We start from the raw sequence: 143,265 nt of genomic DNA, 5'->3' as shown, positions 1-143,265 counted from the left end.
CCCTCGGACTGCTACCCCTTCCTACGTCTCCACGTGGGCACCAATGATACTGCCAAGAATGATCTTGAGTGGGTCACTGCAGACTATGTAGCTCTGGGAAGAAGGATAAAGGAGTGTGAGGTGCAAGTCATGTTCTCGTCCATCCTCCCGATTGAAGGAAAAGGCCCAGATAGGGACCATCGAATTGTGGAAGTAAATGTGTGGTTACACAGGTGGTGTTGGAGAGAGGGCTTTGCATTCTTCGACCATGGAATGTTGTTCCAGGAAGAAGGATCGCTAGGAAGAGATGGGATCCACCTAATGAAGAGAGGGAAGAGCATCTTCACAGGCAGGTTTGCTAACCTAGTGAGGAGGGCTTTAAACTAGGTTCGCCGGGGATGGAGACCTAAGCCATGAGGTAAGTGGGGTAGTGGGATACCGGGAGGAAACACAAGGAGGAGGGTGCAACAGGGGAGTCCTCCTGATTCATACTGAGAAAGTAGGGCAATCAGCTAGTTATCTTAGGTGCCTGAACATGAATGCAAGAAGCCTGGGAAACAAGCAGGAAGAATTGGAAGTCCTGGCACAGTCAAGGAACTATGATGTGGTTGGAATAACAGAGACTTGGTGCGGTAACTCACATGACTGGAGCACTGCCATGGATGGATATAAACTGTTCAGGAAGGACAGGCAGGGGAGAAAAGGTGGAGGAGTTGCACTGTATGTAAGGGAGCAGTATGATTGCTCAGAGCTCCAGTATGAAACTGGAGAAAAGCCTGTTGGGAGTCTTTGGGTTAAATTTAGAGGCGAGAGCAACAAGAGTCATGTTGTGGCAGGTGTCTGCTATAGACCACCAGACCAGGAGGATGAGGTAGACAAAGCTTTCTTTGGACAACTAATAGAAGTTTCCAGATCACAGGCCCTGGTTCTCATGGGGGACTTCAATCACCCTGACATCTGCCGGGAGAGCAATACAGCAGTGCACAGACAATCCAGGAAGTTTTTGGAGGGTATTGGGGACAACTTCCTGGTGCAAGTGCTGAAGGAACCAAGTAGAGGCTGTGCTCCTCTTGACCTGGTGCTCACAAACAGGGAAGAATTGGTAGGGGACGTAGCAGTGACCATGAGATGGTCAAGTTCAGGATCCTGCCAAAAGGAAGAAAGGAGAGCAACAGAATATGGACCCTGGACTTCAGAAAAGCAGACTTTGACTCCCTCAGGGAACTGATGGGCAGGATCCCATGAGAGGCTAATCTGAGAGGGAAAGAAGTCCAGGAGAGCTGGCTGTATTTTAAAGAAGCCTTATTGAGGACGCAGGAACAAACTATCCCGATGTGCAGAAAGAATAGCAAATATGGCAGACAACCAGCTAGGCTTAACCGAGAAATCTTTGGTGAGCTTAAACTCAAAAAGGAAGCTTACAAGAAGTGGAAACTTGAACAGATGACTAGGAAGGAGTATAAAAATGTTGCTTGAGCATGCAGGGGTGTAATCAGGAAGGCCAAAGCACAATTGGAGTTGCAGCTAGCCAGGGATTTGAAGGGTAACAAAAAGGGTTTCTACAGGTACGTTAGCAACAAGAAGAACGTCAGGGAAAGTATGGGCCCCTTACTGAATGGGGGAGGCAACCTAGTGACAGTTCGGCAGAAAAGGATCTGGGGATTATAGTGGATGAGAAGCTGGATATGAGTCAGCAGTGTGACCTTGTTGCCAAGAAGGCTAATGGCATATTGGGCTGCAATAATAGGAGCATTGCCAGCAGATCGAGGGAAGTGATTATTCCCCTCTATTTGGCACTGGTGAGGCTACACCTGGAATATTGCATCCAGTTTTGGGCCCCACACTGCAGAAAGGATGTGGACAAATTGAAGAGAGTCCAGTGGAGGGCAACCAAAATGATTAGGGGCTGGGGCACATGACTTAGGAGGAGAAGCTGAGGGAACTGGGGTTATTTAGTCTGCAGAAGAGAAGAGTGAGGGGGGATTTGATAGTTGCTTTCAACTACCTGAAAGGGGGTTCCAAAGAGGATGGATCTGGACTGTTCTCAGTGGTAGCAGATGACAGAACAAGGAGTAATGGTCTCAAGTTGCAGTGGGAGAGGTTTAGGTTGGATATTAGGAAAAACCTTTTCACTAGGAGGGTGGTGAAGCACTGGAATGGGTTACCTATGGGGGTGGGGGTGGAATCTCCATCCTGAGAGGTTTTTAAGGCCCAGCTTGACAAAGCCCTGGCTGGGATGATTTAGTTGGGGATTGGTCCTGCTTTAAGCAGGGGGTTGGACTAGATGACCTCCTGAGGTCCCTTCCAACCCTGATATTCTATGAGTTTATTATTCTAAGTGGCCTAGGGAGAACAGCCTTAAGATGCTCCTGAGAGCCAGTCCTTCAGTAACGCTCACAGGGCCCTGGCTGGAGCCTGGAGGAGTGGCAGGGCCTGGGCTCCCCTTCCAACCCCCTCCACACTAAGAGGGGACTGACCACCTGACCACTCCCAATAAGGGCCAACCATCACAAGGAACAAGACATTCTTATTCTCTTAAGTTGTTCAAACTTTGAGGTGTCTCTTGTTTTAACCCTGCCGATTTTAAAAATCATTGCCTATAGGAGTGAATCAAAATTTTTCACACTAGATGGTTGTGGCTTTTTTTTTAATTGAAAAGTGGCCTCTTTTGCAAAAAATTATGTATGTTATTGAATTTTTTTACTTTTTTCTATTTTTTTTTTGTATATTAACGGATACTTTTAATCAAAATGTGTATCAGAATTGTTTTCCAAATCAATATTGACATTTTTAGTTCACTGAAAAACTAGCTTTTGGAAAAAGCAAAAAATGTTGATGTTGTTTAGGGATAGCTAATAAGACAGAAAATATTATATTGCCTCTATATAAATCCATGGTATGTCCAAATCTTGAGTTCTGTGTGCAGATGTGGTCGCCCCATCTCAAAAAAGATATGTTGGAATTGGAAAAGGTTCAGAAAAGAGCAACAAAAATTATTAGGGATATGAAACAGCTTCTGTATGAGGAAGACTGGGACTTTTGAGCCTTGAAAAGAGACGACTAACGGGGGTATATGATTGATGTCTATAAAATCATGACTGGTGTGGAGAAAGGAAATAAGGAAGTGTTATTTACTGCTTCACATAACACAAGAACTAGGGGTCACCAAATGAAATTAATAGGCAGCAGGTTTAAAACAACCAAAAGGAAGTCAACCTTTGGAACTCCTTGCCAGAGGATGTTCTGAAGTCCAAGACTATAACAGGGTTCAAAAAAGAACTAGATAAGTTCATGGAGGATAGGTCAATCAATGGCTATTAGCCAGAATGGGCAGGGATTGTGTCCCTAGCCTCTATTTGCCAGAAGCTGGCAATGGGCAACAGAGGATGGATCACTTGATGAATACCTATTTTGTTCATTCCCTCTGGGGAACCTGGCATTGGCCACTGTCAGCTAGATGGACCTTTGGTCTGACCCAGTATGACTGTTCTTATGTTCTTATGTTTTTGAAAATAATTTCTGTGCAAATTTCTATTAAAAATGTCACAGAAAAGTTAATAGAAAATGGGCCCATTTAAAACACCCCTCTGCCCCAGCCAGATGAAAATGAGTGAGTGATTGAGGCAGGGGAGAGCAAGCGATAGAGAGAGGTGTGATGGAGTGAGCTGGGGGTGGGGCTTCAGAAAAGGGGCAGGACAGGGTTTTGGAGGAGGGGCAGGGTAAGGGTGTTCGGCTTTGTGCAAGTAGATAGTTGGCAGCCTACATGGGACTTGATCCCAGTCTGTAGGGCTCGTGGCAGGCAACACGTCCACCGCACCACCAGGCAACCGTGGCAGAGCTATAGTCAACACATCATGCATCTGGGAAGACCAGTCACTGCAGAAATGGTATAGTAGGGATGACTGTCAGCTCCTACCATGACCTCTGGTTGGCCCAGGCCTATTATTTAAACCTGGAGGGAGTATCAAGAAATTGTGCAACAAGGCAGATCCTGCCTTGTTCCTGCTTCCTCGTTCCGGGTTCCTGCTGTGACAGTACCTCCCATAAGGCTTTATGGAAATATGCTTAGAACGTGTTTTATGCTACATATGCCATGTAACCTATGTCCGTAAAGGTTATGAGCTACTGAATGTATTAATCCTATTTGTATGCATGTATCATTTTTGTATTCGAAGTTATGAATGTTATAAAAATTGGCTGTGTACTGGCGTGATTTCTAAATAACCTTAGTAGAGCATTTGGTCAGTTCCTGGAGAAAGGAATGTTGAAATTAAGTACCTAATCAAGAAACACTTAAAGGACAATGGATCTTGGAATCCACATAGGAAGTCTACTTGAGGATGTTCAAGGCAGCATGTAAACAATGGATGCTACCTGTAAAAACTGTGAGTCATGCATGGACATGTGACTTGCCCAGGTGACTCCTATACTCCATCTTGGAGCTGGACTTTGCATAGGAGTGAGAAGGGGGTCTCCACCCACAAGAGAAAGTCTGTTTAAACCGTGGGGAGACCCCTCCATTTCAGCTGGCCAAAGAGAGAGAGTCTCCACCCCCCAGGACACTTGAAAGAAACTGGAACAAAGGACAGTGTGCAAGGGGTGTGAGTGATTGCTGGATCCAGGCTAAAAGGAGATTAGTCTGTAAAAGGGAGCATTCTGGAACTGGTGAGGATCTTATCTGTATTTAGACATAGATTTGTGCATTTTATTTTATTTTGCTTGGTGACTTACTTTGTTCTGTCTGTTACTACTTGGAACCACTTAAATCCTACTTTCTGTATTTAATAAAATCACTTTTACTTATTAACTCAGAGTATGTATTCATACCTGGGGGAGCAGACAACTGTGTATATCTCTCTATCAGTGTTATAGAGGGCGAACAATTTATGAGTTTACCCATAAGCTTTATACAGGGTAAAACGGATTTATTTGGGTTTAGACCCCATTGGGAGTTGGGCATCTCAGTGTTAAAGACAGGAACACTTCTGTTAGGTGCTTTCAGGTAAACCTGCAGCTTTGGGGCAAGTAATTCAGACCCTGGGTCTTTGTTGGAGCAGACGGGAGTGTCTGGCTCAGCAAGACAGGGTGCTGGAGTCCTGAGCTGGCAGGGAAAGCAGGGGTAGAAGTAGTCTGGGCACATCAGGTGGCAGCTCCCAAGGGGGGTTCTGTGACCCAACCCATCACACCTGCCTCCTTGCCCTGCCCTCGGGTTCCTGGTTAGTGATTCTGACTGAACCCTGGGCTCCAGTTCCTGGCTATTGACCCTGGCTTGACCCTTGGCTGTAGACCCTAGCTACCAACTGGCTTAACTCATAGACTTAAGGTCAGAAGGGACCATTATGATCATCTAGTCTGACCTCCTGCACAACGCAGGCCACAGAATCTCACCCACCCACTCCTGTAACAAAACCCCTAACCTATGTCTGAGTTATTGAAGTCCTCAAATCGTGGTTTAAAGACCTCAAGGTGCAGAGAATCCTCCAGCAAGTGACCCATGCCCCATGCTGCAGAGGAAGGCGAAAAACCTCCAGGGCCTCTGCCAATCTGCCCTGGAGGAAAATTTCTTCACAATCCCAAATATGGCAGTCAGTTAAACCCTGAGCATGCAGGCAAGACTCACCAGCCAGACACCCAGGAAAGAATTCTTTGTAGCAACTCAGATCCCATCCCATCTAACATCCTATCACAGACCATTGGGCCTAATTACCTGCTAATAATCAAAGATCAATTAATTGCCAAAATTAGGCTATCCCATCATACCATCCCCTCCATAAACTTATCAAGCTTAGTCTTGAAACCGGATATGTCTTTTGCCCCCACTGCTCCCCTTGAAAGGCTGTTCCAGAACTTCACTCCTCTAATGGTTAGAACTGCACACAGTATTCCAGAAGAGGTTTCACCAGTGCCTTTTATAACGGTACTAACACCTCCTGATCTTTACTGGAAATACCTCACCTGATGCATCCCAAGACTGAATTAGCTTTTTTAACGGCCATATCACATTGGCAGCTCATAGTCATCCTGTGATCAACCAATACTCCAAGGTCCTTCTCCTCCACTGTTACTTCCAACTGATGTGTCCCCAATTTATAACCAAAATTCTTGTTATTAATCCCCAAATGCATGACCTTGCATTTTTCACTATTAAATTTCATCCTATTACTATTACTCCAGTTTACAAGGTCATCCAGATCTTCCTGTATGATATCCTTGTCCTTCTCTGTGTTAGCAATACCTCCCAGCTTTGTGTCATCCGCAAACTTTATTAGCACATTCCCACTTTTTGTTCCAAGGTCAGTAATAAAAAGATTAAATAAGATTGGTTCCAAAACCGATCCCTGAGGAACTCCACTAGTAACCTCCCTCCAGCCTGACAGTTCACCTTTTAGTATGACCTGTTGTAGTCTCCCCTTTAACCAGTTCCTTATCCACCTTTCAATTTTCATATTGATCCCCATCTTTTCCAATTTAACTAATAATTCCGCATGTGGAACCATATCAAATGCCTTACTGAAATTGAGGTAAATTAGATCCACTGCATTTCCTTTGTCTAAAAAACCTGTTACATTCTCAAAGAAGGAGATCAGGTTGGTTTGGCATGATCTACCTTTTGTAAAACCATGTTGTATTTTGTCCCAGTTACCATTGACCTCAATGTCCTTAACTACTTTCTCCTTCAAAATTTTTTCCAGGACCTTGCATACTACAGAAGTTAAACTAACAGGCCTCTAGTTACTCGGATCACTTTTTTTCCCTTTCTTAAAAATAGGAACTATGTTAGCAATTCTCCAGTCGTACGGTACAACCCCTGAGTTTACTGATTCATTAAAAATTCTTGCTAATGGGCTTGCAATTTCATGTGCCAGTTCCTTCAATATTCTTAGATGAAGATTATCTGGGCCCCTCGATTTCGTCCCATTAAGCTGTTTGAGTTTGGCTTCTACCTCGGATGTGGTAATATCTACCTCCATATCCTCATTCCCATTTGTCACCCTAGCATAATGCTCATTAAAGACTGAGGCAAAGTATTTGTTTAGATATTGGGCCATGCCTAGATTATCCTTAACCTCCACTCCATCCTCAGTGTTTAGCGGTCCCACTTCTTCTTTCTTTGTTTTCTTCTTATTTATATGGCTATAGAACCTTTTTACTATTGGTTTTAATTCCCTTTGCAAGGTCCAACTCTACATGGCTTTTGGCCTTTCTCACTTTATCCCTACATGTTCTCACCTCAATAAGGTAGCTTTCCTTGCTAATCCCTCCCATCTTCCACTCCTTGTAGGCTTTCTGCTTTTTCTTAATCACCTCTCTGAGATGCTTGCTCATCCAGCTTGGTCTTCAACTCCTGCCTATGAATTTTTTCCCCTTTCTCGGGATGCAGGCTTCTGATAGTTTCTGCAACTTTGACTTGAAGTAATTCCAGGCCTCCTCCACCTTTAGATCCACAAGTTCTTCAGTCCAATCCACTTCCCTAACTAATTTCCTTAATTCTTTAAAGTTAGCTCTTTTGAAATCAAAAACCCTAGTCTCAGATCTATTTTTGTTTATCCTTCCATCTAGTTTGAACTGAATTAGCTCATGATCACTCGAACCAAGGTTGTCCCCCACAACCATGTCTTCTATGAGGTCCTCTCTGCTCACCAAAACCAAATCTAAAATGGCATCCCCTCTTGTTGGTTCTTCAACTACTTGGTGAAGGAATCCATCAGCTAGCGCATCCAGAAAAATCTGAGCCCTATTATTATTACTTGCACTTGTTCTCCAGTCTATATCTGGGAAGTTAAAGTCTCCCATGATCACACAATTCCCATTAGTGTTCACTTCATTAAAAACATTAAAGAGGTCTCTAGCCATGTCCAAATTAGATCCTGGCAGTCTGTAGCACACCCCAAGCACTATCTCAGGGGAGGCTCTAGTAGCTTTCTTTCCCAATGTGATTTTTGCCCAGACAGACTCTGTCTTATCCATTCCATCACTTCTTATTTCTTTACAGTTTACCTCATCAGCGATATACAATGCTACTCCACCACCTTTGCCTTTATTTCTGTCTTTCCTAAACAGCACATAGCCTTCAATACCTGTACTCCAGTCATGACTACTATTCCACCATGTTTCTGTTATCCCTATAATATCCGGTTTCACTTCCTGCACCAGTAGCTCTAGTTCCTCCATTTTGTTTCCTAGGCTCCTTGCACTAGTGTACCAACATCTTAATTTTTGCCGTTTGGCTTCACTGACATTTACCCAATTGGGCACAGACATTCTACCACCAGTATCACCTTTTAGATCAATATCCACACTACCCTTCTTCCTTATGTCCATTCTCCTACACACGACTGTATCCTTTCTTGCTTTGTTTTCTTCCCTCTCAATGTTAAATTCCGGCGTGGAGATTACCTGGAAATCTCCCAACCATCTCCCCCAAATTCCTAGTCTAAAGCTCTCTTAATCAGTTGTGCCAGCCTCCATCCTAGAAGTCTATTTCCCTCCTTACTCAGGTGAAGTCCATCCTAAGAGAACAGTCCTGTGTCCATGAATGCTTCCCAGTGGCCATACATCCCAAAGCCCTCCTTATAGCACCACTGTCTTAGCCATCTGTTGACCGCCATAATCTTGTCACACCTTTGTCGCCATTCTCTAGGAACAGGCAGAATCCCACTGAAGATCACCTGAGCCTCGATTTCCTTAAGCGTCTTCTCCTCAGGCCCTACTGCATCTAGCCTCTGGATTTGACCACCCACACCCACACCCGTCCCTGACAGTGTTTCACAGGCCCCCTTGACCCCTGTGGCCAGCAGCCAGTGGGGACATGTAGGGAGCAGGCATTCTCTTGCTCTATCAGAGCGATTCAATGGAGGGGTTTTCTTACCCAGTGCCGTGTATTGTTTCTGTTCCACCCCGAAACCTGTCCCACTGATCAGGCCAAAGAGGGATTGGTAATTCATTCTCTGACCAGTAAGGCGTGGGATGGGGCCTCCTGCTTACACAGAACTGCCTGGCACTAACCGATGGGAACAGCTTCCTCCAAGCCTTTTCCTCATGGCCTGCCTCCCATGCAATCGGCTGATGCTGCTCTGGCAAGTAGGAGTCAGCCATCTCATCTGCCATGCACATCCAGCAGCTTGTGGCTGACACCGAGTGGAACAAAGGGGCCCAGTTGTATGAGTTCTGAGGGAATGGGGGGTGGCACTGAGAAGAGGGCAGAGATGAGATGGCTTCTGTGGAAGCCCACACAGGCCTGGACACCTTCACTGATCTAGCCAACCTCATTGACAAGCGGAGGGAGGAATAAAGGGGTGTTACACGGCCGCCTCGCCCACATCTTGCACTAACACCCTTGAGCTCAGCCCCTGGATCCAGGCAGGTTGATGTGACTGGCCAATATTTGACCACCGAGGAGAAGGAGCAACATGAGCGCAATAACCTGTGCTTCTGCTGTGGAGAGTTAGAGCACGCACTCACTTCGTGCCCATCACAGACCCTGGCCAGGAAAGGCTCGGGAAATGAGCAAGCCTGGGCCTTGTAGGGAGGGCTGGCCTGGTTCAACCATGAGATTACACCTGGAGCTGACCTCCCAAGACTTGACAGGGACCTGTCCAGGCCCCCAAGGCTCTTGCCGCATCTTCTGGTTCCAATTCAGCTCTACATCCCCAGTGAAATTTGACAGCTGCCACTGCAGTGGGCACTTATTGATTAGGGGGCTGCCAACAACTTCACAAATTCTGAGACAGCTCAAGGTCGGCAGACCTTGTCAATCTGACTGGCAGACTGTGAAGAAGCAGGGCATAAACCCCAAACTGGTTGTGTTTTGTAATTAGATCTCACCAACCAAGTAACAAGTGTGAACTCCCCAAGCACTATATCAGCTTTACCATGGAGTTACAGACAGTCCCCTTGGGTACTCTGGGCTATCTTGCCACCCAGACAAGCCTGTCTTGGTGATAGATGGTCCCTTACACCAAAAATCACATCAATAATCAGGTTACTCCCTGTCCCAAAGACCCAGTCACTTACCCCAGGTCAAGTGCACCCTAGCTCTTTCACCAAATACAACACTTGTAGCAAATCCTATAATAAACTAATGAAAGGTTTATTAACCTGGAAAAAGAACTGCAAGTTATTTACAAGGTTAAAGCAGGTAAACATGCACACACAAGATAGGTTCCAAAAGATAGTACAGGCTATAATATACAAGCTTTATATGTCCTTTAGGGCTAACCCAAGCTAATCAGCTGGGGACCCCTTGCTTATGCTTAGAAATCCCCCCCCCCCCCCCCGAGTTCAAGCAGAATAGGATACAATTTCTTATTAACAGAGATTTTTATTCCCTTCCTCCCAGTGTTCAAACTGTGATGGGACAAGAGCTTGTGCACGTCCCCTTTTTGGGGGAGGAAGCAATCAACAAAGTCTTTTGTCCACTGATGTTCCACAATGGCTTGTCTGGTGTCTATGGGCCTTCTTTTGTTGGGGAGGAGATGACAGCTCTTGTATTTCACACTTGGTAATGCTATTCCCCTGAATGGGGCGGGGAGTTACAGTCTTAGCAAACACTTTTATAGTTACAGACAAAACACTTAAATGTTACCTAATAATGTGGGCTACAGCCCTTGTAAGTAAGATTAATACATGCAGCGTCCTACAAGCAATTCATAAAGTCTAAACACAAAACACAGTCTTATAACTCTAATCTCTATTTTAACAATACTAACACACAGGCGAACCAGACTGGCTTCCAGCTATGCATGTTCAGTGAGGCCCAGGGGACTTGCCATGGGGTGGCACCTGGCCTGCCAGTGTCACAGGGACCCTTTTGTCCTTGGAGCTGGTGGCCCAGGAGATGGTGCCCCTTGAAGCGGTAATGCAGGAAAACCAAGAAGTGCTGCAGTTCAGTGTGATGTTTCCCTTATTTCTCCCAGGTTTGCTGGTGACACAGATCAGCTTCCCCTCTGGGCAACATTGGCCTCCGTGAAAACAGCAGAAAGTCCCTGGAAGCAGGTGCCCATTTCCAGTGGTGAGTCCACCCCCACATGTGCTGGGGCTTGCAGTGACTGGCTGGAGTGAGCTTCTCCTAGTCTGACCCCCACAGTCCTGATAAATACCAGGAATATGCAGATATCTTCAAAAAAGAAAAGAAAAAATGCAGATATTTTGCCTCTGCACTGAGACTGTGACTGTCCTATTGACCTACAGATTGAGGTGAAGGTTCCCTATGGCCATATTATGTGATGTCCAAACCAGAACTGGTGGCCCTCCACATGTATATTCCATAAAACCTGGCCAAAATGTTTATTTGCCACTCAACGTCTCCCACAGGGGCCCCAGTCCTTTTGGTAAAGAAAAAAGATGGGAGTCTGCACCTCTGTGTAGAGTACTGGAAACTGAACCTAGTGACAATCCAGAACCAGTACCTCCTGCCCTTAATCCCAGAACTGTTGGATCACATGAGATCTGCCTGGATATTCACCAGGCTTACAATCTGATATGCATCTGGGTGAGGTAGGAATGGAAGACTGCTTTCCGAACACATTCTGGACACTTTAAATAGCTGATAATGCCATTTGGACTGACCAACACCCCTATGACCTTCCAATACTTTGTCAATGAAGCATTTAGGGACATTTCTGGATCAATATATTATCATCTAAATATTTGTCTTTTCAGAGAACCCTGAACAGCACAAACACCACATCAGGACCATCCTGGAGAGTTGTGTCAGCATGGTCTATATGAAATATTGGAAATATGTACCTTTGACCAAGCCTCCGTGGAGTGTTTTGGGGTATACCTTTTCCCCAGAAGGAGTTAAGATGGATCCAAATAAGGTGGAAGCCATTCACAACTGGGAGGCACCGTGGAGTGCTCTGAGAAGTGCAATGCTTCCTAGGCGTTGCCAGTTTCTGTAGCCTCTTCATTCCAGGGTTTTTTAAATGAATAGCCCTGTAGTGAGGCCAAGTGGCCTCCCTCTGAGCAGGAGAACGAAGGACCACTACACAACCCTTGGTGGGCAAAGCGTAGCCTGCCATGCCCCCTTGCTGGAAGTGCCGGGGTGGGGCTGGAAGTATAAGAGGCAGGCCCTGCACCCCAGTGGGGGCGGAATCCCCGGAGGAGAAGGATGCTCCTGCCGTACGGCTGTGCCCAGGAGGGGAACCTACACCCGGCTGTCCATAGCCACAGAAGTGGGAGACTCCAATGAGGAATGGCCCGGACTACTGGCCGCAGTGTACCCCGAGGAGCCTGAGGAGCCCTGGAAGCGAGAGGTACCAAACCCCAGGGAGGCAGGAAGTGGCCCAGGGGCAGCCACGGAGCAGCTGGTTTGTGGAGCTGGGTGTGGCTCAGTCGGCGTGTTGTGGCTGGTTCCCCACCGACGCAGGGACAGCCAATCCTGCCCCTGCCAGGGCCCTGGGCTGGGACTCGGTGGAATAGGGTGGGCCCACGTCCCCCAGCCACCCCACCCCAGGGTGGCCGACTCCCTACGCTGTGCAGGGAAGCTCCTGCTCTGAAGAAGGAGCCTCCCGTATCAGCTCCCTTATAGACTGTCGCTTTGCTGGCTGCCTGAGCCCCACCCAGGCTAAAGCCAGACTTAAGAGTGTTTAATTGTTGGCAGCTTGAGCCTCCCCAAGCCCAGCCTAAAGCCTGGCCGTGACTGTCTGGTGCCCAGCCCTATTGTGGGGCTGGGAACGAGAGGACCTGGGGGGCCTTGCTCCATCTCGGGTGGAGACAAGGGCCCTAGACTGTTCTGCAGCTTCATGCCTTGGCCAGAGAAGCCTGAAGGCAACTGGAACAAGTGGCCTCCCTCTGAGTGGGAGAGCGAGGGACCACTATAAGCCCCCATTACAACCCTACTCTTCAGGCCAACAAATTTGTTTGGTTGCCCAAGACTCAGCAAAGCTTTGAACAGCTCAGAATTCACCACTATGTCTATTCTGGCGCATCCTGATCCAATGAGGGCATTTGTTGTGGAAGCTGATGCATCTAATGTGGCCATCCAAGCCATGCTGTCTCAGAGGCATGGGCCCCACACCTCCTGCTCACCTGTGTTTTCCACTAGCAGAAGCTCACCCATGCAGAACAAAGCTATGAGATCCTTGACGAGGAATTGCTTGCAGTTAAATCTGCATTTGAAGACTGGAGTGGGCCTCAATATCCAGCAGGGCAAGATGGTATAATTTTGGATTTACACTCCAGAGAGGAGGTACATGCCTTAGGAACTTGGAGGTGCCCTAGCTGTGTCTCACTATGCAAAGCTGAACACAGCATCTCTATGTAACTGCAGCGGGGTGTGTCCCTACCTGTATATGTGCTGGTAAAGTGCAGGCTGGAGCCTGGGATAGGGCTGGTCCCAGCAGAGCCCAGGCTGGTGGGTCAGGGAGGGCTCAGTGGTACCCCAGGTCCAGGTGGCACCCCAGAGGGAACCTGTCACACCAGGAACTAGTCAAAGACTTTCACAAATTTCACCCGGACAAGCCTGGCCCTGCAAAGACCCAAGAAGTGGGGTGTGATGGGAGGATTTGTGATACTGTAGTCTGGGTCGGCAGGGCTCTGGGGGTGGCACTTCCATGCTACCACCAGACAACCAAAGTAGAGCCATGGTCAATGCATCATACATCTTGGAAAACCAGTCACTACAGAAAGTGCTGCCCAGGGTAGGGATGACTGTCAGCTCCTCCCGTGACCTCTAATTGGCCCACACCTACTACTGACACCTTGAGGGAGTACCAGGAATTTTCTGTGCAACAAGGCAGATCCTTGACCTGCTGCTGAGGTAGATGCCCCGTCGTTCTTGCTTCCTCATCTTATATCTACTTTCTGCTCCTTCACCTCACTCCCGGCTCCTGCCTCCTCATCCTGCCCCCCCTCCCCCAGTTCCTGGCTATTGATGCCAGCTTGGCCCTTGGTTCTGGTGCTTGGCTAGTTACTCTGCCTCGACCTCTCAGGCTCAACTGCCTAGAGCTGTAACCTCTGGCCCTGCCTGCCCTGCCCTGGTCCTGACACCGCTCCTCAGCTGTGTAAAACAGTGCTGCTTCACTGGAGTCAACAGGTAAGAGCCTCCACTAGACTTTAAGGTCAGAAGGGACCCATTCTCTTGGCACCAGTGCAGCAGCTCACACCAGCTGAGTGTTTGAAATTCCTGGGTGGGGCACTCCAGCAGCTGGTGCCATGCGGCTGGTGTGAACAACTCAAGTTCATCAATGCTTGCCCCACACACCCTGACTTTTGCCCTCATTCTCGTATACCCTCCTCATCTCTCATGCCCTCCCCCAGCATCTGCCATTCCGCCCCCTCGATCCTTCCTCTAGCACCAGCCGTCTCTTTCCTCTTCCTCCACCCACCCCACCCCATCTCTTTCTCCCTGGTCTCTGTGACTGGCTCTGTCCCCACCTGCTCTCAGCCTCATGCAGTATTAATGGGCCCTTTCCACATTTGAAGGGAAGAGGTTTCTTAGCCCATTTTACACCAGGGCTTGAAACCTCCCTCCCAGGCTTTTCAGTCTCTGTTTGGTCAAATGAGCCATTCTTGAAATATTCTGACTGACAGTACTGTGCTGCGTGGTGGCCCTATTGGAGCTCCAGCACAGCTGATGTGTGGCTGCCATGCCCTCAGCCCATGGCTGCAAGAGGCAGAGAGTCCACTGGCCATGGGATCTAGGGTGACCAGACAGCAAATGTGAAAAATCGGGATCGGGGTAGGGGGTAATAGGAGCCTATATAAGAAAAAGACCCCAAAATCGGTACTGTCCCTATAAAATCGGGACATCTGGTCACCCTAATGGGATCCAGCCCCCCCACTCATGGGGGAGCAGTGCTGGCTCTAGGCCATTTGCTGCCCAAGGCATACTGGGCAGTGTCTGCCCCTCCCGCCCCCAAACAGCTGCTGCCACCAGGATCAGTCACTGAATGGTGCCAGATGTGTCCTCTCTAGTGGAGCAGGGCCCTGGATTTCACATCAGTGGTGGCTGACTGAGAGGACATCACTGCCTCCGAATCAGGCTCAGAGTGCTGCATGGGTCTGCCATGCAAGGGACCATGCACTTTAATTCTGAGCTCCACCAGAGTGGGGTAGTGTGACAGCTAAGCTGGGATGGTGCCTGTGGGCATTCCCTAAATATCCTCCCCACTGAGTGAGTGCAGAACCCCAGGGAGGGTGGGGTGCATGTGAAAGCTATGTGGGGGTGGAATAAATGAAGGATGGGGGGCGGACAGAGTCACTCACCACTGTGCACAGCTGGCATGGCACAGCTGTGTATACACAGGGCTCCTGGCAGAATGCAAACAGTTACATCTTTCCATTGCAGCACCTTTATGGCTGAGCTCTGTTGTCCCAGCCCTTCTTATGCACCAAATAATTACCAAGCACCTTCAGATATTGACATGAAAAGGCTCTGCCATGAAGGAGTGCACTGTGTTGTGTGTGAACCACCCAAACAGCCATTTGATATACTTAGCAAGCAGAAATGTGTGAAATGCATGGTTGTGTTGTGCACAAAGATGCCTTCTTAAAGGGACACGCCTGCCATTCTGTTTCCACGGAGTTTCTGACCTACTTTAAAACCACAATAATTCATCCGGATCTCAGTTTTGTGTTTAGATCCATCCTCATACCCATATGAAATTCAAAGATCCCCAGGTTTATGTAGGACCTAAGGTGTCTTGTGTTGCGCTGCCAGCAGAGGGAGCACGAGTTCTTTAGCTGTTCTCAGGGCTGGCTGTTGATTACTGTCCCAGTAACACACTCCTAGAGTGACCAGATGTCCCATTTTTAAAGGGACAGTCCCGTTTTTTGAGACTTTTTCTTATATAGGCGCCTATTACCCTCCCACCCCCTGTCCTGTTTTTTTCACAGTTGCTATCTGGTAACCCTACACACTCCCTTTGGGACAGAGGTGAGAATGGCAAAGAACCAGTGCTGGTAAGGAAAGAAAGTTTATTTTTCCAGCTGCCAAGAGAGTGTAGTTAACAAGGGAGGATATAGTTCAGATGTCCTAGATATTGTCCCTTTAACTGGTCTCCATTCCCTGTGTCTCTGCAATTTCATGAAAAAAGGTTTGGTTTGGTGCATTGCAAATGTATTTGCATTAATTTTTCAAGCCCTAATGGTGCATCTGATGCTATCTGTTTAGAAATTTATACCTTCTGTCTCTGCCCTATAGATCTGCAGGGGCTTGAGGGGATGTCACTTAATGTGGTGTGCTGTTTTCGAGACAGAATTGCCTTCCCCGTATGCCCATGTGGCCTGTCAAACACTTCCCTTTGGTCTCTCTGCTTGTGTCAGCAGCAGTGTATGTTGTGGAGGTCACTCTGCAGTGATTTACCTGATGGGATCAGGGTTCCCCGGGCAGAGAGTTTTAAACCTATTTAGTTAAACTGGTGCAAACCCCCATGTAGATCCTTTTATTTCAGTTTAAAAGCAGTTTATTCCGTTTAGCGTCAGCTTAGAATCAAATTTAGAGGAATCTTAAACCAGTTCCCAGTTGATTTATGGCGTTGTCTACACTGCCAAGTTTTTTCGCCAAAAGGCAGCTTTTGGTGACAAAACAGTGGAGGTGTACACACTGCTAAGCCACTTTCGCCAGTGGAATTCCTCAGTTTCAACAACATAATAAAACCACCTCGATGGTGTCCCACAATGCCCCTCCAGAGCACTCTGGTCAGCAGTTCCAACTCCGCTGCCAGGTAAACAACCTTCCATCCTCCCCTTTTAAAGCCCCGGGAATTTTGAAATTCTCCTTCCTGTTTGACCATGGTGGCTCCATGCAGCAAATGTTCTCTCACTTGGACCAATGCAGAGCTACTGGATCTGCTCAGTATTTGGGGCTAGGAGGCTGTCCAGTCTCAGCTGCATTCCAGCCATAGGAATTTCGATACCTACAGCCAGATTTCAAGCAGCTTGCATGAAAAGGGCTATGCCCGGGACATGCTGCAGTGCAGAGCAAAGGTGAAGAAGCTGAGGAATGCATACCAGAAGGTGAGGGAGGCAAACCATTGCTTCGGTGCTGTGCCCCAGGCCTGCCATTTTTATAAGGAGTTGGATGCTATGCTATGTGGCGACCCCACCTCCACTGCCAAGAGCACTGTGGATACTTCGGCCGGGCTGGAATCGACGGAAACTAGACCGAACCCAGAGAAGGAAGTCATCAATGAAGAGATGGAGGCAGAAGAAGATGTGGAGCCCATGCTTGGTTTGCCCAATGCTGCGTGCAGTCAGGAGCTGTTCTCCACTCCAGAGGTGTCTAGCCATTCTCGGCAGCGAGCAAGAAGCAGGAGAGGAGACCCCTGGTAAGTGGTTTTGCTTTGTGAAGTGCAGAGGTGGGTTGAGGGCAGAGAAATGTAGAAGGGTGGCTTTGTTTTTGTGTGCTGGGCATTTCCCCGTGCAGCCAAGTAGTACGGCAGAACAGGATGTTGATGCACACCAAGATTTCATGGGAATCCTCTAGAGAGATCTCTAGGAAATTTTCCTTGAGGTACTCACCAATCCTCTGCTGGAGGTTCCTTGGCAGAGCTGCTTTGTTCCTTCCCCCATTGAGGGACACTTTCCTGCACCATTCTGCAATCACTTGGGCAGGGACCAAAGTGGCATACAGGTGAGCACCATAGGGACTGGGGCAGAAGTAGTAGACACATCCTTGCTCCCCTGCTTTCCCTCAGGAGTGAGATATCTGCCACAATGACCCTCATCTGTGGAAAAAGTTGGGAAAGTTTAGAGTATTGCTCCCCCCAATAAGTGCCCCATGACCCTTTCACATTGCTTTTCTCCCAGGCACAAAGTCCCCTGCCCCTGGATACACTCAACATGCTTGGGGTATTCGCCGGCATGTGTGCTTGTGAGGGGTCAGCGAGAAAGTGATAGGTATGTTACCAGCAGTGTATTTTAATGTAGTGTTTCAATGCTGTACATGTACTTAACAATTAGAGCCCCCTCTCCAGTTCACTGGCCCAGTATGAGGTTGTTCAAGATAGGGAAGCCTGCCTTGCGACTTTTTACACAACTTTGAGAAACTGGGCCTGAGGCCCTTTGTATGCTCTGAGTAGTAGGTCTGTATGTGTTCACCTCAGACCAGACCCACTCAGACAAGCCCCCAGGAACAAGGCTTTATTCTGTAAAGAAAACAGAACAGGATTAAATAAATAAATGGAGATGTCCTATCTCCTAGAACTGGAAGGGACCTTGAAAGGTCATAGAGTCCAGCCCCCTGCCTTCACTAGCAGGAGCAAGTACTGATTTTGCCCCAGATCCCTAAGTGGCCCCCTCAAGGATTGAACTCACAACCCTGGGTTTAGCAGGTCAAAGCTCAAACCACTGAGCTATCCCTCCCCCAATTACAGTGCAACAGCCTCCTCTCTGCTGGCCTGCTACATGCTCCCAGCTCAGTCAGTGCTGAAACCTCCTGCCGGGGGTGGGTGCAGCGGGTACATCCTGGCAGGAACCAGGAAGTTCTCCCAACATGCCGCAGTTTGTAGCTCACAACTTGTAGTTCCCAGGGCTGCTGTTGAAGCACACTGGACCTTGGGCTACACCCTTCCCTAGCTTATTGAAAGGGCGACCTCAACCCTTTCCTTAGTCAAAAACTGCTAAGGTTGAATATCACATGCTACCCCCCTTTCTTCAATGTTTCCAAGAGTTTTCTGCTGCACGTTGCCCCACAGCAGCACTGGCCAAACCCCAGGTCTCTGCTCCTCTTTCATCAGGCAGCCCACTGTTCCAGCACTGTCTTGTTGAGTGCCGTGGAGCTGGTGAACTGTCTCTGAGCAGCTCTCCAATCTGGTCCCACTCTGTCTGCCCTTCTCCAATCCAATTAGGTTCATTCAGACTTTCCTCAGTTTGGTTGGTCTCCTCTGTGGTCCCCCTGGTCTGATCAGGCTCCTCCAGGCAGTGGCAGATTTACCGTGAAACAAACCATGTGGTGGCACAGGGCCCCCAATGACAGAGAACCCCAAAATGCAGGACAAACCTGATAAATAACTGAATTTAATAAGCGTTGCAAGTCACGAAGTGGTCCAGGGTTTCTGCATTCTGCGAACTTATTTTGCAAACTCTGTTCTAAATGTGTTTTTTTGAGGTAGTCTAGCAAAGAATTTTTCTTCTCCATTTTTTTGCTGTCTTGGCAATAACATAACAGCAACTAAGGGAAATCGTCATTTGCCAATCAAAGTCTGTTTGCTTGACCAATTATCCAATTAAACAAAAGCACCCTCCCCCGCACTTTGCAACCATGCCCATGATTTGTCATTAGTATGTGTAAGCAGAATCTGGATGAGCTCTCCCCTGACATCTAGTGGTGAGCTGTGGAAAAAGACTTCAGAAGCTGATCTGGACACATGGACACACCCACGCCGCCTAGGTGCTCAGCATGGTGGGACTGCTTGCCCAAATGATCACTTGTGGCTGGTGTTGTATCCCCAGTCTCCTTGTTATTGGAGCAGAAATAATAAAGGGTTTCTATCCATGTAGTCTTAACTGAGGGCAGCAGACCTGTACCTGGCATACCCCGATGGAGGGACTCACGCTCAACTGAACAGCACTCGCTAGGCATGGTGAAGTTGTAGAGCGATTTCTTTGTTTTGTCCCGCTAAAATCCCACACTTTGGAAGGTCTATAGACAACTGTTTTGGAAATCATTGCAAATTAGGTTTGGACATCAAAAATTATCCTGGGCAGAGCTTTGATAATGCTGCAAATATGGCAGGAATACATTCAGGTCTACAGACAAGACGGAACAATGCAAGCCCTCTGCTTTATTCATACCATTTTCCAGCCATTCCTTAAATTTAATCGGCAATACTGCAGCCGAATCTTGTGAGGGAACTATACATTTTTTTGACTTAGTTCAAAACGTGTATGTCTTTTTTTCGGTTTCCATGCATCGGTGGAATATGCTACAATCCGGAGCAGGCAAATGAAAAACATTTGACAGTCAAAAGAATTTGTGACACCAGGTGGTCTGCTCATGCAGATGCTGTTTTGGCTTTGAAAATGAGTTATGATGAAATAAAGAAAACCTTATTAGACATAGCCACATCAAATTCTGAAAAACCACATGTGAAAACTGAAGCACAATCCTTAGCAGAAAAGTTTGAAAAGCATGACCATTGCTGTTTTTACGTTTTTGTAGAACCATTTACCTTAAAGAATTAATGCCATCAGAAAATCGCCGCAAAAGGTTGATACAGATTTATTGAATGCTGCACAATTGTTAGCCTCAGTTAAAAGTTTTGTCATGGAAGTTCAAAATGACTATAGCTCAGTGAAGCAGAGGCACTAACATTAACAGAAAATATAGGTTCCTCTGATATATCTGATGAGAAATGTAAAAAAAGCAGGAAGTTATTTTTCGATGAAACTAGAGACAATGAAATCAATTTAAAAGGGAAAGAGAAGATCATAGTTGAAACAGTCAATGTTATTTGTGACACAATAATAGTGCAATTGCAGAGTAGAGGTGAATCTCTAAAGAAAACTGTTGATTTATTTTGCATGGTTTTTTTACAGAAATATGGACGAAAATGCTAAAAGCCACTACAGTAAGAAATTAAGTGAATTCTACTGAGAGGACATAGACACAAATCTTTTTGAAGATGAAGTGAAACATCTCCAAATTTTCGATAAAATTAATGAAGTCTGTGCTTCAAGATCACCAGTTGATTTGTATAGACTTGTACGTGACGGTTTGCAGGCAACCTTTCCAAATGTAGAAACCATTCTGAAAATATTTTTAACAATACCTGTCACAAATGCTTCTGGTGAACATTTTTTCTGTATTGAAACAAGTAAAAATTATTTGTGAAATACAATGAGTCAGGAACATTTGACAAGTTCGGCAATATTGACAATTGAAAGTGCCTCTTTATAAAATATTACTTACGATGACTTAATTGTCGATTTTGTACAGAAAAAGTGTAGAAAAAAGCTATCTGAATAACTTTTTTTACAAATTGAATAAGTTTCTTCAGAGGAAGTTAACTTTAATTTTTCCATTCATGAGTCATCTATATTTTTTATTTTTACACATTTTTCACGTTAGCGTAATGCAAATATAAGCTTTCTTCTAGACCAGAAGTTCATAGAATCATAGAATATCAGGGTTGGAAGGGACCTCAGGAGGTCATCTAGTCCAACCCCCTGCTCAAAGCAGGACCAATCCCCCAGGGCTTTGTCAAGCCAGGCCTTAAAAACCTCTAAGGATGGAGATTCCACCACCTCCCTAGGTAACACATTCCAGTGCTTCACCACCCTCCTAGTGAAAAAGTTTTTCCTAATATCCAACCTAGACCTCCCCACTGCAACTTGAGACCATTACTCCTTGTTCTGTCATCTGGTACCACTGAGAACAGTCTAGATCCATCCTAGTTCTCAGACTATGGTCTGAGAACTCCATTCAGGTGGACCGAGGAAAGGTTATTAAGTTTTTTTTATAAAGTGCTCTAATCCAAAGCACTTTACAATAGTTAGCTAATGGTACAAACAACATTTGGAAAGATCATTAAGTGGTCTGCCGAGACCCTCAGCAATTTTCAAGTGGTCTGTGAAAAAAAAAGTTAGACTATAAAAACAATCAAGGTACCTCCTTTATGTTCATTTATTTCCTATTACTTATAATATAGGAGGAGGATGAAAAAAAAGAATGAAAAATGGGAGGGTGAAGAGGGAGAATGTTCTTTTTCTTGGCTGGGTCCCAAGGGGGGCCCCCCCGAAAATGAAGCTGCGCACAGGGCCCCACTAACTCTAAATCCGCCTCTGCCTCCAGGTCAGAGTACTGAGGGTCTGAGTCAAACTGGTCTGGGTCTTGTGATTCAATACAATGTAGCGCTGCCTTCCCTTCTTTGCACTGTCCATCCCCCATGTCCCAGGCATCCCCTATGTATGTCATCCCCCTACTGATTTTCTTTCCCCTATAGCAGCCTGGCCTATCTACAGAGCCCCCAGGAAGTTCCTTCCCTGCCCCTGCCTCCAATGGGAAGTTTCCCTCAATTCCCGGCTTGGCTCCCTCCATTTATCATGTAACTTCCTGTCTGCTGGTTGATTGGCCCCACCGATAGGTAGAAACATGCATGGTGTAATTTGGTTACAGTGTATCGCCTGTTCCCCTCCTCCTGATTCTGGCTGTATAGTATAGACAGGCAAGTCCCCTTGTCTTCTGATCATGATATAGGGAATTGGTTCCCATCTGTCTCCCAGTTTCTGTTTCCCTTTCTTCTCCCTGGTTACTAGCATCCTGTCTCCAGGAGTCAGCGGAGCTTCTCGCATCTGGCAGTCATAGTACTGTTTCGGGTGAAGTTTGGTGGCTTCAGATGCCTGTGCAGCCTCTCTAGGCATTCCCTTAGCCGGGAGATGTACTCCTCCACTCCCTCATCTCCCCGGTGGGGGAAACCCAGGGCCACGTCTATCTTCAGCCTGAGGTGCTGGCCAAACATTAAGAAGAATGGGGAAAACCCATTGGACTCATGCTGGGTGCAGTCATGGGCTCAATATAGTCCTTCCAGTTTGCCTTTTGGTCCGGATGCAGGGTTCTCAGCATATCCATGAGTGTTTGGTTGAACTGCTCAGTAGTCCCATTCCCTTGAGGGTGACAGGGTGTGGGTCTGCTCTTTGAAGTCCCCAACAGTTTCCAAAGCTGGACTAGGAGATTACTTTTGAAATTTCTCCCCTTTCAGGGATGCCATAATGGCAGATGAACTGTTTCCACATCACCTTGGCCACAGTAGATGCCCGCTGGTCGTGAGTAGGTTATGCCTGAGCATAGCAAGTGAAATGATCAGTGACTACAAGGACATTCTTGATGCCCCCCCCCCGCCCCGCCCCTGGATGGTTCCAGGGTGAGAAAGTTGAGGCACAGTAGCTCCAGGGGCCTTTTGGTATGGACTGAGGTAAGTGGAGCTCTGCCTTTAGAGATGCCTCTCTTTCTTAAGCAGCACCTTTCACAAGAGAGGCACCGCCCCTGGATGGTGGATTGCATGCCTTGGCAATAACAGCGAGAGTAGATGAGATCCACCATACTGTCAATGCCCATGTGTCCCATGTTCGTGTGCAGAGCTTCGAACACTTCTCTCTGGAGTTTCTCTGGCAGCACCACCTGTTGGATCTCTCCTGGGATTGTTGTCCTCCTGTAAAGGATCCCCTCTATCAGTGACAGTTGCTTCCATTGACTCAGTAATATCTGTACTGGTGTTTCTTCCTTCAGCCTCTCCCGGGCACTGGGTGCCCATTGCCTGGGCAAGTAGATCCTTACTTGGGAGATTAGTGCATCCTTTTCCTGCAGCCTCTTCAATTCTTCCTTAGGCAGGCCTGGGATTAATTCTATGCTTGGCCTGTGGAGCTCTCTCCATTGCATTCCTTTAGCATTCACCTTGGGTTGCTATGGAGGACACATTGCATATTCATAATAGTAGCCACCTCCTCCTGGGGTAAGTGAGACAGGCCATCAGCACTGGCATTACTTCTCCCAGACCCGTACTTTATGTTGAAGATGAACTCTGCCGGCTTTGCCATCCACCTTTGACTGGTTGCATCCAATTTAGCAGTAGTAGTAACGTAGGCCAGTGGATTGTTGTCAGTCAGTACTGTACATTGGTGTCCTAGAAGATAGTCTCTAAATTTATCTGCAGCCGCCCATTTTAATGCCAAGAACTCCAGTTTATGGGCAGGATATTTTTTTTCTGAGGGAGTTAAGCCCCTGCTGGTATAAGCTATGACCCTCTCCTACCCTGACTGAACCTGAGCCAGTACAGCTCCTAGCCCCTCTGTGGATGTGTCTGGAGTATGAATGGTAAGCTGTAATCAGCATATCCCAGTACTGGAGCAGTAGTCAGCTTTGTCTTCAGCTCTGTAAAAGCTTGGCCACATTCCTCTGTCCAAATAAAAATGGGTATCTTAGTGGGACCCCTCTGATTTCTCCTTCTGGTCTGGGCTTCAACTGCAGTTAATCTGAATAATGGGGCTGTCAGTTTGGAGTAGCCTTTGATGTATCTCCTGTAATAGCCAGTGAATCCAAGAAACTGTAATACTTCCTTCCTGTTAGAAGGGGTCTTCCAATCCCTCACCTGCTGTATCTTATTTGGACCTGTTGCAATGCCTTGGGCAGACGCTATGTGCTCTTCTCATAGCAAGTGACACTTCCTGGGCTTCAGCTTGAGACCGTGTTGACGGAATCTATCAAAAGCCATCTCCAGGCACTGTAGATGCTCCTCAAAAGTATGGGAGAACACGATGACATCATCAAGGTAAATCAGTACTGCTGAGAAGTTTTAATCCCCCAAGACATGCATCATCAGCCCCTGGAAGGTAGCCAGGGAATTCTGTAGACCGAAAGGCATCCGATTACATTCAAACAGCCCCATAGGGGTTTTGAATGTGGTTTTGGGTTTATCCTCCTCTACCATTTCCACCTGCCACTATCCTGAGTGTGAAGTAATATCTGGCTCCTCCAAGGGCATCCAGGGCTTCTTTTATACGGGGCAGAGGAAATGCATCTCGAGTGGTTTTAACATTCAACTATCTGTAGTCAATACACACTCGCATAAAACCATCTTTCTTCCATGCCACCACCATAGGTGAAGCAAAAGGGCTTTGACTTGGTCTGATTGCTCCCGCCTCCGCCATCCCCTGCAAGTGTTTACGGACCTCCTGATATTGTGCTGGAGAATAAAATGGGTATCTTAGGGTATGTCTACACTATGAAATTAGTTCGAATTTATAGAAGCCGGTTTTATAGAAATCGGTTGTATACAGCCGATTGTGTGTGTCCCCACATAAAATGCTCTAAGTGCTCTAGTCGGCGGACCGTGTCCACAGTACGAGACTAGCGTCGACTTCCGGAGCATTGCACTATGGGTAGCTATCCCACAGCTATCCCACAGTTCCCGCAGTCTCCGCCGCCCCTTGGAATTCTGGGTTGAGATCCCAATGCCCGGATGATGCAAAACACTGTCGCAGGGGGTTCTGGGTACATGTCGTCAGGCCCCTCCCCCCCCGTTACAGCAACGGCAGACAATAGATTCGCGCCTTTTTACCTGGGTTATCTGTGCAGACAACATACCACGGCAAGCATGGAGCCCGCTCAGCTCAGCTGAGCTCACCGTCACCATATGTCCTCTGGGTGCCGGCAGACGTGGGACTGCATTGCTACACAGCAGCAGCTGCTAACTGCCTTTTGGCGGTAGACGGTGTAGCATGAGTGATAGCCGTGGGGCTGGCAGCCGTAGGGCTGCATTGCACCAGCCCCTTGCCCTTTGGTAGGCGATGGTATATTATGACTGGTACCCATCGTCGTCGTACTGGAGTGGCTGTCAATCATGGCCACCTGGGCAGACATGCTACTGTTTCGATGATGATGGCTACCAATCGTAGTATACTATTTTCTGCCAATTGCCCAGTATTGTCTGCTAAGCACCCAGAAGAGGCCGAGGGCGATGCTGGGTGCTGGCGGACGTGGGGATGGCAGACGTGGGGCTGCATTGCTACACAGCAGCAGCCCCTTGCCTTTTGGCAGACGATGGTATATTATGATTGGTATCCGTCATCATCATACTGCAGAGGCTATCACTCATGCTGCACCGTCGGCTGCCAGCTTAAGATGTAAAAAAATAGATTTGTTCTGTATTCATTTGCTTCCCCTTCCTCCGTGAAATCAACGGCCTGCTAAGCCCAGGGTTTTCAGTTTAATCTTTGGGGGGACCATTCTGTGTGACAGTTGTTTGTGTTTCTCCCTGATGCACAGCCACCTTTCTTGATTTTAATTCCCTGTTCCTGTACCTGTACGCCATGTTGTCACTCAGCCCTCCCTCCCTCCCACCCTCCCTCCTTCTCCTGGTCCATCAGATACTAGTTTCGCGCCTTTTTTCTGACCAGGCGCCATAGCTAGCACTGGGATCATGGAGCCTGCTCAGATCACCGCGGCAATTATGAGCACTATGAACACCACGCGCATTGTCCTGGAGTATATGCAGAGCCAGGACATGCCAAGGCGAAACCCGGACCACTCGAGGAGGCGATTGCAGCGTGGCGAAGAGAGTGATGAGGAAATTGACATGGACATAGACCTCTCACAAGGCACAGGCCCCAGCAATGTGGAAATCATGGTGTCACTGGGGCAGGTTCATGCCGTGGAACGCCGATTCTGGGCCCGGGAAACAAGCACAGACTGGTGGGACCGCATCGTGCTGCAGGTATGGGACGATTCCCAGTGGCTGCGAAACTTTCGCATGCGTAAGGGCACTTTCATGGAACTTTGTGACTTGCTTTCCCCTGCCCTGAAACGCCAGGATACCAAGATGAGAGCAGCCCTCACAGTTGAGAAGCGAGTGGCAATAGCCCTGTGGAAGCTTCAACGCCAGACAGCTACCGGTCAGTCGGGAATCAATTTGGAGTAGGCAAATCTACGGTGGGGGCTGCTGTGATCCAATTTGCCAGGGCAATGAAAGACCTGGTGATATCAAGGGTAGTGACTCTGGGCAACGTGCAGTCAATAGTGGATGGTTTTGCTGAAATGGGATTCCCAAACTGTGGCGGGGCCATAGACGGAACCCATATACCTATCTTGTCACTGGAGCACCAAGCCACCGACTAAGTAAACCGCAAGGGGTACTTTTCAATGCTGCTGCAAGCCCTGGTGGATCACAAGGGACGTTTCACCAACATCAACGTGGGATGGCCGGGAAAGGTACATGATGCTCGCGTCTTCAGGAACTCTGGTCTGTTTCGAAAGCTGGAGGAAGGGACTTTCTTCCCGGACCAGAAAGTAACCGTTGGGGATGTTGAAATGCCTATCGTGATCCTTGGGGACCCAGCCTACCCCTTAATGCCATGGCTCATGAAGCCGTACACAGGCAGCCTGGACAGGAGTCAGGACCTGTTCAACTACAGGCTGAGCAAGTGCCGAATGGTGGTGGAATGTGCATTTGGACGTTTAAAAGCGCGCTGGCGCAGCTTACTGACTCGCTCAGACCTCAGCGAAAAGAATATCCCCATTGTTATTGCTGCTTGCTGTGCGCTCCACAATATCTGTGAGAGTAAGGGGGAGACCTTTATGGCGGGGTGGGAGGTTGAGGCAACTCGCCTGGCCGCTGATTACGCGCAGCCAGACACCAGGGCGGTTAGAGGAGCACAGCAGGGCACGGTGCGCATCAGAGAAGCTTTGAAAACGAGTTTTGTGACTGGCCAGGCTACTGTGTGAAACTTCTGTTTGTTTCTCCTTGATGAACCCTCCAAACCCCCCCCTCCCCCGACCCGGTTCACTCTACTTCCCTGTAAACCAACCACCCCACCCCACCCTCCCCTCCCCAATTCGAGCACCGCTTGCAGAGGCAATAAAGTCATTGTTTTTTCACATTCATGCATTCTTTATTAGTTCCTCACAGAAGTAGGGGGATAATTGCCAAGGTAGCCTGGGATGGGTGGGGGAGGAGGGATGGAAAAGGACACAGTGCATTTTAAAACTTTAAGTCTTATTGAAGGCCAGCCTTCTGATGCTTGGGCGATCATCTGGGGTGGAGTGACTGGGTGGCCGGAGGCCCCCCCACCGTGTTCTTGGGCGTCTGGGTGAGGAGGCTATGGAACTTGGGGAGGAGGGCTGTTGGTTACACAGGGGCTGTAGCGGCGGTCTCTGCTCCTGCTGCCTTTCCTGCAACTCAACCATACGCTGGAGCATATCAGTTTGATGCTCCAGCAGACGGAGCATTGACTCTTGCCGTCTGTCTGCAAGCTGACGCCACCTATCGTCTTCAGCCCGCCACTTGCTCTTTTCATCCCGCCATTCAGCCCGCCACCTCTCCTCTCGTTCATATTGTGCTTTTCTCATGTCCGACATTGACTGCCTCCACGCATTCTGCTGTGCTCTATCAGCGTGGGAGGACATCTGCAGCTCCGTGAACATATTGTCCCTCGTCCTACGTTTTCTCTTTCTAATGTTCACTAGCCTCTGCGAAGGAGAAACATTTGCAGCTGGTGGAGGAGAAGGGAGAGGTGGTTAAAAAAGACACATTTTAGAGAACAATGGGTACACTCTTTCATTACAAGGTCGCATATTTCGGCTTGCAGGCAGCCATGGTAGGCCACAGTGTTTTGGCTTTTTCAACCTTCTTAACATGCGGGAAAGGTTTCAAACAGCAGCGCATTTCCCATATCAAGGATGAATTGGGTTGTCCATTTAAAATGGGTTTTCAATGTAAAAGGAGGGGCTGCGGTTTCCCGGTTAACATGCGGCACAAACCCAAGTAACCCCCCCCCCCCCCACACACACACCCGATTCTCTGGGATGATCACTTCACCCCTCCCCTCCACCGCGTGGTTAACAGCGGGGAACATTTCTGTTCAGAAGAGCGGGAACGGGCGCCTCTGAATGTCCCCTTAATAAAATCACCCCATTTCAACCAGGTGACCGTGAATGATATCACTCTCCTGAGGATAACAAAGAGAGATAAGGAATGGATATTGTCTGCATGCCAGCAAACACCGGGACCATACGCTGCCATGCTTTGTTATGCAATGATTCCAGACTACGTGCTACTGGCCTGGCGTGGTAAAGTGTCCTACCATGGCGGACGGGATAAGGCAGCCCTCCCCAGAAACCTTTTGCAAACGCTTTGGGAGTACATAAAGGAGAGCTTTCTGGAGATGTCCCTGGAGGATTTCCGCTCCATCCCCATACACGTTAACAGACTTTTCCAGTAGATGTACTGGCCGCGATTGCCAGGGCAAATTAATCATTAAACACGCTTGCTTTTAAACCATGTGTAATGTTTACAAATATTTACAAAGGTACACTCACCAGAGGTCTCCTGTGTGCCCTGTGGGTCTTGGGTGAGTTCGGGGGTTACTGGTTCCAGGTCCAGGGTCACAAACATATCCTGGCTGTTGGGGAAACCGGTTTCTCCGCTTCCTTGCTGCTGTGAGCTACCTACAGTACCTCCATCCTCATCTTCCTCGTTCCCCGAACCGTCTTCCCTGTGTGTTTCTCCAGTGAGAGAGTCATAGCACACGGTTGGGGTAGTGGTGGCTGCACCCCCTAGGATCGCATGCAGCTCCGCGTAGAAGCGGCAAGTTTGCGGCTCTGCCCCGGACCTTCCGTTTGCTTCTCTGGCTTTGTGGTAAGCTTGCCATAGCTTCTTAATTTTCACGCGGCACTGCTGTGTGTCCCTGTTATGGCCTCGGTCCTTCATGGCCTTGGAGATCTTTTCTAATACTTTGCCATTTCTTTTACTGCTACGGAGTTCAGCTATCACTGCTTCATCTCCCCATATGGCGAGCAGATCCCGTACCTCCCGTTCAGTCCATGCTGGAGCTCTTTTGCGATCCTGGGACTCCATCACGGTTACCTGTGCTGATGAGCTCTGTGTGGTCACCTGTGCTCTCCACACTGAGCAAACAGGAAATGAAATTCAAACATTCGCGGGTCTTTTCCTGTCTACCTGGTCAGTGCATCTGAGTTGAGAGTGCTGTCCAGAGCGGTCACAATGAAGCACTGTGGGATAGCTCCCGGAGGCCAATAACGTCGAATTCCGTCCACACTACCCCAATTCCGACCCGCAAAGGCCGGTTTTATCGCTAATCCCCTCGTCGGAGGTGGTGTAAAGAAACCGGTTTAAAGGACCCTTTAAGTCGAAAGAAAGGGCTTCGTCGTGTGGACGTGTCCAGGCTTAATTCGATTTAATGCTGCTAAAGTCGACCTAAACCCGTAGTTTAGACCAGGCCTTAGGGTTGCCTAACAGCAATAGTATCAATCAGGGGTATCTCATGCTTGATTGTGGAAGTGCAGCCCAAGTTGAGATCATTTTGAGAGAATACGTCTGCATTCTGCATGAGCAATTCTTCCAATATCTTCAGTTGAGCTGGATCCTGCACAGCTACCTGACTCAAGTCCACCTCTGGCACAGCAGTATCGGCCTGTGCCACTTCCCTCAGTGCTTGTCCTGGAGAATATTTAATGTTGCTGCTCACACTAGCCATGCTGTAGACTACTGAAGCTGTCACTAGATGCTGGTTCCTCTTTATTACAGCTGTTGTTTGTCCTACATTTTGTAGATAAATATAAGCCTTCCCATATTCAGCATTTGTTATGCCTATCTCCACCCTCAGGTCTTCTGGCAGGTGAGTCTTAGCATCAGGTTCTACCAGAATAGTGTATGGTCCCCATCCTACACCACAGGGGGCCTTCACAGGTTCACTTCTTCCTTCTCCAGCTCTTAACAAGATGGGTTGCTGGCCAGTGTATCTCAAAGATGGCCTCCCTTGGCCAGAGACCACTTGCTTGTAGGCTGCATACCAGACACTGACTTCCCTTTCAGGCAGGCCGGGAATTAGTTCCCCCACTTGTTAGCTAAATCCTGCCAACTGGTATGGATGACATTTGTCCCTAACAACATGGGGACTTCCTGGTGGTACTTCATTCCAGGCACTACAAGGTCAGGGACTCCCTTGTAGGTTCGGCAAAAAAAAGATAAATCTAACTTGATTGCTCCTTGATGGGAGTGATGGAATGGATAAGACAGAGTCTGTATGGGCAAAAATCACATTGGGAAAGAAAGCTACTAGAGCCTCCCCTGAGATAGTGCTTGGGGTGTGCTACAGACTGCCGGGATCTAATTTGGACATGGCTAGAGACCTCTTTAATGTTTTTAATGAAGTAAACACTAATGGGAATTGTGTGATCATGGGAGACTTTAACTTCCCAGATATAGACTGGAGAACAAGTGCTAGTAATAATAGGGCTCAGATTTTTCTAGATGCGCTAGCTGATGGATTCCTTCACCAAGTAGTTGAAGAACCAACAAGAGGGGATGCCATTTTAGATTTGGTTTTGGTGAGCAGAGAGGACCTCATAGAAGACATGGTTGTAGGGGACAACCTTGGTTTGAGTGATCATGAGCTAATTCAGTTCAAACTAGATGGAAGGATAAACAAAAATAGATCTGAGACTAGGGTTTTTGATTTCAAAAGAGCTAACTTTAAAGAATTAAGGAAATTAGTTAGGGAAGTGGATTGGACTGAAGAATTTGTGGATCTAAAGGCGGAGGAGGCCTGGAATTACTTCAAGTCAAAGGGTATGTCTACACTACGGGATTAATCCGAATTTATATAATTCGAATTTTGGAAACGGATTGTATAAAGTCGAATGTATGCGGCCACACTAAGCACATTAATTCGGCGGTGTGCGTCCATGTACCTGGGCTAGCGTCGATTTCCTGAGCGTTGCACTGTGGGTAGCTATCGCATAGTTCCCGCAGTCTCCCCCGCCCATTGGAATTCTGGGTTGAGATCCCAGTGCCTGATGGGGCAAAAAATATTGTTGCAGGTGGTTCTGCGTACAGCCTCACCCCTCCCTCCATGAAAGCAACAGCAGACAACCATTTCGCGCCTTTTTTCCTGGGTGAACACTGCAGACTCCATACCACGGCAAGCATGGAGCCCGCTCAGCTCAAGACAACAGTCATGAACATTGTAAACACCTTGCGCGTTCTCGTGCAGTTTATGCAGAGTCAGGACCAGAAAAACGAGGCGAAGAGGCGGCGGCGACGGCAGCGCAGCGACAAGCGTGATGAGGACATGGACATGGACATGGACACAGAATTCTCTCAAACCGCGGGCCTTATTGGCTCAAAGGGTCTCCTTCAAACTACAGAATCTTTTAAAATACCTTTTCCCCATAACCTCCCCCAGCAAAGGATACAAACTGGCCTGCAAGGTCAAGTCAAAGATGCCTAGAGGATGAAACAAGCCACACAAATCCACTCACCTGCCAAAGAAAATATTCACTCCTGCCCATTTGCACATGTGCAAAGTGCACACAATCTCACCATGCCCTGAGCTCCCATGGAGCTGCCATTCTGTTCCCTGCTCAGGGGCTTGTGCACTAACAAGGCTTGTGAAGTGAGCGTATTTCAAAGTACCACCAGATTAGCTAGCCAGGGGCTCCCACCTGTCATGGGAGGTGGTTGCCTCCTTTTGGAGTCAAATGCCTGTTTGCATCCCATAAGAAGAGAGGGAAATAAGAATTTTGGGTTGGCTTCCCAGGTCTGATTCATTGTGGGATGATACAGATGTGGAGCTCTTTGTAGAACAACTGCTCTTAACCCTTATCCACTGCCACTACTTCGGTGGATGATGATGTGTCACTGGGATACACTGGCTACCAAGGAAGTGATAGCTTGGAGCTGCCAAAGGACCATTGCCATGGCAGGATATTTCTGCTTTTTAGTCCTCATGGAACAACTTTTCTGGACAATATATAAAATCAGATGTAGTTCTTTATCATGGTCTTGACTCAACAGTTTGGAGAGCCATATCCCAGAATACTTTCCTTTGTTCCAGTTCTAAGTCCTGGCTGACCAATACAATCAGCCCTTGCTGCATAACTAACCCTTAAAGAACTGAGGCTGGACTCACTCCTTGATAAATTACAATGAAGAACTGAAGCTGATTTTAGTACATAGCTATTACAGTGAGGGGTGCTTTAGTAATCTATCTCTGGGCATTTCCAACACACTCCTCACCTAAGTGTCTGGGCACCCAATAGAATGATCAATCAGTGATTGCTGTCTGAAACGCACTATTCTCTTCATGACCTTTTTCACTGTGATAGGCAGCATTGTCTAGTGCAATGGGATAGGGCTCAGGAGACTGGGGTTCTAGCTTTAGCTCTGCTACTGCAGTGCTGGGTGGCCTTGGGCAAGTCACTTCTCTTGGTGCTTCTTCTCTCTCTGCCCCACCTTATCTATTTCAGTCTCTTTGGGGCAGAGACTGCCTTTTTTCATGCCTGTGTACAGTGCCTAGCACAATGGGGCCCCTGATCTGATTTGGGGCCATTGTGTAAATGGAAATGTGGACAAAAGTGATCTGGTAGGTTCTAAGCCCCCTGGGACAGGGATTGTCTCCTCAGGCCACTGCCACCGCCCTGACGGGTGGCTCTTACCAGCTGGCTTTTGGCGGGAGCAGCACAGGGGCAGCACTTCCAGTGGCAGGATCTGGCCCCCACTCCCTGTTTGTGCACCACAATATCAGCGTTAATCAGTGGTAACAATAAATGGCATCAGAGCTGGGCTTTCTCCTCTGGATCCACTGGGCTGAGGGACACCTGCTACCTGCAACTCTCCACCATGGTGATTCAGGCTGCAGCAGTGTCAGGATACTGATGGGTGGTGGGGGTGGAGGCGTGGGGGGTGTTTGCACTGGAGAGATACAGGACCACCTAAGGAGCAAGGATCCGTCCTCTGGGCAGATGTCCCTCAATGCTAAATAGAGAGGGGGGAAGAATCCAGGAAAGAGTGGATGGGAGCAGAGCAGCATCTGTGTTTCCCCATCTGGTCCCAGCTATTCCTTCACAAGTGCTGCATTCATGTCAGTGGGCTGGAGGACCGGGGTTCTGCCCCCAGCCACCCCCCCAGTGGTGGGGTAGTGTGCTGTCCCTCCTAGAGGTGCAGATGGGGGACAGCGGGACCCAGTGTTTTCCCCAGAAATTGAAATGGGGGTATGTGTTCGAATATGGGAGGGGGGTGAGGACCGACGAGAGTTGAAACCATGAGGGTAAGGTGGGCTGTATGGCACTATAGTAAAATCTGAAAAATGTTTTACGACTATTTTATTAGATTTAACTCATGTTTTAAAATCCTCACAGAAATTAAAGTTGGCTACTCAAGCCTACTATGAAGCACTGTATCTACATCCTTCTTGGTTGCTTCTTGTAATTTTCACAACTCTTTGGTGTCTTCTTGTGTGTCCGATACTTCCAGTCTTTCATTATATGCTCATGTTCAGACAGAAGGCAACTTCTTTCAGAAAACAAAATTCTGTTCAGTGAGGAAAAAGAACACTCAACTATAGCTGTTGAGACTGGGAGTAGCAAGAGATGAATTCCTACTTCTTTCATCTCAGGAAACATAGTAGCACAAAGATTGGGCCAAACCACTAGTGATGATAAAGAAGAAGAAGTTGAAGTTAAATTTTCATTCATTCGTCGTATGATATTCCACTTTGTGTTCAAAATTCTCTATTCTGTCCTGAGCACATGGCAGCCCCATTGCTGGTAGCGCCTCACTCCACTCAGCAGTAGGTGTTTTATAAGACAGACATCTGTAAAAGCTACGTAGAGGTTGAGTAGAATCCAGAAATCACTGTTGTAGATTTGTAAGAATCAAGTCTGTACTTTTTCAGCTGACTTAACAAACACTTCTTGTTCTCTTCACTTAAGGAATCAATATAAGTGCCTTCATTAGTCAACTTCTGGACTGAAGTCTTTGCTTCTTCCAGTAAGTTTTCAATGGATATCCCTCTGATTGATGCAAGGGTAGCTTCTATTGCTGGACAAAGATCTACTACCGTTGTAGTAGATGCCTGGATGACATTGTTTAATGACTCAAGTGGTTTCAACAGAAGACTTACAAGAGAGATAATGGCAATAGTCTTCTCTGAACTTAGTGCAAAAGTAGTCCACCAGCCTCACTACTTAGATCTGGCCTATCTCGGTAGATACTTTCCAAAGCTCGTAATAACGGTTGCAGAAATTTTAAGACAACAGCCAAAGATCGCTCATGAGAAAGCCAGCGGTTGGACTGATTTGAACTTCAGTCCCAGTCTATCTTCGATTTGTTTCCAAGATGTTAAGTCCTTTTGGCCTCTTGCTGAAAAAAGAGTATAAAAAGCCATTAAATGTATGGCTTTTTAATGTCTTTAGAAGAGTCTGCAACTCATACTAGCGCTAGCTGGAGCCGATGGCCTCTGCAGTGTGCATAGGAGAGATTAGGGTTACACTTTTTTCTGAGCAAAGCTTGTACTCCACTATGTCTTCCAGAGAAGTTTGTAGTTCCATCAAATGCACAATCAGACATATGTCTGGGGTTCAATTTATAAGCATTTAACTCTTCTAAGATGTCACAGATGCAGTTGATGTGTCTTCTCTTACCTGAACATCTAGAATGCATCTACTGGCCTACCACAGACATCAAGATAACATACGCAATGACTTAATACTTGATGCCTGTTTGCATTGGGGTCATGTATTGACATTTTTTGAATATGGTGAGAGAGTTCTTCACTTTTTCAACTGTTGAGTCTTTCACTGTTGCACTGCATGCTTTTAGACAGTCAGCTGATTTTTTTGCAGAAATATAGCGAGCATTTGCCAGTCTTGTTCGGAACCAGTGTTGAACTTCAGGATTAACAAGTGACAATGCACTTAGAATTGGCCTCCAGTTTGTAGTGTGTGGTATCTCTTGCTTAAATAGAAAGTATAATGCAACAGCCATGCTGGTTCACATAAACTGAGTTATGTCCCCAGCATTCTTAACAGCTTTATTAAGTACTTCTAAAACTGGCTTTGACAGTGATTGGCTTATAAGGAATTCTGCATGTCCATGCAGTCCAGAGGTGTGATGTTTTGCAGGCTTTTCATGTAGGTTATCAGTATTGGCTTGGCTGATCGGTCTGGCAAACCAAGCTCCTCCACTTTTACAATATACATCTATGATATGCCCACATCTTGAATACTGCATGCAGTTCTGGTCAGCCCATCTCAAAAAAGATATATTGGAATTGGAAAAGGTACAGAGAAAGGCAACAAAATGATTAGGGGTCTGGAACAGCTTCCATATGAGGAGAGATTAAAAGACTGGGACTTTTCAGCTTGGAAAAGAGATGACTAAGAGGGGATATGATAGAGGCCTATAAAATCTTGACTGGTGTGGAGAAAATGAATAAGGAAGTGTTATTTATCCCTTCACTTAACACAAGAACCAGTCAGCAAGTTTAAAACAAACAAAAGGAAGTACTTTTTTCACACAATGCACTGTCACCTGTGGAACTTTTTGCCAGGGATGTTGTGCAGGCCAAAATTATAACAGGGTTCAAAAAAGAACAAGATAAGTTCATGGAGGATGGGTCCATCAATGGCTATTAGCTGGGATGGGCAGGGATGCAACACCATGCTCTGAGTGTCCCTAGCCTCCGGGACGACAGGGGATGGATCACTCAATGATTCCCTGTTCTGTTCATTCCCTCTGAAGCACCTGTCATTGGCCACTGTCAGTAGACAGGATACTGGGCTGGATGGACCTTTGGTCTGACCCAATATGGCTGTTCTTACATAAAAATTAATTATAATAATAAAAAAGTTTAGTACAGAAACTCCCCAAGATATCAAGCATTCTTAAAACTATAATACCCACCTGGGGAAGTGAGGAAACAGATTGACAGAGCGAGATGGGTACCCAGCGAGACGGGTATAGGATAGGCCCAACAAGGAAAATAACAGAACACCACTGGCCATCACGTACAGCCCCCAGCTAAAACCTCTCCATCACATCATCAACAATCTACAACCTATCCTGGAAAACGATCCCTCACTCTCACAGACCTTGGGAGGTAGGCCAGTCCTCGCTTACAGACAGTCCCCCAACCTGAAGCAAATACTCACCAGCAATTACACACCACACCACAGAAACACTAACCCAGGAACCAATCCCTGTAACAAACCTCGTTGCCTACTCTGTCCCCATATCTACTCTAGTGACACATCAGAGGACCCAACCACATCAGCCACCCCATCAGGGGCTCATTCACCTGCACATCTACTAGTGTTATATATGCCATCATGTGCCAGCAATGCCCCTCTGCCATGTACATTGGCCAAACCGGACAGTCTCTATGTAAAAGAATAAATGGACACAAATCGGACATCAGGAATGGTAACATACAAAAGCCAGTAGGAGAACACTTCAATCTTCCTGAACATTCTATAATAGATTTAAAAATAGTCATATTTCAACAAAAAAACTTCAAAAACAGACTTCAAAGAGAAACTGCAGAGCAACAATTCATTTGCAAATTTAACACCATTAATTTGGGCTTGGGAGTGGCTGGCTCACTACAAAAGCAATTTTCCCTCTCTTGGTATTGACACCTCCTCATCAATTATTGGGAGTGGACCACATGCACCCTGATTGAATTGGCCCTGTCAACACTGGTTCTCCATTTGTAAGATGTCATAACTATAAAGGGAAGGTAACAACCCTCCTGTATACAATACTATAAAATCCCTCCTGGCCAGAGGCACCAAAGTCCTTTTACCTGTAAAAGGTTAAGAAGCTCAGGTAACCTGGCTGACACCTGACCCAAAGGACCAATAAGGGGACAAGATACTTTCAAATCTTGGGGGGGGGGGAAGCTTTTGTTTGTGCTCTTTGTTTTGGTGGTGTTTGCTCTTGGGACTAAGAGGGACTGGACATCAATCCATGTTCTCCAAATCTTTCTGAACAAGTCTCTCATATTTCAAACTTGTAAGTAACAGCCAGGCAAGGCGTATTAGTTTATCTTTGTTTTCTCAACTTGTGAATGTTCCCTTTGCTAGAGGGAGATTTATCCCTGTTTTGTTGTAACTTTGAAACTAAGGCTAGAGGGGGTTCCTCTGGGCTCTTTGAATCTGATTACCCTGTAAAGTTATTTTCCATCCTGATTTTACAGAGATGATTTTTACCTTTTCTTTTTAATAAAATCCTTCTTTTAAGAACCTGACTGATTTTTCCATTGTCCAAAGACCCAGGGGTTTGGGTCTTTGATCACTTTGTAACCAATTGGATAGGATATTATTCTCAAGCCACCCCCAGGAAAGGAGGTGTAAGGGCTCGGGGGGATATTTTGGGGGAAGAGGAACTCCAAGTGGTCCTTTCCCTGTTTCTTGTTAAATCACTTGGTGGTGGCAGCGTACCAGGTTTTAACCTAAGCTGGTAGAAATAAGCTTAGGGGGCTTTCATGCGTGTCCCCACATCTGTACCCTAGAGTTCAGAGTGGGGAAGGAACCCTGACATAAGGTAACTCTTTTCTCTTCATGTGTCAGTATATTTATACCTGCATCAGTAATTTTCACTCCATGCATCTGAAGAAGTGGGTTTTTTTACCCACGAAAGCTTATGCCCAAATAAATCTGTTAGTCTTTAAGGTGCCACTGGACTCCTCATTGTTTCCCCAATAAAATGACCTCTCGAGACAGCGATGATGTGAAATAATACCTTGGCAAATAATGCATTTTAAAAATCTTGACCTATTAGGAAATGTATATTTATGTAAGTTTCCTAGCCACAAATCTAGCATTCTGGAGTGAAGTCACTAAAACATAGTCCAACAAACAAATGCTCTGGCTGCTAAATTAAAAAGATAATGACCTCTTGAGATAGCGATGATGTGAGATAATACCTTGGCAAATAATGCATTTTAAAAATCTTGACCTATTAGGAAATGTATATTTATGTAAGTTTCCTAGCCACAAATCTAGCATTCTGGAGTGAAGTCACTAAAACATAGTCCAACAAACAAATGCTCTGGCTGCTGCTGTTCATCGTGCTGCTGTTCATTCCACCACTCCATCCCCAATGGCCCTGCACCATTACCTTCTGCTGCCACCTGCCACTGTGACCTCTGTGAGTTGGTCTCTTGAGGTTCCATCCAGCTCTCAGAGATTTCAGCTCTCAATGAGGGAACCTCGCTGCTAGTGCAGGCTTGGCTGTCTCTTCCACAGAAATACTGTCCCACAGCAGTAAGGTGACCAGACAGCAAGTGTGAAAAATCAGGACAGGAGGTGGGGGGTAATAGGAGCCTATATAAGAAAAAGCTCCAAATATTGGGACTGTCCCTATAAAATCGGGACCTCAGGTCACCCTACACAGCAGATCTAAGCACTTAGATCTGGTTATCAGTGATTTCAGCTCTCGTGGTCACTTAACAAACCAAAAGACTCTCTATGGAGTCTAATCAACTGTATCTCTAAACATGAGAGAGGGGCAGGTTGGTGACTCTTAGGCGAGCCCACACCACCAAGCAAAACATCTGTGCGCCTCCCTCTGTCTTCACTAGAATATGGCATCCAAACCTCCGGCTTAAGGGGTGCAGTTCAGTTGAGGGTGACCAGTGCTTAATTTGTAATGAAAGAGGTGCCGGGGCTCAAGCAAGTTTGTTACTTTCATAACTGATGTGACCAGCCAGAGGTCCCAGGGCTCTGAACTGCGAAGCCCAGAGGTGCTGCGGCTCAGACCTGGCAAGCCCTAGCACAAATTAGGCCCTGACAGTGACCCCCTCAGGCAGGCAGGCTAAGCACAGTTCTGCTGCCCTTCACTCAGACAATAAGGAGAACAACATTTCATGACCCCCACATTCAAAATGATTCATAACACAACACCAGCCAAAATGGATCCCTTGGGCAGCACAGCTCTGTCTGCTGGATACCTAGTCAGAGCAGGTGTGTTCATGTAAATACAGTTTTGTCCTGAAGCCTTTCCACCCACCCTGGCTCATCAGTAGCTGTCAGGGGAGAGTTCATTCAGACCTTGCTTACAAATCATAATAGGCCATTATAGCCGAAACAAATGTGCAATTATCATGAATAACAGCTGTGTGAAGAAGCTAGGCTTTGTTCAGACTTTTCAAGCCCATTATGCTTTCTCAGTATTGCATCACATACTGTGTATGCTTTTATAAACTTTCAATTTCAATTCAAATGGCCATTGGCAACACTGCTAACTGGGGGGGGGGAGGGCTGTTGGGGAAATCCCTGGGGGACCTATTGCAGGATCAGGGCAGAGTAAAGGGCCACGTGCAGACGCCGGGATGTCTGCCCCTTTGGAGCCTGCCCAGCCAGGCCCAGCAGGGGGCAGCAGTGTGCGCTGTGTCCTTTGATGTGCTGCTAATCAAGGCGTGGGGGGGAGGAGGAGCAGAGCTTGCGATTATCTCCCCGGGGTTTTAAATAGCCGGCCGGGACTCCCGGCTCCAGTGTACGCCCGGCGGAGACTCCCTGGAGCTGAGGCTGGAAGTTGGTGTGTTTCGCAGCGCCGCCGTGTGAACCCTGCAGGTAGGAGCCCGGCCCTGGTGCGGCTTCGCTCCGGCCCGCGGCAGCGGCTCTGGCCGCTTGGCTAGCGCAGGGCTGGGAGGCGTTTGATTAATAGCCGAGACCCCCCCCCGCGCGCTCCCCATCAGCTGTTCTCTACGCCAAGGGCCCCGCTTGGCTCTGCAGCCGCGTCTCCAAGAGCAGAACTTCCGACGGGAATTCTCCGGCGGGCTTTGCTGCCCGGGGAGCTGCTTCTCAGGCCAGGCGCCAAGACCGAGTTTCCAGGGAATCCGTCCATCTGAGTCACTCGCTGGTGGGGACTGAATCTGTTCCGAGGCTTCTTTTCAACCCCCCTCACTTTGGGTTTGATCCCTCCTGGCTGGGACGGGGGTGTGATGTGCACGAGGGGACAGCGGTGGCCCCCCAGCAGGACGGGGGCGGGGTCTGCGCTGGAAATAGGAGTCTGGGAGTTCGCAGTGGGACTGCAGCAGCATCCGCCGTGTGTGGGGATCACCCCCTTCACTCCCTCCTCCAGCGGCTGCCCTCTGTGGCCGTGCTGGGGAATCTTGCAACTAAACACCAGTTGCTACTGACCTGATCTGGAGGGAGAGATGCCGGAGGCTTGTGGCTGTGAGTGGGTGCCAGGTTGCCCTTAAAAGCCCTCTCCCAGTACTGGTCCTCTGGAGAGCTAAGGGGTTTAGTGGAAGTTCTTGTGCGCGATTCCCAGCCTGTTTGGACACTGCTTTGGTGCTGTTGGTCTCCTCCCAGGGTGCTGGGCTGCCCCCCTTTGCATGGAGAAAAGGTTGGTAGAGAAGTTGGGCTGTTAACAGGGTGTGTGATTTGCAGTTAGCTCTGCTCCCGGAGGAGGTTCTGGCTCAGAGCTGCTGGAATGTGTCCCAGATGGGTTCACATGCCAGCCAGTGGGTTTGCAAGGAGCTGGGTGGTCCTCAGGCTTGAAGTGGGCTCCCAGAAATGCCAGGACTGTCACCCCCCCCCCCCCCCCATGGCAAGATCTAATGGCAAAATAGCCTCTGCAGAATTGGGGCAGATGCTCCAAGGAAACCACCCCTGGGGGAGAGGATGCCAGGATGCAGAAGGGAACTACCAAGGCTGGGGATTGCGTGCTAATGCACTGTGCCAGCCTCTCACCAGTAACTGATGCCCCTTACAGTTCTCTCTATCTGGGGTGGGAGGCTGGTTGGTGACCCAGTCCCCACAGAGACTGATTGGAGGGAGTTTGGCCCTGGGGGATGAGTGGGACTTATCTTCAGATGCCAGTTGGAACGGTTCCAGTCCAGCTAGAGGGCTGTGTGGATGAGGCCCAGATAGGGGAGATCTCTGGGAACCCCACTATGGCCAGATCTATCAGGGCTCTGGGCACAGCAGGGTATAGACATGGGCATTTCCTGCTTATCTGTTAGTACTGCCCTTAGAATCCTGTGCCTTGCTCTTTGAGGCTGGGCTCCCATGTCCGTGTCTTGGCCCATGCAGAGCAGTCCCAGGTCCAGCACCATGCAGTTTAGGGGACCTGTGGGTGAATGGGGGGATATACACTTTATGCAAGAGGTTCCCCCTTCCTGGCTCTGCAGATGACTCATAAGAAATTCCCCTACTGAGATTCCTAGCCAGAGACCTCCCAGATAGTCATTCAAAGCCTCAGCCTGATCCTAAGGCAGGCAAAACTGCTGCTGCCAAGGGACAACCCCTTCCCTCCCAGCTAAAGCCTCCTGAATGATCCAAGGGTTTCCTACAGCAGCCAACCCTGCTCCCAGCAGACATGGCCATAAGCCAGCTCTCGCACTCCCACCACTCATGGCTGGCTCTTACCATCTGACTTTTGGCAGGTTTCTGTGCTGGCTGGTCAGTACCATGAGCTGCATGTGTGATGGGGCCCCATATTTGTCATGGGTCACATGGTTTGAAAGCTCTTTGGAAAAGAGCACATTTTTCCAAAGAACTTGCCACATTGCATGCTGAGTTCTGGGCAATGTCTCTCCCAAAGGGAGCTGCTGGCTTTGGGAAGCTGGCACTTCTTTAGGGGCCTAAATGGGAGCCTGAGTACTTGCTGGATTCTGACCTGGTTCCTACCAGTGCAACTCCATTGTTGACAGTAGTTATCCTTGACTTGTGGCAGTGAGATCAAAATCAGGCCCTCTAGCCCTTGAGACAAGGCTTGTTCCCTTGCATTGCACAGGTTCCCAGTTTGGCGGGATACATACAGTGTGTTCTCATATTGATTGTGTTGTAGTACTGTGCTAGGCTATATAGAAAGAGAAGGTGCCTGCACCGAAGAACTTGCAGTACAAGTTGTTAATGTCTGCAGTGTCATTCCCAGCAGCCAGCCAGGGAAGTGCAGGTCATATGCCTCTCTGCACCCCTTTACCTGGAAAGGTGCTTGTGCTGTCAGGCTGTGGTGGTAGGAGGCCTCATTCTGATCTCACTGCTGGGCGTCCATTGACTTCAATGGACTGACTTCTGCAGCTTCTGAGAGCAATGCTAGTCAGAACAGCTTATCTCTAACTGTTCCCACCAGCACCCCAGCTTGCTGATCTTTAGAGGGCAGTGCACTGTGCATCCTGGCTGGGTTATTTCATCTGGTCTGTGGGGGAGGGGGGCTCTCAGCACTGTCCTTTGTGGGCAGTCAATTTAACGTGAGGCTGTGCTGAATCTGTGTGAGGCACCAGATGTTGCAGTGACATGCATTTTTAAAAATCAACGACTCAAATTAAATCTTAAGAGTGGAGGTGGGAGGAGCTTATTTCTAAAAATGCCCTGACTTGACCCCTCCCCCCCCCAATATTTGTTTGAGACTCTGCCCCTCAGCCAGTCTAAGTTAGAACCTCCTGGAGACCAGGAGGCTGCAATGCCTCTCAGCACCGGGTCAGACAGGAGCTGATCCAAAGTGGGTCCAGGAGATCTCTGCCCTCGTCTGCAGTTCTGCAGCTGCATGCTCAGACTGTTGTGGGATACAACTGCTGCTGCAAGATCAGTCAGCCATAGCTTCTCCATTCCAGTGCTGGGTGGGTCCCCATTCTGCCCAGCTTTGCCAGGGCAGCTGAGCCCCAACTGGCTTCCCCCACACCTTCCCAGCTCTGCCGATGCTCTTAGTTCCTGAGCTACAGCCCTCCAGCTCCAATCCTAACCCCCATCTCTGTCCCAGCTTTGCTGAATCACCTTAGTCCCATGTGACAACTCTCCAGGTGTGGCTGGCTTTTAGCATAATGTTAGTTTCTCTTGGAAACCAGCCAGGAGGGAAAACCCTGTATGCCATGTTTTCCTTGCTTCCTGATGATGGAGATCTCCCACATTCTGTCATTCAGGGGCCCCCAGACCAGCAGCGGCTCCAGGCACCAGTGCTCCAAGCATGTGCCTGGGGTGGCAAGCCACGGGGGGCAGCCTGCCGGTCCTTGCGAGGGCGGCAGGCAGGCTGCCTTCGGCAGCTTGCCTGCGGGAGGTCCGCTGGTCCCGTGGATTTGGCGGCAATTGGGCGGTGGGTACGCCGGAGCTGTGGGTCTGACAGACTTCCCACAGGCATGCCGCCAAATCCGTAGGACCAGTGGACCTCCTGCAGGCGTGCCACTGAAGGCAGCCTGCCTGCTGTGCTTGGGGCAGCAAAAAAGCTAGAGCTGCCCCAGACCATTGGGGGTGGTCTCCCAGGGTCCCTGAGCTGACAGGGTGCCAACTTCCTGCTGCCCCTGGGATCTCCAAACACCACTGGCATGATATGCTCATGCCTTTGGAACATGTCCACTTCGGGAAGAGCTGCATTAATAAGCACATAGTTAAAGAATCCATGCAGTGTCATTAGGATCCAGTTTTCCAAACTGGGAGGGTGCTTTGGGTACATGCACTGCTTTAAACTGAATGGCAAATGCAGGATCTCTCAGGGCTCTAAAGCCTGCTTCATATGAGTTGCTCAAAAGGAAATAAATAGCCTTCTCCTCCCAGAAATGTTTTCAGTTTCCTTGGTGGAGCTGTGCTGCTGTAGCGCTTGTGGTGGAGACACTCCAGCTCGCAGGAGAGAGCTCGCCTGTCTGCTTAACTCCTGCCTCTGTGAGGCAGTAGCTATGCTGGCAGGAGAAGCTCTCCTGCTGAGGTAGTGCTGTCTAAACTGGCAGTTAAGTTCATGTAATTTATGTTGCTAAAGGGGGTGGATTAATCACATCCTGAGTGATGCAAGTTCTACCGAAGTAACCTGTAGAGTAGCCAAGGTCTTAGTGAATCCACCCTGCTGGCAGTCAGAGGGTCAGGGGCATGGAAGCACAGCTCCTTGGGCTGAACACTTCCCCAGGCCAGGAGCGACTGTGTGTGGCACTGACTAGGTTATTACTTGTTCTAGAGAGACAGCAGCTGTGGAGATGGCTCAGTGGAACATGCTTGTGGTGTGACTGGATGAAATGGATCTCTGTGGATTGTGGGATGGGGGAGAATGGGCCATGGGAGGGTTTTGCATGTGAATCTGCAGCAATATACCCTGTGATTGCTAAAGCAACAGGAAACCCTTCAGCATTAGCAAGCAGCCTCTGGTGCAATCTCCTCCAAGCTGTTACACTGGGTCAGCACAATGGCAGGAAATGCTGGAACTCCCCAAAGCCCTGGCCTCTGAGCAGTGCCTGGCCCAGCTTGGCTGCATGTGTCAGTGAATAGGGAAGGATGAACTGGCATGTCCCTTGGAACACCTGGTTGGATGGCTTCCTGCCAGTGAAGGAGTGGGGTATGCCTCAGTGCTGAGTTGACCTGAGAACACTGGAGTTTTCTAAGTAACTCTTCATCCTGAGCTTTGGGGACAGCGACCAGGGTGAGGGTGATGGAATGGGAGTTGCTAGGAACATTGTGATGGCAGAGGGAGGAGCAGAGCCGAATTGCACAGGAGCCTTGCTGATGGACACTTGGGTGGCATTTGTGAGTACTCTGCCCCTGTGGCCCTGCACATATCATGGGTGGGTGTGTCCATATCCATACAGAGCTGGCTTGACTAGCCCAGTGCTTTCTGTGCCACAACTCTTCCACATTTCCATCCCCCCTCTGGCACAGCCTCAGAGCAGAGGTGCATGTGCGCGCTTCCCCATAGTGTTTTGTGACCCTAAAGGCCACTGCAACAGGAGTACAAGATACCATGGCCTGTGCCAGGGGCCACCATAGCTCCCAATAGGGGAGACACAAATCACCCTCTACCTGGGCAAGTGCAGGGCTCTGTGCCCCAACACAGGAGGAATCCCTCTGCCTAAGCACGTCATGGAGTTTGCCAGAACAGTGGGAGGGCAGGAGATGTTGGCGTTATTGTTGCATTGCTCAGATCCATTTCCATTACAAGATCCATTTGTAAGTAATGCAATGGCCTGAAATGTGGAGAGAGATGCAGAGACAACACAGTGGTAAGAGCTGTGGTGCCATCTGCACTAGTGCTTGCAGCTGCAGGAGAATTTCAGAGAATCCTGCTTGTGGGCAAAAGCCTGGGGATTAAGAGAAGGGTCTCCATGGCCTAGCCCTTCACTTGGCATATATGTTGCAGCTGCTGCCAAAGCAGCCTGGGATTTGTGAGGGTCTCTTATTGGAAGGAAATGAACTTCTACAAGTGAAGGCTGGTAGTAGAATGTGACCCACACAATTGTTACAAGTGGCATTACTGCCTGGTGACAGCAGTAATGCCATGTAGCCTCAGGCTATAGAAGACCCATCTACCCCACTGTCACCTTAAAAGTATAATATTGGCTGACAGTTGCACTCCACTCTTTCACTTAAAGGCGTCCTGGTTAGCATTGTTTCAATAAGAACAGGAGTACTTGTGGCACCTTAGAGACTAACAAATTTATTAGAGCATAAGCTTTCGTGGACTACAGCCCACTTCTTCGGATGTACTCCTGTTCTTCTTTTTGCGGATACAGACTAACACAGCTGCTACTCTGAAACCTGTCATTGTTTCAATGTTAAGTTGCTGATGAATGAGGGAACATGCTCGTTTAAAGTTGTGAAATGCTCCCTTCTAACTTGGCAGTCTCCTGCTTTGTCCACTGCTTGCAGGAAGAGCAGCCCGTTGCAGCTGGCTGGTGGGTGGTTGGAACCAGGGTGGACCAGCTCCCCCCCCATCAGCTCCCCACTCCCCTAAGTTCCCTGTGCAGCAGCTGCCTGCAGTTCAGCTGTGTCCCTCCCCGCCATGTGCTGCTCCTGCCCTCTGCCTTGGAGCTGCTCCCAGAGACTCCTGCTTGCTGTACAGGAGGAGGGGGGGAAGAGGAGGGCTAATGTCAGGGTGTCTCCCTCTCCCCCTGCTCCTGCACCCCACTTACCCCATCTTCCCTAGAGCAGGGGGGAACACACTACGGAGGAAGCTTCTGGGCAGTAGCTGCGGTCTCAGGAGGTCTCAGCAAGCTGATTTAATTAACAGGGCAGTGTACTTAAGCCTGGGGTCAGCTACTTAAAGGGGAAATGTTCTTTTTTTCCCTCACACACAGGGTGTGTCTCTGTCTGCCCCCCCTCCTTTCCTGCTGCCTGGTAGAGTGTGAGAGTTAACGGGTGAGGGCTCAGTCAATTGCTAGTTCATTTAGCAGTAAGGCATTCCCTGGAAATATCCCACCCTCCAACTCCTCCACCTCAACCAAGCTTCTCAATCATCATCACTATGTACCAGTATTAAATTTTTTGTTTAAAACTTATAGTGTGTGTGTGTATAATAAATCTTGTCTGGTGAAAAATTTCCCTGGAACCTAACCCCCCATTTACATTAATCCTTATGGGGAAATTGGATTTGCTTAACATCATTTCACTTAAAGTTGCATTTTTCAGGAACATAACTACAACGTTAAGTGAGGAGTTCCTGTACCAGACCCTACTGGAACAGGAAGGGGTAGGAGAGAAAATGTGGTGGTGGTGGTGGTGGGGTGGGTGTGTGTGTGTGGTTCCCCCCATACTGTATCTCTTTTCTATACAGTTAGTCATGTCCTCTGTGGGGCTTTGTCTAAACACACAAGCTGCATGAGTCTGGTGTGGCTCTGCTGTACTGCTTTCACTATGCCAACATCCTGTAAACTTTGTGTTTAGACAGAGCCCTACAGAGGACACTGACTAACTGCAAGGGAAAGAGTGAAACTGACTCTACAAAAAATCACAACACCCCCAATGACAGTCATATGGGTACAAAATCTGTTTATGAACCAGGCCTTGATTGGGGGGATTTCACACCACAGCAGGGGAGAGAATTCTGTGCTTAAAATGGGAAAGTGGGAGTGGGAACCACAAACATTGAGAAGAGGTTCTGGGGCAGCAGTATTGTCCAAGCATTTAAAGATTGCAAGTCCCCTCATCTGCCCCCACCCCCAAATGAGATTGTTTTAAAAATCATGAGGTTGTTACTGTTGGGGGAGGGGTCTGTCTATTGAGCTTCTGGTTTCTGAGCCATTAAACTTGAAAACATGCCTCCTTTGCTTGGCCACCATGAAAACTAAACTTTAGAAAGCTGAGATTCTCACATCTGCTGCTTGGTGGCCTGTGGGTTGGGTTCAAAGAACATGCCTGAGGGTTTTGTGTATGGCTGGTAAGTGGGTCTGGGTGAAAACACCCACACACTAGACCTACAGAGTAGATGTAACCATAATGATCCCATTATGGATCTGTCTACTTTACTAGCTAGAGGTCTCATTCCTTTGTTTGTTGTCCTGCTCCTGTACACATTTGCATTAACTCTCCTCAAGCTAGCATGAATGTAAATAGCAGCATAGCTGCAGTAGCATACACAGTGTTGTACTCGGCATGGCTAACCCCTGCCTCTGCTGCTACTACCCATGTGACTGCAGCTGCCTTGCTAACTATACTCAGGATAACATGAGTGTATGTACAATCCTGAGAATCCCATCCTTAGCTCTTAGAGTACATGTAGCCTGTGACTCCAGGAGTTGGAATCTTCTGAAAAAATGCACCAAATTGCAAGAGTTTGCAACAAGCAAACACTAGGAGCTACTTGCAATCTGGCCATCTTAAAACCAAAAGGCATTTCAAGTTGCTTCTACTTTCTCTGCTCAGAGCCCTGGAGCCACTTCAGAAGAGTTCAGCACCCAACATGCAGAGCCTTCTTGCAGGCCTGGCCCCAAAAGTTATGCTGGGGGCTGAATGTTTGAACATGGGGCCCAAAGATCCTTTGGGGGTTGGACTAGATGACCTCCTGAGGTCCCTTCCAACCCTGACATTCTATGATTCTTTGACTGCTTGGTTCCTGTTGCATTGACTGTCAACACTGGCCAGTGTCTTGCTGTTTGAAAACAATTGCAACTGATCTGGGTGAGATTCTCTGGCAGGAGGTCAGATTAGATGACCTCAGCTGGCCTTGAATCCAACTGCATAAAGCATATGGAGGAGGGTTGAGTTTTGAGGACAGGGATTGCATGGGCCTGTAGACTCCCTCCACCCTTTCCAGCTTCTTCCTATGTCTCCTCTTACTCTGTCACCACCTGCAAGGCTGATGGTATCAGACAACATACTGAGGAGGTGACACTCACCGTGCATATCCTCACAATCTCATCTGAGCAAGTCTTACTTGCCCTCTTTGCCAACAGCCTGCCTCACCCTAACCCCATCCCCTCCAAAAATGCCTGAGGAAGGTGCTGAGCTCAGTGGGACAGCTCAGTTCAGTACTGATCTTTCTCTCTGAGGGAAATGTGTGTGGCCAGCTGTGAGGGCCCTCCTGGGATGTGAAGGATAACCCCAAAAAGGTCCCTGTTTTGAGGCATGGTTTCCATATACATCTGCATAAAAGAGCACACTGTCCTTCTGGAAATGAGAAGGATCCAGCAGGACTCCTGCTGTAGTGGAGACACTCCCTTGAAGAATACTTGATTCCCAGAGCTTAATGCTAGCTCAGAAGTTTGGAGTGTTGGGTGACTAGCACAGAGAAGATTCTGAGGTGGCAGAGGATAGCTTAGGCGGAGCTGAAAAGGAAGCTATTATCTAATTAGCAGTTTCAGTGGAAGTGTATTTGTCATGCATTAGACTTCCTCTTAGCTGACGTAAGGATTCCTTTGAGGCTGTTATGCCTTTTTTGCATACAATCTCAGGTCAAAGTCATTAGAAGACACATCTCCCTGGTGTGGCAGAACCCAGTCTTTTTGCACATCAGTTGTCCACTTCACTTCCTTACAAAGTTTGCTAGGCTGTTCTTTCCTGAAGGGAGAGTTGGCATCTCTCCTTAAGATGCCACCTTAACACACAGGAATTAAATTCATGACTACATACACATACATGCATCAAATATGACAACTCCAGACTATCATACCAGCATGTCCAAAGATGGCTTAGTGATGGTGCCCTTTATTAAGGTGGAAACTCCTAGTTTTACAAGTGTGCACAACCCCCCCCCCACTTAATTTATAAACCTATAAAAATATCCTAGCCTTTCCTCTCCTGCATACCCCTCCCTGCTTTCCCCTCATCCTGAAGGCACTGGATAAAGATCTGGAGTCCAACAAGATGGACCAGGTTACTGCAGTGAGTTGCTGAGCTTGTAGCTCTTCCCCTCAGGGTCCCTAGAAGTACTCCAGGGGGAGGGCATTCTACACCAAAAAATAAACATTCTGCACACTATTTTAAAATTATGCAAATTTTATTTGTCAAAATAACACCACATAATCAGGCTAACTTCAATTATTTTGATAACTTAATTGAAAATACCTTTAAGCAAATATGTCTAACAGTTCAAACACACAAATTCCCCAGCAGGAGAGAGTTAAAGAACCCCCTGTGACAACCCAGTTCCTGTTTCTCTGCCCTCTTCCCCTCCCAAAGCCTAGATGGGGAGGTCAGCAGAGGTGAAAGTACGCTGGTATGGGCCTATACGGAGTACCAGTTAAAAAAAGTTGAGCAGCGTACTGGCAAATAAGTGGAGCATTCAGTATTGGCTTACTTTCACCTTTTGGCTGCATTTAAAAAAAAAAAAAAAGTTTAAACTCCAAGCTAATAAAAGCTTGGAAAGGGAAAACTCACTGTCACATCAGTTTCTCTCCTCCCTCCTCCAGCCAGGCTGCCAACACTTAGGCTCCGTGTTCCCCCAACTCCTTGCACTCAGCAGGGGCTGCAGCGGCTCCCCTCTAGCTTGGAGCAGGGAGACTGGCTGAGGGAGAAGCCTCCCCAGGACGCCTGCTGCCTGCATAAGAACAGTTTAAATTTAGCTGTTCACTCTGCGGGATTAGGGGCCATTTGACATCCTTGTTAATGTCACTCACAGTTTGGGGGGGGGGGGGGGGGAATGGACCACGGCAGGGGCAGAATAGATTAGGCATTTGGCTGCACAGCTTAAATCCAGAGCTAATAAAAAAGCCAGTGGAAGGGGAAAAGTCACTGTCACATTGGTTTCTCTCCTCCCTCCTCCAGCCCCAACAACCTTGAGAGATTAACAAGGATGCCAGTGTCAAAGTTAGACTCAGGACTCAGTTTGTCAGACCACTCTGTTTTATTAGCACAGCGCTCTGCTAATACATTCAGATAATGTGAGCCCCCATGCAAGATTCAAACAGTCTTATTTATACAGATAAAAGGGTGCGAACTAAACAAAGGGACAGAGAGAGCAAAATTGTAAAATTTGCCTGGGGCATAATATGCATATCCTGCTTCCTTATTAACTCTTGGCACCTTAGAGTACTCCTGTTCTTCTTTCTGCGGACACAGACTAACACGGCTGCTACTCTGAAACCTGTTATTAACTCTTATCGATCTAAGGCTAATACTTCACCAATTGCCCTTAAGTGGGGCAATTCATTAAGCAGTTAATGTCTGCTTTCCTACCCCCTGGCTTGCAGCATTTCTACTTAAAGGTACATACAGCATGCTTTAATTCATTCTATTTCTTTAATATAATTCATCTCACTTTCACACCAGAAATGGTCCCTAATTCCACAGGTTGAACCAGGGAAGTGAACAGGTGAGTTTAAACTGTTCCTATGCAGGCAGCAGGCTGGCTGAGGGAGAAGCCTCCCCAGGAAGTCCCCCTGCTCACTGCTGCAGCCCCTGCTGAGTGCCAGGTTAGTGGGAGAGGAAGCCTGGAGCCTAGTCCTGTCAGCAGCCTGGCTGGAGGAGGAGGAAGAGAAACCAATGTGACTGACTTTTCCCCTTCCACTGGCTTTTTTTATTGGCTCTGGATTTAAGCTGTGCAGCCAAATGCCTAATCTATTCTGCCCCTGCCTTGGTCCATTCTCTCCTTTCTCCCCCCCCCCCCCCGCCCCCAACTGTGAGCGAAATTAACAAGGGAAGGGCAGGGGGCAGAGTGGGCCCCATACCAGTAAGAGCTGTATTTTACTTTCACCTCTGGCAGTCAGACACCCACAACCTTCCTCTTCTCCTCCTCCCCACCCTGCAATACACCCAAACCCCCTCTCCTCAAAGCCCAGCTGCAGTGCCCCCCAGTCCAGATATCCCCACTGACTCCTCCCCAGAGCCCAACCATGGGGCCCCTTGGCCCAGATACCTGCACTGCTTTCCAACCAGAGCCCAGCTGTGTGTGTGTGTGTGGGGGGGGGGGGCCCAGATATCCACACCCCCTCCTCACCCAGGGATCCAGAGGAAGAAACAGCCTGATGCTCGGTCCCAGGCTTGAATGGAGTTTCCTGCACACCACTGTCTCCTTCCCTCAGGGCATGTGGGGAACTGGAGCTGCCAGGAACTCTCTAGCTTCCTCTCCCTCCCCCATCAGTGTCTCCAGTGTGTGGACTGGGCTCTGCTGGGTCCAGTGGCCCCTAGTAGCCCTGCAGTCCACTTCTGTGGAGGAAAGGAAATTCTGCATTGTGCAGTGGACAGACACCTTCTCCCCTGGCACATGTAGTGCAGCACAGCTCCCTGCAGTGTGGCAAACTAGGGCATGCCCCCCAGAAGTCTTAGCCCCCCACATGAAGTACTATGTGGATGCAGGATATCACAGCAACTTGTAGAGTCAAAGGCCTGAAGGGACCATCATGATCATTTGGTCTGGCCTCCTGTGTAACACAGGCCGGAGACCTGCCTACAAGTTGTTCTGTAGTGGCTATTTTTCCTCATAAAAGGATAACATAAGGGAAGTACTCAAGGGTGGATTGCTTATGTGAATTCTGGAGTTCAGACCCACCTGCAGTGAAACAGAGGCATCCTCCAAAAGATGCACCCAGTTAGCAAATGCACAATGAGAGGTTTCAGAGTAGCAGCCGTGTTAGTCTGTATCCGCAAAAAGAACAGGAGTACTTGTGGCACCTTAGAGACTAACACATTTATTAGAGCATAAGCTTTCGTGGACTACAGCCCACTTCTTCGGATGCATATAGAATAGAACATATATTGAGGAGATATATATACACACATACAGAGAGCATATGAGCACCATGAGAGCACATTGGTGTGTTCGGATAACCCTGGCACTCTTGTCCCAGTTGTACCAGATGCTCTATACACTTCACAGTAAAGGTCCTATCTATCTCCTAGAACTGGAAGGGACCTGGAAAGGTCATTGAGTCCAGCCCCCTACCTTCACTAGCCGGCCCAAGTACTGATTTTGCCCCAGATCCCTAAGGCCATGTCTAACTACCTGCTCGATTGGCAGGTAGTAATCGATCTATCGGGGATCGATTTATTGCATCTTGATGAGATGCAATAAATCGATCCCTGAATCAACACCCCTACTCCAGCTTGGCAGGAGGAGTAAGTGGAGTCGAGGCAGTCGACTTGTTGCTCTGGACGGCCAGGTAAGTCGAACTAAGATACTTTGACTTCAGCTACACAAATAATGTAGCTAAGATCATGGTGTGTGTGGTGTAGGGTGACCAGATCACCCAAGACAAATATCGGGACACGGGCGGAGGGGGGGGGTGACGCGGGGGGGCGTGGTGTGGCGGGGGCTGGGGCCAAAAAAAAAAAACCCTTCCTCCGCAAGCGCTGGAGGGAGGCCCGGGAGACTCAGGGGAAGCGCGGGGCCGGGGTGAGTAACAGTCCGGCCTGGTCCCTTGCAGGCAGGACTCAGTTGGGTGGTAGGGCGAGGAGGGGGGTGGCCCCGCAGGCGGCTGTTCTCCCCCCCGGCCAGCGGGACTCGGGAGCAGCCGCTGCTGCAGCTCCCACTGCCGCGGGGGCAGGAAGCGGCCATGGCGCTCCGCGGCTGCAGCTCTGGTGCCCCCGAACCTCCCGAGCCGGGGCCTGCTGCGGGGACCCAGCAGCGCGTACGCTGGGCCCAGCCCCTGGCCAGTCGCGTCTTGGCTGCTGCCCAGCTGGTGCTATCCCGCGGCGGCCCCGGAGTGGGGGCAGCAGGCCCCAGCCCCCCCGTCCCGCAGGGGAACGAACGGGGCTGGGCTGCCGATGCCTCCGCCGCGGGATAGCACCAGCTGGGCAGCAGCCCAGATGCGACTGGCCAGGGGCTGGGCCCAGCGTACGCGCTGCTGGGTCCCCGCAGCAGGCCCCGGCTCGGGGGGTTCGGAGGCGCCGCAGCCGCCGAGCGCCATGGCTGCTTCCTGCCCCGCGGCAGTGGGAGCTGCAGCAGCGGCTGCTCCCGTGTCCTGCTGCCCGGGGGGGGGAGAACAGCCGCCGCCTGGCCCCGCGGGTCGCCCCCCTCCTCTCCCAACCACCCAACTGAGTCCTGCCTGCTCGGGGCCAGGCCGGACTGTTACTCACCCTGGCCCCGCGCTTCCCCTGCGTCTCCCAGGCCTCCCTCCAGCGCTTGTGGAGGGAGGGGGAATGGTGAGCCCGGGGAAGAGGCAGGGATTCGGGGAGGGAGCCAATCGGGGGAGGAAGGGGCGGAGTCGGGGGGGGGGGGCGAGCACTTCCGGGCTCTAGGCTCCGGGGCATTTCCTTGGTTGTCCAGTGTCCCGACTGCACGTCGGTCGGGACGCGGGACAAACAAGGAAACATCGGGACAGTCCCGATAAAATCGGGACGTCTGGTCACCCTAGTGTGGTGTGTGTTTGTTTTTTCTCTCCTCCCCCATGTAGACAAGCCCATAGTGGCCCCCTCAAGGATTGAACTCTCAACCCTGGGTTTAGCTGGCCAATGCTCAAACCACTGACTATCCCTCCCCCTCTGCCAAATAGATTAGTCTCAGGAATGCATTTTTCTTTCCCAACACTCTTTCTGTGTTTGGACAGCACCCAGCCAATGCAGTCCTGGCACCCCCACAACACACAATAAGATAATTGCACCAAGTGGAACATTAAAACAAAAAGGCCTGTAGACAAACAAAGCCACCTCGTTCCTCTCCTCTTTGTGGTGGCCTTTCCAAGGGGCTAGTTGCTGGAATTTGTCTTTCTGTTAGTGGAAGGTGGTATCTCTGCTTTCCTGCTAGTAGCAATTTCATTTCTTGCCATAGGAAGAGCTGTGCTAATAAACAGCAGTTTGATGTTTGTCCAATATGTAACAAACAGAAGCCTCAAATCACACTGGCATCAAGGGTGCATGGCACTAAATAGGACTAAGTCCACAGTTTTGAGACCTTGGTTACATGAGAACATTTTAAACCAATACAAACAGATTTATTTAAACCAATGCAACCCTGTTGTGTGGACTTACACTGGTTTCAGGGTGCCTTCTAGTGACTGCATTACTATAAAGTACTCCCTCTTAAACCAATTTAAAGGGGTTGTGCTGATGTCAGTCAGGGCTTGTCTGCAAATTATGTTTTTGGGCACAAACTGTTGTGGAATAACTATTCTGAAATATTCGCATCCAGCTGTCACCTACTTTCCTCTGAATGTACACAGGGTGCTGACTTAGTTTGGGGGGGGGGGAGGAAAGATTGGCATTCTGCTTAGGTATCCCATGGTGTGTTGTCCCACTGCTGGGCTCTGTGCATTCTAGTACTTTTCTCATGGGGCATTGTGGGATATCTGCAGGGAGCCACTGGAATTCTGGGACTTAGAGTCAAGCTTGTAAATTCCCAGGATTCCTCTGGCTTCTGAAGCTGGCAAGGTTTTCACACTGGTGTCAGCCAGTATGCACCACTAGCATGAGACACTAATACACAGCAGCTGCTTGTGTACTGTCACTTTGGGGGCCAGCTGTTGTGCTACCAGTCCGATTTTGGTAAGAGGAGGAAGATGCAGCTGTTTATGCATGATCTTTTCCTGGAATAGCTTCACTTCATGCAGTGTTTCTGGGGTTGGCAAGCCAGTCATGATGCAGTTCTAGGATGACCAGCAGTGGTGGCAGAATTTAAAGATGACAAAGGCCACTTTCCTAGAAATCTGCATGGTGTTCACCCCAGAGCTGCAGTGGCAGCAAGCCAACAAAAAGCTCCCCTCAGCATGGAGAAACATGGAGCCATGGCCATCGGGAAGCTTACCAACCCTGCTTACTGCCAGTCAGTAGCTACCCATTATGGTGTTGGTAGATCAGCTAGTGCATGGAGGTGTGCACTGCGATAGTGCTAATGGCACTGGTCATAAAGCTTGGCACTGCACAGGAGAGAACTGATGGATTTGCCCACTTGGAGTTCTCAGATTGTATTGGGGTCACTGACCCCTGTCATGCTCTCCAGGGACACAAAGCACCTCACTATCACCTGCCCGAGTGTGAGGAAGTCTTAGGGTATGTCTACACTACGGGATTAATCTGAATTTACAGAATTTGAATTTTGGAAACATTATATAAAGTCAAATGTATGCAGCCACACTAAGCACACTAATTCGGCGGTGTGCGTCCATGTACTGGGGCTAGCGTCGATTTTCAGAGCGTTGGGATAACTACCCACAGTGCATAGTTCCTGCAGTCTCCCCTGCCCATTGGAATTCTGGGTTGAGATCCCAGTGCCTAATGGAGCAAAAAACATTGTCGCAGGTGGTTCTGGGTGCAGCCTCACCCCTCCCTCCATGAAAGCAACGGCAGACCACTGTTTCGTGCCTTTTTTTCCTGGGTGAACAGTGCAGATGCCATACCATGGCAAGCATGGAGCCTGCTCAGCTCAAGACAGCAGTCGTGAACATTGTAAACACCTCACGCATTATTGTGCAGTTTATGCTGAACCAGGACCAGAAAAACAAGGCAAGGAGGAGGCTGTGATGGCAGCGCAGCGACGAGAGTGATGAGGAGGTGGACATGGACACAGAATTGTCTCAAACCGCGGGTCCCAGCGCTTTGGAGATCATGTTGATGGGGCAGGCTCTCATAGACTCATAGACTTTAAGGTCAGAAGGGACCATTATGATCATCTGGTCTGACCCCCTGCATGCTGCAGGCCATAAAACCGTCCCTACCCCTTCCCTGGACTCTGCTGTTGAAGTCCCCAATCCTGTTTTTAGTGACTTCAATCGGCAGAGACCCTCCTGCTAGAGATCCCTGCCCCATGCTGCGGAGGAAGGCGAAAAACCTCCAGAGGCTCAGCCAATCTGCCCTGGAGGAAAATTCCTTCCCGACCCCAAATATGGCGATCAGTAAGACCCCGAGCATATAGGCAAGAGTCTCCAGCCTGACCCGTTAGCCATTATACTATTTACCTACCATTGCTTGGTTTTCCTTGACTACTATGTTTTACCATTAAACCATTCCCTCCATAAACTTATCTAACTTCATCTTAAAACCAGACAGGTCCGTCGCCCCCACCGTTTCCCTCGGAAGGCCGTTCCAATATTTCACTCCTCTGACGGTCAGAAACCTTCGTCTAATTTCAAGCCTGAACTTCCCCACGGCCAGTTTATATCCATTCGTTCTTGTATCCACATTAGTACTAAGCTGGAATAATTCTTCTCCCTCCCTTGTATTAATCCCTCTAATATATTTAAAGATAGCAATCATATCCCCCCTCAGCCTTCGCTTTGTCAGACTAAACAACCCAAGCTCCTCTAGTCTCCTTTCATACGACAGGTTTTCCATTCCTCTGATCATCCTAGTGGCCCTTCTCTGCACCCGTTCCAGTTTGAGTTCATCTTTTTTTAAACATGGGAGACCAGAACTGCACACAGTACTCCAAATGAGGTCTCAACAGCGCCTTGTACAACGGAAGCAGGACCTCCTTATCCCTACTAGATATACCTCGCCTAATGCATCCCAAGACAGCATTGGCTTTTTTCACCGCCACGTCACATTGTCGACTCATAGTCATCCTGCGGCCTACAAGGACCCCTAGGTCCTTCTCCTCTTCCGTTACTTCTAACCAATCTTGTAACTAAAATTGTTATTAGTCATCCCCAAATGCATCACCTTACACTTTTCACTATTAAATTTCATCCTATTTCTGATACTCCAATTCACAAGCTCATTCAAGTCTCCCTGCAAGATATCCCTATCCTCCTCCGAATTTACAACGCCTCCCACCTTTGTATCATCCGCAAACTTTATCAGCCCACTCCTGCAATCTGTTCCGAGGTCAGTTATAAATAGATTAAATAAAATGGGTCCCAAAACCAAACCTTGAGGCACTCCACTAGTAACCTCCCTCCAACCTGACAGTTCACCCTTTAATACGACCCGCTGCATTCTACCCATTAACCAATTCCTTATCCACCTCTGGATTTTCATATCGATCCCCATGCTTTTCAGTTTAACCAATAATTCCTCATGGGGTACAGTATCAAACGCTTTACTGAAATCCAGGTATATTAGGTCCACCGCATTTCCCTTATCTAATAAATCCGTTACTTTCTCAAAGAAGGAGATCAGATTCGTTTGGCACGATCTGCCCTTCGTAAAACCATGTTGTAATTTATTGCAATTGCCACTAACCTCCAGGTCCTCAACTAGTTTCTCTTTCAGAATTTTCTCTAACACCTTGCACACTACAGATGTTAAACTAACAGGCCTGTAGTTACCCGGATCACTTTTTTTCCCTTTCTTGAAAATAGGAACCACATTAGCTATTCTCCAGTCTAACGGGACCACCCCCGAGTTTACAGATTCATTAAATATTATTGCTAATGGGCCTGCTATTTCCCACGCCAATTCCTTCAATATTCTCGGATGAAGATTGTCCGGTCCTCCCGACTTAGCCCCATTAAGGTGTTCAAGTTTTGTTTCTACCTCATACGGTAATCCCCCATCCTGAATGCCCCTCTGTAGTGGTGCTAGTATCCCTAATACCTTCATTAGCCTCATTAAACACCGATGCAAAATATTCATTGAGATATTGCGCCATGCCTAGATTGTCTTTAATCTCCTCTCCGGCAATAGTCTTCAGTGGTCCCACTTCTTCTTTCTTTGCTTTCTTCCTATTTATGTGGCTGTAAAACCTCTTACTATTGCTTTTAATTCCCCTCGCTAGGTCCAACTCTACACGGCCTTTGGCCTTTCTCACTCTATCTCTACATTCTCTGACTTCACTTAGGTACATTTCCTTACTGATCCCTCCCCTCTTCCACTCTTTGTACGCTTTCTGTTTTTTCCTAATCGCCCCTTTGAGTCGGTCGCTCATCCAGCTCGGTCTAAATCTCTTGCTTAGTAATCTTTTTCCCTTTTTTGGAATACAGGCCTCCGACAGCTCATGCATCTTTAACTTGAAGTAATCCCAGGCTTCTTCTGCCTTTAGATCCATTAATACGTTTGCCCAATCCATTTCCCTTACCAGTCCCCTTAATTTGTTAATTGGCCTTTTTAAAATTATAAACCCTAGTCTTTGACTTAATTCTGTTACTCCTTCCATGTATTTTTAAACCGAATTAGCTCATGATCACTGGAGCCCAAATTGTCCCCTACTACCACTTCCTCAACGAGGTCCTCACTACTTACCAGAATCAAATCTAAAATGGCCTCCCCCCTTGTCGGTTCAGCTACCACTTGATGGAGGAATTGATCAGCAAGCACATCTAGGAACATCTGAGCCCTATCCGAGGAACGCCGATTCTGGGCCCGGGAAACAAGCACAGACTGGTGGGATCACATAGTGTTGCAGGTGTGGGACGATTCCCAGTGGCTGCAAAACTTTCACATGCGTAAGGGCACTTTCATGGAACTTTGACTTGCTTTCCCTTGCCCTGAAGCGCCAGAATACCAGGATGAGAGCAGCCCTCACAGTTGAGAAGCGAGTGGCGATAGCCCTGTGGAAGTTTGCAACACCAGACAGCTGTCAGTCGGGAATCAATTTGGAGTGGGCAAATCTACTGTGGGGGCTGCTGTCATGCAAGTAGCCAAACCAATCATTGAGCTGCTGCTATGAAAGGTAGTGACTCTGGGAAATGTGCAGGCCATAGTGGATGGCTTTGCTGCAATGGGATTCCCTAACTGTGGTGGGGCAATAGGGATATGGGTTCCATCTATCTTGGCACCGGAGTACCAGGGTACCCAGTACATAAACCGCAAGGGTTACTTTTCAATGGTGTTGCAAGCACTGGTGGATCACAGGGGACGTTTCACCAACATCAACATGGGCTGGCCGGGAAGGGTTCATGATGCTTGCGTCTTCAGGAACACTACTGTTTAAACGGCTGCAGCAAGGGACTTACTTCCCAGACCAGAAAATAACTGTTGGGGTTGTTGAAATGCCAATAGTTATTCTTGGGGACCCAGCCTACCCCTTAATGCCATGGCTCATGAAGCCATACGCAGGCAGCCTGGACAGGAGTCAGGAGCTGTTCAACTATTTGCTGAGCAAGTGCCAAATGGTGGTGGAATGTGCATTTGGCCGTTTAAAAGGTCGCTGGCACACTTTACTGACTCGCTCAGACCTCAGCCAAACCAATATCCCCATTGTTATTGCTGCTTGCTGTGTGCTCCACTATCTCTGAGAGTAAGGGGGAGATGTTTATGGCAGGGTGGGAGGCTGAGGCAAATCATCTGGCTGCTGATTACATGCAGTCAGACACCAGGGCGATTAGAAGAGCACACCAGGAAGCGCTGTGCATCAGAGAAGCTTTGAAAACCAGTTTCATGACTGGCCAGGCTACCGTGTGAAAGATCTATTTGTTTCTTGATGAAAACCCACCCCCTTTATTGACTCATTCTCTGTAGGCAACCCACCCTCCCCCTTCAATCACAGCTTGCTTTAAAAGGAAATAGTCACTATCGTTTAAAAATCATGTATTTTTTTAATTATAAAAAGAGAGAGAGAACTGACAAGGTAGCCCAGGTGGGGTGTGGGAGGAGGATTGGAGGGAAGGAAAAAGCCACTTTAAAAAAAGGTTAAAATGACACTTTTTTTGCTTGGGCTGTCCACTGGGGTGGAATGGGAGGGTGCACAGAGCCTTCCCCCTCCCTCCCCCATGCTCTTACACATCTGGGTGAGGAGGCTATACAGGGGCTGCAGCGGCAGTCTGTGATCCTGCTGCCATTCCTGAAGCTCCACCAGATGCTGGAGCATGTCTGTTTGCTCACGCAGCAGCCCCAGCCTTGCATCCTGCTGCCTCTGATCTTCCTGCTGCCACCTCTCATCTCGAGTGTCCCTCACATTCACTGGCATCTTTCTTATACTTTGAAACCATGGCCTTCCACTCTTCAGATGAGCTCTTTCATTGCGGGCGGATTCCATGATTTCCGCGAACATCTCATCTCACATTCTCTTTTTCCGACACCTTATCTGTGATAGCCTTCGGGACGGAGGAGGGAGGCTTGAAAAATTTGCAGCTGCTGGAGGGAGGGAATTTTTTTTTTAAAGAGTTTACAGAACAATGCTTATACTCTTTCATGGTGAACAACACTAATCACATAGCACATGTGATTTCTGTGCAAGGTCGCATTTTGCCTCTAATATAGAGTGCCTGTGGCTTTGCTGCTAGAGATCACAGACGCAGGTCCGGGCAACAGAATTTGGCTTGCATGCGGCCATGGTAAGCCATTGTCTTTTTTGGCTTCTGCATCCTCCTTTCCCACATACCATGCAAAGCCTGTTGAGTGCTGCAGTTTTCCTGTTAACCTTCAGCAGCAGAAAACAACCCCCCCCCCCCCACCACCAATCCAATTCTCTGGGATGATTGCTTTATCCCTCTTCTTCCCCCCTCCCCCCCCACCACCACATGGCTGGTATCAGGGAAGATCCCTGCTAGCCACTGGCGCTATGCTTTTCACATATCGCCCCCTGGCACTTGGCTTATAGAGGGAAGGATTTCTTTTCAGCCAGAATTGCATGCAGCGACCATTTGCCTCCTTTGTTTTCTGATAGGTTTGTCTGAGCTCCTTGACTTTCACGTGGCACTGCTCTGAGTCCCTTCTGTGGCCTCTCTCCATCATGCCCTTGGAGATTTTTTTTCAAAAGTTTTGGCATTTTGTCTTTTCGAACAAAGTTCTGCTAGCACTGAATCCTCTCCCCATATAGCGATCAGATCCAGTACCTCCCGTACGGTCCATGCTGGTGCTCTTTTTCAATTATTGGTCTGCATGGTTACCTGTGCTGATGAGCTCTCTGTGGTCACCTGTGTTCTCCTGTGCTGGGCAAACAGGAAATGAAATTCAAATGTTCGCGAGGCTTTTCCTGTCTACCTGGCCAGTGCATCCGAGTTCAGATTGCTGTCCAGAGCGGTCACAATGGTGCACTGTGATACTGACACTAGCTATGATTTTAGAGCTGGCGGGAGAGTCAGGAGCCCACCCTGGTTCCAGACGCCTGACTCTAACCATTAGGTATGACCGCCTATGCCCCGATCCCTACAAGCACTGAGATGTGTTTATAGAAAAATTAAGTACAAGTTTATTTTAACAGTGACTCAAGTGATAGCATGTAGAAGTATTGGAAACACATAGTCACAGGTAAAATCATAACATGCATTCTAGAGCCCTGACTTTTAGACATGACAGTATCTTGTTAATTAAGTATTGCTCACTAGCACTTTGCAGCCAGCCTGGCTCTGACCTCTCTTTGAAAAGGCACAACACGCTGTCCGCTTGTCTCCTCCGTGAAGGATCCAGGCTTGTCTCCTGGTACCTCAAGATATATCAGAACAGTTTTTTGTCCTTAATCATCAGCAGGACATAGGCTGCAAAATCAATAAGAGAGGAAAGCCATAGGAAGAAACAATCATCAATCTCTTAGATTCATATCTGCCTCAGTCTGCAAACAGCCCTACAGTGTGAGGCAGACAATACACAAATGACCAGACAGGTGTCAGTTGCCACCCATCCAAGGCCTGTCACCTGACCTGGTGACCTGTCTCCATCCCAAATCCTTCAGAACAGAAGTTTTGGTACAGATACGTAACTCCTTAAATATTACCTGTGCCTATATTTTTTGCAATGGTTATGATGATCAGTGGGCTACTTGCTCTGGATAGAGACCTCACATGTCGCCTTTGGTGAACTAATTTGTATACATCTGATCCAGGGAATCTTTGTAAACCACTTTGCACCCTCTGCCAGTTGGCACCAACAGGCTCCTGGGCCACAGACCCATGTGCCTGTCCTTTTGCCCACCTACACCAGGCCTCAGAGTTCATTAACTATTGCTCCAAGACCTGGTTGATCACCATGGAAGGTTCACCAAGATTAATGTGGGGTGTTACAGCTGGGTCCATGGTGCCCCCCCCCAGCTCTCTCTCCCTACAGCAGCAGGACCTGGGCTGGGGGGAGGAGGTGCCTCTCCCTGCCACAGCAGCTCTGGGGTTGGGGCTGCAGGATAGGCACCCCTCCCCCAGCCGTGGCAGGTCTCTGGGCAGGTTCTTTGAGTACCTGTGCGGTGCTAAATAGGCTGCTCTGGGGCCATGTGGCCGCACAGTTTACAGGGAACTTAAGTTGCATCCCTGACTATCTTGGCTAATAGCTATTGATGGACCTGTCCTTCATGAATTTCTTACTCTTGTTTGAACCCAGTTATACTTGGCCATCACAACATCCGACGGTAACAAGTTCCACAGGTTGACTGTGTGTTCTTCGAAGAAGTGCTTCCTTTTGTTTGTTTCAAATCTGCTGCTGACTAATTTAATTAATTGGGGTATCCCTGCTTCTTGCGTTATGGGAAGGAGTAAATAACACTTCGTCCACACCAGTCAAGATTTTATAGACCTGTCATATCCCTACTTTGTTGTCTCTTTTCCAAGCTGAACAACCTGTCTTTTTAATCTCTATGTTCCATACCCCTAATAATTTGTTGTCCTTTTCTATACCTTTCCAGTTCTAATATCTATATATATTTTTTTTAAAGATGGGGTAACCAAATCTGCATGCAGTAGTCAAGGTGCGGGCATACCATGTGTTTAAATAGTAGCATTATGATATTTTCTGTCTTATCTATCACTTTCCTAATAGTTCCCATCATTCTGTTAGCTTTTTTGACTACCACTGCACATTGAGTGGATGTTTTCTGAGAACTATCCACAATGACTCCAAGATCTTTAAGTGGTAACAGCTAACTTAGACCCCATGATGTAGTATGTATAGTAGGGATTATGTTTTTCCATTGTGCATTACTCTGCAGTAAGGGGCTTTCACTGCCTGCCCTGCAACTCTGTGCCTTCAGTGCTCTGCTTCTGTGGCTCACACCCCTGCCATCAACAGCCCACATCCACGCATGCAGGTCCCACCCTGCTTCTGCCGGCCTTGGTTACATTTTGCAGAGTGACCCCAACACCTTCCCAGTCCCAAATTGCCCCAAACCCATCTGTCTTGTGATCATCTGCTGAGGTTCCCAGAATTCTGAGTTGGTGTTACCCTTCTCAGCCTCTGCCAGTGAGAGCTTTGCTAATAGGAAGCTGTGTGACAACTCCCAGACATGCCAGCTTGTCTGTCTGGCCAGCCAACTCTGCAGTAGTCTGCTAGTCCACACCTTGCCTTGGAGGTAACAAACCATGACCCCCAAGCTCCCCAAATATGTCTCCCTGCAGCGTCCACTCCCACAAGTCATTAAGTTCACTGCACCTTTAAAGAGACAGTAATACCAGCTTGTTAATGGAACTGGGGTTTGAAATAAGAGTGTTTGTCAATCACAGCACTGAACTGGCATATAATTAAATTAAAACAAGTTTATTAAACAAAGTCATAGGTGTATGTGATAGAGTTTAAACAAGCAAAAGTAAAAATGAATTTCAGCAAGTTACAATCTTTGCCTAAGCAGGATTCTTACCTGTATTGAAGGATCCCTTTGCCTCAGATATACAGGAGCTCTGGCCTTTTGTATCTGTCCAGTAGAATCCTAGAATATCAGGGTTAGAAGGGACCTCAGGAGGTCATCTAGTCCAACCCCCTGCTCAAAGCAGGACCAATCCCCAACTAAATCATCCCAGCCGGGGCTTTGTCAAGCTGGGCCTTAAAAACTCCTAAGGAAGGAGATTCCACCACCTCCCTAGGTAACCCACTCCAGAGCTTCACCACCCTTCTAGTGAAATAGTTTCTTCTAATATCCAACCAAAACCTCCCACCCCACTGCAACTTGAGACCGTTACTCCTTGTAACGCAGACCAAAAATGACTTACTTTCTTCTGCTTATATTTCCCAAAGTTCATTAACCTTCCTTCAAGAGGCAGGAAGGTTTCCGGCTGTTCTTCCCATCCCCTTGCTGATTCATATGTAAATTAGACTTCCATTGTTGTTGGTCACACCTTGCTTAATTTCACTGGAGACAAGTAGATAGCTACCTTTCCTCCTGGCAGGAGGGAACCAGTTTCTCCCTGTGTTTGGTCACAGATTGTAAAGCATGATATTGGTGAATATCCATAATTCCCCATATAGTGTTAATAAGATAATGGTGAAATATCTGCAATCACCAGTATCTCACAGGCTGTTATAAAAGACCTTGCTTGGTACACTTCTATCATACAGGTTTCAGAGTGGTAGCCGTGTTAGTCTGTATCAGCAAAAACAATGAGGAGTCCTTGTGGCACCTTAGACTAACAAACTTATTTGGGCATAAGCTTTCATGGGCTAGAACCCATTTCATCAGATGCATGGAGTGGAAAATACAGGAGCAGGTATAAATACATGAAAAGATGGGAGTTGCCTTACCAAGTGTGAGGTCAGTCTAACGAGATAATTCAATTAACAGTAGGATACCAGGGGAAGAAAAATAACTTTTGTAGTTGAAATGGGCCACTCTCATTACCAACAGTTGACAAGAAGGTGTGAGTAACAGTAGGGGGAAATTAGTATGGGGGAAATTAGGTTTAGGTTTTGTAATGACCCAACCACTCCCAGTCTTTATTCAGGCCTAATTTCCAAACTGGACACCATCAAATTAGGCCTGAATAAAGACTGGGAGTGGTTGGGTCATTACAAAACCTAAACCTAATTTCCAAAATGAATAATTTTGTTAGTCTCTCAGGTGCCCCAAGGACTCCTCATTGTTTCTCTCATACAGTAATATTGGATTGAGTCAACTGATTTTATTGCTTAGTGTTTGAAGTTCAGAGCCGCTGTCCTTGTAGCCCAATAAACAATTGCAGTGTATTCTCCAATAAAGTTCCTTTTCTCCTTCTGGGAAGAGGTACCATGTGGCCTGGTGAAGACTTCATGCAGGCTCCTTCCCAGCTGGTGGTGGTTGAGTTATTGCCATCTCCCCTTGCTAGCTTGATGGCTTTGTTTACCTGTTCTGTAAATTCACCTTCGTTGCCACTGCCTGGTGATCATGGGGGTCAAACAAGCAAATAGACATTCCTTTGTCTAAGGCAGACTGGGCTTATGCATTGCTTACCAAACTCATTTTAAGAACATAACTTCAGCAGTTGTGTATTACCTTTTGTACGTGCCCCATACATCCATCATGCAGTGATTAGTGGGGCCATCGTGTTACCAGTTGGTATATGAAACCTTATGCAACAACACCTTTTTGATACAGGTTATGACACCAGTGTGCAAGGTGTAGTGAGCACATCAGGCCTGCTGAGCTGCTGATGCAGATTAGTGGCATGCCAATAGAGCTCCGTCATGATGTTTGATGATAGGAAACTTAGAGCTTTTATCAAAATAACTTTATTGCCCATCCAGTAGTGCAAACAATAAAATCATTAACTGACCAAGGCTTGCAAACTGTTAACCCCAGTACCATAAAATAAAAGGCTGCAAATTTGGGAACAGTGAAAGAAGGCAGAATGCATACCTAAAAGTGCTGTGCCCATTTCTGTCGCACTGCTTGTAAGTGTGCGTAGGTGCAGGAGTTTAGCTTGTTTCATCCTTCCCTTGCAGTGTAGAATGAGGAGGAAAGAAGCCTTCAGTTGGATGGGAGCTGGGGTCCCAGTATCTGCTGTTTTCCATGTCCTGCAGTGTAGAGTGGGGAGGGAAGTGCCTGTGGCTAGAATCTGGGAAGGGTAAAGCTGCTCCCGGTACAGTGTTCATAGGTTGCAGGCAGGGCCGGTGCAATCCATTAGGTGACCTAGGCGGTCGCCTAGGGTGCTACAATTTGGGGGGCGGCGACTGCAGCGATATTTTTGGCTGCGGGACCTTCGCTGCCTCTGTGGGGGGCAGCATTTCAGGGCGGGACCTTCCGCCGCCTAGGGCAGCAGAAAAGCTGGCGGCGCTCCTGGCTGCAGGATATGGCTGGGATATGGTGGTGGATGGAACACGGCTTTAAGACTATATCTTTGTAGTGTCTTGTTTTTACTGCATCTGGCATTTCGGCAAACACCTGGACATTACATAGGTTTTTTTTTTTTTAACCTCACTGCTAGCTTGCCAGGATGGGGAGCATGGCAATCGAGGGAGGGAGCAGGTATTGGAAAGGGGAGTGGGGGTGGGTGCTGGCCCAGCCAGGGCCCATGAACTATTAAAATGTAGGGACAACAATCAGTTGAGGAGTTCAGCTTTGCCACTGCAGATGCCATTTTGAGCATGGGATGAGAGGGGCACCTGAACACTCAACCAGCAGAGAGTGGGGAAGGGGCTGACTCTAGTTTCTGAACTAATTTAGGGCTGGTTTCCTGAGGAAGTTACACCTGTTTCACTTAAGGTGGGAATTTCAACCAGTTTAGTAAAACTGGTGTAACCCTACCCCACCTAGGGTTGCCAGATGTCTGGTTTTTGATCAGAATGCCTGGTCAAAAAGGGTCTCTGACAGCTCCAGTCAGAACCACTGATCGGGCCGTTAAAACTCCAGTTGGCAGCGCAGTGGGTCTAAGGCAGGCTCCCTGCCTGCTGTGGCTTCCAGAAGCAGCAGCATGTTCCCCCTCCAGGTCATATGCATAGGGGCAGCCAGGGGGCTCTGCACGCTGCCCCCGCCCCAAGCGCTGGCTCTGCAGCTTCTGGGAACTGCAGCCATTGAGAGCTGCAGGGGCAGCGTTTGGGGACAGAGCAGCATGGAGAGCCACCTGGCTGCACCTCTGCATAGGAGCTGGAGGGAGGGACACGCCGTTGCTTCCGGGAGCTGCCTAAGGTAAGCACCGCCCAGAGCCTCCTCCCTGATCCCATTCCATGCCCCTGCCCCACCCCTGATCGATCTCTCTCTCTCTCTCTCTCCTCCCCCCCCCCCCCCGGCCCCAGCCCAGAGCACCTCCTGCACCCCAAATCCCTTATCCCCAGCACCACCCCAGAGCCCGCACCCTCAGCCAGAGCCCTCAACCCTTCTGCACCTAAACCCGCAGCCCCCTCCTCCACCCTGAACCCGTCATAGAATCATAGACTAGACTATCAGGGTTGGAAGGGACCTCAAGAGATCATCTAGTCCAACTCCCTCCTCAAAGCAGGACCAATTCCCAACGAAATCATCTCAGCCAGGGCTTTGTCAAGCCAGGCCTTAAAAACCTGATTCCACCACCTCCCTAGGGAACCCACTCCAGAGCTTGCACCCCCAGCTAGAGCCCGCAGCCCCCTCTTGCACTTCAAACCCCTCATTTCTGGCCACACCCCAGAGCCCACACTAAGTGATTCTGCAGCAATCCCATAGCTTCTGGTCAAGCTAGCGCACATTTCTTTAGAAAGAGACATCTGATCTTGATTTACAGACTTCAGGTGATGGAGAATCCACCCCATCCATAGGTACCTTATCCCAATGATTCATTGTCCTCCTTGTTAATCATGTGCACCTTATTTCTAGTCTGAATTTGTCTAGCTTCAGCTTTCAGCCACTGGATCTTGCTCTGCCTTTGCCTGCTAGATTAGTCCTCTATTTGAAATCTTAATCTCTTTGTAGGTACTTGTAGACTGTGTGATCAAATCACCTCTTAACTTTCTCTGCAATAAGCTAAATAGATTGAGAGAGAGAGACTCCAGATCATTCTTTTAGTTCTTTTTTTGAACCCTTTCTAATTTGTCAATGTCCTTTTTGACATGAGGAACCAGAACTGGACCAGTCCCCAGTGATATACACCGAGCTAATATTACCTTCCTACTCCTGCTTGTTCTTCCCATCCCTCCACCTACTAAAGGACGCTTCCAGAGCTGTGAGCTACATTGGCACAGCTGGTTTGGGAGGCTACAGGACCGGAGTAGCAGGGGATGCTGCAGGTAAATAATGCCACACATCTGCAGAGCTGGGGTGAGTGAAGTTTGTGGAGCACCTCTCCGTGTTGCACCTGGCTCTGCTTGGGAGGGCAATAAAATTTTATTGCTTATCTGAATGTTACAATTCCAAATTCAGTTCAGAGACACAAGGGCTGGATTCACACTGGGTTGGAGGATTGTCTGTCAAGTTCCCCAAATAGCAAACGCTGGATACTGAAAGCCTGCAGAGGAGCTTGACTCAGCACCACGCTCATGCCTAGAGCCACCTGACTGCTGAAAAAGCATTTATGGCCAGATCTTTATAAGACATCAGCTTCCCCTGCGAGCAATGGTCCCTACAGTCCCTCCAACTCCCTCTCCAGTGGAGAAATCCCACCTTGCCCCTCCACTGAGAGCAATGGAGATCTCTGCTTCCCTCCCCCATTGAGAGCAGTGGGGAATTCCCTCCCCAGGCTGTTCTCAATGGGAGCTCTTGGGTGCTGAGCTCACTTGTAAACCTGGCCTCCAGCCTCTGCCCCTGGGTACCCATGCTGTCCCGGGGCAGCCATGAGGCCTGCTGGCAGGAGCTGTCCTGCTGAAAGAGGCGACTCAGCATTGCTGAGTGTAATGTAGCCGATCAGTGGCCGTTTCTGTGCAGATTCCTGTCCCCTGCTCCTCTGGGCCATGGGGTCTTGTCAGAACTTGGCACTGAGCAAACCACGGTTTTTCCCCCTTCTGTGAATTAGGGCTGAGGCCCACCTTATGGGGGCTGAGGAAAAGTTAATACATCTCCAAACAGCAGGCAGGCCCTCAGCTGGAAAGCACAATCACCTCCCTCCATGCTATAGAACATGCTCCAGCTGCTTGTGATTTGCCAGACCAGCTAGCTCTCCCTGCCAGCTGGCATGGCAGGGCTCATCAGAGGTTTTGTGCTGGGGATGCTGGTTAGTTCTTCTCCCTGCTGCTGGCTGGAGTTTTTGGAGGAGGCCTGGTTGTGCAAGGCAACTGCTGTCCCCTGCCAAAATCTCTGTGCTACCCAGGGAGCAGTTATTGAGCTCCAAAGGCACCTCTGTCACTGGCACCCAGCAGGCTAACCTGAGGGAATTGACTATTGACGTTCACCAGGCTTGTCTCAGATCCTCCCCCTCCCCAGAGGAGATGGGTCCCATAGCTTGACAGCGCAAAGTGCGTGCAGTGGATCCCCTCCCTCCCTCCCCTACCATGGTGCTGCTGCTCAGGAGGTGAGGATAGTTTTCATTCTGCTCTGTCCTCCCTATCCATCCTGGGAGATTGCTAGGACATTAAAGGATATTGCTGGTTTACCTGTCTCCTCGCACAGCTCGTCAGGTGAGAGCTGGGGTGTTTGCACTGCAATTCCACTCTCTGTGTAGTGATTGCCACAGTATAAGAGTGAAGATCCATTCTTAAGTAAAAAGAACAGGAGTCCTTGTGGCACCGTAGAGACTAACACCTTTATTTCAGCATAAGCTTCTGTGGGCTACAGCCCACTTCATCGGATGCATAGAATGGAACACACAGAAGATATTTATACATACAGAGAACATGAAAAGGTGGAAGTAGCTACACCAACTGTAAGAGGCCAATCAATTGAGATGAGCTATCATCAGCAGGAGGGGAAAAAAAACCTTTTGAAGTGATCATCGAGATGATCCATAGAAGGGTTTGTTTTTGTTTTTGTTTTTTTTTCTCCTGCTGATGATAGCTCATCTCAATTGATTGGCCTCTTACAGTTGGTGTAGCTACTTCCACCTTTTCATGTTCTCTGTATGTATAAATATCTTCTGTGTGTTCCATTCTATGCATCCGATGAAGTGGGCTGTAGCCCACAGAAGCTTATGCTGAAATAAAGGTGTTAGTCTCTACGGTGCCACAAGGACTCCTGTTCTTTTTGCGGATACAGACTAAAATGGCTGCTACTCTGAAACCATTCTTAAGTAGTGACTTGAACCATGGGTCACCTGTGAGGACTGAACCTGTGACCTACGCACAGGCCTCAGGAAGGAGGGCTGTGTTTGGGCAGAGGAGTGATGGTGCTGGGCACTGCAAGACAGTGCAGTTCAGTGCATAGGGGTCTGGACAGGGAGTCAGGAGACTTTGGTCTATCTCCAGATGACCTTGGGCAAGTCGCTTCAACCTCTCTCTTCCTTGGTTTTTCCTTTCCCACTCTCTGATCCATTTAGGTGCAGGCTCCTTGGGGCAGGGGCTCTCTTACTAGGGCTCCTTGTCTTCACTAGGAAAAAAGGGTGGAAAGCCATGTGGTTAAAACCCCCATGTAGACAAGGCAGTTGCAGTTTCAACGCATGTTAGCAGGATGAGGTAGCCTCCAGGGCCCCCCTTAGTGTTTACCTCAACCTGCTACCACATGGGAAAACTAAACTGCCATATCCTCACTAGAATTTTACTATGCGTCTGACGAAGTGGGTATTCACCCACGAAAGCTTTATGCTCCAATACGTCCCTTAGTCTATAAGGTGCCATAGGGCTCTTTGTCACTTTTTACAGATCCAGACTAACACAGCTACCCCTCTGATACTTGACGCTGTGTAAGCTACCACGTGGTAAGACCACACCTTTCTTCCTACATGTGGATGCATCCCCAGTTTCTGTCCAGCATCTTGCACCGCGGGGCTCTGATCCCTCCTGGTGCCACCAGGCCCCACTGTAATACAAACAGGAAGCCCAGTCAGAGGTGGTGCAGTGTCTAAAGGCGGGTGCCCTCGCTGCATTGAGAGGGAATTTAGAAGATGTTGCAGGACAATAGGAGCTCTATATTGTTTGAGAAGTGCCAGCATGTCTTAATGGACCTCCGCACCCTCCCCCTGGAGGAAAAACTATGTCCTGGGCTGAGTTGGTTGGACAGCAGAACAGTTTAGCCCTTCCAGCCTACCTGGGACAATCCAGTCCCTGAAGGATTTCACCCAGGCTACAGCCACGTCTGTCCTCTCATGAAAGCTGTTCTGCATGGGGGAAGCAGAGAGAGGGACAAGGAGATGGGCTGGGGTAGATGTCCTTTCTCCCTAGTGCAGCAGTACAAGTGTTCTCTGTGTCTTCCATTCCCCAGAGTCTGCTACACAGGAACAGATCCTCTGCTGAGCATACAGGTCCCTGGCGTCAGTCCTGAGTGACTGCCAGCAGCGTCATGAAGGCTCTTCTCCTCATCCTGCTGGCTGAAGTCTGTCTTGCTTCCCTTGTCCCAGGTAGGTGGATCTGTAGGGACTCATGCCCAGGGCTGTCCCTAGAGGGGTTCAGGGCCTGGGACAAATCAGCTCCCGCCAGCTTGGGTGCCCTGCTGTTCATCGGCGGCCGGGCAGGGCCCCCGGTTGCGCGGGGATGGCAGCTGGGAGCCCAGGGGTGCTGCATCACCCCCTGAACCTCTAGTTCCTGTGCCTGTCTTCCAGGACTGACTGTGCCGGTCATCTGTGCCAGCCAATTGCACTAACCCTGTGGGGGGGGGGGGGGCCTAAAGCACAGGGTCCAGAGTGGTTGCCCCGATCTGCCCTACCCAAGGAACAGCTCTGCTCACGCCCATGGGCGTACCAGCTTTGAGGCATGTGGTTTGAAGAGTGTGTGCGACAAGAAAGGATTTAGGAGTTCCGATCCCCTCTGCTGACTGCTCAACATGCTCCAACCATTCCTTAGGGCTGCACCCGATGGCCCTATGTCTGGGGCTTACACACTGCCCTGCAGAGAACCCATCAGCTCCAGGTCCGCAGAGCTCTGTACTGGGGTCTTTCAGCAGGCAGACAGAACTCAGGATGGCTGGTGCCAGCCCATACTCTTCAAGGTGGATGGTTCATCCCCTGCAGTATCAGTTGTCCCTCTGCTCCCCCTGGGCCAACGGTGCAGCCTTGCAGGCTGGAAGGGAGACCAGTTAGGAGGGCTGGTCTTGGCATAGTCCCATAGTCAGATGGGTCAGGCTCTGGCTCATAAGGCAGTTTGTGTGGTGCCCCGCGCAGCCTGCACATATGAGGGTGAAAGATGTCCTCGTTTTAACATGTGTTCGCTAACCCTAGCGTTGAGAGGGCAGTCTGTATTTTAATTTCTGTTACCTGGTCAAGAAACTCTGTCCTCTTCTCTTAAAACATGCTAGTTAGCACCCCTTAACCTGGTGTGCCTGCACAGGTCTGAAGGCAGCCCCACCCCATCTATCTAAAGCACGTCATAGAAGATTAGGGTTGGAAGAGACCTCAAGAGGTCATCTAGTCCAACCCCCTGCTCAAAGCAGGACCAACCCCAACTAAATCATTCCAGCCAGGGCTTTGTCAAGCGTGACCGTAAAAAACCTCTAAGGATGGAGATTCCACCACCTCCCTAGGTAACCTATTCCAGTGCTTTACCACCATCCTCTAGAGGTGATCCTGGCAATTACAGACCGGTAAGTCTAATGTCGGTACTGGGCAAATTAGTTGAAACAATAGTAAAGAATAAAATTTTCAGACACATAGAAGAACATAAATTGTTGGGCAAAAGTCAACATGGTTTCTGTAAAGGGGAATTGTGTTATACTAATCTATTAGAGTTCTTTGAAGGGGTCAACAAACATGTGGACAAGGGGATCCAGTGGACATAGTGTACTTAGATTTCCAGAAAGCCTTTGACAAGGTCCCTCACCAAAGGCTCTTACATAAATTAAGTTGTCCTGGGATAAAAGGGAAGGTCCTTTCATGGACTGAGAACTGGTTAAAAGACAGGGAACAAAGGGTAGAAATAAATGGTAAATTCTTAGAATGGAGAGGGGTAACTAGTGGTGTTCCCCAAGGGTCAGTCCTAGGACCAATCCTAGTCAACTTATTCATAAATGATCTGGAGAAAGGGGTAAACAGTGAGGTGGCAAAGTTTGCAGACGATAACTAAACTGCTCAAGATAGTTAAGACCAAAGCAGACTGTGAAGAACTTCAAAAAGATCTCACAAAACTAAGTGATTGGGCAACAAAATGGCAAATGAAATTTAATGTGGATAAATGTAAAGTAATGCACATTGGGAAAAAATAACCCCAACTATACATACAATATGATGGGGGCTAATTTAGCTACCACGAATCAGGAAAAAGATCTTGGAGTCATCGTGGATAGTTCTCTGAAAACGTTCACGCAGTGTGCAGAGGTCAAAAAAGCAAACAGGATGTTAGGAATCATTAAAAAGGGGATAGAGAATAAGACTGAGAATATATTATTGCCCTTATATAAATCGATGGTACACCCAGATCTTGAATACTGTGTACAAATGTGGTCTCCTCTCAAAAAAGATATACTGGCATTAGAAAAGGTTCAGAGAAGGGCAACTAAAATGATTAGGGGGTTGGAACGGGTCCAATATGAGGAGAGATTAAAGAGGCTAGGACTTTTCAGCTTGGAAAAGAGGAGACTAAGGGGGGATATGATAGAGGTCTATAAAATCATGAGTGATGTGAAGAAAGTAGATAAGGAAAAGTTATTTACTTATTCCCATAATACAAGAACTAGGGGCTACCAAATGAAATTAATAGGCAGCAGGTTTAAAACCAATAAAAGGAAGTTCTTCTTCACACAGTGCACAGTCAACTTGTGGAACTCCTTACCTGAGGAGGTTGTGAAGGCTAGGACTATAACAGGGTTTAAAAGAGAACCGGATAAATTCATGGTGGTTAAGTCCATTAATGGCTAAGGAATGGTGTCCCTAGCCTCTGTTTGTCAGAGGGTGGAGATGGGTGGCAGGAGAAAGACCACTTGATTATTATCTGTTAGGTTCACTCCCTCTGGGGTACCTGGCATTGGCCACTGTCGGTAGACAGGATACTGGGCTAGATGGATCTTTGGTCTGACCCAATACGGCTGTTCTTATGTTCTCCTAGTGAAACAGTGTTTCCTAATATCCAACCTTGACCAGCCCCACTGCAACTTGGGACCATTGCTCCTTGTTCTGTCATCTGTTGCCACTGAGAACAGCTGAGCTCCATCTTCTTTGGAACCCCCCTTCAGGTAGTTGAAGGCTGCTATCAAATCCCCACTCACCCTTCTCTTCTGCAGACTAAATAAGCAGAGTTCTTCTTTGAGTGATTGTTCACGTCCATTACACATTAGGTGCGCGCGTGCCCCGTGCACGGACGTCGGAAACTTTTTCCCTCTGCGGCTCCCGTCGGGCTGGCAGGGCTCCCCCCTCCCACCAGAGCAGCGCCCCGCTCTAGGGTATATATATCCCTGCAGGCCCGACCCTCCCTCAGTTCCTTCTTACCGTCCGTGGCGGTGTTGGAACAACTCTCTCTTGTCTGAGAGTGTCCCTTAGCATAGTCGTTAGTGTTATCTTCACAGTTATCAGTTCTTTAGTAGCTAGTGTTAAGCTTAGCCTTAACAGTTCTTTAGAAATACTCAAACTTCTTGTATTAGGTGTTTGGTCAATCCTGGCACCGGCCCTGGGCGGCGGGGCATGCCGCACGCCCAAGGCTTGTGCCACGTGCCGTAAGCCTATGCCATTAAGCTATCCACATGACTCGTGTCTCCGTTGCCTGGGGGAAGCACACCAAAAATAGCGCTGCAAGATCTGTAAGGCTTTCAAGCCCAGGACTAAGAAAGAGAGAGACTTTCGCCTTAAGCCGCCGCTCATGGAGACAGCGTTACAGCCCTCCACTTCAACGGCACCGTCAACCTCGGTGCGGAGCGCCCCGGCATCGGTCTGTGATCCGGCGCCGGCGGGACACCCTAAGCCCACGGCACCGAATCAGCAAGAACACCTCCGGCACCAGTTGTCTTCGCCGACGAAATCGGAGGCCCGAGGACACTCCCCGCATAAGAGGGCAGCGCCCACGAAGACCTCGAGTGCGCCTAAGGCCGTTGCGGCCCCGGCACAGGTCCCGGTGTCAGTGGCTCCGGCGCCGAAAGGCCCGTCGAGCCCCGGGATAGGTGCGTCGAGTGAGGAGGAAGGGCTGGAGGAGCTTTTGGAACAGCCCTCCACCCCGGACACATTTGAGGCAGCAAAGGACCTCATTGAATTGTCCGCTGAGGGCCCCATCCAAACTAAAGATGTTCCGCCGAGACTGCCATCCAGAGGCAAGCCGGCAATGGTGCGCCTATCACGGTCGCCATCTCGGCACCATTCATGGCGCCGGTTCCGGTCGAGCTCCGCCTCGGTGGACTCCCGGCTTCCCTCCGTGCAGAGAGCTCCACAGCTGTCGGGCCTCAATAAGCGGCCGGCACCGACCCAGTAGCCCTACTCGAGTAGGCACCGGGACGTGTCAGTTACACGATCCCCGAGACCAACCACCCGTAGTCGTTCCCGGGTTCCGTGGTCACCGGTACCGATCCAGGTCCAGATCGGCAAGACGCTACTCCAGGTCCCGGTCATGGAGGCACTACTCTCCGACCCCGGACCGGCACTGTCCCACGGCACCGCCGTGGCCTTCCAGATCACTGTTCATGGTTTCGGAGGCAGACTCAGGCCGGTACGGCGGATATGCCCACAGGGCACAGGCCAGTAGGGACCACGAAGCCGCTTGGCATCCTCAATGGGGCCAGCCAGGAGAATGGCCATTCTGGACCCCTTGGGCCTACCACCAGCAAGGCCCCCCATCCAGGGCCTCGAGATCTGGGCCCTCGGGACACCAGTTCCGCTCTCCGCAGTGGCGCCCGCTCTCTCGCAAGGAGGCCACGGTCTCCAGACCACCGGAGCGAGAAGGAGCAGACTCTGCACCGAGCCTGGTACTGTCTCAGACCCACGTCATGGAATGGGCCCCAGAGGAGCACCCAATCGGTGAGGAGTTGCAGGAAGACGAAGATGTGCAAAAGGCCCTGACCTCTTCCTCCTCACCAGATGAAGCCGTGGCGGGCACAACAGTGTCTGGTCCTCCTCCGATCATCGGGCGCACCAGGACCTGCTCCGCCGTGTAGCCCTCAATCTGGGCTTGCAGGCGGAGGAGACGGTAGAGCAGGAGGACCCCATGGTCGATATCTTAAGCCCGGAGGGCCCCTCCAGGATCGCGCTCCTGATCATAAAAATGCTCCAGTCCAACTACAAAACAGTATGGCAAACACCGGCCTCCAGTGCACGAACTGCGAAAGGCGTGGAGAGGAAATACTTCACCCCATCTAAAGGGTTTGACTTCCTCTTCTCTCGCCCAACTCCCTGTTCGCTGGTCGTCTCTGCGGTCAACGAACGAGAGCATCATGGCCAGCAAGCCCTGGCCCCCAAGGCCAAGGATGCGAAACGCTTGGACTTATTTGGGAGAAAGGTCTATTCGTCCGGGGGCCTCCAGTTGAGGATCGCTAATCAGCAAGTGATTCTGAACAGACACAACTTTACTTCTTGGGCATCAGTCTCCAAGTTTAAGGAATCCCTGCCTCAGGACTCACAACCCGAGTTTACGGCTCTAGTGGACGAAGGGAAGGCGATAGCCAAAACCTCCCTACAGGCCTCCCTTGACTCCACGGACACAGCTGCGAGGACAGTCGCGTCAGGGGAAGTAATGAGACACTCGGCATGGTTACAGGCTTCTGGCCTTGCACCAGAGGTGCAAAACACCCTCCAAGACCTTCCGTTCGAGGGGTCAGGCTTGTTTTCGGACCAGATGGATGCCAGACTACATAGCCTCAAAGACTCTTGAGCGACCCTCAAGTCGTTGGGAATGCATACCCCAGTGACACAGAGGAAACCCTTCAAGCCCCAACCACCACAGAGGCAGTACCACCCTCGTCCTCGACAAGAACCGTACCGCAGACGTGGCAGGGATAACAGGCGGAGACGTAACAATACGCCTAACCAGGGCCAAAATCATGGCCAAGGCAAGTTGCAGCCAGGAAATAAACCAGGGTTTTGAAGCTGCGATCGAGCACAGCGTACCACACTCTATTCCGGATCCACCTCTAGGTTTCAGGGACCGCCTGTCCCGTTTTTACCGTGCTTGGTCACATATAACATCCGACCGCTGGGTCCTGTGAATGGTGGAGGCGGGCTATACCCTTCAGTTCTCCTCGCCCCGTCCCTCTTCAGGGACCCCTCTCGCGAGCAACTCCTCATGCAGGAGGTGTGGACCCTCCTCACTGTAGGAGCAGTGGAAGAGGTCCCCCCGGACCTAAGGGGGAAAGGATTCTATTCCAGGTATTTCCTGATTCCCAAAGCAAAAGGGGGCCTCCGTCCCATTTTGGACCTACGCGGACTAAACAAATTTCTGGTCAAAACATGTTTCCGTATGGTCTCCTTTGGAGCTATTATCCCATCCCTAGATCTGGGGGATTGGTACGCTGCCCTCGATATGAAAGATGCATATTTTCACATCACCATCCGCCCGGCCCACCGGCGGTTCCTGCGCTTCACCATCAACCAGCACCATTTTCAATTTACGGTCCTGCCCTTCGGCCTAGCAACGGCCCCACGAGTGTTCACAAAATGCATGTCCATGGTGGCAGCTTTTCTTTGGAAGAGAAGGATGCGCGTGTACCTGTACTTGGACGACTGGCTCCTTGCGGGCAGGTCGGAGGCCGAGGTCCGCTCCCACGTGACGCTGGCTCTACAGGTGTTCTGCAAGCTCGGCCTACTGGTCAGTGTGCCCAAGTCCTCACTGATCCCCACGCAGAGACTGGACTTCATAGGAGCAGTCCTGGACTCGGTGGCAGTGCGGGCAAGTCTTCCAGTGTCACGGTTCTTGGCCATTCAAAGGGTCATAGGCTCCGTCCAACAATTTCCCACGACTACGGCCAGGTGCTGCATGCAACTCTTGGGGCACATGGCGGCCTGCACACATGTAGTCAGACATGCCCGCCTAAGACTCAGGCCATTGCAGTTGTGGCTAGCCCAAACGTATTGCCCCAACAGAGACCCTTTAGACCTGGTGGTGACAATCCCAGCTTGGGTGTTGAACTCCCTCCACTGGTGGCTCGATCAGCAGCAGGTTTGTGAGGGGGTCCCCTTCGCTGCCCCACAACCTACTCTGACGTTAGTAACAGATGCACCGGACCTGGGTTGGGGGGCGCACCTGGGGACCTGCGGACCCAGGACTTGTGGTCTAGGGAAGAAAAGTTGCTTCACATCAATCTGAAGGAGCTAAGGGCGGTTCGCCTCGCCTCACCTGTCAGATCTTTCACGCCACCATAGAAGGCCACAGCATGTCAGTTCTGACGGACAACACTACCGCCGTGTTCTACATAAACAAGCAGGGCGGGTCCCGATCCTCTCCCCTCTGTCACAAGGCGCTCCGCCTACGGGACTTATGCTGCCAGTAGTTGGACTGAATGGGCTATACAGATCTCCCAGGGGTCCAAAACGGGTTAGCAGACCGCCTCAGCCAGTCCTACCACATGCATGAATGGGCGTTGAGACGGGACGTCCTGCATTCAGTCTTCCAGAGGTGGGGGTTTCCCCTGGTGGATCTCTTCGCCGCCAAGGACAACAGCCAATGCCCTCAGTTTTGTTCTTACCAGAACCTCAGCCCGGGCTCATTGGCAGATGCCTTTGCGATCCCGTGGGGCGGGAGCCTGAGGTATGCCTTCCCTCCATTCCCGCTCATCCACAAGGTCCTCCTCAAGACCCGCAGGGACAAGGCGACAGTCATCCTCATCGCCCCGGCGTGGCCACGCCAGCATTGGTTCACGACCCTGCTGGAATTGTCCATAACCGCCCCGATTGCCCTCCCCCTCCATCGCGACCTCATCACACAGGACCGGGGTCGCCTACTCCACGCGAACCTACCGTCGCTACATCTCACGGCGTGGTATCTCTCTGGCTAAACGATACAGAGCAAAGGTGCTCTCACCAGGTCCAGAGAATTCTCCTTGGTAGTAGGAAGCCCTCTACAAGAGCGACCTACCTTGCCAAATGGAGGAGGTTCTCCCACTGGTGTGAGCCTCATCACATGCAGCCTCTGCGGGCCTCGGTCCCATCAATTCTGGACTACTTGCTGGACCTCAAATGTCAAGGGCTTGCCCTCGCCTCAATTAAAGTGCATCTGGCTGCCATATTGGCGTTCCATCCTGGGGAGTTGGGAGTTTCGGTGTTCTCCAACCCCACAGTAGCCCGATTCCTCAAGGGACTGGAAAGGGTGTTTCCCTATTCGCGCCCGCCGGTCCCTGCGTGGAATCTCAACCTGGTCCTAACTAAACTCATGGGGGGGCCCCCCTTTGAACCCCTAGCCTCTTGGTCCCTCATGCACCTTTCATGGAAGGTAGCGTTTCTCTTGGCCATCACATCGGCCAGGAGGGTATCGGAATTGAGAGCCCTCACTTCGGAACCTCTTTATACAGTTTTTCATAAGGATAAGGTGCAACTGAGGCCACAACCTAAATTCCTTCCAAAGGTGGTCACGCATTTTCACATGGGCCAAGACATTTGTCTACCGGTGTTCTTCCCTAAGCCCCATACGGACCCAAGCCACCGCAGCCTGCATACCCTCTATGTCCGTAGGGCCCTAGCATTTTATCTAGAGCGGACCAGGACATTCCGCAAATCAACTGTTCATTGTCATTGCGGAGCGAATGAGAGGCCTGCCTATCTCGACGCAATGCTTGTCAGCATGGATTGTGCTTTGCATACGCACGTGCTATGAGCTCGCCAACGTACCAGCCCCGGGGATCCGGTCTCACTCGACTAGGGCCCAAGCATCCTCGGCGGCTTTCTTGGCGCAGGTTCCACTCTAGGAAATCTGTAAAGCGGCCACCTGGTCGTCGGTGCATACGTTCACAGCCCACTACGCGATCCGTCATCAGACCAGGGAGGACGCGGTGGTCGGCAGGACTGTGCTTCAATCGATTGTTCCTTGACTCCTACCCTCCTCCAATGGTAAGCGTGTGAGTCACCTAATATGTAATGGATGTGAACAATCACTCGAAGGAGAAAAAACAGTTACTTACCTTCTGTAACTGTTGTTCTTCGAGATGTGTTGTTCACATCCATTACACTTCCCACCCTCCTTCCCCTCTGTCAGAGTCACCGGCAAGAAGGAACCGAGGGAGGGTCGGGCCTGCAGGGATATATATATATATATATATACCCTAGAGCGGGGCGCCGCTCTGGCAGGAGTGGGGAGCCCTGCCCGCCCGACGGGAGCCGCTGAGGGAAAAAGTTTCTGACGTCCGTGCACGCGGCGCGCGCACACCTAATGTGTAATGGACGTGAACAACACATCTCGAAGAACAGTTACAGAAGGTAAGTAACCGGTTTTTACCTCAGCCTCTCCTCGTAAGCCATGTGCCCCAGCCCCCTGATCATTTTCGTTGCCCTCTGCTGGACTCTTTCTCCAATTTGTCCACATCCTTTCTGTAGTTGGGGGGTGGGGGGTGGGGAGGCGGGGACAAAACTGGAGACAATACTTCAGATTTGGCCTCACCAGTGCCAAATAGAGGGGAAATAATCACTTTCCTCGATCTGCTGGCAACACTCCTACTAATGCAGCCGAATATGCCGTTAGCTTTCTTGGCAATAAGGGCACACTGTTGACTCATTACCACCTTCTCATCCACTGTAATCCCCAGATCCTTTTCTGCAGAATTGCCGCTTAGCCAGTCAGTCCCCAGCCTGTAGCAGTGCATGGGATTCTTCTGTCCTATGTGCAGGACACTGCGCTTGTCCTTGTTGAACCTCATCAGATTTCTTTTAGCCCAATCCTCCAATTTGTCTAGGTCACTCTGGACCATATCCCTACCCTCCAGCATATCTTCCTCTCTCTCCCCCCCCCCCCCAGTTTAGTGTCATCTGTGAACTTGCTGAGGGTGCAATCCATCCCATCATCTAGATCAGTGGTTCCCAAACTGGGGTTCGTGAAATGTTACAGGGGGTTCTTGGGGGGGGAAGGGGGGGAAATTCTCTAATGGCGGTCAGAGCTGTCCCTAGGGATCCTGGGCAGCATGGGGCCACCAGCCTGGAGCCCCCAGCCTGGAGCCCCTGGACTTCCAAGAGCTAAGCAGATCAAAGCAAGCATATCTATCACACTGAAGAGATTTAAACTTCAAGACTCCTTATAAGAAATGGAAAGGGAGGTGGATATTTTTTGCTGTTTTTAAAATTATATAGGCAGCTAGTATTGTTTTTAAAATTATTATGAACAATTTTAAGCTTTATTGTAACGTGCATTGTTTGCCTGGACTGCTCAAGACCTGAATGCTTGTGTAGAAGGAACTCTTTGAGTTGGCTTCTTAAATACCTTCCTGCTGTTTCACATCTGAAACATAGGAGCCTTGTCTTATAACGGGCTTATTCAAAGTGATGCAAGCTACAAAAGTGAGATCTTGGAAGAGTGTTGCCATTTTCATAATGCAATAATACTGTAATGATAACTAATAATGAATAACAAATAGTGTGTAATAAGCATGTCATAAAAACAAATTTTATATTTCCAAGATCACTGCTTTTATAATTTATACTCAGGTAAAGGAGAAAATCCCTGGAAATATTCATTTTTATGAGGGGGTTCGCGAGACTTGACATTTTAGTGAAAGGGGTTCACAGGTTGTTAAAGTTTGGGAACCACTGATCTAGATCATTAATGAAGATGTTGAAGAAAACTGGCCCCAGGACCGACCCCTGGGGAACTCCGCTTGATACAGGCTGCCAGCTAGACATCGAGCCGTTGATCACTACTTGCTGAGCCCAACAATCTAGCCAGCTTTCTGTCCACCTTATAGTCCATTCATCCAATCCATACTTCTTTAACTTGCTGGAAAGAATGCTGTGGGAGATCATATCAAAAGCTTTGCTAAAGTCCAGATATATCATGTCTACTGCTTTCCCCATATCCACAGAGCCAGTTATCTCCTCATAGAAGGCAATCAGGTTGGTCAGGCACGACTTGCCCTTGTTGAATCCATGTTGACTGTTCCTGATCATCTTCCTCTCTGCCAAGTGCTTCAAAATGGATTCCTTGAGGATCTGCTCCATGATTTTTCTAGGGACTGACGGGAGGCTGACTAGTCTGTAGTTCCCTGAGTTTTCCTTCTTCCCTTCTTTAAAGATGGGTACTATATTTGCCTTTTTCCAGTTATCCGGGACCTCCCCTGATCGTCACGAGTTTTAGAGATAATGACCAATGGCTCTAGAAGCGCATCAGCCCACTCCCTCAGATACATTAGATCCGGCCCATAGACTTCTGCATGTTTAGCTTTTCTAAATAGTCCTTAACCTGTTCTTTCACCACGGAGGGCTGCTCACCTCCACCCCATACTGTGTTGCCCAGTGCAGCAGTCTGGGGTGAAGACTGAGGCAAAAAAAAGCATTGAGTACTTCAACTTTTTCCACACCATCTGTCACTAGGTTGCATCCCCCATTAAGTAAGTGTCCTACACTTTCCCTGACCATCTTCTTGTTGCTAATGTACCTGTAGAAACCCTTCTTGTTACCCTTCATATCCCTGGCTAGCTGCAACTCCAATTGTGCTTTGGCCTTCCTGATTACATACCTGCATGCTTGAGCAATATTCTTATACTCCTCCCTAGTCATCTGTCCAAGTTTCCGCTTCTGAAAAGCTTCCTTTTTGAGGGAGTCAGTCTGCTTTTCTGAAGTCCAGGTTCCGTATTCTGCTGCTCTCCTTTCTTCCTTGTCAGAATCCTGAATTTAACCATCTCATGATTGCCACCCACTTCTAATTCCCTTACCAATTCTTCCCTGCTTGTGAGCAGCAGTTCAAGAGGATGTGCGGTTCCTCCAGCACTTGCACCAGAAAGTTGTCCCCAACTCTCTCCAAAAACTTCCTGGATTGTCTGTGCACCGCTGTATTGCTGACCTAGCAGATGTCAGGGTGATTAAAGTCCCCCATGAGAACCAGGGCCTGTGATCTGGAAACTTCTGTTAGTTGTCCGAAGAAAGCCTAGTCTACCTCATCCTCCTGGGCTGGTGGTCTATACCTTACCCCTGTAATGGAGACTCCTGGGGGGCAGGGCCATCACCCCTTGGACAGAGGGGTAACTAAGGCACAGTGAGGCTAAGGGGTTTGTCTACACTGTGAAAAAAGACCTGCATCAGCAAGACTCAGAGCCCAGGTGTATAGCCCCAAGCCCACTCTATACATAGCAGTATGGACATTCCCACATGGGCTCAGAGACCCACCCTGCTCTCGGCGTTTCAGAGCCCAGGTTGGAATGTCCATCAGAGCCAGTGCTAGCCCATTGGGGGCCATGAGTAGGAATATTTTGGCCATCCCCTATATTAAAGCAGACAAATTCTTATAATAAAAAGTGACTAGGGGCCCCCTTGAGCTGCTCAGGGCCCTAAGCAACTGCTTAGTCTGCTTCTGCCTAGCGCTGGCTCGGATGTCCACGCTGTTATTTTTAGTGCCCTAGCACAAGCACTGGTTTGCAGACTCAGGCTTTGAGACTCTCAGCCACATGTGTGTGGTTTTTTTTTTTTTTTTTTTTTTTTTTTGGGGGCGTAGATACACCTTAAGCAACTTGCACAGGAAGTCTGAGAGAAAAGGGAGTGGAACTCAAGTTTTCTAGAGCCCAGTGGTGCACCCTAACCACTGGGCCATTGTTCCTTGGGGGGACATCTTCACCATACTCCCCTAGGATGCTGCTAAGCACTAAGGGTGTAAAAAAAGGCTGCGCAGCACATAAAGAGACATATTGTGCAGCAGGACAGAAAAGGATAAAACCAGCAGAGGAATAAACCTCCTTTGTCAGCTAGGAAGAGGGAATCCTGAAGAATACAGGAGAAAATACTTGACGAATGATATTCAGAAAGGATTCTTCTGTGATTGCATCTGAATTCACTTCCCAGGGCATTTTTGTCTGACAGTTAGTTCAGGGGCAGAGGAGCAGAGTCCTGGCTCAGCAGAGCCCCTGCCAGCAGCATGTGTGAGAATTCAGGCCCCAGTGCTTGGGGGTTCAGGGCCAGTTCATGGCTCTGGGATTGGATCCTGGCCTGGGAGAGGCCAACATAAATCAATGGCAGCAATTAATTGGAAAGTGCTGCCTGCAAGAGATTCACTCTGCTGGATCAGGGACTTGTGAAATGAGCGAACGTAGGCTAGAGAGATGGGGACAGTCCTTGTTGTTTCTGGGCAGGGGTGCTGGAAATACATTTATAGTGGAAGCCATTGAACAAAACTCGAAAGCATTTGGTTGCTATTGTTATTTCAAGCTGGGAGTGCTGCAGCACCCCTAGCATGGGGTGGAGCCCCACATGGGAAAAGGGGGTAGCATTGCTAAGGGGTTGCACTACAAAGGGTGCTGCCCTCTGATCTGATGGGGGTCCACATCAGTGAATTAAAAGCAGAGGCAGCCCCGGGTCTGAGAATCCCCTGGCTCTGGGCATTCAGTATCCAGACTCGCCTGTCAGCAAAGAGCTCCGTTGGGTTTTAATGGGCTACCAACAAAGAAGCCAGATCCAAACACTCCATGATCTTTGGTGTGTGTGAGATCTGGATTGAAATCCTGTGGCTTGAGCCCCTATCTGGTTGGGAGTTGATAGTCCGAGCCAGCTAGGGCTGTCCACTCTCCCACAGTGGGAGGGTGACCAGGCCTGACAACAGCAATTCCAGGCCCCAGGGTAGAATAATCAATAGGCCCCCATGCACACACAAGCCACGCCCACGGTCCACCTGACTTTTGGATGGTGCTGCGCATGCGATGGCTGGTGCCCAGCGAGCTGCCGGCTGTGCTGCTGGGCATACTCTTCTGGCATGGCCAGGGCTTCCACATGCCCACCCGGTAAGGCTGCCAATTGTCCAATCATGCAAACCCAAAGACCATTGCCCCACCATCTGCCCCTTCCTTACCCTGAGACTACAACCCTGTCCTGCCCCTTCTCTGAGGCCCTGCTCACTCCATCTCCCCTCCCTCTGTTGCTCGTTGTCCCCCACCCTCACTCACTTTCACCAGGCTGGGGCAGGGGGTTGTGGTACAGGCTCTGGGAGGGAGTTTGAGTGCGGGAGGGGATGCAGGGTTTGGGTGCGTGAGTTCTGGGAGGGAGTGTGGGTGTGGGCTCTAGACTGGGGCAGGGGGTTGGGGTACAGCAGGGGGCCAAGGGGTCGGCGCTTCCCTTGGGGCCCAGGAGGTGTCTGCGTGCCGCTGCCCCCAGGCACCACCCCATTGGCCAGGAACTACAGCCAGAGTCGGCGCGTGGGGCAGTGTGCAGATCCTGTGGTGTGTAGATACCTCAACCTGTGGTCCGTGGACTATGTCCAAGGGGTCCACAAAAGATTTAAACTGAAAACTGAACAGAAATCAGCTATAGATACAGACGATCCATTTCCAAAGGGGTCCTCACCTCCATTTGAAATTTTTTTAGGGGTCTGCAAATGAAAAAAGGTTGAGAACCACTATTTTAAATAATTGGTGAGCCTTCTAGTGGTCCCATTGAATTTGTGTTTTCATAGCTGCCAGAAAGCAAATTTGCTTTTATCCAGCCTTTTGAATTCAGGATTAAACAGAGGTTGGCTGTTTTAAGCCCCAGCCAGAAAAATCAGAGGCAATTCCTAGCTGAAAACCGGAGTGTGGGGTATGAACTGCACAGAGCGATCCATTTTGGATCCTCCCTCATTTTGTTTGTGACAAGTTGCCAGATGCCCAGTGTGCCCAATAGGGATGAGGTTTATAGAGAGTGGGTAATTCCCAGAGTTTGTCGGGTGGCTGGCCAGCCCCAAAGGAGCCCTGGCCCCTCCAGTCAAGCTTTTGCCCTATAGCCCAGCTTGTACTTCTTGATTTCTATTTTTCTCTTGTGGTGGAACATAGAGCCGGCAGCATTAACTCCTTCCAGACTTGGGGTAGAGAACAATGGGCAGGTGAAGGGACCAGATCGGAGGAGGCTGGGAAACCACTGCTGGGCTGTCAAGTATCAGGGGGTAGCCGTGTTAGTCTGTATCTACAAAAACAACAAGGAGTCTGGTGGCACCTTAAAGACTAACAGATTTATTTGGGCATAAGCTTTCGTGAGTAAAAACCTCACTTCTTCGGATGCTGGGCTGTATAGCCCCAAGCAGCTCTTCTTGCTGGACTCCCCCAAGTGTTTGAGTCTCGTGGTCCCCACTTCGTGCAGGGATTCTCTGCATCGTTGCTACCTTCCAGCACCCACCATGATGACCTTTCTGGCCCAGGAGCAAATGAATTTGTAGTGGCTAGGAATAAGATTGTAGCCCTTTAAATAGTTTGCTAGCCCTCTTGTGGTGCCCACTGTGTGTGTGTTTTAGGAGCTGCCAGAAACCAGCCAGAGCGGCTGGATGTGTGTAGCTAGGCAAATTGTACTACTGATGCCAAACATTCAAAAGCTTGAGTCTGGCCCTGTGAAAATCATGAGATTGGCTTACAGCTTATGAGATTTAAAAAATATTCTTTGCCTTCTGTTTTTTTGTGCTTTCAGGTCACATTTGCTTCATGTTCAAACTTTTCCGTGCAATCAGGAGGGCTAGAAATTTGCTGTGTGTGTGTGTGTGTGTGTGTGGTTTTTTTAAGCCAAGATTCTCGTGCAGTACCAGGATTCCAGCAGCTGGGGCTTTAAGCAAAACACCTGAACCCAGAACTGGAAACAATGAATTAATGAATACTGTTGTTATTTGGGACCCAGTAGTGCTGGATGCTTCCTTCATAGTGCTGTGGAAAGACAAAAAGCCCCATCAGACCCTCCCTTAGGGTCTCCCATCTCTGGTCTTTGGTCAGAGATCAAAGGGCAGTCCATCCTTGGGACACGAGTCCCCAGGACTCTGAGTCTGCTCAGGGACAAGAAACTGGGACTTGATCCAAGAATCCTCTTCTGAGCTTCATTCCACAGGCTAGAAACCGCTCCTAGTCCCATGCACAATGCCCCAAACCCTGGAAACTGGCCAGTCCCCAGGTGACATCCCTGAAGGGTGGCTGATTTCGTAAGTTAGCATAGCAAGGAGAAGGCTGTGCAGGCACATGCTGCTGGCTTCCTTAAAGACATGCAGAGACCCCTCGTTACTTCTCATGTCTACATCCAGACCTGTGGAGGCAGGCTCTTGTTGCTGCTTTTTGGGGCTTGGTTCCTTCTGCTAAAGGATGGAGCACTGTGGTGACAGTTGGGGACTGGGAGTCAGGACCCCTAGGTGGTTCTTCGAGTGATTGCTCATATTGATTCCAATTAGGTGTGTGCGTGCTGTGTGAACAGTCGTTGGAAAGTTTTCTCCTTAGTAGCTGTGGAGCCCCCTGGAGTGGCGCCTTCATGGCGCTCAATATATGACCCTGCCAACCCAGCGCCGCCTCAGTTCCTTCTTACCGCCCGTGATGGTTGTTGGAACTGTGGCTTCTTGCTCAGCAAGTTCTCCACGGTTCCCTAGCTCTTGTTTCTCTTACGCCTTTTATTTAGTTTTATTGTAGTTTATTTTAGTAGTAGTTTGTAGCAGTTGGGATGGGGGTTTACCCTTGGTCCCAACCGCTTTTCCTTGGGAGGACTTAAACCCCGGGACTTGGGCATGTAAGCCCTGCAAGTCCTGCTCCAAGCCCATGCCAGCGGACGACGCCCACCATGCTTGTCTCAAGTGTCTGGGGGAGGCTCACCAAGCCGATAGGTGCAGGATTTGCAAGGGTTTTGCCCTAGAACAAAAAGGAGCGAGACTTTTGCCTTAAGCAGCTCCTTAGACCTCAGCCTCCTTCGGCATGGCAGGATCTGGCAGAGTTCTTCGGTGCGTAGTGCCCCGGTGGCAGTGGTGGAAGCGGCACCGTGGACGGACTCTGGCAGAGACCTGCGGTACTGCTGCTCCCTGGCACCGAAACCAGCAGGATCGACCCAGCACTGCTCAAACTCCCTGGGCAGGGGAGGGACACAGACACTCAGGCCCCTGTGTCCAAGTCCAAGGAGGTCAAGCACCTGGACTTGTTTGGCCGTAAAGTGTACTCCAGGGGGTGGCTTCAGCTCAGGACTGCCAACCAGCAGGCAATTCTGAGCCGCTATAACTTCAATTCCTGGAACTCGATGCTCAAGTTCAAGGAGCTTGTGCTGTCTGAGTCCAGGGAGGAGTTTGGGGCAATAGTAGAGGAAGGCAGGGCGGTGGCACAGACCTCTTTACAGGCCTCACTGGATGCTGCGGACTCGGCGGCGTGCACCTTGTCCTCAGGTATTGCCATGAAGTGCACCTCTTGCTTGCAAGCCTCGGGCCTACCGCCCAAGGTCCAGCAGACCATGCAGGACCTGCCTTTTGATGGGGCGGGCCTGGTCGCGGAGCAGACTGACTCTTGGCTGCATAGCCTAAAGGACTCAAGGGCGACTATGCACACCCTGACAACCCAACGCAAACATTTCAAGCCCCAGCAGCAGCACTCCTACCCTCCTCGGCCGTGGCAGGACTTTTACAGACGGAGGGGCAAGAACGGCAGAAAGCCTTCCAACCCCCCTTCCAGACAAGGCCAGGGCCCGACCAAACCATCGTCGGGTTCCAAGCAACCCTTTTGAAGGGATGCCCGAGGATGGTGCATCAGACTCATCCCCAGATCCTTCACCACACTTTTTGAATCGCTTATCCCACTTCTACCATGCCTGGTCCCAAATAACCTTGGACCTCTGGGTCCTCCGCACAGTGGAAGCAGGATATTTTCTCCAGTTCTGCTCTTACCCTCCCTCCCATCCCTCTTCAGGGACGCATCTCACAAGCAACTCCTTATCCAGGAGGTGCAGGCATTCCTCGCCATGGGAGCAGCGGAGGAGGTTCCTCAGGAGCTATGGGACAAGGGATTCTACTCCTGTGACGTTCCCCTCTGGTGTTATCCGGACCGGTGAGCTGCTAAGCCACTCCACTCCTTGACTCGGGGAGCCAGCCTTGCCCTGCTCTGCTATGAGAACTCCCACTCCTGGGCTGTTCACATACAGGCTCTGGCATGTAAGCTGCTCCTCGCTGCCGAATGACACTAGCCAATAGCTCCGGTCCCAGACACAACCCTAGGAACCTCCCATCTTGCAGTGTCCAGTTATACCTGCTGGACACTGCAAGCTTATATAAGTTCATCAATTTAACAAAGAAATTGATATGTACCAGGCTTGTTATCCCAGGGGAGTCTCTGACACACTTCAAACCAAATGCCCTGCGTCAGGTAGAATAAACAGATTTATTAACTATAAAGATAGATTTTTAAGTGATTATAAGTCAAAGCATAACAGGTCAGAGTGGTTACCAAAAGAAAAGAAAATAGAAGGATGCAGTCTAAATTCTCAACCCTATTAGACTGGGCAGCAACTAGATTAAACAGTTTTTCTCACCCCTCTAGATAGTGCAGTCCTTAATACACAGGTTTGTCCTTTAAACCTGGGCCAATCTCCTGTATTGGAGTTTTGTCGTCTTCTCAGTGCCTTGGTTGCTTGCAGCATAGGTGGGGGCAGGAGAAGGGCCCAGTATGTGTCCACTCTGCCTGTTTTATATCCTCAGTCCATGTGCTTGTAGAACACAAGTCCAGGCATGTCTGTGGGGTATTGCTGAGTCTTTCCCACCAAGGATGAGCAATTCCCCTGGTGGGGCCTCATGCAGGTGAGTCGTTGCATTGTAGCTCCCTTGCTGGACAATGGTAGTTGATAGGTTGGTTCACACCCCGCCCGGCTGTTGGTTACTTTCCTTGCTGTTGCCTCTGGAGAGCTAATATTTGACTGATTTCCCCCAACTTACAGCATGTTTTAGTGACAACCATACACCACAATTCTCATAACTTCATATGCATTAATGATATACATATATGGATAGAGAAATGACTTTCAGCAGATCCTAACCTTTACCCTGATACCTTACAAGGCATACTTTATATGCAAGATCACGATTATATGAAAATGAGGAATATGGGGGTTACAGCATGCTCCCCCAAGGTATAGAATGTCACAACTTCCTAATCCCCAAGGGGGGTCTCAGACCCATCCTAGACCTGCATGGGCTCAACAAATTCATGGTGAAGTTGAAGTTCCACATGGTCTCCCTAGGCACCATTATCCCCTCCCTGGATCCGGGAGACTGGTATGCCGCCCTCAACATGAAGGGCACGTACTTCCATATAGTGATTTGTCCCGCACACTGGCGTTTCCTACACTTCGTGATCAACCATGAACGTTATCAATTCGCGGTCCTTCCATTCGGCCTCTCAACAGCTCCCCTGAGTTTTCACCAAGTGCATGTCGGCCATGGCTGCTTTCCTCCATCAACAGCAGGTGCAGGTATACCCCTACCTCGACGACTGGCTGTTCAGGGGCTGCACCAGAGTACAGGTGCAGTCCCAAATCCGCTTGGTCAGGTGCATGTTCGAGCAGCTGGGTCTCCTCCTCAACCTGGGAAAGTCATCCCTGGAACCAACTCAGAGAATACAATTCATCAATTCCCAACCTCAACAGCAAGGGGGTGCCTGAGTCTCCTCAGCCACATGCCTGCTTGCACTTACATGACCCAGCATGCCAGGCTCCGGCTCAGACCGTTGTAAACGTGGCTCACCATGGCCTACTGCCCGGGGTGCAACAGTTTGAATTCAGTGGTCACAGTGCCAGGGCAGGTCTTCACGTCACTTCGCTGGTGGCTTGACCCCCAAGCGGTGTGCAGAGGAGTCCCCTTACGCAACCCTCAATCTTCCTTATCCCTGGTTACAGACGCGTCAGCTATGGGATGGGGTGTGGATCTGGGGGACCTCCAGACACAGGGCCTGTGGTCACAGGATGAGCTCTCCCTCCATATCAATGTCAGGGAGCTGAGGGCGGTGCTCCTTGCTTCCCAGGCCTTCCAGGCCAGACTACAAGGGCAGTGCATAGCAGTTCTAATGGACACCACCACCCCCGTGTTTTACATCCACAAGCAAGGATTCATCCATACTGTGCCAAGAGACCCTTCGGCTGTGGGAGTTCTGCATAGCCCACTCCATTCACCTGGAAGCATCCTTTCTACCCGGAGTTCAGACCACTGGCAGACCGCTTCAGCAAGTCCTTGCATACTTACGAGTGGTCCATCCGGCCGGATGTCATACACCTCATTTTCCAAAGGTGGGGTTTTCCCCAGGTCGACCTTTTTGCCACCCGCCACAACAGAAAGTGCCCAATGTTCTGCTCCTTCCAGGTTCACAGCCCAGGCTCCCTCACAGATGCATTCCTGCTACCCTGGAGAGGTCGCCTGCTCTACGCCTTTCCCCGTTCCCTCTTGTGCACAAGGTCCTGCTCAAAGCTCGCAGGGAGGGGGCAAAGGTAATTCTGATAGCTCCAGCGTGGCCTCAACAGCTACTGGAGCTGTCAGTGGATGTGTCGCATTGCCTCTCCTCCCCGACTTACTTACTCAGGACCACGGTCGCCTCTGTCATCCTGACCTAAGGTCCCTCCCCCTCACAGCTTAGAAGCTTCATGACTGAACCCCATGGAACTTCTGTGATCGGAACAAGTAAGGAAGGTCCTCCTAGGCAGTACCTCCTGCATCTGAAAAAGCAAGGCCTGGTGGCGCCCTCCATAAACAGTACACTTCGCTGCTATCTTGGCCTTCCACCTGGGTGTGTCTGATTGCTTGGTCTTTGCCAACCCTATGGTTGGTTGCTTCCTCGAAGGTTTGCACCACCTATATCCTCAGATCTGGCAGCCTGTCCCTGCGTGGGACTTTAACCTGGTCCTTTCATGGCTTGTGGGGGGGACATTAGAACCATTGGCGACTTCCTCCCTCCTGTATCTGTCTTGGAAGACAGCTTTCCTGGTCATCATGTCTGTGAGAAGGGTGTCTGAGCTAAAGGCCCTCACCTCAGAACCGCCTTGCACAGTTTTCTACAAGGATAAGGTGCAACTCAGGCTGCACCTGGCCTTTCTCCCCAAGGTGGTGTCGCATTTCCACAGCAGCCAGGACATTTTCCTGCCTGTCCTTTACCCTAAGCCTCATGCCAGTACCCGAGAGTAGCAGCTACACTCCTCGATGTTCGGCAAGCACTAGCTTTCCACATCGAGTGCACTAAGCCATTCAAAAAATCGACCCACCTACTCATAGCGGTGGTGGACCGGATTAAAGGCCCCCTGGTCTCATCTCAAAGAATATCCTCCTTGATTGTGTCTTATATCCGTATGTGTTGTGAACTGGCCAAAGTGCTGACCCCAGCTCTCCCAGCACACTCAACTAGGGCCCAGGCCTCGTCAGCGGCATTCCTGGCCCAGGTCCTGATCCAAGAAATCTGCAGGGCAGCAACTTGGTCCTCGGTACATACCTTCATCTCTCACTAGGCCATTGTCCAGCATGCCAGGGACGACGTAGCTTTCGGTAGAACGGTGCTGCAATCAGCGTTTCATTAACTCCAACTCCACCGCCTGGGTAAGGCTTGGGAGTCACCTAATTGGAATCAATGTGAGCAATCACTCAAAGGAGAAAAAATGGTTACTCTCATAACTGTTCTTCGAGATGTATTGCTCATATCCATTCCAAACCCGCCCACCTTCCCCTCTGTCAGAGTAGCTGGCAAGAAGGAACTGAGGAAGCGCAGGGTCATATTTGAGCGCCATGAAGACGCCACTCCATGGGGCTCCACAGCCAACCCGACGGGTGCTGCTAAGGGAAAAACTTTCCAAAGACTGTGCATGCGGCGCCCGCACACACCTAATTGGAATGGACGTGAGGAACACATCTTGGAGAATAACAGTTATGAGAGGTGAGTAATTGGGTTTTTGTTTTGTTTTGTTTCTGGCTCTGCCTGATTTGCTGTGTCACCATGGGGCAAATTACTTTGATTAAGCTTTCAAAAGTGCCCATAATTCAGGGCACACGAGGATCTAATTATTATTATTTTTTTTTATCCCAAAGGTTCTGAGTGTCATGGCTCAGGGCTACCGCTCATGTAGTCCCCCTCTATAATCCCAGCCAGGCTGTCCACCCTGTGGCTCCTCTTGGGCAGAGGGACTCTCCTGTTGCTGTAGTTAGTGCACCTCTCCAATGGAAGCCATCTGTCAAGCCGTGTACACTGGGAGTTAGGTCGGCTCTGTCGCTCTGAGGGGTGGATTTTTCACACCTGGAGCGATGGTTGAGTTGACCGAACGCTGCAGTGTAGACCTGACTCTTCTCTCTGGCCCCTGTGCTCTTACCCTGCTGTGGCTCTGTTTTCAGAGAAGGAGAAGAATCCACAGTACTGGAGGAATCAGGCTCAGCAGACACTGAAAATTGCCCTGAAGCTGCAGCAGCTGAACACCAATGTGGCCAAGAACATCGTCTTATTTCTTGGTGATGGTGAGTGCTTTTCTCTGCTACCTGAGCAGCGTACATGGGGCTGGAGTGGCCTGTGTCAACCTGTGTCTCAGGAGGGGGGTTGGGTCAGTTTGGATTGGGAGCTGCCCAGATCTGGAAATTGGGGGTGGTGATATCGCCATCAAACTTCCTTGTGAGATTTCCCATAATTCCCCTGGTCAGAGGTTCATAAATCCCAGTAGATTCTGTCTGAGTCCTCCACTGGCTGGGACTGCCCTGGTCTGTGGCCCAGATCCACAATGGGTGTTAGGAGCCTAAACACCTTAGAGGGTCTGGGCCTCTCTCCCTAACACTACTCCCAGGGGCTAACACTGGCTCCCTAGTGGTAACTGTGTCAGTGGGGTGGAGGAGGAGCAGTAGTGTGTCCTCTACTGGGCTGGAGTAAGGAGGCTGGAGATGGCAACTCCCCCTCCTTTGCTTAAAGCAGAAAGGGGTCCCCCTTCCTCACCTGGCCTAGGTAAGGACCACTGAATTGTGTCATAGACCCTAGACATGAATCCTTTGGCTCAACCACAGGGGCCTATGCTTGTAGCCCTGCTACAATTGCAGAGCTCCGAGTGGCTGTGGAGTGCAGCGCAACGATAACTGTGCTGATGTTGCACTCACTGTGACATCCCACTATCAAACATTTGCCACCAGTGGGAGTAAGCTCCCATTGGCTGACCTGACCTCCTTCCTGCCAGCTTTTGAAAGCCACATTACCCAAATATACCCTTTCCCAGGACATGGATGCTTCTCCCCCCTCCTTTCCACCCCCCTTCCCCGGAGTTCAGTGACCCAGGTTGAGTTGGGGTTGGTCCTGCTTTGAGCAGGGGTTGGACTAGATGACCTCCTGCAGTCTCTTCCAACCCTAATCTATGATTCTTTGAGTCACAATGCCAGCTGAAGCTGGAGAGGAGAGGTTGATTCCAGAGATGCTGGGAACCATTGGGTTTCCAAAAGCCAACCCTGTTACCACCAAAGGTAGGGCTAGGGTGCCAAGTTTATCTAACCTTTCAATTAGCTGCCATGTGGTTAGACAGCCCAGGAAAGCCTGGTTCAGAAGAACCAGTGCCAGCATGCCATGCCCCAGGCACTGCCAGGGACAGCTGTTCCCATTTAGACCCATGCTTGGGAATATTCTTCTGCAGTCTTGGTGTAAGACATGTGGGGTTGTTAGTAATCCTGGGCTGTGCTTTTTCTAATAAACAAAAGAAAGAAAAATCAAAATGTCAAGTCTGCTCCATAATTGCACAGTCAAGGGTAAAATTTTCAAAAGCACCTAAGTCCCATTTTTCAGAAGTGATTTGGGCTCTTTCTATTGACTTAGACTTAGGCTCCTACGTTAAGTAGACGCTTTTAAAAATGTTACCATAGGTCACTGTAATGTGCTAGGTCCCAGGCCTTTACTTGGTCCATCTCTCTGAGCATCGTGGAAGTTAGTGGGCATCTGTGGAGCAACTTGCAGATTCAGAGCTCATGGTTCTAAAAGAAATACCAGCTATAAAAATGTCACTGAGCTACCAAAAGAATGAAGGTGAATGCAGCAACAGAGTTTGTATTACAAGAGCACCCATTGCAGATAAAAGATGGGAGGGCAAACAGACACAAAAGGGTATGTCTATACAGCCTGCCTCTGAGCCCGAGTCAACAGACTTGGGCTTGTGCTACCACCGAAATAGCTGTGTAGACATTGCAGCTCGGGTGGAGCTCATGCTCTGAAGTCTAAGGAGGGAGTAGGTCTACAAAGCTATTTTTAGCACCATAGCACAAGCCCTAGTCTGTGGTGTGGTCTTGGAAGCTCACTGCTGTGCGGTGCCACTGGCTGTGTAGATGTACCCAAGTCACAGAACACGTCAATGACCGAGCCAGGAATAGAATCCCTCGTGCCTTCTTCCTAATCCAGTGCCTTGTCCCCTAGACCAGGAATAGGTCCCCTTGCCTACCAGAACAGTTAGATGAGAGCAGCTCCCTTGCTTTCCTTACTCCTATGTGACCGGTTCTCTAAGAAACTGTCCCAATGTGGAGATTTCCAGGGACTCCTTTAAGCTGAGAGATGGTCACTGGAGAAAGCTGATGCCCATCTTCTGTGTGTCCTCACATTGAAGGAATGGCCTTATATCAGTTTTGTCTGAACCCACGCAGGAAGAGAGGAAGCACCTAATACCCCAAAGTCTTTGATGAACTGGAACCGTATATTGGGAAGGGTGAAATGGTTTTGCATAGATTGCTTTTAATGTGTATAACAGCCATGGGTTGGGACAATGGTCCTTAGCCCTGGACTTCTTTCAGGGGAATAGAAATGGGATGAAGAGCAAAATAAATGATATTGTGCATTGTTCTATTTTAATCCAGCAGTTAAAGGGTTTATTGTGTCATGAGCATGGTTAATTATAATGTGTCACCTGATGTTTTCCTCTTGAGGCTAATGGAGCCATGGTCTGACAAAAAAAGAGGAATCATTGTTGCAACTAATGTTCTAGTCTGTACCTGATCTGGAGACAACTGTGTGGAGAAGCTGCTGGCGAGTGGGTTGGACTGGCTTTTCTGATCCCCCTGCAATGCCTTGCAATAGCTTTTCAGGAAGTCGGTGCTTTGCAATTCTTCAGTGTTGGGCACAGGTCACTGCTCCATGTGATTCAGTCCCCCTTTGTCCAACTGCAGGCATGGGAGTCTCCACAGTCACAGCGGCGCGTATCCTCAAGGGACAGCTGCAGAACATGAAGGGGGAAGAATCCCTGCTGGAAATGGACAAATTTCCTTATGTGGCTCTATCCAAGGTGAGCCCAGTTACTTTTGCCTGCCTGGCTATTCCTGGGGTATGGTTTGGGGTGGGAGCAGGCTCTACAAGCTGGATGGGGTGAGGCAACGTGTGTGGCTGAGAATCTACAGGAATCGGTCCTGCTCTGGATTTCCTAGCTGGGCCCAGGCTGTGGCATGTAGACATGTCTGTTGGGGACACTGTGATGCTGCTCAGCCTGTGAGGGAATGTAGAGGAATGACTGTGGCCCAGCTTTGAAAGGAATGTACATGTTTCTGTGCTCAAACTTGCAACACCTAACTGATTTAGGAGCCTAAATCCCAAAAGGGAGCCTAAGTCACTTAGGCCTTGCAATGCCTAAAGTAGGGTTACCATATTTCAACACTGAAAAAAGAGGACACTCCACGGGGACCCCGGCCAACTCCGCCCCTTTCCAGCCCCCTCCCCTGAGCACCCCACATTCCCTCTCCCGCCCCCCGGGCTCCAGCTGCTGCTGCACTGGGGAAGTTGCTTCTGCCCCCGCCGCGGTGGAGAGTGGCGGGAGCTGGGAAAGTTGGAGCCCGGGGAGGAGGTGGTTGCGCGCTTGGATGCCGCCGCCGCCTCTGCCTCTGTGCCCCGGCAGATCGCGGGAGTTGTAAGTTTTGCTGCAGCCACTCGCACTCGGGGTCCCCTTACCATGCCTCCCTATTTTCCTGGACATGTTCGGCTTTTTGGAAATTCCTCTCGGACGGAGATTTGAGGACCAAAAAGCCGGACATGTCTGGGAAAATCCGGACGTATGGTAACCCTATCTAAAGGAGGTACAATCCCAGCTCCATTGCTGCAGGGTTGGGGGGAGGGGCAGCAAGGATTGTGCTTTGCCCTGGCTCTTGCACCTTCAACTTGTTGTGTTTCTCCCTGGGGTATGGGGGAAGGTTTCCCTCCAGCACCTGCTCCCCACTCCCCTCCTCTCATCACACACCCTGCCTAGTATCAGAGCCCCATCTCTGGGCCTCAGCTGCATTTCCCCAGTTGCTCAGTGGAAGCAGCTCAATTTGTTTCAGCCTGGGTGCAGAAAGAGGTAACTGTGGATAAAGCATCTGCCATGGCCATGGAACTGTCACTTTTCTCCTGGGAGCTGGTCGCTTTGGGTCGCCTGCAGGGCATTTGCCACCAGTCCTTCCCTCCCACTCAAAATTACTTCTCTCGGGGGCTAGGGACTCCTCTGTTCTTGGCTCTCGCCAGTTTCCCCAGGGGAGGGGTGGGAGGAGAATCTGGGAGACTAACCCCTCTTTGTGGGCCTGTTGATGAGACTGCCCCTTTGTTGACACCCGAGGCAGAATCAATTTCAGTGACCCCAGTGCCATCTGCCCAGCAGGTATTGATGAGTGGTGTAAATCAAACCAGCAGCAAATAGGCCACTGGCAAAGGCAAAGATCTGTGCCAGCTGACTGACACATGCACGCCCAGGGCAGCTCCTCTCGGCAGGAAGGCGTCTCTTAGAGACATTCAGTTTCCATTTGTTTGGGTTCATTCAAGTGATTGCAATTGCATAGGGATTAATGCCAGTTTTACACAGGTGTCATGGCCTCCCAGGGACCAGGAAAAGATTTATGGCAGAGAATACGGAGGTGCTGGGCTAACTTTGATGCCTTTTGGAAGTTTGACATTTGAAAGGGCTCTTGTTCAAGGGCAGTTTTTAAAGGTTAGATTGTGGGAAAGCAGCCTCCTGAGCATTGGCCTGCTAAACCCAGGGTTGTGAGTTCAGTCCTTGAGGGGGCCACTTAGGGATCTGGGGCAAAATCAGTACTTGGTCCTGCTAGTGAAGACAGGGGGCTGGACTTGATGACCTTTCAAGGTCCCTTCCAGTTCCAGTTCTAGGAGATAGGATATCTCCATTGAAAAAGAAGGGGGGGGGGGAAGAGCCTGTGGAGTGGGGGGCTGTGGTGATCAGTGGTCACAGAGGTTACAAGAGATCTGCTTTATTCTAAGTTCAGTTCCAACCATCTGTGCATGACATGAGCTTCATGGCACCCCACCCAGACTGACTGAGAAGCTCAGCCCTTGAACGCACAGTCCCTAATACCACAGGGGCCAGTGCCTCATTTGCAGAGTGGCAGCTCTTAGGGTAAAACACTGCAGAGACGAGCTGCTCTTAAAAACAAACTTTAAAATGCCACCTCATTTCTCTCAAACTACTTTTCCCTGGAAACGAGTCCCTGGCATTTGGGTGGGAAAAGGGATCCTGGCACCAGCATTTGCAGGGCTGTGCTCTTCACCCAGCCCATCAGCTGGCAATGGGTGGATGGCCTGGCACTGAGACACCTGCTGTTGCCGCCCTGATTTGATCCATGCTTGTGTCAATAGTACATTCACCACAGTGGAGTGCAGGGCAAGGCTAGCCAGCTGTTTGCCACGAGGCAGGGGGGTGAGGGAGGACCCGCTTTGGAGGAAAACTTGCAAAAAATATATTCCTATTTTAATTGAATAGGATCAAATATGTGTTGCCTAGTGTCCCTGCCCAGTGGCAGGCTAAAAATGTTCTGGACTGAGTTAAAATATGCATGGAGCTGAAAGGCAGGGATTGTGGGCATAGGTGATAGCACGAGGGTCTGTGCAGGTGAATGGGGATTGTGGGCACCTGGGTTATGTGCCAGCTCCCTCTTCTGCTGTGGGAGTCAAGCCTGAAGGCACTGGCACACCCCCAGAGGCGCTTGAGGCAATCTTTCCCTTCCTGCTCACCGTTGAGTTCAGCTGGGTGAGGGGGAAGGCCATCAGTGGGTGGAGGGCAAGGGGGTCATATCAGTGCTAGCAAGTGCAAGGGTTGAGAACATGGGCATCTCCCAAAGTTGCCCCTGCACGCTTCAGAGGTTGGCAGTTGGATCAATTTCCTGGCATCCTGATGTCACCGGTGGGCCCCATCCCATCAAGGACAATGGGAGTCTTGGCGCCGACTCGGCAGGGTTGGAAGGGGCCACAGGGAGGCTGGGGCACCTGGCTAGTCAGGGTCTGTGTCTGAAGCAACAGTTAAATGCCCCAAAGCTGGCTGGGGGTGGGGGTGGGGGGGAAGAATCACAGGGCAGAGAGCAGGAGAGCTGCCAGGCCTCGTTGGGAATGGGAGCATCTCTCTGGAATGGGACTCAGGGCAGTCTCCTTGCAACTCCTGGATTCTGCCCCATGGCAACTCAAATCTGGTATGAGTGGCAGTGTCTCTGGGCCCAGTCCAGCTTTGTGGCCTGTAGCGGTGCAAGTTGTATACATGGTGCATGGAGCAAAGTAGTGAAACTTGCACCAATTTGTTCACAAAACCAGTGTAATTTGCATGCTGAGAGGATGGATGGGAGGGAATCGAAGAAAAGCAGCACCCAGGAGAATGCTAGACAAAGCAACCCACTCCTTTCCTTATCTCGGCTCTTCTCATTAGCAGACATCCACGCCAAGGCACAGGAGAGATTCCCCTCCTTTTTTACACCCACGGAATGCCATCTGCTTGGAGTGTCCCTGCTTTCCCACGCCCGTCCCGAGTGCCTTACCCCACCAGAAACCTCGCCATGGAATCTGGGCTTGAAGCCTGCATCAGGGCTGCCCCGAAGACAGCCGGTGTTGTGATCTGTTCTTTGCCTGGGGACTTGAATCCAGCTCCTAGTCATATAACACCCCAGCCTCCTGAAGCCTGTATATGTTCATTGCCTTTCTCCTAACTCGCCCCAGCTCCTTTCCCCATAGGCCATCAGCAGACCAGTCCCTGGTATGTAGAGTTGGGAGGTTTGGGGCTGTTTACTCCATGTCTGTTTTCGGGAAGAAAGGCAAGTGGCCAAGGCCTTGTGACGGAGGTTGCTGATGCTGGTCTTGTTCATTCAACCCTGCCATTCATCCTTGCAGACCTACAACACCAACGCCCAAGTGCCAGACAGTGCAGGCACCGCCACCGCTTATCTCTGCGGGGTGAAGGCCAACGAGGGGACGGTGGGTGTGAGCGCAGCCGTGACCCGCGCTCAGTGCAATACCACAGCGGGCAATGAGGTCACATCGATTCTCAAGTGGGCGAAGGAAGCAGGTGAGCAAGTGGGCAGGGCTGTAAGGCATCATGTGTGATACAGACCAGCTGTCTGGGCTGGGCCAGCAGCCAGAGTGGAGGGTGGGCAGGACAGGGGCATGGCCAGGATAAGTTGATTCATTTTATGGATTCTTTGTTTCCGACATTCCTGTCCCTTAGAGCAGGACTTCCTGGATGTGCTCCCCTTCCAAAGAAGGGTTGGGGAAAAAACATCCCCAACCTCAGAAACAACTGACGTGCCGAGGACACCTGAACCAAAGCAATGTGAAGTTTCATCCTAAACTAATGGACAGTGTCCCCTTCCACGTATCAGTTGAAAAGAAATACCTGGGACATTTTCCCCAGCAAAATCCCCATCTCCTGTCTGTTCTGGGCATATCCTACAGTGCCCCCTTTAGGGCTGTGGCTAGAAAACCTGTCCCTCCAACATGACGGTGAGAAAGGGGAAAATGATCGGCGGAGGGTGTACTGCATGATAGCATCCCAGAATGCTTTGTGGTGGTCTCTCCTACGCGGGTGTCAATACAGCATGGTTACACTCAGAGATCGGGATCAGGCCTTTTATAGTTCTAACCACATATCACGCTCCCCACTCACTCATCCAACTGTTAACCCCTTCTCTCCTGCTGCAGGCAAGTCTGTGGGCATCGTAACCACCACACGGGTAAACCACGCCACTCCCAGTGCTGCCTATGCCCACTCTGCTAACAGGGACTGGTATTCTGATAACGAGATGCCCCCGGAAGCCATCCAGCAGGGCTGCAAAGATATCGCCCAACAGCTCTTTGACAACATCCCAGACATCGAGGTAGAGTGTGGAGAAAAGCAGAGTCGGTGGATGAATAGCATTATATTCCTGCGGTCGGGGAGGAATGACTTGGGGGGCTGGGTATAATATGGTGAGGGCTGGTATCCGTGGGAGCTAGCATTGATTAGATTATGAAATTGTAACACAGGTAAAATGTGTTCTGCAACCCCAGTTGGTGGCTGGGCCACATAGAAAGAAACAACCTGCTGCTGCTGCCAGTTAATGGAGTTCCTCCTTTAGCACAAGAGGTAGAAGAATGTTCTGCAGTGCTGGAGGTTGTGGGTTCATACCCTGCTGCATACCCATGGGGGGCTGTTAGAAAATTCTGTTGCTTGGGCAACTTTCAAACCGGACTGGACAAAACACAATTATTGGGGGGTGGATTAGGTAACCTCCTAGGCCTCTTGCCTCTCAGGGGGTGAACCCCTGCCTGCACTCAGCTCTGCCGGGGGTGGGGCTGACAAAGCTGGGGAGTCCTCAGCCAGCTCTGGGGGGAAGGGACTCTGCCATCTCTCCTGCTACTCCAAGCCAGACCAGTGCGTATCAGGTGCTGCCTGCTGTAACATGTACGTGGAGGCCAAGGGCTTGGACCACGCCCCCAAGCTGGGATACCCCGGGGGGCAGGGGTAGTCTGACCACTCACTGCCCAACCATGTGCCAGTGCTCAGGAAGATGCTGGGAGGGAGCCCTGCCCTGCTCTGGCTGAGGTACCCTAGGCTACCTGCCATACCTGTCCAGCAGAGGGCAGGATTAGGCCTATGGCTTTATGAAAGTTAGAAGGGTTGGCTGGTCAGTTTGGATCAACACCCAGAAATGTGGCTACTTCTGCTAGGCTTCAGATGTCTGGAACAGGGTTTGTCATGAGAGGCAGCATGGTGCAATAGGAAGGGCGCCATCCTGGCAGGTAGCAAACTTTGGCTCTGCTCCCTGCTCTGCCATTGACTTGCTGAACTGGGGCAAGGCTATCAGTGAGGGTGATGCAGGGTATTGCCCCTTATAGTGATAGTAAAGAACTGTTTCTGTTCTGTACTTGGGCTTTTCCCAGCTGGATTTGTATATTACCTGACCACTGGTGTAATATAATCACTGGCAGTCTCTCTCTCTCTCTCTCTCTCTCTCTCTCTCTCTCTCTCTCTCTCTCTCTCTCCAGAGAGAGACTAACAAACTATGGCAACTGAAAAACATTCCTCTGTATACTTGAATCTTGGCTTGCTTTTACTTTGGACCTTGGAGAGTTCACTTAAATCTTCTTGTCACTCAAGTCGTGTCAGCATTGTGTACTTTGGAGCTGTGCAATATGTCAGAGCAAATCGGGGGGGAGGGGTGACCAACTGGTTGTCAGTTTTAGAATTAGGAGTTCTGGAACTTCCCTGACCCCCTCTCAAAAAAATTATTTCACTTTCTACCCTTGATTCCTGGGGAAAAGCAGAGTCTATGAAAATATGGGATAAACTTGTAGTAGGGTCAGATTAGTGGGAAGAAAAGATGGTGATCTGCTAAGCTCTGCCCATGTGAATTATCAAAATGAGACATTGCTTGCAGTAGATTATGCACATACTTATGTTTGTTTGCCAATAGCTGGGAATGGGCGACAGAGGATGGATCACTTGATTACCTGTTCTATTCATTCCCTCTGAAGCACCTGGCATTGATCACTGTCGGAAGACAGGATACTGGGCTAGATGGACCTTGGTCTGGCCCAGTATGGCTGTTCTTGTTCTTGTGCTGGATGACCTTGAGGAAGACCATTCCCCTATCTGTGCCTCAGTTTCCCCACCTGTAAAACAAGGATAATGGCCGTTTCCTACCGTGGCAAAACGCTTTGAGATCTCTGCATGGAAAGTGCTGTATGTGACTGTGCTACACTGCCTTGATAGCCCTTGCCCCAGTTCAGCCCCTCCAATCCCAACTCCGCCTGCGAAGGAGAGGCTCTGCAAAAATAATAAGAAACACTAAAATTATTTGCACTTCTTCACCCTCCGTGGCTGGATTTGGACGAAGGTTAGGTTGGCTTTTACCTTATCCAAACCAGCGTGCCTTGCCCTAATGGCGTCGAAGGGCTTATCTACACGGCAGCGCAGTGCAGAGTATGGGGAGTGTGAATTGTAGAGTGCGCTAACGTGTCATGTTTTAACTGCGCCATGTAGAACCTGCTGGTGTGAACTGAAAGGTACCTAATGCACCTTGATGTAGTCCCATTTCAAACAGCTGCCATATAGACAAGCCCTAAGAGACCAGGTTGATTTCAGTGGCTTTCGTAAAACAGGCTGAAGGAGAAGACCCTGGCAGCAACGGGGTGTGTTCCAATCTGGGCAGGACTCCCTTGCCACATTACCTTCCTCTGAGAGTGATTAGTTTATTTGTATTGTGGTAGTGCCTAGACCCAGGATTCCAGTGCAACAGAATATAAGCTGGTCCCTGACAATCCAAGTTAATATCTACATCTTGCTCTGTCTTTGGTGTCCCGCTGTGGGGGTTAATAGAATCATAGAATATCAGGGTTGGAAGGGACCTCAGGAGGTATCTAGTCCAACCCCCTGCTCAAAGCAGGACCAATCCCCAGACAGATTTTTGCCTCAGATCCCTAGGTGGCCCCCTCACAGATTGAACTCACAACCCTGAGTTTAGCAGACCAATGCTCAAACCACTGAGCTAGCCCTCTTGTTTGGAGGGGGGAGGGGGGGCAGGGCTGGGGTGAGGAAATTGGGAGCAACATGGGAAAAGTACCACCTAAGCCTCCCCAAAACGCCATGAGCGCTACACTTATTAGTCAAATGAGCTGTGTGTCTCACCCTCGGACCCACTGTGGTGTGCCACGATGGCTTAGGAAGCAAGAAAGGAGCGAAGGGAAGCCTGACTAGGCCCCACACAGCAATCCAAGGAACACTGACAATTAAAGGCTTTCAGATTAATAACACAGGATCAACTGACTTATCTGGGCTCTGAGAAAACTGCCTGCTTTGCAGACACTGCTCTGCATAATGGTGGAGCTCACCCATCACAGAGTTACCCCTAGGCTGTGTGCTGGCTCTGCTCTACCCAACTTGCCTTCCTCTGGCAGCAATATTGCTAGCAAGGTGGTATCTGGTGGGGCTGTCTCTTGGCCTGGGGTCCCAGGCAGTTAGTGTGGCAGAAGGGGGGATCCAACAGCCATCTAGCAGAGGCAAATATTGCAAGCTGGGCTCAATCAGGGACTGTGGCAAGTGAAAGGAGTTGGCTGAGAATTCAGCTCGACATGGTGCTGGTCACCCTCCATCCCCAATAAGCTTGGCGTGTCTCAGAATCGGGCCCTAGTGAAGTAGTCCTGGAGCATCAGCAGAACAACGATGTCCTTCCCAGAGCTTCCAGCTTTGCTTCCGTGTGGATTAATAGCTGGTGTCTGCTGCTTCCCAGGGAGCATTTGGGATCCACCAGCCTGTCCTGGGCTAATGGCTCCTTCCCTGATGGCAAAGGCGTGAAGTGATTGTGTGAGTCTTTGGCAATGAAAATGGCAGGAACTGAGTGGGAAGAAAGGGAATGTTCTTGGGGATCTGCCAGCCTTCTTTGTGACTCTTAATAAAGCAAATGTCAATGCTGGTGCCTGGAGGGCTGGTGTGGGCTACCTGGGTCCCCTCCTGAAAGGCTAAGAGGGGGTGGTGGGCCATCCACGGGGCCACCTGGAGGGGGGGATAGAAGGCTACCTCTGCTCTCAAAAGGAACATTGGAAGCTAGGCCTGTGGGAGTACCCGCATGAGAAGGGCTGTTTCTCGGCAGGGCTCATAGCTTGGATGTGTCCCATGATATGTAGGGTTACCATAGGTCCGTTTTTTCCCGGACATGTCCGGCTTTTCGGCAATCAAACCCCCATCCGGGGGGAACTGCCAAAAAGCCGAACATGTCTGGGAAAATGCCGGCCGGGCACTTCCCCTCCTGCGGCTGCTCTGCTCCTCCCCTGACTCTTCGGCTCTGTTTAAGAGCCGAGCTGCCCGAGCGCTATGGGCTTCAGGCAGCCCCCTTGCCTCCGGACCCCAGCCGCCGGCCGGGCACTTCCCCTCCCGGGCTCCAGCAGAGCAGGGTCCGGAGGCATGGGGGCTGCCCGAAGCCGGTAGCGCTCGGGCAGCTCGGCTCTTAAACAGAGCCGAAGAGTCAGGGGAGGAGCAGAGCCTCTGGCCGTGGCGGCTCTGCTCCTCCCCTGACTCTTTGGCTCTGTTTAAGAGCCGAGCGCTACGGACTTTGGGCAGCCCCCATACCTCCGGACCCTGCGCCGCCGGAGCCCGGGAGGGGAAGTGCCCGGCTGGGGGCGCAGGGTCCGGAGGCATAGGGGCTGCCCGAAGCCCAAGCGCTATCGGCTTCACGGTTTGCCGGGCAGCCTCCAGACCCTGCGCCCCCGGCTGGGCGCTTCCCCTCCCGGGCTCCAGCTGCGCTGGGGAAGCGCCGGTCGGGGGCGCAGGGTCTGGTGGCTGCCCGGCAAACCGTGAAGCCGGTAGCGCTCAGGCAGCCCTTTTTGCGTGGCTGGGAGTGGGAGGGAGGAGGGGCGGAGTTAGGGCGGGCTGGGGGTGGGGAAGGGGTGGGGCCAGGGCCCCGTGGAGGGTCCTCTTTTTTTCTTTGTTAAATATGGTAACCCTAATGATATGGGCCTTCATCTCTGTAAGCTCGGGTGCTGGTGTGGGGTATTTCAAGATAAAGGGTGTCTGGGCCAGGGGTCTGTAACTGCAAGGGCATCAAAGCAACTTAGAAACTTCATTACAACCTCTGATCTTGGGCACTCTCATCTGTCAGGATCACAAAGGCACTGGCTTTTCAGCAAGATGGCCGTCTCTGCCACTCGGCTCAGCAAAATGGCTGCCTTTTTGCTTCAACTCCGAAGTGGTAGATAGGGGAACAAGGAGGAAGCCACAGCCTCCAACTGGTGCCAATGCCAGGGGCCTATGTGACACTTATGCCTTTTGGAGGATTCACTCTCTGTCCCATTGCTTGAACATCTCAGTGAGGAGACTGTCAGAACTGGCTGGCTGGATTTGGCTGGTCTGAGGCTTCTGGGGACAGTTGCTGGTGCTTCCAAATGAAGGCTTTGTCTCAGATTCTGAGCACTGATCAGTCCCCTTTGTTGCCCTTGGGTACAGGGCGATGAGGGGATCTGGGCCTTTCCACAGTGATCTACGCCTCTGTCATCTCCGGATTGGATTATTATGTACTAGGAACTCTCTCTCCACATTGGTCTGACAAAACCCTGGTCTGTTGACCTTCAGGGATCATGGGATCCATCTGTTCTCTCAAGCCCTTTCACAGGGACCAGAATTTGGCCCTAAATGCAAGACCTGTTCATGCAGAAGTAGGAGTGTCAATGCACAGTGTCAAGGTTCCTTCCCCACACTGAACTTCAGGGTACAGATGTAGGGACCTGCATGAAAACCTCTAAGCTTCTCTACCAGCTTAGATCTACTTTTGCTGCCACCACTCCCAGTGTGCTAACTCCCTTCTCTGGGTAGCCTTGAGAGACTCCTCCACCAATTCCCTGGTGAACACTGATCCAAAACCCCTTGGATCTTAAAACAAGGAGGAATCAATCAGGTTCTTAAAAAGAAGGCTTTTAATTAAAGAAAGAAAGGTAAAAATCATCTCTGTAAAATCAGGATGGAAAATAACTTTACAGGGTAAGCAAACTTAAAGAGCCCAGAGGAACCCCCTCTAGCCTTAGGTTCAAAGTTACAGCAAACAGAGATAAACACTCTAGCAAAAGGAACATTTACAAGTTGAGAAAACAAAGATAAACTAACACGCCTTGCCTGGCTGTTACTTACAAATTTGAAATATGAGAGACTTGTTCAGAAAGATTTGGAGAGCCTGGATTGATGTCTGGTCCCTCTTAGTCCCAAGAGCGAACAACTCCCAAAACAAAGAGCACAAACAAAAGCCTTCCCCCCCCCACCAAGATTTGAAAGTATCTTGTCCCCTTATTGGTCCTTTTGGTCAGGTGTCAGCCAGGTTACCTGAGCTTCTTAACCCTTTACAGGGAAAAGGATTTTGGAGTCTCTGGCCAGGAGGAATTATACTATTGTACACAGGAGAGCTGTTACCCTTCCCTTTTAGTTATGACATGCCCCCCAAATCACAGATAGTGTTGGACAGCCGGTTCCACACTGGCTGTGATTTCTTCCTGGAGCTCTAGGAGAAAACAGTCAATAAGACACATACCCCTTTAGACATACTACTGATTATATAAAAACTAACTGTCCTGCATTCCAAGAACAATTTTTAACCAGTTCATTCTGGGAAACTTTCAAGGGAGAGTGCATCAGCTACTCTGTTAGAATCTCCTGAAATGTGTTGTATTTCAAAATCAAAATCTTGGAGAGCTAAACTCCACCGAAGAAGCTTTTTGTTGTTCCCCTTGGCGGTATGAAGCCACTGTAGCGCAGCATAGTCGGTTTGTAGTTGGAAACGTCGTCCCCAAACGTATGGGCGTAGCATTCCCTTTCGCTGGTTGACCAGTGGCTTTCCCTCTGACAGTTTCTTGCTGAGAAACACGACAGGATGGAATTCTTGATCCGGTCCTTTCTGCATTAAAACTGCTTCCACACCACGCTCGGGCGCATCTGTGGTTACTAGGAGCTGTTTGTCAAAGTCTGGGGCCCTTAGCACAGGGTCAGACATGAGTGTCGCCTTAAGCTGGTTAAAGGCCTTCTGACACTCATCAGTCCACTGAACTGCATTTGGGTGTTTCTTTTTGGTTAGGTCTGTCAGTGGGGTGGCAATTTGGCTGTAGTGTGGTACAAATCGCCTATAATTTCTGGCCAAGCCTAAGAAGGATTGGACTCGTTTCTTTGACTTTGGGACAGGCCACTTTTGGATAGCATCCACTTTGGCCTGTAGGAGGTTGATAGTTCCTTGACCCACCTGATGTCCAAGGTAAGTCACTCTGTTTAGGCCTATTTGACACTTTTTAGCCTTAACAGTTAGTCCTGCCTGCCTGATGCGCTCGAAGACTTTTTCCAGGTGCTCCAGGTGTTCTGCCCATGAATCAGAAAAAATGGCCACATCATCGAGGTAGGGAGAATCTGCAGTTGCCAATCCTGCTAGGAGACCATCTACAAGCCTTTGGAAGGTGGTGGGTGCATTTCGCAGCCCGAAAGGGAGCACCTTAAATTCATACACCCCTGCCTGGATGACGAAGGCTGACCTTTCCTTGGCAGATTCATCTAGCGGTACTTGCCAGTACCCCTTGGTTAAGTGTAAGGTAGAGATGAATTGGGCATGTCCCAATTTCTCCAATAGTTCATCTGTGCGTGGCATTTGATAGTTGTCAGGACGAGTTACAGCATTTAACTTACGGTAGTCCACGCAAAAGCGTATTTCCCCATCTGGTTTGGGAACTAGAACCACTGGAGATGCCCATGTACTCTTAGAGGGGCGGATTATACCCATCTGTAGCATGTCCTGGATCTCCCTTGGTATAGCAGTTTGGGCATGAGGTGACTCCTGGTAGGGTGGGGTTCTAATTGGGTGAGCATTACCTGTGTCAATGGAGTGGTATGCCCGTTCGGTCCATCCTGGGGTGGCTGAGAACATCAGCGCAAAGCTAGTGCACAGCTTCTTGATCTGCTGCCGCCATCCAAGGGTCGCAGAGAGGTTCACCTCTTCCACGCCACCGTCACTTTTTCCTTCGTAGTAGACACCTTCAGGCCACTCAGTGTCATCTGTTCCCTGGGCTGTAAACTGGGAAACCTTTAATTCTCTGGAATAAAAGGGCTTAAGAGAATTAACATGGTATACCTTAGGCTTTATGTTGGAGGTGGGGGATGCTATGAGATAGTTAACAGCTCCTAGGCGCTCCTGGACTGTGAATGGTCCTTCCCATGACGCTTCCATTTTATGGGCCTGGAGCGCCTTTAAGACCATGACTTGGTCTCCTACTTTGAAGGTTTCAGAGTAGCAGCCGTGTTAGTCTATATCCGCAAAAAGAACAGGAGTACTTGTGGCACCTTAGAGACTAACAAATTTATTAGAGCATAAGCTTTCGTGGACTACAGCCCACTTCTTTGGATGCATATAGAGTGGAATAAATATTGAGGATATATATATATATATATATATATACACACACATACAGAGAGCATGAACAGGTGGGAGTTGTCTTACCAACTCTGAGAGGCTAATTAAGTAAGAGGGAAAAAAAAATACTTTTGAAGTGATAATCAAGCTAGCCCAGTACAGACCGTTTGATAAGAAGTGTGAGAATACTTACAAGGGGAGATAGATTCAATGTTTGTAATGGCTCAGCCATTCCCAGTCCTTATTCAATCCTGAGTTGATTGTATCTAGTTTGCATATCAATTCCAGCTCAGCAGTCTCTCGTTAGAGTCTGTTTTTGAAGTTTTTCTGTTGTAAGATAGCCACCCGCAGGTCTGACATTGAATGACCAGACAGGTTAAAGTGTTCTCCCACTGGTTTTTGAGTATTATGATTCCTGATGTCAGATTTGTGTCCATTAATTCTTTTGCGTAGAGACTGTCCGGTTTGGCCAATGTACATGGCAGAGGGGCATTGCTGGCACATGATGGCATATATCACATTGGTAGATGTGCAGGTGAACGAGCCCCTGATGGTATGGCTGATGTGATTAGGTCCTATGATGATGTCACTTGAATAGGTATGTGGACAGAGTTGGCATCGGGCTTTGTTACAAGGATAGGTTCCTGGGTCAGTGGTTTTGTTCAATGATGTGTGGTTGCTGGTGAGTATCTGCTTTAGGTTGGGGGGTTGTCTGTAAGCGAGGACAGGTCTGTCTCCCAAGATCTGAGAAAGTAAAGGATCATCTTTCAGGATAGGTTGTAGATATCTGATGATGCGCTGGAGAGGTTTTAGTTGGGGGCTGAAGGTGACAGCTAGTGGTGTTCTGTTATTTTCTTTGTTGGGCCTGTCTTGTAGGAGGTGACTTCTGGGTACTTGTCTGGCTCTGTCAATCTGTTTTTTCACTTCAGCAGGTGGGTATTGTAGTTTTAAGTGCTTGATAGAGATCTTGTAGGTGCTTGTCTCTATCTGAGGGATTGGAGCAAATGCGGTTGTATCTTAGAGCTTGACTGTAGACAATGGATTGTGTGGTGTGTCCTGGATGGAAGCTGGAGGCATGTAGGTAAGTGTAGCGGTCAGTAGGTTTTCGGTATAGGGTGGTATTTATGTGACCATCGCTTATTAGCACAGTAGTGTCCAGGAAATGGACCGCTTGTGTGGATTGATCTAGGCTGAGGTTGATGGTGGGATGGAAATTATTAAAATCATGGTGAAATTTCTCAAGGGCTTCTTTTCCATGGGTCCAGATGATGAAGATGTCATCAATGTAGCGCTCACAGATCTTGGGAGACAGACCTGTCCTCGCTTACAGACAACCCCCCAACCTAAAGCAAATACTCACCAGCAACCACACATCATTGAACAAAACCACTGACCCAGGAACCTATCCTTGTAACAAAGCCCGATGCCAACTCTGTCCACATACCTATTCAAGTGACATCATCATAGGACCTAATCACATCAGCCATACCATCAGGGGCTCGTTCACCTGCACATCTACCAATGTGATATATGCCATCATGTGCCAGCAATGCCCCTCTGCCATGTACATTGGCCAAACCGGACAGTCTCTACGCAAAAGAATTAATGGACACAAATCTGACATCAGGAATCATAATACTCAAAAACCAGTGGGAGAACACTTTAACCTGTCTGGTCATTCAATGACAGACCTGCGGATGGCTATATTACAACAGAAAACCTTCAAAAACAGACTCTAACGAGAGACTGCTGAGCTGGAATTGATATGCAAACTAGATACAATCAACTCAGGATTGAATAAGGACTGGGAATGGCTGAGCCATTACAAACATTGAATCTATCTCCCCTTGTAAGTATTCTCACACTTCTTATCAAACTGTCTGTACTGGGCTAGCTTGATTATCACTTCAAAAGATTTTTTTCTCTTACTTAATTGGCCTCTCAGAGTTGGTAAGACAACTCCCACCTGTTTATGCTCTCTGTATGTGTGTGTGTATATATATATCTCCTCAATATTTATTCCACTCTACATGCATCCGAAGAAGTGGGCTGTAGTCCACGAAAGCTTATGCTCTAATAAATTTGTTAGTCTCTAAGGTGCCACAAGTACTCCTGTTCTACTTTGAAGGATCGTTCTCTGGAATGTTTATCATACCAGGCCTTTTGTTCTTCCTGAGCATCATTACGTTTTCTTTAGCAAGGGCTAAAGAGTGTCAGAGGGTGCTTTGTAGGTTGCTTACAAAGTCTAGAATGTTAGTTCCTGGAGAAGGCGTAAACCTCTCCCGTTGCTGCTTCACCAACTGTAATGGCCCCTTAACCTCGCGGCCATACACATTTTCAAATGGTGAAAACCCTAAACTGGGATGTGGTACAGCCCCATAGGCAAAAAGCAACTGCTGCAACACTAGGTCCCAATCATTGGAGTGTTCATTTATGAATTTACGTATCATGGCCCCCAAAGTTCCATTAAACCTCTCCACCAGGCCATTGGTTTGATGGTGGTAAGGGGTGGCAACCAAGTGATTCACCCCATGAGCTTCCCACAGGCTTTTCATGGTCCCTGCCAGGAAATTAGTTCCCAAATCTGTAAGGATGTCGGAGGGCCAATCTACCCTGGCAAAAATGTCTGCTAACGCCTGGCACACACTTTTTTAGCCCTGGTGTTGCTTAGAGCTACTCTTCTGGCCATCGGGTAGGAAAATCCATGAAAGTCAGTATGTACAGCTTTCCTCTGGGTGTCTTCTTTGGGAAAGGACCCAGAATATCCACAGCTACTTGCTGAAATGGGACCTCAATTATGGGGAGTGGCTGGAGAGGGGCTTTGACCTGGTTTTGGGGCTTTCCCACTCGTTGGCACACCTCACAAGACCAGACGTAATTAGTAACGTCCTTGCCCATTCCCTCCCAGTGGAAGGACTCCCCCAACCGGTCTTTGGTTCTGTTCACCCCAGAATGGCCACTGGGATGATCATGGGCTAAGCTCAAGAGCTTTACCTGGCACTTAGTGGGAACTACCAACTGTCTTTGAGGATGCCAGTCTTCCTGGTGTCCACCAGAAAGAGTCTCCTTGTATAAAAGTCCTTGTTCTACAACAAACCGGGATCGGTTAGAAGAGCTGAGAGGCGATGGGGTGCTCCGCGCCGCCACCCAAGCTTTCTGAAGGCTGTCATCTACTTCCTGCTCGGCCTGGAACTGTTCCCTTGATGCTGGAGACATCAGTTCCTCCTTGGATTGTGGACTTGGGCTTGGTCCCTCAGGAAGCGAGGCAGGTGATGGGGTTGTTTCCGTTGACTGTGAACCGCTGTCCGCTGGTGCACTGTGTGGTATTTCAGGTTCTGGCTGAGCCTCTTGGGTAGGGTTATCTGCTTTTTCTGCCAGTTCAGGCTCGCTGGTGCCCTCTGGCGTTGGAGTTGTAGACGGGTTTGCAAGCGCTGGACTCAGTGCTGGCAATGGTTCTGGTGCTGGGTGCGTTGCCAGTTTCAGTTCTGGGACTGGCTTTGGCTGGGTCCCTGGGATTGGATCCACTACGGCTGTTGCAGTCGTTTGCAGGGGATCCGGTTCCACCACCTCTGTCTGGGTCTCTGATAACACAGACGGGGCCCTGGTGGATGGCTCAGGGACAGGGATGAGGGTGCAAGCTTGCTTAGCCTGGCTGCAGGTGACCATTCCCACCCTCTTGGCTAGAGTCACATGGTTGGCCAAGTCTTCCCCCAGTAGCATGGGGATGGGATAATTGTCATAGACTGCAAAAGTCCACATTCCTGACCAGCCCTTGTACAGGACAGGCAACTTGGCTGTAGGCAAGGTTAAAGAGTGATATGAAGGGTTGAATTGTCACCGGAGCCTCTGGGTTGATGAGTTTGGGGTCCACTAGGGATTGGTGGATAGTCGACACTTGTGCCCCAGTGTCCCTCCACGCGATATCCTTCTTTCCGCCCACTCTCAAGGTTTCCCTTCCCTTCCGAGGGTATTTGAGAGGCATCTGGGCCTGGGGATCTTTAGTGTGATTGTGGTGTAATGAACTGTAATCGGTTGGGGTTCTTGGGGCAGTGGGCCTTTATATGTCCCAGTTCATTACATTTAAAACATCGCCCTGCTAAGGTATCACCGGGGCGAGGATGGTTGGTGGAGACTGGTGTGGTGGGGTGAGAAGGCGTCTGGGGTTTTCCTTGGGATGTCTGTGGGGCCTTGGGTTGCCCCCGGTGATAGGGTTTTGTTTCGGGTTGCCCCTTCTGATATTCGCCCCAACTGCCTGTAGTTTTTTTCTTTTCTGCCACCTCCGCCCATTTGGCTCCAATCTCCCCTGCCTTGGTTACAGTTTTGGGTTTCCTATCTAGGATGTACCTTTCTATTTCCTCAGGAACAACCTCTAAGAACTGCTCCATTTTCACTAGGAAAGACAGATCTTCCAGAGATTTAACACTTGCTCTTGATATCCAGGCATCACAATTTTTTTTCAATGTGGTAGGCACGTCGGGTAACGTCTGGTTTCTACCTTAGGGCTCTGAACCACCGACGGGCATGCTCGGGTGTTATCCCCATTCTGATTCTGGCCTTGTTTTTAAAAAGTTCATAACTGTTCATGTGTTCTTTAGGCATTTCAGCCGCCACTTCTGCTAAGGGTCCACTGAGCTGCGGCCTCAGCTCTACCATGCACTGGTCTGTAGAGATGCTGTACCCAAAGCAGGCCCTTTCAAAATTTTCTAAGAAGGCCTCAGTATCATCGCCTGCCTTGTAGGTGGGGAATTTTCTGGGATGGGAAGCAGTACCTGGAGAGGGGTTGCTAGGGTTGGCTGGTATTTGCTGCCTAGCCCTTACCAACTCCAGTTCATGCTTCCTTTCTTTTTCTCTCTCCTCCCTCTCTTTCTTTCCTCTCCATCTTTTTCTTTCTGCTCCATAGCTCTCTCAGCAGCTTCTTTCTTGAGTTTTTTTAATCCGAGAAGTCTCTGATGTTTCTTTTCATTTTCTTCTGCTTCTAGTCTGGCCAGTTCTAGTTTGTTAGCTGCTTCACTGGTAGTCATTTTCTGGCTTTCTTGTGCTGGGCCACACCCCTCTACAGTTCACTGAAACTGAGATGCACTCAGCTCAGGGCTGCTTAGGTAACAGAGACTTTCTAACTAGCTATACCCAAGAGGCAGAAAGGAGAGAAAAAACAATCAGCTTGTAAATTCCTTTTGCTGTCTGCTTGCTCAGTTTGAAACCTTCTCTTAACAAAGACCCTTGTTAAAAAAACTTAACACCTCTGCCTTCAGGCAAGGAGAGATAAGATATGCATCTACCTTCAGCTCTGCTTTCTAAGCAGCTAGAAAGGAGAAAAAAAATCTTACTGGCTTTTGGTTTAAAATGATCCCACCGCTCTGCCACCATGTCAAGGTTCCTTCCTCACTCTGAACTTCAGGGTACAGATGTAGGGACCTGCATGAAAACCTCTAAGCTTCTCTACCAGCTTAGATCTGCTTTTGCTGCCACCACTCCCAATGTGCTAACTCCCTTCCCTGGGTAGCCTTGGGAGACACTCTTCCACCAATTCCCTGATGAACACCGATCGAAACCCCTTGGATCTTAAAACAAGGAGAAATCAATCAGGTTCTTAAAAACAAGGCTTTAATTAAAGAAAGAAAGAAATGTACAAATCATCTCTGTAAAATCAGGATGGAAAATAACTTTACAGGGTAAGCAAACTTAAAGAGCCCAGAGGAACCCCCTCTAGCCTTAGGTTCAAAGTTACAGCAAACAGAGATGAAACACTCTAGCAAAAGGAACATTTACAAGTTGAGAAAACAAAGGTAAACTAACACGCCTTGCCTGGCTGTTACTTACAAGTTTGAAATATGAGAGACTTGTTCAGAAAGATTTGGAGAGCCTGGATTGATGTCTGGTCCCTCTTAGTCCCAAGAGCGAACAACTCCCAAAACAAAGAGCACAAACAAAAGCCTTCCCCCCCACCAAGATTTGAAAGTATCTTGTCCCCTTATTGGTCCTTTTGGTCAGGTGTCAGCCAGGTTACCTGAGCTTCTTAACCCTTCACAGGTAAAAGGATTTTGGTGTCTCTGGCCAGGAAGGGTTATAGTATTGTACACAGGAAGGCTGTTACCCTTCCCTTTTAGTTATGACACACAGTCTCTTCTGACAGTGGCGTGCTTCTACTGTAGGAGAAATAGTCCCGCAGCGCATACGAGGTGTAGAGGTAGGCGTCAGGATGCGTTATTGAGAAGCACCTGTCTATAGGAAATTGCAGAACAGCTTTTTGACAGAGGGTAGACAGGCTTGGACAGAAAACCTTCAAATCCAGCTAATCATTCATCTGCATTCCAGGTTCAAGGCAGGAGAAACCACGATAAACATTATGCAAAGCTGCTGTCAACGAGCTCTTGTTTACAAACTCTCCTCTCACTATGGCATTGGGCTGGAGCAAAGAGCGGCCCCTGCTCGATCACTTTCACCACTTCCTACTGCACGTGGGCCTAACAGTGGCCTGGCTGCCTGAGCAAGTGAGACCTGAGTTACTGTGGCACGTATGAGTAAGGCAGGGCCTATCTTTCTGTTCTGTGTTTGTACAGCACCTAGCACAGTGGGGTCCTGCTCCATGGCTGGGCTATTACACAAATAATTACTAATTTTGGCACCTAGATGGTAACTGGGCTCTTCTGCAAATCTGGCCCAAAGTGGCTGCCAGTCTTTTCAGGCAGCAGAGGCCTCAGACATAATGTAGACACAGAAAACAGAAGTGTAAGAGTTACGTAGCTAAATCCGCCTGTGGTGGAGATTTGAGTTCAGGCTGGATCTAATTTTATCCCGAATGGTGGTCTCAGTGTTACAGGCATAAGAACTCTTTGCACCACCGAGAAAAACACACGTCAGAAGCAGGAAACGAGTAGTCTGATTTCCAGTAACATATGGACCCTGTGGATTTTGTTTCATGTTCCCATTAGCATTACAGTGGAGTGGAGATGGGGGCTGAACCCAAATGCTGGATCCCAGCACCCCTGGAAAATCTTGGCAGCTTGGATCTGTCCCAGATTTTGTGGTCTGGGATTGAATTGGCTTTCTTCTTTGGAAGAAACCACTTTCCTGACAGCTTGTGAAAGGCTGTAATTCTGGGCTGCCGAAAGACTGGGGGGAGAAGGGAGAAAGAAATGGTGAGTAATAAGAAGTCGTCTCCCAGGCTGACCTTCAGATCGCAACTGGCACTAGAAGTAAAGGGCCATGCTCTGGTGCCCATTGATTCCCTGATGCCACAGAACACACTCTGCCACCACAGAGGTCTAGCTACTGGTGTGGCCGCTCAATGTGCTTTTTGCCAACGAGGCCACAAAATCATTAAGTGTCTTATGGGCACGGAAAGAAAGGACGGGAAAATTAAAGGGAGGCATCAAGTCGGCCGGGGCAGCTGTAGTGGAGCAGGTACCTGCCACAGTGGCATAGTCTCATTAATGCAGCCCTTGTGCAAAAAATAAAATAAAATCAGCCCTTCTAGTTTCCACCCCTTGCCAATACCAGGCTGTGGAATCCAGCAGAAATGTTCTCTGGTGCCAGTCCTGTAAATCAATATCCCTCTTTGCTTCAAAATAACCCCAAATCAAACAGCCAAGCCTGTTAGTTTGTGGTTTAACGAGCACGTGTTTTATTATTTTAACTCTGGCCTGGGTGGGAAATAATTACACGGGGGCAGCAGGCTTTTTTCCCTTAATATTTTTGCTGTTGATTTTGCAGCTTTACAGGTCACCTTCTGAGAAGGGAAATCTGTGCCTGGGCTAAAAATAATAATGAGCAAATAAAAACACCTTCAAAGCAAATGCCCAGAGATGTGGCTCAGGTGCAGCATTGGATTTGTGGTCTGAGGTGCTAGCCAGTCAGACCTGTTCAGATCCAGGGCTCTGCTCTGGGCCCATAGAATCATAGAATATCCGGGTTGGAAGAGACCTCAGGAGGTCATCTAGTCCAACCCCCTGCTCAAAGCAGGACCAACCCCAACTAAATCATCCCAGCCAGGGCTTTGCAAGCCGGACCTTAAAAACCTCTAAGGAGATTCCATCACCTCCCTAGGTAACCCATTCCAGTGCTTCACCACCCTCCTAGTGAAATAGTGTTTCCTAATATCCAACCTAGACCTCCCCCACTGCAACTTGAGACCATTACTCCTTGTTCTGTCATCTGTCACCACTGAGAACAGCCTAGCTCCATCCTCTTTGGAACCCCCCTTCAGGTAGTTGAAGGCTGCTATTCACCCCCCCACACTCTTCTCTTCTGCAGACTAAATAACCCCAATTCCCTCAGCCTCTCCTCATAAGTCATGTGCCCCAGCCTCCATATCATTTTTGTTGCCCTCTGCTGGACTCTCTCCAATTTGTCCACATCCTTTCTGTAGTGGGGGGGCCCAAAACTGGACGCAGTACTCCAGCTGTGGCCTCACCAGTGCCGAATAGAGGGAAATAATCATTTCCCTCGATCTGCTGGCAATGCTCCTACTAATGTAGCCCAATATCCTGTTAGCCTTCTTGGCAACAAGGGCACACTGCTGACTCGTATCCAGCTTCTCGTCCACTGTAACCCCAGGTCCTTTTCTGCAGAACTGCCAATTAGCCAGTCGGTCTCAAGCCTGTAGCGGTGCATGGGATTCTTCCTTCCTAAGTGCAGGACTTTGCACTTGTCTTTGTTGAACCTCATCAGATTTCTTTTGACCCAATCCTCCAATTTGTCTAGGTCACTCTGGACCCTATCCCTACCCCCTAGCTTAGTGTCATCTGCAAACTTGTTGAGGGTGCAATCCATCCCATCATCCAGATCAGGGGCGGGCAAACTTTTTGGCCTGAGGGACGCATCGTGGCCCGCTCCTCCCCCATCCACCCACCCCACTCCTGCCCCAGCCAACTCCCCTGTTCCCTGACTGTCCCCCTGGAACCCCTGCCCCAGCCAACTCCCCTGTTCCCTGACTGTCCCCCTGGAACCCCTGCCCCAGCCAACCTCCTCTTCTCCCTGTCCCCTGACTGCCCCCAGAAACCCTGCCCCTGACTGCCCCCCACCTCCCCATCCAACCCCCCCCCTCTTTCCTGACTGCCCCCCCAGGACCCCTGCCCCCATTCAACCCCCCTGTTCCCTGCCCTCTGACCGCCCCAACCCCATCCACACCCCCACCTCCTGACCACCACCTCAAACTCCCCTGCCCTCTATCCAACCCCCTCCCTCCACTCCCTGCCCCCTTACCGCGCTGCCTGGCGCACCGGTGGCTGGCAGCGCTTCAGCCCCACCACCCAGCTGAAGCCAGCCACGCCATTACCACCACACAGCAAAGAGCACCGGGTCAGGCCGGGCTCTGCAGCTGTGCCACCCCAGGAGCTCGCAGTCCCGCCGTCCAGAGCACTGTGCCGGTGGCAGGGCGAGCTGAGTCTGCGGGGGAAGGGGGCAGCTTCCCGGGCCAGGAGCACAGGGGCTGGGCAGGAGGGTCCCGCGGGCCATAGTTTATCCACCTCTGATCCAGATCATTAATGAAGATGTTGAACAAAACTGGCCCTAGGAACAACCTCTAGTGCACTCCTCTTGATACTGGCTGCCAACTAGACATCAAGCCATTGAGCTCGATGATCTAGCCAGTTTTCTATCTGCTGTACGGTCCATTCATCCAATCCATACTTCTTTAACTTGCTGGCAAGAATATTGTGGGAGACTGTATCAAAATTTTTGCTGAAGTCAAGGTATATCATGTCCACCGCTTTCCCCATATCCACAGAGGCAGTTATCTCATCATAGAAGGCAATCAGGTTGGTCAGGCATGACTTGCCCTTGTTGAATCCATGTTGACTGTTCCTGATCACCTTCCTCTCTGCCAAGTGCTTCAAAATGGATTCTTTGAGGACCTGCTCCATGATTTTTCCAGGGACTGAGGTGAGGCAGTAGGTCCTAGGATTCCCCTTCTTCCCTTTTTTTAAAGGGAGACACTACATTTGCCTTTTTCCAATTGTCTGGGACCTCCCCCGATCGCCGTGAGTTTTCAAAGATAATGGCCAATGGCTCTGCAATCACATCAGCCAACTCCCTCAGCACCGTCAGATGCAGCGCATCCGGCCCCATGGACTTCTGCATGTCCAGCTTTTCTAAATAGTCCTTAACCTGTTCTTTCACCACTGAGGGCTGCTCACCTCTTCTCCATACTGTGTTGCCCAGGGCAGCAGTCTGGGAGCTGACCTTGTCTGTGAAGTAAAAAAAAGCATTGAGTACTTCAGCTTTCACTGACACTAGGTTGCCTCCCCCATTCAGTAATGGTCCCACACTTTCTCTGACCTTCTTGTTACCCTTCACATCACTGGGAGGGTTGGCCCCATCTCCAACATCCGCACCAGTATGAATCCCTTGATTTAGTGGAGACATGCCTGATACTCACCAGGAGCGAGAGGAGACTTAGACCCTTTGTCTCTGTGTAGATGCTGTTGGCATCTGTTGAGTGCAGGGGGAGGACACCACGCTATGAGTCTCTGTCCACTGCATTTGGGTGGTGTGATTGCAGCATATGTAGACATAGGTAAGCTAGATCAAGTAACAACAGTATAGCTGCAGCAGCACAGGTGGGAGCTGTTCGAGGTGTGTGGGAGGCCCCCCCCCCCCGCTGTCCTCTGGGCTCTTGCGGCTTCACTGCTATTGTTACCTGAGCTGGCATTGATCTAGTTGGTACTATGCAGCCAGTGCAGTGGGGCTGGCTCCTGCAGCTGGGCTCCCCCCAGGGGTCCTGCCTGGCGTTTCCCCACTTCTAGAGGCTCATGTCCCTTCTGCTCTGCTTGCAGGACTTGCTCAGCGCCAGCTAGGGTTGCCAACTGTCTAATCATATAAACCAAAACACCCTTGCCCCACCCCCTGCCCTTCCCCGAGGCCCCCTCCCTTGCTCCACTCCTTTTCCGAGGCCCTGACCTGCTCACTCCATCCCCTCTCCCTCCTTTGCTTGCTCTCCCCCACCCTCACTTACTGTCACCAGTGTGGGAGGGCGTGTGGGCTCTGGGCAGGGGCGTGGGGCCGAGGGGTTTGGAGTGTGGGAGGGGGCTCCAGGCTGAGCCTAGGCACAGGGGTCCAGGAGGGGGCATGGCGTGCTAGCTCCGTGAGGGGGCTCAGGGCTGGGGTAGGGGGTTGGGATGCAGGAGGGGGTGTGGGGTGCAGGCTCCAGCTGGGAGGCGCTTACTATTGGCGGCTCCTGGTCGGCCGCGCTGGGGGGCTAAGGCAGGCTCCTGCCTGCCCTGGCCTCGCGTTGCTCCTGGAAGCGGCTGGCATGTCCCTGCGGGGGTGGGGGGACAGGAGGCTCAGTGCACCGCCCCCACCCGCAAGTGCCGCCCCTGCAGCTCCCATTAGCTGTAGTTCAGAACCAAATCTAGCCTTTCTCCTCTGAACAGTGAAGGGCCACGAGCCAGGGCTGTGGTTTGGCCTGTGATTCAGGGCTACCCTGGTCTGCTTTGCAAATCTGGCCCTAAGAGACTTGCCAAAGACCCCCATTCTGGCAGCAGGCCTGGGACACAATGAGGATGGAACCCAGCTGGGCTGGCCCAGGGCTCTGCTCTCACCATTGGAGCCAGCTCTCACCCAGTGTCTTTAACAGAGTAGGCTCAGTTCTGCTTTCAGCTGCGTCTGTGCATCCCCAGACCAGGTGCTACAGAATGTCTCCCCTTTGTCAGGAGGACACCAGGATCTGTCCAAGCCAGTGGATTATTTTCCTGCCCCCTCCTGGGCTGTTCCTTTTTTATTTTAAAATAGTCATTTAAAAAAATCCAAATACACAAGAGAAGCAAAAACAAATATGGTCCCTTTCCCGAATACTCCTGCTCAGCGCCATGAGTGCCCCTTTCATAAGCAGACAGAGTCCCTGGGGCACCCTGAGGCAGGCGATGCCTGTTTGCACAAGGCTGGGCCTGCAGTGGTTAGGCCTCCCAGCGCTGTGGCAGCAGCACCACAGGCGTAAGCTGTGTGTGGGCACTGAGGGACATGCCATGCAGGGATGGAGATTGCTTGAGGGCATGTCCATTTGTGATGCCCTCTCCTCCCTTTGGGACCCGTGGGATGGGAACGAGAACAGGCTACTGCAACGGCAGGCAGCACATGCTATTCCCAGCCGTGGCTCATAGAGAGCAGCAATGGAGCTTTGCAGCCTGCATTCGCTCGAGCCAGTGGTGCTCCGTGTACTCCTGCCACTTCTGCTGCCAAGGAGTTTTTGCATAGAGTCCAGGAATAATGTCTAATAAAGCCCAAGCCTTGCAGTGAGCCATATCCCCATTCCAGGCCACAGCTGGCTGGCACCTTGCAACAAGAATCTGCTGTGGTTAGGGTGATCAGATAGCAAGGGTGAAAAATCGGGACGGGGGTGAGGGGTAATTTGCACCTAAATAAGACACAGCCCCAAATATCGGGACTGTCCCTATAAAACTGGGACATCTGGTCACCCTAGCTGTGGTCACTGTAAGTGACCCGGGTGTCCTGTAAGCAACAGCTGGAGGTCGTGGTGAGTTGGGTGCTCTGGGCCAGGCTACCGGGTTCATTAGCTAGTGCTGGTCTCTCTGCATTCACGTCAAGAATCCATTGAGTACGAGGGCCATTCAGACCAGTCAGTCCAAATACTTAAATATTTGTGCCCTGCTCTAGGTGATCATGGGAGGTGGCCGGAAATACATGTTCCCAAAGAACACCAGTGATGTGGAATACCAGAATGATGACAAGTACAGGGGCACTCGTCTGGATGGCAAAAACCTCATCGATGTCTGGAGAGATAAGAAACCTAAAGACAAGGTAAAGGGGAGGGAGGGAGATGTCTGGGGAGAGGATCAAGGCCAGAGGGGCTGCAGGTTTAAAGATTCTTTACTTGGGGATCTCTGGTTCAAGCTCATGTTAAAAGATAGGGAAATGATCCTACTGATGTAGCACTTCCCTTGTTCAAAGCCCCGCACAGTCAGTAACTAACCTCCACAGTGCCTGCCAGGAATGGGGAGTGTTTGCAGTTCTGTCTGGCACCTTCCATCCAAATGAGGAGTTGTGTGTCCTACAGACATCAACAGGGAGCAGATGGGAAACTGAGGCAGACAGGTGATGAGTCTCACCCCGGATCATACAGTGAGTCAGCAATGGAGCCAGGATTATAGCTTGGGAGCTCCTGACCCACCGTTGAGGGTTCTTCAGGATGAAAGGTGCTCTAAGAAACTGTTATCTGGACACCCAGGGCACTAATGAAAGAAGAGAAGGTTCCTGAGTTTCAGCATAAAAGTACTTCTCTTTAGAGTATGCCGTGTTGTTGTAGCTGTGTCAGTCCCAGAATATTAGAGAGACAAGGTGGATGAGGTAATATCTTCTATTGGACCACTTCTGTTTTATGGTTTTATTTTGATTTATTGGGCCAATAAAAGTTATTCCCTCACCCACCTTGTATCTCTTTAGAGTGACACAGATGAGCCCAGCTGCCTTTGACCTTTCTTGGCCAGAGACTTTGTCCCATCAGCACTTTGCTGTCTCTCTAGATATCTATGTGGCTGCTAGAACCATAGAATCTTTGCTGCTGGAATGTCAATGGGGGGCTTTTGATTACAAAGAGGGTTGTTGCCAGCTTCCACCCAGTTTTTCCAGTCACCCCTCGTACCCAGGCTAGGAGATAATCTTTGCAGAAGACCCTAAATGGTTTTTAAATATTCCATTTAAATAAATGGTTTTTATTTATATTCCATAAGTCTTGAGGTCAAGACCCCACTGAAAAAACACACAGGAAGAGCTTGCAGACTAAATAGCTAAGATAGATAAAGGGTGGGAGGGGGTGAAGCCACTTGCCAAGGTCACTCAGTAGAGGTTGGTGTAGAACCTAGGCCTCTGAAGCCAGTGTCCCAGCCACTGGACCAATCTGCCTCTCTTTGTATGTTCTGCTGCCTAACTAGACAGTATCCCCAGTGCTGAAAGCTGACTTTGTCCTAATATAGCCTCCCTAGCAGATATCCTGGCAAACCCAGTTCTGAGCTGTGTTGTCTGGAATTTCCTGCATGTGCTGCTCTGGAATTGAGAGCTCTGTTTCAAAATCTATCACTTCTCGGTGTGCAGCTTGTCTATACCTGAAACGCTACAGCGGCACTGACAATCTGTGCTGACAGGAGGGGTTCTCCCGCTGGTGCAGGTAATCCACCTCCCCAAGAATTAGTCGCTAGGTCAACATTCGTCCATTGACTAGCAGTGTCCACACAGGGACTTGGGTCAGCTTAACTGCATTGCTTAAGGGTGTGGATTTTTCACACCCTGAGTGATGTTGTTAAGCTGACTTAATTTTCTAGTGTAGACCAGGCCTGGGATTTCAGTTCCTGCTTAGATGGGGATGCTGGGGGGATGAGGGAGAGAGACTGGAAATGATGGCGGTTGAACCCCTGAAGACCGTAGTGAGCCCTGGTGGTCTGAATGGCTTTGATGTTGATGGAAGTTAGATTTCTAATTTAGGGTTACCATTCGTCTGGATTCCCCTGGACATGTCCGGCTTTTTGAGCTAAAAATAGCGTCCGGGGGGAATTTGTAAATGTTCAGACCCCCCCCCCCCGAGGAGTTCACCGAGGCATTAGGCGAAGAAAGGCCAACAACAAGGGGGCCAGGGGGTCGGAGAAGGGGCAGGGAGGTTCTGGAGGGGGCAGTCAAGAGACGGGGGGGGGGGGGGGGTCGGGAGTTCGGGGGGGCTTTCTGGGGGTGGGGGTGTGGATAAGGTTTTGGGCAGTCAGGGTACAGGTAGGGGGTAGGGTCCTGGGGGGCAGTTAGGGAGGGGGGTCTTAGGAGGGGGCAGTCAGGGGACAAGGAACAGGGAGGGGGTGGAGTCCTGGGGGGCAGTTAGGGGCAGGGGTCCCAGGAGGGGGCAGTCAGGGGACAAGGAGCCGGGGGAGGGTTGGGGGTTCTGAGGGGGGGAAGTGGGAGGGGCAGAGGCAGGGCTAGGGCAGGATGGGGCGGGGCCAGGGCAGGACAGGGGCGGGGCTCCTCCCTTCCTCTTTTTTGCTTGCTGAAATATGGTGACCCTATCTAATTGGCTTCAGCTTTAAGTGCCCACGTTGCATCCACTGAGAACATAAGGCATCTCTCTCCTGCCATCCATCTCCACCCTCTGACACCATTCCTTACCCATCCTGGCTAATAGCCATTAATGGACTTAACCTCCATGAATTTATCCAGTTCTCGTTTAAACGCTGTTATAGTCCTAGCCTTCACAATCTCCTCAGGTAAGGAGTTCCACAAGTTGACTGTGCGCTGCGTGAAGAAGAACTTCCTTTTATTTGTTTTAAACCTGCTGCCTATTAGAGTGAAAACAGGAATCGGCAGAGGACAAATGGGGATGGTTATTCCTGTCTAAGGGATGATATTGTGTGTGGGAAACTGAAACCCCCTGGACCCTCTGGAGTGACCTTTGAAACTAGCCCTGCAGCAACCCTGGGGAGCTCTGCAAACACACCAGCTCACACCCTGATCCAAGCCTGAGCCCTGAACTCCTCTGTTGCTCCAGCAAGTGCTGCCACTAGCACTTGTTGTAGCACTGGGAAGGAGACAGCACTGCTCCGTGTATTGGGAGCAGCCCTTGGAGCAGCTTGGATGGGCTCAGGAAGGAAGCACATCCAGGTCTTAGCCAGGGGAGGCTGCCACTGCATGGTGCTTTGGTCAGGGAGAGAAGACCTTCCATGCCCCCACCCCCATCCCAACTGATCAGATCTGAGTTGAGAATGAATGTAGCCTCCAGTATGAAGAATATCAGTGATGCTGCTGGTCTGACTATACCCCTCCCTTCTCCGTAGCACTCTATTTCTTATTGCAGTTCCTGTTATTCTTTTGGGGTTCCGTTGTGCTCACCCTCTCACATTCGTGCCTTTCATCACAAAGGATCCCACAGGGGGTTTTACCAGCTGTTGGCCTGTATGCTCAGGAGTTGCTTTGCTGCAACAGAATTGCAGCCATCTCTGGGGTGGCACTCAATGGCCATTTAACAGCCCACGGCAATGCTGCATGGCAACTCATAGGAAGGAACAAAGGAGAATTCTGTATCCAATGGAAACTGCTTTTCTCTTCCATTGGTTATGATTTAGCTGGGACATAAACCATGGAACATTTGAGTTTGACTAAGACCAGCTGGTATATCCTGGTTCTGTTTCTTCTGCTGCTCGCGCCCCCAAAGGGGAGGTTCTGCGTTAGCGGCATTGGTGTTGCCCGGCCATTTAGGAGCAGGCAGTCACTCTTCTGGGGTATCTTGGCTAGCAGAGGGAATCTGGAGAGATGCCAAACTGGGTGAGGAAGGAAGGGGGCTCGCAGTCCGTCTGCAATGGCTAGAGCCAGAAGAGCAGGATTGTCCCCAGGCATGTTTAAAATCCCTCTGTGATGTCAAGCGGAAGGAACTTTCTCTTCCCTTGGCATGGTGGGAGCAGGCGTAAAGTGTGCTGTGACTGGAGAAGGTTGAGCTGGCCTGAATCTTGGCGTGACCCAAACTGGAACCTTGCCCAATGGTCAAACTTTGCACAACATTTGTATCCTTTCCCCCCTCACACTGCTCAGTGCTGGCTTTGGCCAGAACTAGCCCTGAAACCTGTCTTATGCAAGAGGCTGAGTTCAGGGTATTTCTGGCTCAGCCCAAACCAGCAATTCTCATGGCAAAGCCTCTCTAGGCCAAGGCACGTGGGAGAAGCATCTGAACTGAATGGAACCTTCAAACCTTTGAGGTTCTTCCCATCATTTAGTTTCTGAGGCTGAGATGGGGGTGGAGGGGAAGGAGACACAAGGGTTTGTTTGCTCATGGCAGCTCCTATAAGCAACATGATGGTCAGCACAGGTACAGGGGGCCACCCACCTGGATCTGATTTCAGGTTCTGGACCAGAAGTCCCTCTCTCTACAGCACTGGCAGATCTATGGGCATTGTTGCTATCAACCCTCACTAGCCTTAGCTCCAACCCCCTGGTTCTAGGTCAGAACCAAACGCAAGAGGGCTCTGTTTTCTAGTTCTGAGGAGACTACAGCCTCATGCTATTCAACTGTTGGGGATCTTGTTAAATTTATTTTCTGCTGCTTTGGGCCAAAACCTTGTGAGAATGGCTTGTGGGATTTTAGTGCCAAACCTGAATCCCAATCTTGTGCCTTAAAACCAAAGCCTCTGCGTGCCCTGGTACAAGGCTCAGAACTGCAAAACTTTGCTCTGAGCTTAAACTTTATGGGTGGGATTTTCAAAAAGTGCTCCACTTTGGCCTACCTCTTATTCAGCAAGAGCTGAGGGGGAGTTCTGTCACTGACGTCACTGAAAGCAGAGTTAGGCCAGCACTGAGCGCTGTTGAGGAGCACTCCCTGGGTGCTTTATTTGTTTTATTTTCCACATGAGTCCTCGGAATACAAGGTCCAGTCAATTTTCTGCAGAAACTAAAGATTCAATTTCACTTCTTGATCAAAAAATCCCCCACACCACTGTTGTGTTGTTTGTGACTGTTGCCCTCCACCTCAGAGTGGCTGCATTTCTATGCTGCTCTATGTAGCTGTGTGTCTATTGTGTAACATTTATACTGCAGTAGCACCTAGAGGCCAACCAGGTCAAGACCCCATGGTGCTGGGCAACTTACAAACATATAGAAAATGATAGTCCAGCCTTAAAGAGCTAACAATATCTGTAGTTTGTGATCTGCTTTGGGATCCAAGTTGCTATATGAATTTAAGATCCTTATTATGATGAACATTCATTGCACAATAAAATACATTTACTAAGATACAAGATAAATATGTGTTAAAGAGGGCAAAGTTGCCTGATTTTCATGACTCTGAAGTTGTCTGGTCAGATATCAATGCATATATCTGGGATATATGGCAGATGTTCTCTGTGTGTGCAATACATATGGCAAAGTATACCTAGACTTTAGTAAGGCATTTGATACGGTCTCGCATGATATTCTTATCGATAAACTAGGCAAATACAATTTAGATGGGGCTACTATAAGGTGGGTGCATAACTGGCTGGATAACCGTACTCAGAGAGTTGTTATTAATGGTTCCCAATCCTGCTGGAAAGGCGTAACGAGTGGGGTACCGCAGGGGTCTGTTTTGGGACCGGCTCTGTTCAATATCTTCATCGACTTAGATATTGGCATAGAAAGTACGCTTATTAAGTTTGCGGATGATACCAAACTGGGAGGGATTGCAACTACTTTGGAGGACAGGGTCATAATTCAAAATGATCTGGACAAATTGGAGAAATGGTCTGAGTTAAACAGGATGAAGTTTAACAAAGACAAATGCAAAGTGCTCCACTTAGGAAGGAAAAATCAGTTTCACACATACAGAATGGGAAAAGACTGTCTAGGAAGGAGTACGGCAGAAAGGGATCTAGGGGTTATAGTGGACCACAAGCTAAATATGAGTCAACAGTGTGATGCTGTTGCAAAAAAAGCAAACATGATTCTGGGATGTATTAACAGGTGTGTTGTGAGCAAGACACGTGAAGTCATTCTTCCGCTCTACTCTGCTCTGGTTAGGCCTCAGCTGGAGTATTGTGTCCAGTTCTGGGCGCCGCATTTTAAAAAAGATGTGGAGAAATTGGAAAGGGTCCAAAGAAGAGCAACAAGAATGATTAAAGGTCTTGAGAACATGACCTATGAAGGAAGGCTGAAAGAATTGGGTTTGTTTAGTTTGGAAAAGAGAAGACTGAGAGGGGACATGATAGCAGTTTACAGGTATCTAAAAGGGTGTCATAAGGAGGAGGGAGAGAACTTGTTCACCTTAGCCTCTAAGGATAGAACCAGAAACAATGGATTTAAACTGCAGCAAGGGAGGTCTAGGTTGGACATTAGGAAAAAGTTCCTAACTGTCAGGGTGGTTAAACACTGGAACAAATTGCCTAGGGAGGTTGTGGAATCTCCGTCTCTGGAGATATTTAAGAGTAGGTTAGATAAATGTCTATCAGGGATGGTCTAGACAGTATTTGGTCCTGCCATGCGGGCAGGGGACTGGACTCGATGACCTCTCAAGGTCCCTTCCAGTCCTATAATCTATGAATCTATGAAATACCGTATCTGGGAAATACCTATGGTTTCTAGATTCTAAGGGCAGAAGGAGCCACTGTGATCATCTAGTCTGACTCCCTGCGTAGCAAAGGCCAGAAAAATTCTCCACAATAATTCCTGTTCGAACTAGAACATATCTTGTAGAACATCCAGTCTTGATTTTAAAATCGCCAGTGACTGAGAAGCCAACACAACCCTTGGGAAATTGTTTCCAGTGGTTAATTCCCCTCCCTGATAAATGTATGTCTTATTTCCAATCCCCTCGATAAGGAAGTGTACATAACAGCTGCTGTTCCATTGCTCTCCCCTAGAATTCCCAGTACGTCTGGAATCGCAGTGACCTGTTGTCCCTTAACCTGATGGAAGTGGACTTCCTCTTAGGTGAGTATCTAAGAGCAAAGGCTGGAGGCGCGGGAGCTAAGTGAAAATCAGTGAGCTGGGGGACAGATTTACAAAGGTGTTCAGGCACCTGGAGATGCAGATAGGTGCCTAGTGGGATTTGTGAAAGCTCCTCAGCAGGTTAAGTACCTAGCTGCCAGTGAACGTCAATGGGAGTTAGGTACCAGCTCACTTAGGCACTTTTTGTAAATCTCAAGTTGGGTGGCAAGGGGCCAAGACCACCCTGCCCCTCCCTTGTTACTAAAAGAGAGGTATGGTCAGATGTCGGCTGCGTGTGTGTGTTCTCGTTTTCTCTCTCTCTCTGCTGTCCCAGCTCTGCGGAGATAGCAGACTTTGATTGAGCTGCCCACTAAATCCACAGACTCGGTTTTCAGCAAAGGAACTTGGTCAGGTTTATTGCCGACGAACGGTGCTAATTCCCTGGCTCAATGGTACACTAACACATGTATGCTCGTGACAATGGACTGGCTCAGTGAATGGCGGGACTTTCCATTCTCCCCTTGGCCAGACCCCAACATCCCCTCAGCGATATCTCTTTATACCCCAATACAAACAAGTTACATATTGCCCCTCTGACATGGCTAGGTGCCACCTCTGACATATCTGGGTGCCACCCTCTGATGTCCACCCATTGTCTTGTACCTGTTGGTTCGATCAAAACATCTCTATCCATCATGCTGTCATCCTGACCTTATCTTTAGGATGGGTCAGTGTGTTCCTGTTATCTTTTGAGGAATGTGTTTTGGTATCAAGGTTTTCTGGTATCTTTCTGGAATACATTTTTGTATATATTCTTGTGCCTAGCACTACTTAAGAATGTGTGTTTCTGCAATATCAGCCCTGTTCTTGCCAAATTCTGTGGGCAGGGCCTCTTGTGTGTGCCTCTTGCTCAAAACTTAACTTTAGCAGGAGGGTAACCTGAGCAACAGATTGCAGTAAGAAGGTGTCTGTCAGACAAACTCCTCAGGAGAGCTACTGCCCCTGTCCCTGAGGATCTGAGTATGATGTGGACGTCTGGGACAAGTGCAGAGGAACCCAGCATGGGTTGGGATAAGTGCTCAGCCCTTCTAGGCTCCAGCGAAAGGGATACGCTCAGTCTCTGGGCACATTAACCCCTCTGCTCCATGCACTGGCCTGTAGCTATGGAAAAACCTGCTGCCGCCTCTGCCCTGGGCTTGCAGCTGAGCTAGCTCCTGACAGACCTGAGTTCACAGCTGCACTGCCCCCTCCTGGCCAGCCTGGGCCTCTGGGTCACCTGCCACCTGCACAATGACTTGGCATCCTTCAAGGAAGCAGGCCAGAGGAAGGCTGGATGTTCCTGGAGGGCCCAGGCTGTTGAGAGAGACGGAGCATGGGGAAGCTGGAGTGATGTGGACAGGATGAAGCTGATCAGTCTGGAGGCGCCTGTTCAGTATCGATGGCACAAATAGGCAGGTAGGTAACAGGGCCTACTAATCCTCTGTCTTAAATATCCCCTTGGATGAGGGAGTGGGGTTGAGGGGACCCAGCAGGGGGAATAGAGCCTCCAACAATTGCTCCACCCCAGTAACATGTCCTACCTCCTCCCCTTGTCAGATCCATATGGATGTGCAAGGTGAGCAGCAGCCGCTGGGCTCTTTTTCCGCAGTTATGTCTCGTGGAGCCAAGTCACACCAATTGCTGCATGTAGCAGGGACTTGGTACATCTAAGCCCGTTGCTAGGATCGGGGACAAAGAGGCAGCTTGGAGTAGCTGCAGCAGTGCGTGAGCGGGCAGCGTGAGCATGGAGGACGAGTGCAGAGTGGGAGCACAAGTCTGGAGTCCCAGGGGAAATGTGCACCTATAAAATACTGCAGAGACTCGGAGGAAATGTGGGTGTGTGTCTCTGATCTGTACCAGATCCCCTGGGCCTCCAAGCAAAGTTCTGGGCCTGTCTGGAATGGTGTTGGGGTGTGTGCTGCTGGTGTAGCAGGGTATGGTTACACTCAGTCATTGTATTATGTCAATAAAACGTGTCGAAGCAGTTTCCCAAAGGAAGCCCTTGCACACTGGATCTTGTGCTGGATTTCACTGTTTATTTTTGCATTTTCAGAAAGTTGGCTACCGAGGTAGCAAAAGTGCTCAACTGTCTCCAAAGTCTGACCCTCCATGGTGATTTGTGGTGGGTCATGTGCAAGGCCTGAGGCAGGTTGATAGAGCACTTTAGTCATCTCAATATTGAGTGAGAGTTCCTAGGCTCTGGTAAGATTGTGCAAGAAAATCCAGTGTGGACTGAAGGTCATTCTCTGTGTGTGCCAGGATGGCACAGTCATCAGCATACTGAAGATCATTAATGGATGCCCTGAAGACTTTTTAGACTTTGAGCTGAGACCTCGAAGATTAAAGAGCAACCCGTCCACTCTGTATTGATTGTCAACTGACCGAAATGACTGCTAAATAGATGGAGAGCAGGGTTGGGACAATAATGCATCCTTGCTTAACCCCAGTTTTGATGACGAAAGGTTCTGTCTCAAGGCCATTACAGAGAACCGTGGCAATCATCTGATCTTGGAGAAGCCATAGGATCTTAATAAATTTTGGAGGGCAGCCAGATTTGGTCAGCACCTTCCACAGGGCATCGCAGTTGACAGAGATGGACTGTGACCTGCGGCAGGACACCAAGATTCAGGTCTATAAGACAATTGTTCCTACAGGTAAAACCTGCGTGACCTATTGACAGCACCTCAACAGTCTGGTGAGGTGCCACCAACGATGCTTCTGGAAGATCCTTTGTGTCAAGTGGCCAGATCGCTGCACTAATGCCAGCATCCTCGCTGAAGCCAATGTCACCAGCATTGAAGCAATGATCCTCATGCACCAACTTAGCTGGGCTGGACATTTTGGGTGGATGCCAGACTCTCGCTTCCCAAAACAAGTCCTCTACTCTCAGCTAACCCATGGTTGGAGATCCCGTGGTAGTCAAAGGAAATGCTACAGCAGTTCTCAAACTGTGGGTCAGGACCCCAAACTGGATCCCAACCCCTTTTTAATGGGGTCTCCAGGGCTGGCTTGCTGGGGTCTGGGGCCCAAGCCCAAGGGCTTCAGCCCTGGGTGACAGGGCTCAGATTACAGGAGCCCTGCTTGGGCTGAATCATAGAATATCAGGGTTGGAAGGGACCTCAGGAGGTCATCTAGTCCAACCCCCTGCTCAAAGCAGGACCAATCCCCAACTAAATCATCCCAGGCAGGGCTTTGTCAAGCCGGGCCTTAAAAACCTCCAAGGAAGGAGACTCCACCACCTCCCTAGGTAACGCATTCCAGTGCTTCACCACCCTCCTAGTGCAATAGTGTTTCCTAATATCCAGTCTAAACCTCCCCCACTGCAACTTGAGACCATTACTCCTTGTTCTGTCATCTGCCACCACTGAGAACAGCCGAGCTCCATCCTCTTTGGAACCTTCCTTCAAGTAGTTGAAGGCTGCTATCAAATCCCCCCTCACTCTTCTCTTCTGCAGACTAAATAATCCCAGTTTCCTCAGCCTCTCCTCATAAGTCATGTGCTCCAGCCCCCTAATCATTTCCATTGCCCTCTGCTGGACTCTTTCCAATTTTTTGACATCCTTCTTGTAGTGTGGGGCCCAAAACTGGAGGCAGTACTCCATATGAGGCCTCACCAATGTCGAATAGAGGGGAATGATCATGTCCCTCGATTTTCTGGCAATGCTCCTACTTATATAGCCCAAAATGCCGTTTGCCTTCTTGGCAACAAGGGCACACTAGTAACTCAGATCCTGCCCTTGGGTTTCGGCTTTGGTCCCCTGGCCTGGGGAGGTGGGGCTTTGGCTTTGCACCTCCTCTCCCCCGCTCCCCCGGGGTGGTGGGGCTTGGGGTGGCTCAGGCTTCGGTCCCCCCTTCTGGGGTCCTATAGTAATTTTTGTTGTCAAAAGGAGGTTGCGGTGCAATGAAGTTTGAGAACCTCTGCACTACAAAGACACACTGAAAGCATATCTTAAGAAAACTGATGTGGGCATCACAAGCTGGGAGGAGCAAACCACCAACTGACCCCAGTGGCACCATATCTTCCATCAGGCAGTGGCCCCTTCAAGGAGAGGCGCCTAGCTCTCAAAGCTGAAAAGAGAGAAAGAAGGAAGGAAAAAGAAAGAACTTTCTCCCAGCAGGCAGCTGGCCTGCCACAAAATGTCCGGTACCTACTGCGGGCAGATTTGCGATTCCAGGATCGGACTCTTGAGTCATCTAAGGACCGATGATAAATCCATGGTAGAGAACATCCTTGAATTGAAGGATTGCCAATCAATCATGATGTCCATAGCAGGCTGCTGACCCATTCAGAGGAAAATCTACTCTGAACCCCGCATCTGCTTCTCAGTTACATTCCCTCATCACACCACACAGCCCACATCCTGATGCATACTGCAGTATACACACGTTATCTCATACATCCAGGGTGGTGCTGCCTAGTGAGCAGAGCAATGGGCGGGGGTCAGGGCGCCTGGCTACTCTGTCAGAGTGTGTCCAGCTCCTGGTGGCAGAGAGAGGTGGGAGAGTATCAGAGCCCATGGGGGATCATTATTCTGGGAAGAACTTTGGTGATCAGGTTGGTACAATCGGAATTGGTAGCACATGGATCTGAGGCCCTCGTGAAGATCAAAATGTGGTGCATAGCTGACACATCTTCTCCCTTTTCAGGCCTCTTCGAGCCAATAGATATGATGTATGAGCTAGACAGGAATGTCCAGACAGACCCTTCCCTGACGGAGATGGTGCAGGTGGCCATCAAAATCCTCCAGAGAAATCCCCGAGGATTCTTCCTGCTGGTGGAAGGTGAGAGCCAGGGTCTCCAGACTGGGGACATGCCCACCACTCCCAGTGCCCTGTGGGGCTGAACTTCCCATCCCAGCTTTTCAGGGCTGGAAGCATCCCATGCTGAGGATGTGGGCCTGTTACTGGAGGTCTGCTATTGACTTCTGACCTGAATGTGCCTCTGGGAGGGTGATTAAGTGGTTTTGGAGTTGAGTGACAGTGGGCAAAACCCACCCCTGTTGCACCCACCATTGCTTCACCAGTCAGGAAAGGAGCTGAGCAAGTTCCCTAGCCATTTACCCTACAGGGAACCTATGGAAATTGCTTTGGGGGGAGAGGCTAGTATGCAGGCAATGGGTCCCAGAGCCCACGGCTCCCAAGGGAGAGGGAGACCCTGGAAATGGGTAAATACCAGCAATGGTGTGATACTGGCCCACAAACTCCTAGCTTAACTGCATTAGCCTCCCTTTCTAGCATCTGAAGTGCAGGGAATGCTGGCTCCTGATTGCACCTTTCAGTCAAGGGAAGTTGGTTTCCTTTACTGGCCTGGAAGGGGGAGGAAGGGAGGGCTTGTGGTGAGGAACATTCACCACATGAGAACCAAGACTCCAGCCTAGCAGCTCCCCCATCCTGAGGGCTCTGGGAGGTAGTACTTATCCCTGCTGTGTGGGTGTTTGTTCTAATAGCAAAAAGAACAGGAGTACTTGTGGCACCTTAGAGACTAACAAATTTATTTGAGCATAAGCTTCGTGGAAGATCTATCTATCTATCTACAGAGAACATGAAACAATGGGTGTTGTGTGTGTGTGTGTGTGTGTGTATATCTTCCTACTGTATTTTCCACTACATGCATCTGATGAAGTGGGTTGTAGCCCACAAAAGTTTATGTTCAAATAAATGTGTTAGTCTCTAAGGTGCCACAAGTACTCCTGTTCTTTTTGCGGATACAGACTAACACGGCTGCTACTCTGAAACCTCTTCTAATAAGGAGTCTGCTGCATGCCCTGGTATCTCAGTCAGCTGTTGGTCTGTTCCTTGGAAAGCAGCAGGAGACGACTCGGTTGTGGCCATGATCCTAGAAGTGGCTTGATAGAAATGATGTATTTTCCTTGCTCTCTCCCTGTCAGCTCCTTCCATCTGTTCTCCAAATACCAGCTCAGATGCACCGTGCTGCACCGTAAGGTGCGGTAAACATGGTTTGCACCTTCCAATGCAGCACTCACCACAGGCCAGTGTTGGGACAGGAGAGCAGATTGGTACTGGTCAAGTGCAGCAGAGAGGCAGGATATTGGACTCCATAGACCATTGACCTGGTCCAAGATAGCAGGAAGCAAAAGCTCTGGCAGGATGGACCAATGGTGTGATCTGTTATTGGTGAGTCCCAGGTTTCTAGTCCGACTAGTTGTTCCTTTCTTGTTTTTTCCCTTTCCAGGGGGCAGGATCGACCATGGTCACCATGAGGGGAAAGCCAAGCAAGCACTGTATGAGGCAGTGGAGATGGACAGAGCCATAGGCGAGGCTGGTGGCATGACCTCACTGGAAGACACACTGACCGTAGTCACTGCCGACCACTCCCATGTCTTCACCTTTGGTGGATACACACCCCGCGGCAATCCCATTTTCGGTAAGGGTTTAACCCATTGGTTTCCCACACAAGCCAAAGACCCGCCAGTCTCCAAATGGTGGCACCTGGACAGTTACTGCTGGAGGACTGTTTGGCATCGCTGCCTAGCAGGATTGACAAAACCCTGGCTGGGATGATTTAGTTGGGGTTGGTCCTGCTTTGAGCAGGGGGTTGGACTAGATCATCTCCTGAGGTCCCTTCCAACCCTAATCTTGTATGATTCTATGATGTCCCTTGAAACAGCAGCGATTGAAATGTGTCCAGTGTCAGAACCAGGGCAAAACCTTTAGCAGCTTTTCTAGACTGTAAGGCCATTACAATCCTTGAGTCTGACTCCTGTGTAACTCAGGCCTGAGAACTCCCCCAGAGAGTCCTGCATTGCACCTGAGCCCATGGCTTGTAGCCGACCTAGAGTGCATCCAATCTCAATATAAGGACTCCACGTGAGGGGAAAATTTACCACCTCCTAGTTATTGGGGATGGGTTTCTAATCACATCATAACTTCCAGCCCATGGACCAGAACCAAACCCCAGTTCTGAACACCTCAAAACTCTCTGGATTTAAGGCCTGGATTTCAGTTGTACTGGAGCTCATCTCTACTGCAGCCCAGACTCGCATCATCCACCCCAGCGACTGAAACACTGCAGCTGTTTAGCTACCCCAGCAAAATGCCCTATTTCTCCTTTCTCCTGGAGCACTGGCCCGACAACACTCTGCCTGCTGCAGCACCGGCACTGCTTGCTACAGCACCTTGGGGTTGTCTTGTTGGGTCCCCCATCCAAATGCTGGCCAGTTCTGACCCTGCTTAACCAAGGAGAGCCAATGAGCTTCCAGTGGGGTGGAATGGCTGCATGGGCTATGCTGGACTATAAAAAGATCAAACCTTTGACAGTCCTGGCCACCTCCTGAGTTATTCACCCCTGAAAACTGGCTGCAGTGATTGTTTCTCATGCCCCACTCCCCCTCTCCCTGTTCTCACTTGGGAACCTGAGCTTGGTCTGTTTGATGGGCATGTGATCAGCCCCAGGGTAGCAGAAGCAGCACTGGCTGACTCTCCAGTCAGTGTCCTTGGCTAAAGAGAGGATCGGGGTGAGGGGCTGGGGGCAGATAAACTAGGGAATCCTGGAGATATGCCTCCCCAACAGAAATACTCTATGGAAATGGGCAGGACTGGAGTATTGGAGTCAGGCATGACATCTTCTGGAGAGGAGCGATGGCCACCATCCCTCAGGCTAACCATGCTCCTCCCTGCACAGGTCTAGCGCCAATGCACAGCGATGTGGATAAAATGCCCTTCACCTCCATCCTGTATGGAAATGGCCCTGGGTACAAAATCGTAGCCGGAGAGAGGGAGAATGTGTCCGTCGTGGATTATGGTGAGCTTGGGGCGATGGCGGGGGGGAGGGGAAGCACATGGCAGGGACCAGCTGACGCCACTGGATTCATGTAAAATGCATTGCTTGTCCCAATCTAATTCCCAGTGAGCCAGAGTCCATTTCCCAAACCCACTGCCATTAACGGCCACCACGTTGGTCCCTCAGCAGAGAGGCCAAGGTCTGAATGGGCCATGGAGACTGAACTCCCCCACTCTCAAAGGTGGCCTGTCACTTGAGGATGGAAGCTGGGGAGGCCCCTTCCTCAGTGCAGAGTAGGTGCCAGTCTCCAGCCTGGTGGTCTGACTCCCCAGTCTCTTACAGCCGTTTGTTCTCTCTCTGCAGCTCATGCCAACTACCAGGCCCAGTCGGCTGTGCCTCTGCGCCAGGAGACCCACGGGGGTGAGGACGTGGCGATATTTGCCAAGGGCCCCATGGCCCACCTCCTGCATGGAGTCCACGAGCAGAACTACATTCCACACGTCATGGCCTATGCCGCCTGCATTGGCCAGAACACAGACCACTGCAGATCCGGAGCCCACCACAGCACAGTGGGGCCTCTGCCCTTTCTCTCCACCCTTACCTCCATCCTCCTCCTCAAATTCTTGTTTTAAGGTCTTGCCCTCAATCATCTCACTTCCTTCAGTCACAGATCAGGGCTCTCCAGCTGTCTCAAATAGAGATCTTGACCCCATTCAAAGACAGATCTTGAAACCTGTATGATACAGGGTCTTCAGGTTTTAACCATGTTGGACATATTACCAAGGCTTCCTATGTCTTTGGTCAATGGACCCACCTTGCCCCTGAACCAGGGCAGCTGGCCTATGGCCATGAATCACTGTTCAAGATCATTAGGGGTGGGGAACTGAGTGAGCGGTTCAGTTGCTGGTGACGCTGCTGAATGTCCCTGGTGTGGATGCCCTGGATTCCAAGTTGGCTTCAAGAGCTGGAAATGTTGGGCTGTTTTTATAGCAATAGCCTGGACTGTTTCTGTGAACCCAAAGGCAAAGACACACAGGTTCAGGCTGGGGCAGACTCTCTTGGACCCAGACGTTTCATATCTAATAATGTTTTCTTTTACTTTAAGCTCCTCTAGCCTCACTCAAGCAGTTTTTTTAAAAAATCAGATAAACAAAACTCACATATTAGGAAATGTTCTGTTCTCCTCCCATGGCTGTTGATTATGTAAATAGAGGCTTCCTCCCTGGGAACCAAAACCCGGATCTAAACTTTGAGAGAAGAGGCTTTTGGAATCTGAATCCACATGTGGATTTTGGCTCTTTGTTTCATTTCTGGTTGATGTTTTCAACCAGAGAATTAGTCACTTAAGTCAGCAGGATCCAGATCCATAAAGGTATTTAGGCTCCTAAGTCCCTCCAATTTCAGTGGAAGTTAGGAGCCTAAATACTTTTGTGGTTCTGGGCCTCAGCCCCTTTGGAAATCCAGTCCTCTGTCTGACAACATAGAAGTGATGCTTCAGATCCTGCACTATGGCATCACTGATGAGAGACTTTCAGCGGGGCCAAAGGAATCATTCACATCCATAGAATCATAGAATCGTAGGACTGGAAGGGACCTTGAGAGGTCATCTAGTCCAGTCCCCTGCACTCATGGCAGGACTAAGTATTATCAGTGATGTTTTATGTTTGAAGCCAGGGTGATACAATATATGGAGCCCTCTTTGATTCTTCCCTTTAGCCCCCTTGGTGCCAGGCATATTAGGCGCTCCCTGCCTATGCTGGGGTTGCCACGTCTGTCCTAAACCTTGTGCCACAATTTGTCTGGGGTCTGCCTTGTCCCTCACATCTGGCTTGTAGGACACTAAAGGTCTCTAGGAACAATGCTTGTTGGTCACTTCTTGGTGATGCTGTGATGTGAAGATGTGGGGCAAACTGGCAGGTCAGGTTAGGAACCCAGGTTGTCAGCCAACCCCTCATGTCTCCTAAGCTGGGCTGGGCAGGTCTGAGTAAAGGCATTCCTGTGAGATTTCCTGCAGCTAGTTAAGCTGTGGACAATATCCCACCATCAGCCTTTGCTAACATATTGCAGTCCTGGCCTGAGCTCAGCAGTGGGGAGCAGCTGGAGAATAATGTTGGCCAAACTTTTCTTGACCATATAAAAAGGTTGTTTGCGGTGCTGTGGCCCTGTTGGTTCCAGGATATTAGAGAGACAAGCTATCTTTTATTGGACAGGCTTCTGTTGGTGAAAGAGACAAACTTTCAAGCTCCACAGAGCTCTTTGTCACGGCTGGGCTCACTGACCCACCTCGTCTCCTATATAAAAAAGGTCCATGTGAGTTTCAGGCTGGGTCGTATTTGAACCAAACTGTTTTGCCTGTCTCTGATTGCATCACAATGTGATGATGCAACAGCCTTAGGAGCCAAAATCCTATTAAAAGTCAATGGGACTTAGTTGGCCAACTAGTATCTAGAAACAGTCCCCAGAGTGGCCAAGCCCCCTGCTGCCAGACAGACAGAAGCAGGGTGGGAGTGGGGGTAACATTGTCAAAGGCACTTGCGTGCCTTGAGAGACTAACAATCGTTTCTCCTGACAAGTTGAAGCAGCGGTTGGAGGGGAATTATTTGCCATGGCATGTGGTGATTAGTTTCTGAGGATGCTCATCGGCATGCCGTTAGGAGACCTGAGCAATTTAATTCGTTATCAAGGTTTCATTCAGCTGTTTAATTTGTCAGTAGGTTTGTTTGTTTTTAAAAAAATAAAGCCTTTTTAAAAAAATTAACTATTTTAGGACATTTCAGGCCATAGCGGATTGTTTGAAGACACTTGAATTCTTGGGGCCAATGGGGCGCTGGAAGGACAGCCTCTTTGGGTTTTATTCGTAAGAAAACGACTGGCCTGAACACAGCCAGTTGGAAGGAACTGTCAATCCACTTCATAACCTGAGACCCAAGACCCCGTCTGTATTTCCATAGAAACTGTTGCCATGGGTGTCATCCATGGTGACAGCAAATCAACTGTCCATGATGAATAAATACAAATCTGGGAATGCATCTGGATTGGATTTGCATTGAGGCCTCTTGTTTCAATTTTTAGTCTGGAGATCTTGTTATTAAAGCTTCTTGTGGTTTTTCCATAAATGTGCATCGACTTCTCAGCATAAAGCTCTCTGGTCAGCAAAAGCTGGGTGCAGAACTGTAATGGTGGGTGCCAGGCATTGCTTCGTGGAGCAGCTGGTACGGGAACCCACAAGGGGAGAGGCAACTCTAGATTTAGATTTAATCCTGAGTGGAGCGCAGGAGCTGGTCTAAGAGGTAACTATAACAGGGCCGCTTGGAAATAGTGACCATAATACACTAGCATTCAACATCCCTGTGGTGGGAAGAACATCTCAACAGCCCAACAGTGTGGCATTTAATTTCAAAAGGGGGAACTATGCAAAAATGAGAGGGTTAGTTAAACAGAAGTTAAAAGGTACAGTGACTAAAGTGAAATCCCTGCAAGCTGCATGGGCGCTTTTTAAAGACACCATAATAGAGGCCCAACTTCAATGTATACCCCAAATTAAGAAACACAGTAAAAGAACTAAAAAAGAGCCACCATGGCTTAACAACCATGTAAAAGAAGCAGTGAGAGATAAAAAGACTTCCTTTAAAAAGTGGACATCAAATCCTAGTGAGGTAAATAGAAAGGAGCATAAACACTGCCAAATTAAGTGTAAAAATGTAATAAGAAAAGCCAAAGAGGAGTTTGAAGATCAGCTAGCCAAAAACTCCAAAGGTAATAACAAAATGTTTTTTAAGTACATCAGAAGCAGGAAGCCTGCTAAACAACCAGTGGGGCCCCTTTATGATAGAAAACGAGTGCTTAAAGACGATAAAGTCATTGTGGAGAAACTAAATGGATTCTTTGCTTCAGTTTTCACGGCTGAGGATGTTAGGGAGTTTTCCAAACCTGAGCCGGCTTTTGTAGGTGACAAATCTGAGGAACTGTCACAGATTGAAGTGTCACGAGAGGAGGTTTTGGAATTAATTGATAAACTTAACGTTAACAAGTCACCGGGACCAGATGGCATTCACCCAAGAGTTCTGAAAGAACTCAAATGTGAAGTTGCAGAACTGTTAACTAAGGTTTGTAACCTGTCCTTTAAATCGGCTTCTGTACCCAGTGACTGGAAGTTAGCTAATGTAACACCAATATTTAAAAAGGGCTCTAGAGGTGATCCCGGCAATTACAGACCTGTAAGTCTAATGTCGGTACCGGGCAAATTAGTCGAAACAATAGTTAAGAATAAAATTGTCAGACACATAGAAAAACATAAACTGTTGAGCAAAAGTCAACATGGTTTCTGTAAAGGGAAATCGTCTTACTAATCTATTAGAGTTCTTTGAAGGGGTCAACAAACATGTGGACAAGGGGGATCCAGTGGACATAGTGTACTTAGATTTCCAGAAAGCCTTTAACAAGGTCCCTCACCAAAGCCTCTTATGTAAATTAAGTTGTCCTGGGATAAAAGGGAAGGTCTTTCATGGATTGAGAACTGGTTAAAAGATAGGGAACAAAGGGTAGTAATTAATGGTAAATTCTCAGAATGGAGAGGGGTAACTAGTGGTGTTCCCCAAGGGTGAGTCCTCGGACCAATCCAATTAAACTTATTCATAAATGATATGGAGAAAGGGGTAAAACAGTGAGGTGGCAAAGTTTGCAGATGATACTAAAGTGCTGAAGATAGTTAAGACCAAAGCAGACTGTGATGAACTTCAAAAAGATCTCACAAAACTAAGTGATTGGGCAACAAAATGGCAAATGAAATGTAATGTGGATAAATGTAAAGTAATGCACATTGGAAAAAATAACCCCAACTATACATACAATATGATGGGGGCTAATTTAGCTACACCAAGTCAGGAAAAAGATCTTGGAGTCATCGTGGATAGTTCTCTGAAGATGTCCGCGCAGTGTGCAGAGGTCAAAAAAGCAAACAGGATGTTAGGAATCATTAAAAAGGGGATAGAGCATAAGACTGAGAATATATTATTGCCCTTATATAAATCGATGGTACACCCACATCTCGAATACTGCGTACAGATGTGGTCTCATCTCAAAAAAGATATACTGGCACTAGAAAAGGGCAACTAAAATGATTAGGGGTTTGGAATGGGTCCCATATGAGGAGAGATTAAAGAGGCTAGGACTCTTCAGCTTGGAAAAGAGGAGACTAAGGGGGGATATGATAGAGGTCTATAAAATCATGAGTGATGTGGAGAAAGTGGATAAGGAAAAGTTATTTACTTATTCCCATAATACAAGAACTAGGGGTCACCAAATGAAATTAATAGGCAGCAGGTTTAAAACAAATACAAGGAAGTTCTTCTTCATGCAGCGCACAGTCAACGTGTGGAACCCCTTACCTGAGAAGGTTGTGAAGGCTAGGACTATAACTGTTTAAAAGAGAACTGGATACATTCATGCTAGTTAAGTCCATTAATAGCTATTAGCCAGGATGGGTAAGGAATGGTGTCCCTAGCCTCTGTTTGTCAGAGGATGGAGATGGATGGCAGGAGAGAGATCACTTGATCATTACGTGTTAGGTCCACTCCCTCTGGGGGACCTGGCATTGGCCACTGTTGGTAGACAGGATACTGGGCTAGATGGACCTTTCGTCTGTCCCGGTACGGCCGTTCTTATGTTCTTATGTACAGCTGCTGAGGGTTCAGCTCTGGTTGCTCACATGTGCTGCTCCCTACGGGATTCTAGAGTAACTTGCACAACTCAGTGCACTACAACTCAATGGCTTCCTGAGATTATTGCTCTCCGCCTGCTCACTTTCATTTATGACCCTTGGAATGGGGGTGAAGCTCTTTAGAGCCTGGAGGGTGGGGAAAAGACCTGGTTGGTTGGGCTGTCAGCCACCCAGAGAGATGGGGCAAGACTTCCCCTCCTCCCTCAAAGGGTCCTGGGAAGTCCTCTGTAGAACTCCCTGGTTTGGTGTTGAGAATCAGCATTGCAAGAGGAAAGTCCCCTGGAGGTCCCCGTGGGCCTGTCGGATGCTTGTTGTGGCAGGTATTCCTGCTTGGATTTTTATTTTTATTATTTAAAATAAATCTGGGCATTATTTTAAAAAAAAAAAAAAACCCTCCAAACTGGGTCTTAATGTTAAATTAGACAAGGGGTGGACAAACTTTTTGGCCTGAGGGTCACATCTGGGTGGGGAAATTGCATGCAGGGCCATGAATGTAGGTCTGGGGCAGGGGGTCGGGGTGCGGGAGGGGTGCAGAATTCAGGAGGGGCTCAGGGTAGGGGTTCGGGGTGCGGGCTCCAGCCCAGCGCCAGTTACCTTGAGCGGCTCCGGGGTGGCAGCGGCGCATGGCTCAGGCAGGCTCCCTGCCTGCCCTAGCCCCGCACCACTCCCGGAAGTAGCCGGCAGCACGTCCCTGCAGCCCCTGGAGGATGCGGGGAGGGCAGAGGGCTCTGTGCGCTGCCCTTGCCTGAGGGTACCTCCCCTGAAGCTCCCATTGCCAATTCCCGTTCCCAGCCAATGGGAGCTGTGAGGGGCGGTGCCTGTAGGTGAAGGCAGCGCGCGGAGCCCTCTCTCCCCCACACCCCCCAGGGGCGGCAGGGACATGGTGCCAGCCGCTCCTGGGAGTGGCGCCGGGCTGTCAATCCCACAGGCCGGATACAGCCCATGGGCCGTAGTTTGTCCACCCCAGAATTAGACATTCTTGCTATTGCCCTGTGCCACAACCCTCTTATTTATTTATTTATTTATTTATTTGTGCTGGAGGGGTGACTAAGAGACCCCGTCATGGACACCATTGTACTAGGTGCTGTACAAATACAGAACAAAATGATGGTCACTGTCCCAAGGACCTTCTCTTCCCCAACACTTCCCTCTCCCCCCCTGAAAGTGCCTTCTTTGTTTTCCTGCCCATGTTTAGGGTTGCATTTTGATACATGGAAGCCTTTTGTTTGCAGCTGTAGTTAAAGGGGGTTTTATTAATTATCACTGAGATGTTTTTTGTGGGTGAGGAAGATGGACCTTGAGCCAAGAGCCCTGCATTTGGATCCTAGCTCATCACTTGAATATCTGTTTCTCTAATGGGCTAAATTGTAAATATTCACAGTAGAACAGTCCAAACTGTGAACATTTACAATTTGGCCCACTAGAGAGTTTGGATCCAGGGCTCTTGCTAGGCTCTTTGTGTAGCCTGACAGTTCAGACCTGGAATCTTGGCATATTTGAGTTGGGTGGCTTCAAAAATACATTCCAAGGGAAGAGCAACTTTGAAAATGGGCAGAAGGAGGGAACAGATGGGGGTGACTGATTAAGTAGGTGGCCTGGCAGCATAGAATCATAGAATTTGAGGGTTGGAAAGGACCTCAGGACGTCATCTAGTCCAACGCCCTGCTCAAAGCAGGACCAATTCCCAACTAAATCATCCCAGCCAGGGCTTTGTCAAGCCTGACCTTAAAAACCTCTAAGGAAGGAGATTCC

The 143,265-nt window shown here is 49.5% G+C and overlaps 1 protein-coding gene across 5 annotated transcripts; it reads left to right on the top strand.

The window, feature by feature from the left end:
- Window positions 1-39,617: 39,617 nt before the first annotated feature.
- ALPL (alkaline phosphatase, biomineralization associated) lies at window positions 39,618-138,840 on the top strand. 5 transcript variants are annotated; one of them, XM_005281714.5, is made up of 12 exons: window positions 39,620-39,793; window positions 71,028-71,163; window positions 92,888-93,007; window positions 95,669-95,784; window positions 99,627-99,801; window positions 100,434-100,609; window positions 121,253-121,396; window positions 127,948-128,017; window positions 132,701-132,835; window positions 134,247-134,438; window positions 135,696-135,815; window positions 136,158-138,840. In XM_005281714.5, exons 2-12 carry the CDS (start codon window positions 71,106-71,108, stop codon window positions 136,424-136,426), a joined length of 1,575 nt encoding a protein of 524 aa, XP_005281771.1. In that variant the 5' UTR covers window positions 39,620-39,793; window positions 71,028-71,105; the 3' UTR covers window positions 136,427-138,840. The 5 variants fall into 5 exon arrangements, with proteins under 5 accessions (XP_042712193.1, XP_005281771.1, XP_065430921.1 ...); XM_005281715.5 differs by lacking the exon at window positions 39,620-39,793 and adding an exon at window positions 40,179-40,571; XM_042856259.2 differs by lacking the exon at window positions 92,888-93,007 and having other exon boundaries at window positions 39,618-39,793.
- Window positions 138,841-143,265: the final 4,425 nt, after the last annotated feature.

The sequence above is a fragment of the Chrysemys picta genome, chromosome 21, assembly GCF_011386835.1.
Source record: "Chrysemys picta bellii isolate R12L10 chromosome 21, ASM1138683v2, whole genome shotgun sequence".
NCBI classification, from domain to species: domain Eukaryota; kingdom Metazoa; phylum Chordata; order Testudines; family Emydidae; genus Chrysemys; species Chrysemys picta.
This window is presented reverse-complemented; position numbering and strand designations above follow the sequence as displayed.

What these genes read in the sequence shown, in the direction of transcription:
- ALPL (XM_065574850.1), top strand. Translation starts at nt 92,288, where the DNA reads ATGAAGACGCCACTCCATGGGGCTCCACAGCCAACCCGACGGGTGCTG. An exon ending in ACAACATCCCAGACATCGAG is followed by an intron (nt 100,610 to 121,252) that starts GTAGAGTGTGGA and finishes GCCCTGCTCTAG; the next exon opens with GTGATCATGGGAGGTGGCCG. An exon ending in ATTCTTCCTGCTGGTGGAAG is followed by an intron (nt 132,836 to 134,246) that starts GTGAGAGCCAGG and finishes TTCCCTTTCCAG; the next exon opens with GGGGCAGGATCGACCATGGT.